This window comes from Molothrus aeneus, chromosome 1 (assembly GCF_037042795.1).
Source record: "Molothrus aeneus isolate 106 chromosome 1, BPBGC_Maene_1.0, whole genome shotgun sequence".
Lineage (NCBI taxonomy): Eukaryota > Metazoa > Chordata > Aves > Passeriformes > Icteridae > Molothrus > Molothrus aeneus.
The window spans coordinates 132441746-132585924 of record NC_089646.1 but is presented as its reverse complement, the minus strand read 5'-3'; the positions used below and the strand labels follow the sequence as shown (position 1 = coordinate 132585924).

Here is a 144179-nt window from a genome sequence, read left to right as displayed (position 1 = left end):
CCAGGACACTGTGTTTGCACACAAGGCCAAATTCAGATCTGTTGCAAGAAGCACAGCTCAAGCAATATTTGTACTACTGCACATTTTTTCATTGAAAGCAAATCCACTTCTCTCTAGAAAAGGAAGAAACCACCTTCTTCTCAAACCCAACAGGCAAATTGGAGTTAATACTGGTTCTGAATTTGGCCCAGTGTGGAGCAGATTCAAATGTTCATGTTTGTAACTGAAGCTGTCCAGTACAGAACCTTTGGGGGTCAATACTCAGTTGTAGCAAGTAAATGTGGGAGAGCAGAAAATTCTGGGGTTTCTCCTTCTGTGGTTGCTTATGTGCATGTTAGCCCACAGGAAACACTGACATAGTGAGGACCACATTAGAGTGCAGCCTGGATTTTGACAGCTATAGATTTATGAGAGAACATAAAATATGTGCTTAAGAAACAATTTATTTTTGTACAAAAAAATGCAGTGGCTGGACACACAAACAAATGTAAGTTCTCATACAAATCAGCAAATCTACTCAAGAGCTGAGTGTGCTTGATCCTAGACATCTCAGACCCCACTGCCTTCAATGTGAGCTTGGCATTTACAAACAATGTTTATAAATGGATCCATGCCAAGATGCCTGCATTAAAAAATGTGAGTGCATGCTGTATTATAACATTTTGATTAAAAAGCATAAAGGTAAAATAAAAGTAATGTACCAACTCTTCTGTCTGTTCATTTTTGCTTCAGGGTAAGAGTCAGATAAATGGTTTTCTTCAACCAACTTTCTACAAAATCCTGTACTACAGCAGAAAAGGTCAACGCTACAAAACCAGGTGCTTTCCTTTCAAATTGTGCTACTTTCACCTAATGTTATCAACTATTGTATGGAGCATTGTGTAAAATCCTGGGAAAGGATAGTCATTTACACGCATTTCTTTCTTAGGTGTTTTTCATTGCATAAAAAGTCATCAGTGATCTGCCCCTCACATGCCTTTGATGCTGGGTGAAAGTTGGTGACTGCTGAATTATCAGCACAAAAAAGGGGATGGAGGAGGCAGCTGTTCCTTGGGAGAGCTGGCTGAGATGTGGCAAGACACTCAGGAGCCACTCCAAATGAGAACCTCCTCTGTTCTCATCACACACAGCAAGTATCATAATAAATGGGGAGTGATGCGATTAAAAAAAAAAAAAAAAAAAAAAAAAACCAAAAAAAAAAAACCAACAAAGAGGAGTAATATTGTTACAAACAGCAGCAGCATCCCCAGAGCACCACTGCAGCTCGGAGAACTGTTGTTCTGGGAATTGCTTTGCTATTAGTACTAAAAATTAAGCAGTCTCACTAGATGTGGCTAACAGTTTTTAAACTGTCAAAGTGTTTCATATACAGTATCTCTGTTTCCCAATTCCATTTCCTCATTAACAAAGCCAGAAAAAAAAATTACTGCATTAATTAGTTCTCCTTCAGCTTTTTTTTCTTCTAATTACACTGGCTCCCCTCCCCTTGCCCGTATACATCAAAAAACATCACCACCTGCAGGGGAGAGATTTGTGCAAGCCTTGGCTGAAGGATCAGGACCAGTGTTGGAGCAAGCACTGATTCATTCTTTGTCCAACACAACAAAGCACCAGAGATTGAAACCTGTCCCTTGAACACAGGAACACTGATTGGGCCCAGTGCAACGGTTCCACATCCCTAACAATTTGCACTGGTTTTGGCTGGGGTAGAGTTAATTTTCTTAACAGTGAATGGTGTGGGGTGGTGTTTTAGATAGGTAATGAAAAGTGTTGACAACACAGGGATGTGTTAACTATGGCAGAATGGGGCTTACACAAAGGCAGGGCCTTTTCTGCTTCTCACCCCACCTCCCCAGTGAGGAGCATGGGGATGCCCAAGGGGCTGGGAGGGGATACAGCTGGGACAGCTGACCCCAGCTGACCAGAGAGAAATTTCAAACCATATGGAATCATGCTCAGCAATAAAACTGGGCAGAGGTGGAGGTTGGTGGAGACTGATGTTGCTCTGGGCACCAACCTGTTTGTGGTGAGAGAAATTGTTTGTTTTTGCATCATTTGTATTTCTTGGTGGTGGAGGGGGAGAGAGAGGGAGGGTCCCTTCCTCTTTGTTGTTTTTTACTTCTTTTGTTTTATTATGGGGGTGGTGAGGGTGGGGTGGTGTTAAATATTTGAATATTATTTAACTGCCTTAACTGTCTCAATCCACAGGTTTTCTCACTTTACCTTTCCAGTTCTTCTCTATATCCCACAGAGTAGGGGAGTGAGCAAGCAGCTAGCTGTGTGTTGTTTTGCTGTCTACTGGGGTTAAGCCACAGAACCATCCCAGGGCTTTGACCCTTGCTGGTGCCCTGCTTTCTCCCCAGCCGTGCTCTGCTGCTGCTGAGTGCAACAGCCTCAGCAACGCGAGCCATTACAGGGGAAACACTGGGACCTCCAGCAGCTCCTGCTCTCCCACATAGCTGCAGCAGCAGGCGTGCATGGGCTGGTCACACACTTACCCGCACATTTTCTGCACTCAGCCTCCAGGCTTGTTAAGGCTTTTGTTAACACCAAGGTGAAAAAAGGATAATACCCCTTTATCAGTGTTTTCCCGGGTCTTATCTTCCTTTCTTCTCCTCAACCACAAAAATGACTGCTCTTCAGACACTACTTTGTCACTCAGCATCTTACAGGGGAAGAGAGATGGAAGAAATTGTTACTATTTTACAATTATTTTTACAATATCATAAGCACGTGCAAAGTGAAAGGCTGAGCAATGACAACAGTACAGATGCAGCTGCCACCTGCACCTCACATCCCTTTTTCAGCCTGTCCTCACACAGCCTGTTGGTATGACTTCTAAAAAAATCCCACTTAAATATCTATGTACTTAAAAACCTCTCATTTGCCCAGAAAAGAAAGCTCATTTGCACTGGACAATGCTGAATGTAATTTGATTCCACCAACTTGAGAGGTTTGCTGCATTGCACAGACACCTGTGTGATGAACCAGCCGCCTCTCTCACTGACATGCACACACAATGTGCCCCTGCAAATCCCCATCTCTCCTTTCAGGAGGAAATGTAAAGCATTAAAATGTAGGCATCTTCCAGAATTTTTAGAAAGGATTCAAATCAAAAAACTGAACTAATGGGATGATGCCTGGATAGAAAAGTCTTTGATGCTATTTCATTGTTAGTCCGATTCTTAAGAGGGACAACATGAGCTGCAGTTTGCACTAACTGGGTAAATGATCTTGACAAGAGTGATGTCTGTGCATTCAAAACTGGATTTCATGCAAACTATAGTCACTGAGGCCAGCCAGGCACTGGATGATTTGATGGCTGTTTGATTGATTCAGCCACTTTTTATCTGGTAACTAAATGAGGAGTAGGTCCACATAACATTATTAGTTCTCTAAGCATCCTGTTAATTTCTCTGCTTTGCTGTCCTGTGAGTGCTCAGCCCTCCTCTCCGCTCAAAAAATAAATGTCTGGAGAAGAGACAAATTGCTTGTGTGGACTGGCAGACGATCCAGGGACCACAGCAGAAGTGTTCTCTGCCATCTTCATCTGCACATGATGACATTTTTTGCTCAGCATGCACAGGGGTGTGCCTGACAGCAGCCCCCCTCCAGGAGCAGATGCAAGCCGAGGCTTTTGCTCTGTCCCCCATCACTGCTGGGGAAGCACAGACAGCCCTCTTTAAGCCCTTGCCTCCAGATCTGCCATCTTCCCCTGTTCTTGCTCCTGCCTGCTGGGGCTTCTTGCCCCGGGAAAAGGGAGAGGAAAGGAGAAGGGTCACAAAGGACATCTTCAGGGAATGAGACAACCCTGCTAGCATGCCTCAGCCTGAGCTGAGCTCTCCTTCCCATCCCATGCCTGGGCAGTCAGTAGTCATTCACTTCCACTTAGAGTCACTGTACACGTCTTCTGCTGCCCTGCCTCTGGCTATGCTTAGCCAAGTTCTCATTCTTTAGGCAAAAGATGTGACAGAATACATTAGATTTCAATAGGAAAGCCTCTTGATGAAGTTCATTGTGAAACTTCAAAAAGTTTTTGGGCGAAGAGTCATGCGACCAAAAAAATTACCTCCTATAGCACAGAATATCCTCAATTTACCATTGGCTTTGGAAATACTTTTTAGATCTGAGATTTAAAAAATGCAGACCATTTAAGAAAAATACATTGTTTATTTTATTTTCTGTTTATGTCCCAGTTTAATTTAAACAGAGTATTACAACCATACTGCTGATTTGATATGCTAAGTACCTGTCAGCTCAGCAATGCAAAATAGTTTGAAGAAGCATTCTTATATACATAACAATACAATATTTTAATAGTATTTAGTTCAATCAACAGCAAAAACTAAATCTAAGATCACAATACTATCAGATTCATAAATCTGCACCTGTCATAGTCTAAGTTCTAGCTCAGGGTATTGAATTCTGTACAATCAGGAATTTATAAGACCTAAAACCAGACCATTTTAGTCTTTGAATTTTGATATCATAAGGAAGGCAACTGATTTAATAAATGTGCTAGAGTTTATTCTTTCTTCTAACAATAAAAATCTGGCGTAACCTGAAATAAGTTTCATCATCCAGAACTTTCAGTGCAATCCAAAGCAGAATGTACCTATCTCTGCTCATATATTACCTATATAGTACCTATATTACCTTGTCTCATGATTGATGACTTTTTTTAGCATTTTTGTACTGTTCTATTTTGCAAAAACTTGGTTTTTAATTTTTTCTTTGAGTAACACAATTGTTGAAAGAAATTTGAGTAACACAACTGTTGAACTTTCTTTTCCCATTACTATTGCTGATATCTGCATTCCACCAAAGGAACAAGTTTAGTCGAGGAGCAGAGAGTTAATTTTATTTTTCCCCACAAAAGTAACAAAAATAATTATGAACAAGAGAAGATTGCTGGGAACTAAAACCCTGACTTCCTTCCCTGGTGTGAGAACTACAAAACTCTTCAGCTATGATTAATGAGAGTTCCAGATCAGAGCTTGTAGTGATGACAACAGGTTAGGGAACAATAAGGGAACAATCTCACAAAGTACAGAAGTATTTCTTACAGTGTATTTCCCAAGCTGCATCCACCACATTTAATAAGCAGCTTATCTAAGCAAGAATGCTTCAGGAAATGTTGCCTTTTTGAGGACAAGAACACCAGGTATCTTCACACAACCTCACACTGTATTTGTTCAACATCATTACACCTTCACCATGAAATTTAACTTTCCTCTGTCCCACCAAGTATTCTCCTGAAATTATCCACATTCTTCACTTCACATCACTTGCAATTCTCACTAATCCAGTCCCCAAGGTCCAATTAGCTGCCTGTGGCTCGGGTTGTGTCCACAGGTGTTTTCCATCCAACATACTGTATCTTTCCTAGACAAGACAGAGATGGAAGTTCAAGCAGCAAACACTATCCAAAGAGTGAGAATTTTCTTTCTCTATGTTTCCTTCTGGGTCAGATAATGTTTGAGAAGTAAAATATTTCTCTGGTGTCTGGATTATCCTAAAGCATGGTGACAACGTAAGAGACAGGTTTGTGTACAGAACAGATACCCTGCTAATTCCCTTAATGGTTTTTGATATTGACAATTTGTCATACATTTAAGGTATTTTTAACAAAGAATTAAATATAAATAATGTTCCTGCACAACAAAGTTCCTGTTTTGTCTGCATTTAAGTTAGCTGTTGCAGTTTTGTTCGCTTTTGGACAAGAGAGTCACTAACACAACATTTTTTGTTTGCTTTTCTATGAACCGGGGTGAAAAACAGTAGCTCAAAGAGATTAACTTCAATCCTGAAATAGGCCAGAATTACAAAGCAAACTATAGGTAGTTTTTTTTTTTTTATTTTAGTTAAACACCCTAATGGAATTTCATTCAGACCTATTGGTGTAGAATAGCTACCTTTTTTCCCCCCTTGTTTTGTACTTCCACCTGCTAACCCTCAGCCATGATACCTTCACCTTCCAGCTGATGTATTTTTAAAATACAACTCTGTCATTCCAAGTGTATTTCCCATTCCAAAAAGATGCTTCTAGTTTTAGTGTTTTGACTAATAAGACCATACTAACTAGCTGTATTGCTCCTCCTCATTTTCCTTTTAGTCACAAGGAGTATTTCAAAAAGCTGGACAATCCTAAATAATTTTAATAGCCAAACCACCCACCTATATCACTGCTTGATCTCTTTAAGCTCTCATATACATCCTCTCTTATCTAGCTTGCAGTTAAGCAAACTCAGCAATGCTTCCCAAACCACACTATAATGATTCCCATTACCTTAATAAAACCCCTTCCTTTCTGCAACTTTGTGAGGTCTCTGAATCCCTTCAAAAATCCAGACTGAGATTTCATTTGCTTCATTTTCCAGTAAAAATGCTAAAGCCACATTTTGAATAGTTCATCCTTTCTCCCCTTTAATTTTTCCTGTTTCCTTTCTGCCTCCTTTTCTGCTTTCAAAATCAAATCATACAAGATTCAGATTCTGTGAGTAGTCAAGATACATTGCACTTATATCAGCTTTGTTTTATTAGAGAAAACAGGTAATAGTACCCAGGTTCTTTCCCTCATCGCCTCTTAAGCATGACCTAATCAGGATTCATCACATGCACCAGAGCTACTGTCTAAAGGCTGTACCACCTGTACCAGCTAATAACAAATATCACTGCAGTCAGAGTCACCTGTGTGGTGTTTGGGCTCAGGAGACAAGAAATGGGTGAATTCTACATTGCTCCAGTTAGAACAAGGTGGGATCTGTTAATTAGCACTTGTTCTGATGGGCAGTGTTGAAGTCTCCCAGGTTTAAATCTGGAACAGTGTCACTACTGGTTTTTCCAAAGAGTCATACTGTGCTAAGCTTCATTCTTCTAACCCTCAGTCACTGAGAGCCTCCCAATTACTTGTCTCTCCTGCAGCACTGTGCCATTCAGTAAGTTGTCCCTCCTCTCAGTTTTTCCCTTACTGACAATTTTCAGCACATCACCATCACATCTATCTCTCTGAACAAGTCCACTTCTCTCTTGAATCCATCTGTGAATTTTGCTAACAGTACTCGCCGAAAAAAATTATATAGCAAAAAACGTTGTGATCTTAAGTAGTTCTGGATATGTACAAAAGCTTACAATACATCAGTCCCACCTGCACTGTGCAGATGCCTAGACCACTCAACACTTCCCTTCCAGCCAGACTATAACCTTTTCATTGCTGGCTTACTTATTTTATTTCTTGCCTTTGTAACACTTCACTTCTGGTCTCCTGTATATGATGTATTTTTTTTATAACTTTTGCAGATATAACCTTTGTGCAGCAGCTAAACTTGTTTCTCAAAATCACCCTGATCTGCAATTGAAACATGTTTATTTTCACAGCAAAACTTAGTCACTCCAAAATGGTTTCAAGTCTCCAGCTTCAGAACTACAATAAAAACCCCTGTAATATATGTTTTCTTCCACACTGTTACCTGAAAGTCTGCTAGCTTAAAATTACATTGAATTCACTCATACTTAATGTCATACAAATACTGTAAGGTTATTCCAGGGGTTGTCTGCAAAAAAAGATCTGCAGAGTGGCACCATTTATTAACCTCTGTTTACTGATTCAGCCACAGCAGTAAGTGTTCAGATTCTTACTTCCTACACTGAAATAAATTAATAGATTTACTCTCAGCTCCACCACTTTAACACAAATCACAAAGCCTGACCTAAGTATGTAGCATCTCAAGAGAATCAATAACACTGAAAAAAACAGAAGATGAGCTGGCTTTTCTCCAAGAGGAAAGCTAAGTGCCAAAAGAACAGGCAATAATACCAGTATTAACATGTTTATAGCTTTTTTTTTATTTTATTCTGAACTCTGCCCAGGATCTGCTGGATGTAGCTAAGGAAAAGCTGCTGCACAGAATCATGTTTGACTCCCTGACTCTGGATCTACTTCTTCTCCACTTCTAGTTCCAGTACTGTTAAAAAGACACTTTGGGCCACTCAGATTTTATATTTGCTGGCCTAAAATCTAAAGGACCATCTGCTCTTAAAGGACAACCCCTGCACAGAAAAGCCTCTTTAGGCATAGCAGACCCCCATAATCCTGCAGACATTGGAAACAAAGAGCATGGTAAAACTAGTTAGAAGCCAGACTGGTCCAACTCCACAGCAGAAGAAGTTGTATGTCTCTAGAGCACAGTCCCTGCTGACTAACAGAGCAAGGCATGCTAAACTTACTTAAAATTATGTGAATAAAACCATTTATTAATTTTTTAATTAGTTCTGTATCATCAAAAAATACTATTATATTCTCTTTTATTCAGAAACTCTGTTCACAGCTTCTGAAAATGTGCTGTTATTTCATCCTCACACAGAAGTTTTACTCATAATGTAATAAAGCAAGGAGAGATTTTTGAAGACTCTGTAATGGTTTGAAAAAGGAACCTTTGTATTTAAAATTCTAATTATTCCATTAGATAATTTAAGATTATTCCAGAAGACCTATTATTACCTACTGTGCACACAGCATAAAACTGGATTTCAGCTTAAAAACAAAACGATCAAATTCAGATAGAAAAAGACTGCCTGTGAGAGTGGGACTACTTTTAATCACAGACATTATGATGGCAATAAGACTTGAGACAATAAACCAGTCTGTCAGCCATCCAGCTCCTCTTTTCTCCTGGACATCTCAGCAGGAATACTAGTTAGGCAACCCTGGTTAGCATAAGACTTTGCAGGCAATGACATAAGATGATATCATGTTCATGGGTATGTGACAACAATAAGTTTCAGTCATCCAGAATAAGGATTTGAACAGATCTGCAAACAAAGTCCTTTGTAATCCTTAAATTCTCTAAGGCACCTACACCCCTAGCCACTTTTAACACAAGTGTGTACTTTCACCACATAAATTTAATTTAGCACTGTATATGCAGTGAAAAGAAACAAGCTCTTCAAGGGGTGATTTCTAAAGAACAGCATATGAATTACACCAGGCCACAAGAAGAAGTATTTAGACTTTAAATGCTGTACTCCAGACCTAAGTTGTAACTATTCAACAAAAGCTCTTACAAAAGGTAGACTACCTTTGGTGGTTTGTACCCTGTGTTGTTGCTCAGTGAAGTCAGTGTGGAAATTCTGCATCCATTAAAGGCAATAAAATTTCCCTACAGCACCAAGAGCCTTTCACTTGGTTGCCTCTGAAACAGTTCATGGTTAGAAAGTTATCCAGACCTAAAATGTGAAAACTAGGGCTCGAGACAGAAGCCACATATCCATTACTACTGCATACAATTCAATAAAACAGCAGGAGAACACATCTTTGTAAATATTTTTCCAGATAATAACAGAAAATCCTTACAAGTGATTCCAAGCCTTTTCGTGCTTAAATGGTATAAATCTGAAGTAACTCCACTGGAATTCATGAAGTTCCAGGGCTGTAAAATCTGTATCAGTGATCAGAGACCCAAATTTATTAATTTTTGGCATACGTACCAACTTTTCTTTATGTATCTGACTAAACTGCTAGGTGTAATTTAACCAAGAGAATAAGCATTATTTGAATTTATAGGCTAAATGATTGCATGTCCTGGGAAATACTTCTAGCAGGTGCACTTTCATCTAAAGCAGATTTAGCTGGGGCATCATTGCTAAGATTGTTGGCACCTGGCTCTTTATTGTATAACAGTATAGTAAGAGTTATGGCAAAAGAACAAATCGGTGTTGGAGCAGACAATGTGCATTAGACTCTGGGTATCTGTAAACCCAACACATCCAGCTGCATTCTAGGCATTAAAGAGTTATATATACCCACTGGAAGTGTACCATGGTTCTGGCAGAAGTTCAAGAATCTCTGAATTTTTATAATCCCCAGAAGACTTGTTTAATAACCAAAGAGGATGAAAATAGGGTTAGTATATCAGTCTTTTCTTTTCTTTTTTTTTTTTCTTATATAACAAGGCTTCTTTAAGCAATAAAACTGAATTTTCATTCTGAAAACCCTAAATTATCTTCCAAAGACAAAACCTGCAGAAAAGCCACACTGGAAAAAAAAAAAAAAAGCCATCTCAGGAAAAAAAAAAGGCAAAACAGAAAGTTAATGAGGTAAACAAAGAGAAAAATACATAGTCATGGATATAATATCAAAGGTATTTGAGAAGAGGCATAACCCCAAGAGTTATTCAGAGACTTTGAAACTGATAGCAGACAGAAGACAATTAAATACAACACAATACAATAGGTAATTTTTGCATTCAATAATTAATAAGTAGTTCATTCACAGTACATCAGTTTAAATGAACACATTCTGTGCTGAAAACTCATGACACTTTCAATATTCTCCTTATTTCACAAAAGTTAGAAGAACTGATGCAGCACAGGTTCTGATATTAATTACTCCCCTTTGTCTTTGTATTATTCCAGACTCAAGTGGCTTTGAAAATAGAATCAGCCTTTGTTTCTAAAATGGTAAATATGCATAGCAGGCACTACACACCTGAGACAGAGACGGATTAATTTCACAAAACTCCTCCACAACTGTAATAACCCAAGCACTGTTTTGTAGCAGATCTCACTAATCTAATCTCTTACTCAAACATCCTGGGAGGATTGGGGGCCTGGCAGTGGTCACCTGCAGGGATCTAAGTGGATTCAGCTCCTTTGAGTTCAAAGTGTTCACTGCTTCTTTTCTCTGGATCTTTTGACTTTGTTCCCATGTTTGTTTTTGAGGCTCACTTTAGTGTTGCTTTTCCTCTATCAGCTGTTATACTACTTTCTTTGCCTTTCTAGGGACATTTTCCCCAAATTTCCTGTTTTGTTCCTTGTGTCACATATGCAGCACATGGCAGCACCTATGCTTGACTTTGCAAGGGAAAAATTCTCAAGAAAAATGTTACTACACTTACTACAACCCATGTCAGCTACCATCTGTCCCACCTTCCTTGACAGCCCTCCTTAAATAAACGAGGCTATTATCAGCACCAAGGCCTGGCATGGCAGGTGTCTGTGGCATTTCAGGCTTACTGGGAGGTGCCCAGTAATGCAGCCGATACTTCTTGGTGGCCAAGACAGAGGCATTCAAGACTCCAGCAACTGTGAGTGACACACCAGCCAAAGAAAACCATACCAATGATATTCTTCCTTCTTCCAATTCATTCCAGTATCTACCACTGAGGTACACAACTATCAAGACCATTCTGTCTGCTTCCATAGCATTTCTGGTAGTTACTGAAAATCTGTGTGTTTAAATACTTCTTTTACATCAGACAATTTCTTATTAGTTGCCTTTGGGGTTATATTTTGATGCTGGGTACAGTATTTAATGACTAATCCACCAGAAAACACAGGTGGTTTATACAAAAAAAGCATCCAATAACTGCTATATTTGAGTCAGTAAACACAGTTTGATTGGAGATGTCATTAATTAAATCAGATTCACACGTTGTTCTGACACACACGTCTTTTTCACACACATCCTTTTCATACATAAGCTAATGCTGTTTTCTTATACTTCTGCAGAGTGATCTTAAAATGACACACCAGGCAATCATTAAACTGAGAACTTGATCCTGGATAAAAGTGAATCGTTTCCATCAAATCTGTGCTTGCCACTCTTTATCCATAGCTGAATCCAACACAATCCTTCTGATCTCAGTGGGAAGGACAGTCTCCATCTCAGTGCATCTGCTGCAAGTGCTGTTTGCAACCAAGAACAAGAGACTTTGGTTTGTGTTTTTGTTTTTACTTTCCATCCTTTCAGTACTTTCAATAACATTAGATCTTTTCATTTGTGGATTGATTTTTTTTTCTTCCAGACAGGCAACACATCTCCTCTGAATCGCTGTTGCAGTACTGTGGCTTGGCTTCTGTTCAATTAGGAGGACTTAGAGATCTTGTACAACACTGTAGGGGCCCCAGCATTCATGCTACTGATCTGCCTGAATTCCCTGTTTCCTGCTCTTCTCAGTGCCATGGCCAACAAGTAGGATCAGCCAGACTCCATATATGAAGCAGCTGTGCTCAGGGTAGACAAAAAAAGATGTGTCATGTAGCCTGTGTTAAATACTGGACAAGTTTAAGCACACTTTTTAAAATTTTATTTTCATATTTCTAGTATCTTTTCATGTAGCCTTTATATCTTGACCAATATGTCTTTTATTTAAATATGTTCTGGATTCCAGCTCCTTTGTTAGAGTGTCTTTTCATCTGGGAATGATTACCTTTCCTGCCAAACTTCTCATACATGTGTTAGTTTTGTCAGGTATACATGTACCAGCAACCAGGGGAAATCCTGAAATCACAAATTTGAAGGTACTTACACTCAAACAAGGCCAGAGATGCTGTGATATTTATCATTTTTCTGTCCCAGTCAGGCTACATTTTGATTTTTCTGCAAAGTGAAAGTCAAATCTTCAGCTTCATGATCTTTTCCATGCATTTGAATTGGAAAAATAGAACATGTTTTTCTGCCCTTTCTTCCCTTTTTTAGATTTAGCTGGTGGGGCTGGCCTACTTGACACTTCTAAGAAGTCTCATCCCCTGAAGTGTCAGCATGTGTTTTTTCCCTTTGACTCTCTGTTACTCAGTCTCCAATATTTCATTCTGCCAGGTGCAACAAGCATGCTACTTTATCCATCTTTTGAACATTTGCTTCTAATGTATGCTGGGCTACCTGGTGGTGTATAGCTGACACTGTCTTTAACATGCCTTGAATCCATCTGTCTGTTGGACCATATGGTTGTAATTTATTTGGCAGCTATGCTCCTAATCACAAATGGAGCATCCTCAAGTCTCTTCTATTCCAGAAGAAGCAGTAGTTCCTCATTCCAGCATTAGAATTATTGGGAAATTCATTTCTCAGACCTTCCCTTGCTGCTTTACAACCTCTTTCAGAGCCATCCTCGGCATTCAGCAGTTCTCCCTGGGGATGTCCAGCAATGCAAAGCCTTTGTGCAAACCCTAATGCCAGACACAATCATTTATAATTTTTCCTGTGACATACAGGCCCAAGTCATAGCCAGCTTCTGTCAGAGAAACATCTGTCCTTTCGTTGTCTGAGCAGCTGTGCTGGCTCTCTTCCTGTAAGTTGGAAATACTTCAGTCAATTGGTGAAAATATTATAATTTTGGGATAAGAAGGGTCCATTTCACAACCTGCTCTATAGTCTAGACACCCTCTTGTGAGTTTATTACTTTTACATGTAACTGGTGGTCATAAATGTTATATTCCTAACACACATCACTACATCTTCACTTATCTTAGAACATCAGGCACCACTTCATAATTTCCTCAAGGTTTTATTCATTCCTGAATTTCCCTGAGGGTTAGCACATGTTAACAACCTGATTTGTGTGTTTAGACACCGTCAAGTTTTTATCTAAGTCGAAATGCTTGTGACACCATACCACTTTCCATCCCAAACTATCCCACCAAACTGGAGAGGGTTAGATCTGGTGTTTGCAATACTATCTTGCCAAAACTCTCTGTCCTTCCTTGAGATGATAGAGCAGGTCATCTCTGAAAGGCTTACAGCCATGAATGCTGAAGCTGAAGGAGGGGCACTGTTTGCTGACTGCATGCCCCGTTCCTGCAGAGCAAGAGCTGGTGCCTCACTGCACAATCTGAAATGGGATTCCAGCAGAGCCTGATCCACCAAGGTGTCTTAAGGATGCCATCTGTCAACCTGAACATAAAGTAACAGCAACTTTTCCTGGATCATTTTGCTAATACTTACAGTCCCTATCACAGACCCCATGTGAGGTGTTTCCCCTCCATCGTAATTTGGGCCACCTACAAACCAACCAAAATACTCAATTTCTTGGCTTTGTCAATTTTACAGTACCATCCAAAAAGACTGGTTTCTGTGGTTTTGGTTTGGGCAGGAAGCCCTCATAGCCTTACATTGCTTTTTCTTCATCTATTAACAGATCAAAGACAGAGACAGTGATGGAGACAGAGCCTGACCTCCTCCACTTTGTTTAGCTGAGGCAGTGGCCACTTGTTTATCCCAGGGTCTGATGTGACTCTTACAAGCCTTTCCTGACAGCAGATGCATCACCAGGTGTGTCACAGGTGCCTCTTTGCATGCCGTAGCTGACTGGGTGGGAGGCACATACATTGAAGTGTGAATTGCTAACTTCCAGTTATTTCTAATCTATTTTGTAGTAATGAGGAGATAACTGCTCCTGTTTCAAAACAAAGTTATCTTGGCACTTCCACCTTCCTTGCATTCAGAGAAGGAACCTGTGATCCTTCAAACCCCTAGTCCTGCCTGGGAGCCTATCTTTCTCACTTCACTTAACTTACAAGCCCACCCAGAAAAGCCAAATCTGATGCCAGAGTGATAAATGTGGGTAGTGAGTAATCAAGAGCTGAGAAAAAAAAGTCCATCCTCCAACAGACAAGCTTTACTGGAACATGCACAAGTATGCAGAGCTAAGCACTGACATGTAGCCTCTGTTAATAAACTCTCACCAGTCTGTTGGCCAGATGTCCTGCGAGTCATGAGACTGGAGATGCTCTACAGCAGAGATCACGCAGATTCAACTCCTTAAAGTTCAAAGCATTCACAAGTTCAAAGCATCCACAACTCCTCTGTTCTGTTCACCTTTCACAATTTTTTTCCAGTTCTTTCTTTAAAGCTGGTAATTCCTCATCTTACCTCAGCAGTCACTTCTTCTCCCTGAGCTATTGCATTCCTTTCTTTATCTTTCCAAAGAGGCTTTTTTTTGCTTTCCTTATCTCCTGTTTTGCTTATGGAGTCTTAGATAACACAAAGGCAACAGCTACTCTTGTTCCTGAAGAGAGAGGGAGGCAGGAGGGAGGGTTCAACCATAGAACAATTATGTCAGCTGTTACTTGTTCTGGCTACTTGGCCTGCAGTCTACTGACTTAAAATAAATTATAGATTAATTTAAATTTAGATTTTTATTGTTTAAATCTAGTCACACTAACTCATCACTAGTAATTCTTTACTTCTTTGGTATTTCAACAGATATCAATGCTTTTTAAAATCCAAGCAAATGCTGGCTATGAATTCTGCTTATCTGTTTTTCCGTTGAAGTATTTAAAATATTCTTGCCCTCATCTTACTGATGCAAGATTTTCCTTTATATAACTGTCATTCATGCTGTGCCATATCATGTCATCTGGATGCTTTATAACTATTCTGCTATTATAACTATTCAGCTTTATAACTTTCTAGCTATTTCATCCAGTTTAACTACTATAAGTTTTATTGACTTTTTTTGGGATCATCCTCAAATTTGCTACTATTATCTTTCAGTGTGTGGTGGTTTTAATCACTTGCAGTTCCAATTCAGGTCATGTGTTATTGCAGGAAGCTTTAACCATATCCTCATTACTGGGTGTCTTGACATTTCCTGGGTGCTCCCCCAGAGTCCTGGAGGTATTTTGCCATTGCCTTTAAAAAATTGTTCCTTCTCATCATTCCATCTTTACCTGACACAAATAAGATCAACATGGTGAACCCCTTGACACCTTCTGAAGAGGGGACCTATACAAAGAAATTATTCAGGTTTTTGGCAGACTGTGCATCTTGTCACAACCATTTGTTATTCTTCAAAAGCTTGCAAAAACCATCACTTCCTTTATGGGTTTGATGTTCTTGATATATTAAAAGTTTCGTGTTGTTTGTCCTAATGTGTCCATAGAGTGATTCACTATATCCCATTTAATTAGGAGAAAAAAATGAGACTTTAATTAGTATGTACTCCAGACAACACAAGGAAACAATTCAAATATGTAAACACATGTGAAAAAAGATGGAAAAAAAGCACATGATTAGAAACAGTTGGCATGGATTTACCAAAGGCAAATTCTGCCTAACATGATAGCTTTGTATGGTTAAATGATTGGCACAATGGGCAAGAAGAAAGCAGTAGGATAATTTACACAACAAAACTTGACCAAAATGTTCCTCTTATGGTCATCTGTGGCCAATTCGGTGAGATATCATCTGGAAAAGCAGATCATGAAGAGAAAATAGCCTGGATCGCCAGGCCAAAAGTGTTGTAATTGGTGGTACAAAGCCCAGCCAGCAGCTCATTACCAGTGTCAGCCCTTAGAGATTGATACTGGGACCAATACTGCTCATGACGACCCAGAAGATTCTCAGTAAACACAGAGATGATCAAACTGAGTGGAGCAGTCAATATCCTGCCGGCAGAGCTGCTATGCAGAGACTTCAACAGCTTTGAGAAAAGGGCTGGCAGGAATCTTATGAAGTGTGTAGAAGCCAAATGCCAAATCCTTCAATGCTCATATAACAATACTAAGCAATAGTACAATCTGGGTAAATAAAGAAAGCAGTAAAAAACCTGAAGCTTTGCCAAAAAGGACTTTGGTGGTTTGATAAGCAGTACAATGAACACCACCAACACGTTAGTCTGTTCTAACAGGAGTGTAGCCAGCAGGCTGGATCAAGTGGTTCTTCCTTTGATTGGTACTAATAAGCCTGGAGGACTATGTCCAGGAGGTGTTGCCAGTCCCAGAAAAACACAGACATAGTGAACAAGGCCAGTAAAGGGCAGTCAGTATAGTCAGGGCTGGAGCACAAGAGGCATGAGGACAGGATGAGAAACCTGACTTCCATCTGCCTGGACAAAGGCACACGAGCATTTTACTGCTATCTTCAGCTGCCTGATGGGAGAGTACAAAGGAGATGCAGAAATGCTTCCCAGAGCTGAACAGAGAGGTGACCAAAGACAGAAGACACAAGTTGGAACATACAAAATTCCCATTAAATATTAGAATAACCTCTTCTACTACAAGGGCTGTGAAACACTGGACACTAAGGGTTTATGGATCCCCCATCTTTGGAGATGTTCAGAACTTAATGAGACATTGCTAAATAAGTTGATCTGTTTGGTCCTCCTTCCAGACTTCATTCCAACCTCCTTCTGTAAATATCATACATCCACCCTGGTGAGTCCCAGGTTGCTTCCACTTGCTCTGAGAATTTTCTTTGCAATCAAAAAGTTCCCAAATGACTCCTATTCATGCAACACGATATTTTTTTGCATTGACAGCCCTGCTTGAAAAAAACTGGAAGGGCTGAGAGGGTGCACCCCATTAACAGGAATCAAGAGCTTCTGTGAATCAGATGATTTCTCTGAGTCAGAAGCTGGGCACTTCTCAGCAGCTGGCTGGTATATATAGCACCTATATATATGGTACTGAAGGTAAAGATGGTTCAGGTATGTCTTCTCTAAAACAATCACATTTCATAGCTGATATTTGAGCTTAACCTCCATTCTCTCCCATTATTAGTAATCAGTGGAAGGATTAGTAGAGATAATTCCTTCTCAAGGTAGTGAGATAGTGACACAGTTTTAGGGGTTCTCCTTCCCACAGATCAGATCACATTCAGATCTCCTCTTGACATTTCAAATTTTTCTCTCAGGCAGCCCAGCATGACTGCTGAGTGACTGGATTTCCACTTTGGTAACTGAGAACATTGACTGTTGTGTTCCATCCATTCTCCCTGTGCTTTTGTGAGAGGAGACAGCAACACTACATAGCCCCTATTATTTACACAAGTTAGGCTGGTTTTGTTTCTCCAGAATGAATTATATTAACACAACACCTGTTAATTCAGCTACACTTTGGAAGGAAAAGAAGTAGATTTTCCATTTATACTTAGACTTCTGCATTGCCTGAAACAAAACAAAAAAAAAAATCCTCAAGTCTCCTTTAAGGTAACATTACAATTAACTAAAAAATTGCCTCCTGACTTGAAGAAGGGACAGGAGTTATCCAAATAGAGTAAACAAGTAGCTTTCTCTGCAGTGGAGCCAAAAACACCCTGCTGGTTTACATCTCAAGAGGGAAGCCATCCACTGGGATTCTTTGATGTCTTTTAAAGACAGCAGACTTCCCTTTGGCAAAGTCCTTAAAAGGGCTTCTTTCCTCTACAAGAATTTGTATTTTTTTCACAGAATGCTTAAGAACACAGTGACTGTAAGACTTCTATCCCTTCATTAAATTTTGGTGAAATTGGTCAGATAAACATTAAGGCACTAAGGTAGTGCCTTCATACACCTTCACAAACATAATTCACATACACGTGTATTCCCATTACTACATTGTCTTATTTCCTTAAGTGAGCAAAATAAAGATATCTTCACAGAAAAATGCAAAAAAAGCCCCAAGAATAACACTCATCCTCAGTACTTTTATTATCAAAGTTTTTTTCAAGCAATAATTAAAGAACAATCATCAATAATTCATTAGAGCAGTCTACCAACCAACTACCAACAGAGGTAGCTCACAACTATAGTTTAAAACTCCAGTAGGAAAAAAAAAAGAAGAAAACCAAGGCAAATAACCACCTTTTATTTATGTTATTCATACTCTTCCAATTATGAAAATCCATTTCAGGGATGATGATCCCAGCAGGATTACAAAGGGTCTGTGTCAACACTTCCAGCTGTTCCAGCCCTCCCCAACAAACACATAGAGTCTCAATTAAGGCATGTTCCTTACAATCACCCCCACTTGCAGCTCCCCACCTAGGTGAAGAGGACTTCAGGTAGTAATATCGTCCTCTCCCTCCATGACCAAGGACAATAAAGGATAGGCCATGGCACCACCTGTGTCTGCTATCAAACTCATACTTGTATCTCTGCCTGCAAGGCAAGTATTAAAAATAGCTGGAAACACTGACAGCTCGAAGTCAGAAAGTCACGGGAGGTTTCTTAAGCTGGCTGTGTTTTCACTCAGTAATTTCCAACCTTGCCTGTGCAAACAAGCAGCCCATCACACCCAGCCACCCCCACATCTTCCCCACCCCTGCTTTCTGCCCCAACTTTTTGTCGCTGGTGCCGCGGGACCATCAACCTTCATAACTGGGGACTGTGGGGAGTGACATCCATGAGCCAGGCTTACTGCTGCTGGAAGGTCAGCTTCTTCTCCATGTAAAATGGAAAAAGCTGAAGGTCCTGAAGCCCATTCCAGTAGTAAAACTGATGTACAAACCAATACAGTGGAATCACTGCAAATATGTACTCTGTCAGATCCACTTAAACCCAGGCTGCATCTCTTTGTTTGTACTGATATCTATCAATCCAACCAAGATTCAGTCAATGTGAAAGGATATTTGCAGGTAGATTTCCAAGTGTGACTTAAAACTGGCTTGGTTAAATTCAGGTAGGTTTTGAACCTAGAACAGGCATAAATTACTAGTATGATCTTTCCAACTGCCAGAGTAAAAAAATTATATATTCTAAAGAGTACTAATCATCTGAAAGAATTCTAAAATTATTCTAAGTGAAAATTATCATCTCTATGGGAGATGAAAGTTATAGAGGCAAGCTTCATTAAAATGCATAATTAGGTGCAGGAAATACAAGACTGATCATAAAGCAGCACAAACTGAAGCCCTGAACTACTGAAAGTATTCCTGAAGGATTATCCCAGAGTCTTATAAAGGTGATTTGGATTTGATCAAGAGATTTTAAACCCGTGAAGAAAATGAGTAAAATTTAGGCTGAAGTTATGCCAATGGGAGCTTGGTAATTTAAGTGTTGTAAGAAATGTTCTACATTTATAATATAAAGGGAAATTTTCACACTGGCATTCAGGATGAAAGAAGTATATATCAAATCTAACTTATTTTTATCTGTTTTTCTGTAATTTCATAGCATGAAGGGTGTTTTCTCTCCAACCTTCCTTCTATCCATCAGCTCCTTTTCCCTCAAGTATTTTGGTATTTTGGTCAATACCAAAATTTCACAAAATCACAGAATGGTCAGATGGAAAGGGAGCACAGTGGGTCATCTGCTCCAGCCTCCCTGCTCAAGCAGGGCCATCCCAGAGCACATGGCACAGGATTGTGTCCAGATGGTTCTTGAATATCTCCAGTGAGGGAGACTCCACCACCTCTCTGGGCAAACTGTTCTAGTACTCAGTTACCTGCCCAGTAAAGTTCTTTCTCATATCCAGGTGGAATTTCCTGTGCATCATTTTCTTCCCACTGCCTCTTGTCCTAGTGCTCAGCATCACCATGAAGAGCCTGGCTCCATCCTCTTGACACCATCCCTTAAGAGACTGATAGACATTGATGAGGTCCCCTCTCAGGTGTCTCCTCTTGGGCTAAGCAGAGGGGCAGGATCACCTCCCTGGACCTGCTGGCAATGCTCTTCCTAGTGCACCCCAGGATACCTTTGGCTTTATTGGCCACAAGGGCACTGCTGGCTTGTTGCCCTCCAGGTCCTTCTCTGCAGGGCTGCTTCCAGTAGGTTTGTTCCCAGCCTGTACTGGTGCCTGGGGTTGTTGCTCCCCAGGTGCAGGACCCTGCATTCACCTTTGTTGAATTTCAGATGGTTTTCTCTGCCCATCTCTGCACCCTTTTGAGATCCTTCTGAAGGGCTGCACAGCACTCTGGGGTATTGGTCAGTCCTCCCTGCTTTGTGTTGTCAGTGAACTTGCTGAGGAGGCCTCTGCCCCTTGATCCAAGTTATTGATGAAAAATTAAGAACTACTTTTATAAAACTACTATTTGACTAGTTTGAATTTATTAATTTCATTTCCCAGATTAACTTCTGCAGGATATTTCAGTAAGGAAAGGTTTCTTTTTAAGCAGCTAAACTCAAGTCCTTACTGTGTCTGTGTCACAAAAGCAAAAGTCACTGTGTGACTCTCAAGAGTTCCCAGTACTGCCAGCAGAGCAATGTGGGTCAACACCAAGTTACCCACAGGGTGCTCTTCTCTTGAGACTGTGCCAGGAGGCTCTGCACATACTTACACCACCTCAGTGACACAGCAGCTTTTTACTTTCCCTGGACTACACATTCATATTGTACTCCAAAGTAGACTTCACTGAGTGCTATTTTGCCATCAGCTTCTCATCCCCATGCACCCCAACCATGACCAAGGTTACCACCAGGCAGGACTGCAGCAGCAGCATTTGGTTGGTCAGTGGTCCTGGCACTCATGATATTCTCATAAAATGTTGCACTGTCTCTGTCACAGCCTGTAAATCCTTGCAAAGCCCGTGCACATCTACACTGAGCTCTGAGAGTACATGCTTGGATGTCACAGGACTGCCTCTCCGCAGTGTTACACTGCACAGAGAGATGCTGTGTATTTTTTTTTTCCTTATACTCAGCCAAGAGATGTTCACTCTGCCAGTTGTTAAATATTCTGTCTTAATGAGAATATTTCTATTTTTCACTAAAAGTGAGCAATTTCAACCTGCTGCAGAGTTATCCTTTTCCATTACATACATATATTAGATCTAATTTGCAAATACATATAAAAATTCTTTAGGGATGAAAATCGTGCTTATCTTAAACTACACCATACACTCCACATACAATATTTTTCTAAGAATTGGTGTGTACTTCCCTACCCATCATTTATTAATAGGCTTGCCATCTGTATTCATCTTTAAATTCCACCAATTAATATTCTCAAGCCTGGAAACACTGTGGGTACAGCTTTCATAATATACAAAATCTGATATGCAATTCATTTTACACTGAGGAATTTAACCCAATACCAAAGAGATTGTAAAAACAGATTTGTTGCAAAGACTTAAAATAAATTGATTTAGTTGGATGAGACAACTTTCACAGGCATTCACTTAAACACTAAACTTCACTAGCTGCACAGAGTTAACAAATGTGCTACAAAGCTCTTCAACTCCCACACAAGCTGACTCACACATGATAACAAAACTATTAGTTCTTGAAAGAACTCTATATTTTTCTTTATTGTTCCAATGACTTCCCCAGTTTTGAGGGGCACAATTTCAGAAGTGTACACTATAAAGAGAGTGATGTTTGGAGATGGATGGGTGACCAGGTTATAAATGAAGGAAAATAGCTGTGAGACAAGTAGTTTATGTCACCACCCCAGCTGCAAAATTCATCCAAAACTCAATAATTTATCCAGCTGTATCCATTATTTTTCCCACCAGCTAGCAGCCCATCCAAAGCAAGCACAACCATTGCTGTTCAGTTCCTTCTTTTCACCGCATCCCTCTCATCTCATCCTTTTTTTGTTGCTGTCATTTCATACCTTGTGCCACACGTCCTCAATTAATTTGCCTACACTACTCATTTGTGGGTCCAAGTGCCATTTCATGTGACTCACCACTCTCTTATAATACTTTTTCATCTCTATTCATCAAGAGTAAAGGAGCTTTTTTTTTCTGATGGATACATACAGACCTGTCAAATGCGCATCTAAAGCCAATGGCTCAGAAATGTCAAATTTAGATATGTCTTTGTTTTAATTTTGATTTGTTTCTATTTTTATTGATATCCTCAAAAAAAGGCCTTACAGTTATTTCTAGGAACATTATTTCTTTGCTTTGTGTAAGACATCTGAATGTATTTTTACTAAAAGCAGTGACTTGTAAAGCAGGTAACACAAATGCAGGCTTGTGTTTTCATTCTATTTTTGTATTAATAGGTCCAAATATAGATAAGTAATGAAAATAAAATAACAAAATCTCTGACTGTTCTTGTCTTTTAGGCTGTGTCCAAGCTGGGGCACCTTGGAGCACATCCAATCTCCTTGAGCTGTAATATGCACTCCAGAAATTTGGACTTGGGCAAAATGCAGGCAGACATACCAGCTCCTTCACCCTGAAGGAGTCTGTTTTCCCTGGAGTGAAAGCCAGACCACATGAGTCAGAGCTACCCACGACCTGAACCTTCAGGGTACTGTGACTTCAGGGATGCTGCTGTACCACACGCACCAACTCATTTACACACGACATTAGAAAAATAAACAAAATTATTGGACCATATGAGATATTCCCCCTTGTCCTACACTACATGCTCTTGTTAGAAATCCCTCTCTGTCTTTCTCGTAGGCTACTTTCAAGTACTAGAAGGCTGGGATTAGGTCAACTTGAAGCTGTCACTTATCCAGGCTGAAATATCCAAATTCTATCAACCTTTCCTCATAGGAGAGGTGCTCCATCCCTCCAATCATCTCGGTGGCCTCCTCTGGACTTGCTCCAACAGATCAATGTCTTTCCTGTGCTGGGACCCAGAGGTGGATGCAGCACTCCAGGTGAGGTCTCACAGCAGAGGGAAGAGGGTCCTCATCCCCTCCCTCAGTGGCCTCACGCACCCACCTCTTCTGCTGCAGCCCAGGACACGTTTGCCTTTCTAGGCTGCGAGAGCACATTGCCAAGTTCAAACAGCCTCTCACCCACCAGCAACTCCAAATCCTTCTCAGCAGGGCTGCTCTCCATCTGTTCTTCCCCAGAACCTTGCTCCTAGTCTTGTTAAACTTTCATGAGATTCCCATAGGCTCCTTTCTAGAGCTTGTCCAAGTCTATAGGAATATTATCCCAATATTACCAGGTGGAACATGCCTGGTCCAGCAGCAAGGCCCATCTGACCCTTGCTGCTGGACCAAAGGCAGCAGCTGTGGTATTCCACCTCAGAGACACCTTTGGCTGGCTAGAAGTTGTAGTTGGGCACTCAGAACAAGTCCAGGCATGGTAGAAACTCAGTTTACCTCTGATGGAAAGGCTCCAGGCTAGGTGAAGAGGAAAACAAGACGGATTCTGCAGAGGGTTTAATCCAGAGTTTATTCCAGAGTCACGTATGTCTGAATCTTGTAACAGCTCCCAACAGAATCCCAACCGGATGGCCTCCGTTTCTTTTAAGCTCGGGGGCAGGGGGAGGGAAGGGACAGGTGAGCCACCAACCAGGTGGGAGGGGTGGAGTCCCAGGGGACAATGACACTTGGATGAGCCAATGACCCCAGGGCTGAGGGGCATCTTTTGAACTTTTGCCAATCACACAACACCCCTGCTGGAATGATAAGACTGACTGACAGCACTTAGCAAGGGGGAGGGGAAAGGAGAGGTTGGCACACCTGGGGGACTGGGATAGGTGAAACAGGAAATGGCATCACACTGCAACATCTCCCCCTGGTTTTGTTTAAAAAGAAGAGGACTGGGTTTGTGGTGCAGAGTGCTTGCCAAACCATGGTTGGTAAATCGGTTCCTCCTCTAGAGGAGGGTCAGTGCTTTCCACTGAGGCTTCCATGTCTGGACAGTATCCCCTCCTTCAGGTGTGTCAACTGCACTTCTCAGTTTGGTGTCATCTGCAAATTTGCTGAAGCTACAATCAGTCAATCCCTTTGTCTATGTCATTATTAATGATATTAAATAACACTTTTCCTACTATGGTCTCCTGAGGATCACCACTTGTCACTGATATCCACTGGACTTTGAGCTGTTGATCACTACCCTTTGTACGTGACTCTTTGACCACTCCCTCATTCACCATACAGTCCACCCACCAAAGCCACCCCTCTGCAATTTAGAGAGAAGGATGTTGTGGGATGCTGTGTCAATGATTTTACAGAAGTCCAGATAAATGACATCTGTAACCCTCCCCCTGTGCACTGATGTAGCCATCCCATCATAGAAGGCCAGTAGTTTGCTTGGGCAGGACTTGCCCTTGGTGAAGCTTTGCTGGATGCCTCAAGTCACCTCCTTCTTCTCCGTGTGCCTTAGCACAGCTTCTAGGAGGATCTGTTCCATGAAAATTCATTACTGTGAGTGTGGTAAGACTGACCAGAGAAGCTGCGGATGTGCTATCCCTGAAAGTTTTGAAGGCTATGTTAGGGAGCTCTGAGCAACCTGGTCTAGAGGAAGGTGGCCCTGCCCATGTCAGGACGGTTGCAACTAGATGATTTTTAAGGTCCCTTCTAACCCAAGCCATTCAATGATTCTGTGATTCTGGGAATTAAGTCTAGTACAGGTATCTCAACCAGAAAGGAACATCAAAAATCAGTACAGAACAAAAAATATTATAAGAGAAAGCCTGCTGTTTTCATGAAAGAAAGGACAAACAAAGTGCCCAAGTAAACATTTGTGGGAAACTGTAAAAGAGAGTACTGCAAAGTGGGCTCCAGGAAAGAGCTGGGTAGAGGAAACCAACCGCCAGTCACGTACAGAAAGAGCTGATGATATGCCTGAAATGTGTAAAGATGGAAAGGATGGAAGAAAAGGAAGATTGAGTGTCTAAATTTAGATTAAGATTAAATTTGAATTTAGATTGCTCAAGTGTGAATTGCTCAAGTCTGGTTATGGGGAAATTACAGAAGGGGAAGGTGGGAATGCAGTAGGTTTTTTGATCCATCCTGCCATCAAGAATGGGAATTCCCGGATCAGTCTTGAAGAGAAACAAACAAAAGTCTGTGCTGATCTGTACATTGATATGTAGAAATAAGATTAACTGCAGCTACTACTCGATCTATTGATTAGATGCCACAAGATGATGAACTGCGAGCTAATGGCAAGCTATTACCCAATTCAGTCCAGGAGCAGTGGAGTAAATCAACACATAGCAGATATCTGACTTCTATTGCTGGTTTGCAGGGAGGGAGACCTGTAAGTTGCTACATTCTTTAAGGTATGTACAATACAGATATGCACCTTAGGAACAACATTTGGCCCTTAGATTTCATAGGACAATTAAATGTTTTCTTCTTCAGTGGAATGACTGCACCATCATTATTGCAGCCTTAATGCCAGAGGTATCACTCACTTCATTGTTCAAGTTACAAAATTGATTTCTACCTCAGAAGTAAAAGGAGAAAAGTCTCTACAGGAGATGCAGATAATACCTGGAACTTTACCATTACTGGAACATCCAGCTTAAGTCAACTAAGGAATTCTCATCGAAATTCTGGAGTATGTGGCTTTCATCCTGTCCCTTATGCAGAGATTAGACCTTCGTGCCCTTTAAACTTAATGAATTTTGACAATGTTTATGATATTATTTCTAGAAGGTGGAAGAAGAATATTTTTGTAAATGTCACTTTGAATATTTGGAGGTTTATAGCACTCTCAAGTTGAAAACCCAAATTGTAGGATCAGCAATATCAGTGACCAGATGTCATATACTTCAGTGCTGGGGCTGAGTATGATATTAGTGTCTCTCCAGATTTAAAAACTCCTTGAGATGAGTTTTATAAAAGATTTAAAAGGAAAGTTATCAGTTCAAAATGCTATTGCTTCAAATTAACACATTTCCTTGAAATAAACAATGGAAAAACATGGACACGCTGCAGCAAGACCAGTGAAGAGCCACCAGTATGATTGGGAGCTGGTACAAAGACAGGATGAGAAACCTGAATTTGTTCTACCTCCAGGAAGAAGGCTCAGTGGAGAATCATACTGCTGTCTTCAGCTACCTGATGGAAGAGTACTGAGAAGATGGAGTCACTCTCTTCTCAGAAGTGCACAGCAATGCAAGCAGAGGCAACAGACACAGGCTGAAACGTGCAAAATTTCCATTAAAGATTAGAAAAATCTCTTTCACTGCAAGGGTGGTCAAGCAGTGGACCAGGGAGCCCTGAGAATTTATGGATCCTCTGTATTTGGAGCTGTTCACAATTTGAGTGTATATGGCTCTAAGTAATTTGATCTAATTGGACCTGATGTCCACAAACTGATATATTTTGAGCCTGCTGACACTGTGTACACTGTGTACAGACTTCTGTAGTAGCTAAATCCAGCAATTCCCTGTCTTTGAAGTAAAAAAATATTGTTTCATGTTTTAAACCAGTCCCCTACTGGCTTCACCAAGCTCCTTCTATAACTAATATCAAGAAATTTGTTAAAAAGCCATTCTGTGTTCAGCTTATCCAATATCTCCACAATTTCCAAAAGTTTAATCAACTGCAACCCCAACCTTCTTGTCTCCTGTTTGAAGTGTATCAACCTTTATAGTTTCTCCTCATAAGGAAACTGCTCCACCCTCTTAACTATCTTAGCTGTCTTTGTACCTTCTCTACACTGATATGCAGAGACCAAAATGGCATTCAGGATCCCCTGCCTTGTTCTGGATACCCCTTCTGATGATTTCCAACATTCTGTCAGCTATGTTTGCTGCTTCACATCAATAAAAATTATGTTTGGTTTAGTGATGAAATTAAAAATTATTAATCCCATCATGCCATGCATTAGTCTTTCTGAGCTACACTGCGAGCTCATTTATTTACCTCAGCCTCAGTCACAAATTCATAGGATGGTTTGGATTGGAAAGGACCTTAAAGGTCTCCTAATTCCAACCCTTCTGCCACAGGCAGGGACACCTTCCACTAGACCAGGTTGCTCAGAGCTCCATCCAGCCTGGCCTTGGACACCTCCAGGGATGGGGCATCCACAACTTTTCTGGGCAACATGTTCCAGTGCCTGGCCACCTTCACAGTAAAGAATTTCTTCCTAATATCTACTATAAGACTACTCTCTTTCAATTTTGATACCATTACATAGTGTCACGTTTTGAATAAGTTTACAGGTTTCTCATAACAATGAGGATGTCTTCTATTTTATTATGATGTGCCCATAATACTCTTGAGCATCCTGCAGGCCTGATAGGCAGGAATAAGAATAGCAGGTATAGTACTAAATCTGAATTGCTGTACTTTGGGGCTAATATCAACAAATTTTGTTACCAGTTGGTTTACTAATACCCAGAGATTTAAAAAAAATTTTTTTTAACTGATTATATGGTTGATCCCAAGCAAAGGTATCAACACTGGAGGTGATTTTGGCATGACAAATCATGCAATTTAGGATTAACTGGGTAATGCAAAAAGAGGATTGTCATTACTGCCATTACTGTCAACAGTAAATTCTAATTTGGAATGCTGTTCGTCTGCCTGGTGACCAATTTCCACAAAAAAAAAAAAAAAAAAGGCGGGGGGGGGAATGCTGGAATGATCTAAAAGAACTATTGCAGGGGGTGGTGGGGCTGGGGGGAGAAGGCAGAGTCAAAGAGCTCAGGTTATTAACCCAGCAAAAGAAAGTCTCAGATGAGATACAATTTCTTTCTAGGAATATAAAAGGAGCAACATCAGGGCTGGAAAGAGCTGTATAAATCAAAGCAAAACACCAACACAAATGGCCATGAATAAATTTACATCAGAAATTGAAGACCAGAACCAGAAGAATGAGGGCAGTGGGTTGCTACAGGAGGATTTAATGTTCAGTCAGTTATTAAAAATTGCTCAATCTCTCCTAGATCATGCAGACTTACTTGAATGGTTCCCAAGAGCAACCACCTTTTCCAGCTGGGGACAGCCTAGCACCTTGTCCCTTTATCATAACCAAAACTTTACACTCTTTAGCAGCCAAACAGGTTTCTGCTGGAGGAACTGCTCTCAACTGGTTTATTTTAATAAACCTCTAAAATCCCAGAAACTAGATAGTGAGTAGAAAATCACTCCCATAAAAGATTACACAAAGATACAAAAGATTCAAAACAAGATGGACATTTTTAGCTTTAGGGCTATAGAGCTATTCAATCTGCAAAGTTGCTGTTGTCTGTATCTGCCCTGAACTTGTTCCTCTCTTTCTGTCTGTGAAAGCAATGCAATGGAATTCTATTCAGCAACAGATCCATTTGGTCTCAGCTGGAGAACTTTGTTTAACTGCTTTTTAATAGCTCTTGAGAGGGTTTAGAGAGAAGGCATGTGCACACACATGCAGAAACACAGTGTCAGGAAGTATCCTCTTGTGAAAGGACAGGAGCACTAAGCCTGCCCACCCTGGGGAGAGCCTCTGACATCTGCTCACAGATGCTGACAGCCAAGAGGCCATGAAGAGAGAAGCTCTCACGTGGTGACACGACTCAGGCTCTTCCTTCCAAGGAAATGAGACAGTGAACTGTAGACTCTCCCTTCTCAGGAAGTTGAGAGGCCATTTACACAGGAAGAATTGAAGATCTGGTTCTGGCAGCTCACAAACTAAAATAAAAGGTGAAGTCCTGCCTTCCTGTGATTTATTTTCATATTGCCTGCAAAGTTCATTTTTCACTCAAATATTTCACAGGTCAAATATGGAGAGGAGCACAAAGCATGAACTATCCCTCCCCTCTTGCCCCAGAGCTTTTTCTGGAAACCAAGGAGGGTCTTCAAATGTAACTTTTGTTCCTTACAGCTCCTGACGATGTTAGAAGAAGTAACACTCTGGCATTTATGGGAGAAACCAGTAATTGATTTGATCCATTTTGCTCTCCTTCTTGTTAACAATCATTGCAGCAAAATAATTTCCACTGCAAAAAGGCCTCATAATTTTTTCGGCACTCAGCCTGGGTTATTACTAGACACAGCAATCCTACAGAAATGTGGGGAAGCAAATATTAGCCTAGCATACTAGTTAAAGCCTATGAAGTGTGAACATAAATAGATCAATCCAGATTCGATAGCCCTATCCTCAAATTTTTGTTTATTCAGTATTGCTCCATTCATCCACTTCAACAAAAGATTCCAGACAGTATGACAAATCATGATTATAGACAGGCTAAGTGCTTCAATTGCCTCTTTCCCCATGGTCTGAGCAGGAAATGATGATCATTCTCCTATGAGATTTCACAAAACTCTTTCTTATTGAGAAATAAAATGGGTTTTTGGAGACCGTGCAAATGTTCCTGTGAATCAGATAATTCTGCCCCTTGGCAACTTTTCAAAAGTTACCAATATCAGGCAGAAAGTCAAAGAGTTATGAACTGGATGAGGGCAAGCCCTCCCAGGGAAAGTAGAGAAAAGCTTGAGGATGCATGTACGTGCCCTACAGGGAAGCTTTCAGATCAAGATCCTTTCTGACTCATTTCTGGTGTCAGCTCAGTGTAAGTTAATGATCACTTTGATTTTTCAAAAGAAGCCAAAATTTCTCTCAACTGATTACTAAAGCTGCACAGAGCATATTATTAACCACATAAAGGCCTGATTCTGTCACTAGTAGCAACCAGGCTTGCTGCTCTACCTGCATCTCATAAAAGCCGTGGGGGTTTCCTGCAAACTTGAAAGCCTGCTACAGACACCACATCTCACAGGACCTGTGTGCCTCAGTAGGATGCCCAGTCTCCAGGGAGACAAGCTCAGGAGTGGGGTCTCTGGTCACACCTTCTCACTGCTGCAAAACTGTGACCGACACCAGTGATACACCAGAAACTCAACGAAAAGCAAAACGTCAACTTTCAATTTCGAAATTATCCTTCACCCTGTTGCCTCCAAAGGAGTTCCCAGGAGCTGGATGTATTTCCCTGCATGCTTTCCACTTAATTTCAACCAACAGCCCTCTTTTGCTACCGAGCATGCCTGCCCTGTACTTCACTCAGGTGATGCAAAGCCAGCAGCTGCCCATGAGGTCTTGACTTCAATTTGTGCCAGCAGAGGCAACTTGTAACCAGTGAGAAGGACATTCACAGCTGTGCCACTCCTCTGGAAGGTCATCTGTGCACAAAGCCAATGCCCGGGAGGTGCAAAACTTGGCTGAGCCAGGGGCCTTGAAGGAACCAAGAGAACCCCCACAAGCTGCCGGACACAGCTGGACACAGCTGGACACAGCTGGACACAGCTCTCCTGCTGCATCCCTGGCCAGCTGGGGCTGCAGCCTAAGAACTTAATGAACCTTCTCAGGAAGGTGGCGACTGATTGTTTATGGAGCAGAAGACAAAAAGGAGTTTCAGGTGACTCCTTGACTGAAAGGAACTGGTAGAAGTTTCCCAGCCTTGCACAGTACACGGCTCACCAAGGACCAAGCTGCTTACTGGAACTCTCCAATGCCTCCAGACCTCTACGTCCAGCTAAGACTTTAACCTCTCTTTCCTATCCAAGCCCCTTGCTCCATTACAGCCCAACTCACAAGCACTTCACTGAACCTTCTCATTGAAGTTACTTTCCATCCACAAGGACAGATATCTGTAAGTGGTCATACAGCTGCAATTTCAAAATAAAATTTAAAAAAATGTGCCTCAACAAACCAAGTGAGGTGATGAAACAGGCAGTTAGTTTAACGTAAAACCAGAGCAAAAATATCAAGTGCCTACTCAGAGAGCACAAGATTGACAGAAGAGAAAATCCTGTTTAGTTCTGTTTGCATTTTCTCCAGCAGAACTGTAGAACCAGTGCAACAAGTGTAATTTAGTATAATTTAATTGTTCAGGTAAGTGTCCTCTCTAATTTTATTGGCTGTTACCCTGAAATAAGATATTGAATTTTTAGAAGGAAAAACAAGAACTTGTGAACAGAGATGCTTAAAAAAACCCCACCCAACCGATTAAACCAGCATTAGCTCTTTTAAAATATAAGGAATAATACTTCACTTTTAAGAAAATATTATAAAAATACAGTTATTTTTAGCACATCATTCACTTTCTTGTTAAGTATGCATTCCTATTACTATGAAATAAAAGGTTAAATTAACAATAAATTATAAAATGTCATTATTTAAATTATATTATCATTTGTAATACCGTTCACTCTGTTTTGGTTTTCTAATCATTTCTTAGACCTCTTTGCATATAAAACCAAAATAAATTTAATTGAAGTTCAACTTTAGCACAATCAGTCTTCAGCAAATTTCTGCAAACTCTCCCAAGAATATTTGCACCAAGAATGTATCCTCCTGCTGCCATACTAGAGATAAGAAGGGACTTTCTAACTTCCAAAACAAGACCAAACACTCAACTGAATCCCTCAGATATGCTAGTTGTCCAACCATGCTTCTAATTTTCTAAATTACCAGCATTTTTTTCACCATCACTTTCCATTTTTCTCCTCTTTTTCCATGAAGCATGCTTTATGTACAAATGCCTATGGCCAAAATTTGTCACAAGCTTTTTGTGGTAATTCACCATTCAATTAACAAATTATGTTTTAAGCTTCAGTACACACAAACCCAAACTGTTTTCATTTTAAAAGTGTATCCATAGAAATCTTGTAGCACATTGTAAACTGTCACTGGAAATATTTCTGTGTTTTCTATATTTTCATTTTCCTGGTAGAATATAAAATTGCAGTTGTGCAATTCATACCTAACAGTAATTTATATGAGATAAAGAACATTTTAAGGTTCTTTCAAATGAATAATATAGAATTAACCACCTTGTGGGGACATGCTTCATTATTTTCTCATCTTCAAGGCTGACAACATTAAATCTCCCTTGTAATTTTTAAACTCTTTGACAGACAGGATGCAGTGTCTACACACAACCTCAAGAAGAAATAATAACATAGCTGTTACACTTATTCATGTATTATGTAGTAGAGGAACTATACAATTAGTTGAAAACAAATAACTTTTCCATTTTTCATTAAGCTGTATACACTCTCCTTCAGCATTATCTGTTACAAATGATAGAATATCATGATGATGCATTATCAAAGTTCAAAGCTGGAGTCTCTTAGAGCTGGAGACACTTGTAATGGGCTATTATTAATGTCTTGAAAATAATCATGCATATGGTGGAGATGATTCTGCTTTAAACTGCATAGCTAAAAACAATTATGGGAAACATTTTAATATTTCCATTATTTGAGTCCAAAATAAACACATGCCCATTTCAAAAGTCTTCATTTTCTCAAACGAAAAAAGGATATAATATATTATTATATTGACATAATGTCTTCTGTCATTTTATCAAAGAGAACCTTAGAAACCAGCACTAATTTGTCATTGTCATTTCTCAAGTTTTGGAGGTGAGCATAAATTCTATTGTGCTTTTTTTGTTCACTATTAAGGAATTTTATTTTTATAGATGTTAGAAAAAATTTCCGTGCGTTTTATTTGCAGCCTGAAAGCTGAAACTTTTCAGATCTGCTTTTGCCTTGTAGCTGGCAATCCACTATGATTAACTGCAAAATTTCTGCATAAGCTACAGCTAGTCTGAAGAGGCACATTCCATTATTGTCTTCACTGAACCAAGCATCCCATTTCTCCTCTCCACCTGGAACGTGTTAAGGGTTGAACATTCGGTGTCACAGCAAGAAGGTGACTTGCCAAAGTGCTCCCTAGCTGGCAGCTGTGCAGCCAGGATGACAAATTCCATGGGAAGAACATGGCCTCGGGGTGGCCAGTCCCAGTCAAAACAGCCCTTGGCACTACATTTCCAAGCATTGTGGCAAGCACTAGCTGAACCTCTGCAGAGAACATCCCTATTCACAAAGCCATTAGCACAGCTTTCCAGGGGTATTCTTGAGTGCCAGTGCCTGATCTAAGTTTAAAACTTCAGAGAGGCCAGGGTTAATGCAATTTTTTAAAGGACAATGATTTATCTTTTTTTCTGTGTGAACTTTACTGCAACCTTGGCTAGAGACACAAGGAAAATCTTTTATGAAATTATTTTTAGGGTATGGCATTTTCTTCTTAGCTTTGAGTTTAAGTTTTGCCAAAAGATTTTGTTTTCTTAGGCCTGCCTTGATCTCTGAAACAAAGTCTAAGCAACAGTTGCCTTGCTTAGTGCTACTTTTCAAAACAACTTTTACCTTACTCATATAACAAACCAGAGACTGTTATACTGAGGAAGATGTAGAAAAAAGCATAGCATGAATACTTCATCCAATATCACCATCTCTAGGAGAATTTGAAATGAAAACTGATAGACCATTTAAAATAAAGTTATTTTCAATGTAGTTAAGCAAAAAAAATCTCCATTTTCAATTACTTTCTGATTAAGTTAAAGGGTTTACTTTTATGTGTGTGTATGTGTGTGTGTGTGTGTATGTGAACCTTCAGCATGTACTGGGATGAGTTTATTACAGTTCATGTTACTGTACAGACTGCCTCCACAGTGAGATATTGGATGGATTTTTTAGGAAATTCAAAGCAGCAACAAAGGCTTATTTTGCTTATTTCACTGCTGTCAGTCTGAGGTGGTTTGGAGTTTTTTATTGGCTTGTAAAGGTGGTCATGCTTATTAAAGTAAAAGAACCAAATTCCTGCTTTTTGTCAGTTTTGTGCAAAAAGCTGGGAACTGTTCATAACCATTTCTCTGTAGGAAAATTAAGCCATCTCATGTGCAAAGAAGGGAGCCTGTTGCTGGAGCTCCAGGTAAGCTGCCCTGTGCACAGCTCACTGTTGTGCGGAGGCAGCAGCTCACATCCATCAGCCCTCAGCCAGCACACGCTGCGCCTGCATGGCTTTCAGAGCCAGCACCAACCTCCCCATCCCTTGCTGCACCTCCAGCAACACGGGCAGCACACAGCCCTGCTGCCTCTTGTGCCCACAGCATAGTTATGCCCTGATATAAGGTAAGATATATACTAAGAAGGTATTGACAGTCCTAAGCTAAGTCTCAATTTTTCTTTTATTATCTCATTCCTTAACTTCCTGATCGCTTTGTGTTTGAACTTGTGCCTGTCAAGCTGGCTTACTTGTCATCTTCTGTATCAAAATGAAGGCATGGCTAGTTAAAAGGGCTGACAACAAAATCCTCTAGTCTAAATGAAAGAAAGCAAAACAAAACAAAAACCCTACCTCAGCATAATCATCTCTCTACAACATGAGAAAGAAAAAAGTGACAGCAATCCACAGATTTTTAAATTATTTTTATTGATTCTCATTGATGTCCTCGCTGAAATGTGAACAAAAGATTGAGTCATTTACTGAGGTCTAGTCAAGATTTTTCTGATAGCTTAACCAATAATAACTGTATAAAAAACTCAGCTGGGTGGAGGCAGAGATCCTAAAGGGTATCTTTATAATAAGGGAAGAGTTCACAGAGCTGCCACAGGGCAGTAGACTCACCCTTGAATGCACCAGATGCATTTCTGCACAGAGGTTGAAGGGTGGAGTACCAGCACGGGCATCGACTCTCCTGGTTCTGCCCTGCTACTGTGTATTTGGTTTGCCAAGCTTTGGTAGCCAGGGACCTACAGGGGCAGCTTCTATGAGAAGCTCCTAAATGCTTCCTCTTCGTCCATCAGAGCCAAGCCCTGGTAGCTCCAAAGGCTCACATGACACTGGCCAAGGCTGGGCCAATTAGAAATGGGGGTAACACCTCTGCAATAACATGTTTAAGAAGAGAAAACACCCCAAAATTATTGCACAGTTGTAATTGAGGCCAGAGAAGAGTGGAATGAGAACGTGACAGGAACAACTCTGCAGACACCAAGGTCAGTGAAGAAGGAGGGGGAGGAGATGCTCCAGGCACTGGAGCTGGGGTTCCCCTGCAGACCATGGGGAAGACCATGGTGAAACTGTGCCCCTGCAGCCCATGGAGGTCTATGGGGGTGCAGACATCCACCTGCAATCCATGGAGAAGACCCATGCCAGACAGGGTGGATGCCTGGAGGAGGCTGTGACCCTGTGGGTGTGTGGAGAGAGAAGCCTACACTGGAGCAGCCTCTCCTTGAAGGACTGCACCCTGTAGGAGAGGGACCCACACTGCAGAAGTTTGAGGGGGACTGTTCCCCATGGGATGGACTCACATTGCAGCAGCTTTCAGAGACCTGTTGTTCCTGAGATGGAGCCACATCAGAGAAGTTCATGGAGAACTGTCTCCCATGGGAAGGACTCCACAGTAGAGCAGGGGAAGGGCTCCTTTACCTGAGCAGCAGGAGAAACCATGATGAACTGACCATAAGCCTCATTCCCTGCCTCCATGCACTGCTGTGGGGAGGAAACAGAGCTGGTAAAGAGGGAGGAGAAGAGGGGAAGGTGTTTTTAAGGTCTTATTTTACTTCCCATTATACTTTTCTGATTTTTTTAGTAATAAATTCAATTAATATCTCTAATTCAAGCCTGTTTTGCCTATGTTGGTATTTGGTGTGTGATCTCTTCCAGTCCTTATCTCAGCTCATGAATCCTTCATTATATTTTCTCTCCCCTGTCCATCTGTGGAGAGGAGGGATAGAGAGGCTTTGGTGGGTGTCTGGAGTCTGGCCAGCATCAACCCACTACATAAGGGAAAGGCAGATATGGAAATTTATTGGGTTTAGTAGTAAGTTATGATTTGACTAGCACAAGGAACTTATTTGTTGAATTATCTTTAAATCATCACATTTCAGAGTAGAACCACACTTTAAATACGGGAAATGTTATTTGCTGTATATGTATTATGTTATTAAGCATAATTAAAGTTGAAAGCCACGAACCACACTCAAAGCTACTGCAAGGCTATAGAGCATTTCTGTGGCCAGCAAAATAAAGTACCATATGCTGGAGAAGTCAGCAAGCAAGAAGTAATACACTTAGTAGCCTTGACTACAGGATGCTGTGGGCCAGTATCTGTGCAAATATTTCAGAAATGAGTAATGAATAACTATTCTATTCTGAGAAACAAGTATGTGACTGATAACATCATCATTTCTAGATATGCAAACTGCCAAAAACTAAACCCAAACTTTGGAGAAAAAAACCCTCTCTTTTTATGGGTGCAAAATTCTATAGTGCCCTGTTTGAGGCATCTCAAAGATATCATATCTAGCTAAAGTATTTCACCTCTTGACTCTTCTAGAAGCCTTGCTGTGATTTTTTTCAGGCACTAAGTCACACAGAATATTCTATGTTTCCTTTGTACCCTCAGAGGTAGACAACAAAAGCTTTTTTTTCCTTTATGCTATGTTTTATTCATAACCATTGAAAAGAAAAATCGAAACTCTGGTGTGAGTCACTCTTTAGATTTTTCTATTAGAAAATTGAATCAGAACTGTAAATGGTTTCAGACACAGATACCCAGGACCAGTACAGAAACAGAGCAAAAACTAATGCAGACCTGGAAAAGGCAGTTCCAGTGCAATGTTTTAAAATGCAACTGAAAAGAGACCTGATTTGCACCAGGATTGCCACCAGAATCATTCACTAGTGAAAGAAGTTAGGGCTATCTCTGAGACAAAAAATAATAGCTGCAGGCTTCACTAGACTCCAGAAAAAAGTGTTTTACCACACTCATCCTCCTGCCACAGCACTGGACTCTGAGCACCCTCAAGGGAACCAGCTCTCCCCAGAAAGGTCACCAGTGGCAGGAGTGGAGCAAGCACAATCCACAGTGGCTCTCCCTCAACCAGAGTCATCCGATCTAATGCTCTAGGATGTTGCACACCTGAAAGAGAGCTTCTCCACTGCTCTTTCTGATATTTGATACTTGGTAAAAATGCCCTCTAGGCTAGAGGATATACAACCCATGTTCCCAGCCAACAACACAGAGTTTGCATTAGCAGAATGTACTGAACTGGGGCTGCCTTCAGTCTTCTACAATCATAGGTATCCATGAGGAATAAACCACACCTTAGAGAAGCTCAACAATTTCATCAGCTTATATCTGGAGCCAGGTTGTCCCCTAGGTATGGGGAGCACAAAACTTCAGCTCATTCTAAGCAAAGAGCCAAAGAGCCAAAACAGGCTCTCTAAAGAAGTTGCTATCTGACCTGTTCCCATTCTTCTAGCTCTACACAAATTCAACTAATGAAACTTTGAAAAGGAACTGTATATTTTTTCTGGGGGAAAAAAAAAAAAGGAAGAGGAAGAGATCCTGGGGGCTACAAAGTTAGAACAGCTTCTGTGCAGATAGATCACCAACTGAGAAAAATATAGTAGTTATGAGATGTTTAGTCAATTCATCACCATTTAGATTACAGTATACTGGTATAAGCTTTTGTGAACATACCAGGGCAGTGATAAGGAGGGCTATAGAAAAACCTATACTATGTAGACCTATGTAAATAAAAGTGAAATGCATTTAAAATAAATCTTTTACTTACAATATTTCTTTCTTTCTTTTGATTGTATTAAGCAATACTTGTGAATTTACCAGTGGTGAGTCTTTTCCAAAAGAAGGGGCACTCCCCCACTGTTCTCTACCATGTGTGGACAGAGCAAAGAATTCATTCACATTCCTTTAAATACCACAAAACAAAACAGATAAAAAACCCCAATGAGCTCATATTTATATAAATACTATTACATTTTTGTCATGTACTTTTTATACCCCATGATCTGTAGCTTCAGAATGTTAATAAAAACCATAATGTTTGCATCCATAGTTCATAGTTTAAAAAACTTACAATTGATAACAGGGGTCCTATGCATTTTAAGCACACTATTTATCCACTGAAAAAGTGGGGGTGGGAAGAAAGCAAGGAAAGCTCCAGGGGCCTGACCCTACTCCCATCAAAGACAGTGGGAAGTTTTCCTATTGACTACAAGATGCTGGATTCTGCCTTTGATTTTGCTGGCAGAAGTGTGTGTGACTTTTTGTTTCTCTTGTGGCTAAAACACAGTCATTTGCTGCCCTCTAGAAGCAGACTGACACATACACTTTAGTTTACTTCCATACAGGCCTTCTTGCTGTAATTTTAAAAATGCACCTAACAACAATGAAGAGCAAAAGACTAGAGGGATGTGAGGAACTAGAAGGTATTGAGATTTTGAAGTGTTCTCTAAATTCAGTCATTTGATAACATCACCGGTTATTCTGCTTGAAACATGGAACAGTGTCATGTATTCCTCCTGGATTATCAAACTTTCAAGAAGAAATTAATTCAGATTATTGCTTTATTCTGCTTAATAAAACTGAAAATTAACAGAATAGAATCATTAGTGCTTTATTTAAAGCCCAACCCTCACCACACTAACACAGGACACTGAGAGAAATGGGAGCTTCATCAGGTTAGGATGGGAGAACTACAAAATAATTCAGTGAGTTTCAATTGATAGCTAAATCTTTTATTGCCTCCAAAAGTAGTAGCAATCTAATCTATTAATAATGATTATTTATCAAGTGTTTATAATTTTTTTTTCAATTTCATTTTGGTTTTATTAGTGGAGGGGAAAAAAGGCTAAAAACCACTGGGAAGTGCCTGATTTCCACAAATTCCCCAATGAATGACAATTAGGAATTAAATTAATTTTAAATTTAAAAAAAAAAGAGAGATAACCCCCAAACCTTCTAACTTCAGCTCCAAGAGGTTAAAGAACCTAAGCATGAAAGCAATTAATGAATAGCACTCAAATGTCAAGATACCATTCAATTATAATTGTGTAATGCAATTAGATTACAAGTTACAAATAGATGGTTTTCTTAGATTTTTATTTATTACTTCATTTCCATCACAAGTGGATTTTATGTGTGAAAACTGTAAAAGTAGAAATATTGTTCTAGTACCAGTTCACAAACAGCCAAATGCCATTAAGTTACATCTCACACCTTGCTCATTGCTATACTGTATTCCCTGAAGTGACAAAGGACTTGCAGACCAAGTCTTGAGTAGCTGAAAACTTCTTGATTCTCCTTACACCTGACTATCAGAAAAATTGCCCATGTAAGGATATATGCACTATCTAACCAAAAATCAATTTATAATTAACAGCCATTTAAAAAAAAATTGTCTTAGAATCACCAAACTGTTTAGATTGGAAAAGACTTTTCCAACCTGTCAAGTCCAACCTTTTACCCTGTGTTTGCTTCTCTTCTCAGACAACAAATACAAGCAGGACAGGCTTGCAACGTTAAATCTGAAGTTAGGTACTTGTAAGATTCAAACTGAATGTGACTGTTGTGCTATATGCCCTTTCAGAAACAGACAAAGAGCTTCAAATTAAGATTTTGGCAGGTGAAATACATTTCCAATGTCTCATTTAAATGTCAAAATTTAGTAAAGTGACTCTATAGTTGCTTATATCTGCTAATAAACATTCTTTAGCAATGCCAATGTTTCATGCTTTCCAGAATGAGTCTGAATATTTTTCCTTTGAAGTGTAAATCAAAGATTCAAGAAGGCTTTCTAAGTACACTCTTCCCTTAACCAATTAATGCAATTTTTGCTTCTAAATGACTTGTCTAAAATCAAACATTATTTTAAACTCAGGTAAGGTAAGCAGCAAGGTCAAGACCAAGGATCCAAGAGCTAAAGCATGTTTCCTGTGAATAAAAAATAGTTGAACAGTCTTCTAAAGAAGGGCGGCGAGATAGAGTTTAATCACTTTAATTATTTGAGTCAACTGCAAAGTTAATAAATGTGTATACTCCCACACTAAAATAAAAACAGAAACTGGATCATGCATGCCAGGCCCTGATCAATCCAGACCAGTGTAAGGTTAACTATTTTAAACACCTTTAAGAAGTGAATGTCAAGCCAGGTACTCCCAAAGTTTTCTCAGATTGCTGGCTGTGGAGTTTTCAGCTAAACAAAGTATGGTGTGGATGCCACCAAGTGGTAGCTGTTATCACATGCCAGTGTCTTCAGCATGGCCTCACTCTAGGCTAACACTTCTGTTGCAGAAAATATTCCTGGTACAGGCATTTGCCAGGAATGGAATATTGCTACTGCAAAAAGAGGAAAATAATTCTCTAAGAAAAAAATTGATTCCTACTACTAATGACAGAACTGTCTCGGACTGAAATGAAACCAGTACCAACTTCCTTTTGACATCTTATAAAATACTTATAATCTTCTGACAGCAAATTCAAGGTTGATCAAAAGACCAGATCTGCAGTTCAGACCTGGAGAGAGATCCCAGGTGTATCTTGAAGAGACCCTGTGTGCAACTGATTCTTTGGGTGTATGGTTCTTTGGTACTTTTAAATGTCATAGCACCATGAGACAAATCCTAGTACTGCTTAATTGTCTTATCACTACTCTATTTTGGTCAGTTGCAAATTGTTCTCTCTCAGACAAAGTATAAGCATAGTGCTGGGAATAATTTCCTCCAGGGAATGATCACAAAAGCCAGTTGGCTGAAACTGCTCTGGGTTTGCCATGCCCATTTGCTCTGCAATTAACCCCCTGCATTCTCTACCATCCTTCAACATAATTGCAGCAAAGTTTGCAAATATCTCATAAACCACATCTCAGGACATATATAGCCTCAATTCCATGCCATAAGAGCACTCATGAGGGCCATTTCTTTCCTTTGCATTATTTCAGCCACAGTGGCTCAGCTAAAGGCACACAAGATCCATCCAGGCACACAGCACAGAGGTGGGCAGCCTCTACCCCTACTGAGCCAGGAATTACAGCAAGAGTGTAAGACAACCCCTGCCACTTGTTGGAATTTCTGGGAAGAAGTTTCTTATGTGAGAAGCAATTTAGAAACATGCTCTGTCTATGATCTCATTCTTGAAGAGCATTATAGACATCCTTCAGGAATTCTGCCATGAGTACCAGCATAAGTCTGCATAGAAGACATGAAGAACCTTCCATCAAAGCCATTGCACCTGGTACATGTTGGAGATTCCTGGTTCAAATACACGAGCTCCATCCATATCATCACTCTTCCAATCTCACTCACTTCAGTTGTAAAGGACCTAGGAGAAATTACCTGCTGCTGAATGGGGCAATCAAAGAACTCTGTACTCTCTGCTTTACTTTTCAGGCAGCCAAGTGACTTGCCACCAGTTTAATAGTTTAATAAATACCAAATTGAAAGTGAATAACTCTGACTTGCTTGTTCTTGTTGACTCATACTCATTTCAATAATAAAGTATGTCTGGAAAAAAACCTATTTACTAATTAAAATTATGTACTATGTTAATAATAACAGTGTCTATTTAATTATTGTGTTTATTAACACAGTTATCTGAAAACAAAAGGCACATTAGATTGCTTCTGGCACTAGACTGAGGGGAATGGCAAAGCAGCCTGGCTCCACTGCCCACCTTCATCAATCAGAGCCCTGGAAAGCTGAGCAGGCTGTGACAGTGCTCCTGCCACTGAAGAAAGGAGAGACACTACTGCAGAAAGACTAACAGACCTGCTATCCAAAACTGCTTCTCCTCACCATCTATACACTAAGTTCAAATAAATACTTTGCTTTTTACTAAAGATTTCCATGGAGTTGTGTAGTAAGAGTTTCTTTCCAAAAATCCCCTCTGCCCTGTCTTTCCAAGAACAGAAGTAGATTGGCACAGGCCCTTTGTCCTCGGCAATGTTCACAATGTGCCCACACAGCTCAGGAACCATGAGCAGGCTTCAGGTGAAGTATCTGACAGCCTAATCTTGGATTTCTACAGTGCAACTAACAAAAATCAGAGCACCATTTACTGATACTAATGAATTAGAACACTCAGAATCACGGAGACACTGCATCCAAGAAACAGATGTTTTCCAATTCCTTCCCTGGAATATGAATCAGCACTCACCAAACATTACTGAGATCATGGTCTGCATCATAACAAATATAATTAGCTGAAATAGATATCAAACATCATAAACCCATGTCAACAAAAACATCTTCATCTGTCCATATTTGAGCAGTAGGTTTTATGATAAACCAGAAACAACATGGATTAGTCAGGCTGGGGAAGCAAGCCAAGGACTCAGGATCCTACTACATGAATAAGAGTTTGGGAGAAGCAAGTTTGAAAGTTTACATGGTAGAAAAAAGTGTCAGTAGCACTGAACAAAACCTTACTGCCTGACAAATCACTGAAAGGGAGACACAAACAAAAACTTGTACAGCAGCATGTTCCAGACATATTTTGCATTTCACCTTTGAACTTAGTTTGCATAAAGAGAAGCACAGGAGCAGAAATACTTACACAGAAGTAAACAAGGAACTCAAGCAAACAAAAGGACTCCTCTTTGTTTATAAAAAATAGCACCTTCAAAACATGTGCCTGTGCTGAACAAAGACCCTGCTAGCCCAGCATCCTGCCTCTGACAGCAGCTAAAGCTCTATTGCAGAAGTAAGAAAACAACAGGCAAATGCATAAATCATCAAGAGGTTGCTATGCTTTCACCAACACTGACAAAATGGATGACAGAAGGTTACACCGGCCTGCGGGTATTAGCCTGAGGAAACAATGTTTTACTGCTTTTCTAATTATGTTGACAACTTTTTCTCTAACAAACTAACTGATTTTTAATTAAGATATCTGAAATTTGGTATTGGAAGCTTGTGCATCAGAGAAGGATGTTTCGCAGAAGCTGCCTCTTGTTCCTGAGAAAACACAGAGCTAGGAATAAGAGGTGGTCCAGTTCCTGCATCAAGTAAGGGAGCTGCAGGTTCAAAGAAGTGAAATAGCACGAAGAGGAAAACAGTTTCAGAAGGAGAAAACACTTGAAATTATTAAATCTATATAATGCCAAATCCACCAGAAGCTAAACTTCTCTGCTAAAATAATGTTGTTTGACATTTAAGGTCTACAGTGATTGCCTTTCCATACATATAACGCGAATTGATATCATAGGTGAACAGGAAAATGGAACATTATATAAAGAGTTTAAAGATTGCAAAAAAATATTCTAAAGTTATGAACACACTGTGAGAAAAGAAGTAGTAACATGAATATACAGGCAGCTCATCAATACATACAGACTTAATCAACCACAGTGCACAGATGAACCTCCGGACCTCTATGGATCCCTCTGTAATTACTACACCATAGAAATTAACATCAGTTAGCAGAAACAAAAGTTGACTGAGCATTCTGTAGGTATTTTACATATACCTAGTACACATTCATTGATTAAATTCCAAACCAGAAATATGGCTTTACCTTACTAATGGTTAAGGCATTCCCTAAATATGATGGAAGAAATTCTATCCCAATTAATGTTTCTGAAGTTTCCACAGACTTACGCATATCCTGTTTTTTCTACGCAGTAATGACAGGCAATTCTTCACTGCTGCTGAACACTGCTGGAGTTACATATTGTTGTTCAATAAACCAGTACAGAGAATTTACTCAAGCTGATTTAAGTCAGGAGGAGTCTATTGCTTATCCTCTGGAGAAATATTGGAAAACACTGTCAACTGGATATTTCAGAGCTTTCTTATCTGCAGAATTTGTCATTTATAAGATGTCATCATCTTTAGTATGTTATTCTGGAAACTTACTTAGAGGTAATGAGCAGGAAATTTGGCATTACTTTCAACATAATTCTCTGTAATTATTTCTAAATCATCGTACAAAAATATTTTTCCACTCCATGATTTATGCAGCTTGTGCTCTTGTACACTCTGATGACTCAAAATTTCAACAGGCCCTCATGACATTATTTTCAACTTTCTATGTGCAGCTGGAGCTGGTGGGCCATATATTCCAGGACTATCTACAGCATAGTATTAAGAACTATTAACTCAAACCATGTGTGAAATCAGCATATATAAATTAAGTTTTTTAATGTCTATGCCAAGTACCATACTTCAGGACTGAAGCAGAATTTGTTTGCAATAACTGAAGATGAGCTGCGATTCCTCTTTCATGTCTCACTCCAATGACAAGTACTTCTTGAACTTCAATCACAAGTAACTTTTCCTTATTTTCAATCTTTTAGCCTCTCATTAAGTGGCAGTTTCTGTTTCTCATTGACCCATAATTTGAAGCAAATAGACTTGTACTTCTTTTTACTGTTTGTACAGTACCTCATTTAGCACCATTCTGCTGTTTATTAAGAATTTCTGGGTATTCTGGAACTTGCTTTGCGTGACCACTCCTGGGTGATGAAGTCCAAACATGCGCTCAGTAGTAGAATAGATGTTTTCAACTTTCAGAGCTCTTCAAATTTGTGAGTGGGAGGTTCTGCTGGAGAACAGGTCCTTGTGAAGAGACAGGAATACCTCAGGAGACCAGGAGATTGTCCAAAGACAAGGGCAATGACTTGTAATTAGGCACTTGAGAGCAGGATGCTTTCTGAGGACAAAAATAGTGAGGAAAAAAATAAATTAAGAGGATAAGCCTTGTTCTGGTATGTCAATTGTCTGCATATAGGATAAAGTGCTTAGATGTAAATGGAGTTAAGTGAAGGAAGGAATAAAATGGAATGGTATGTCTCAGAAAGTGTGCCACATAAACAGCACACAGACAGTAAAAACTACATAACTGAAGGAGAATTTGAGAATCCATCCAGAGACAAATTGTACTGCACCTTGATAACAAGTGTGGCACAGTCAAGAGAGGGGTGACAGATTTGTAATTCAGTGGTAGTTGTGTGTAATGAACAAGATAAACTTGGATAGGTTATTCATTTATCAAGAGCAATAAACTTGGATCTTGCTACAGTGTGGGGAACTACAGGATTGCACAGTAATAATAGTGACATCATCATTTGCTAGGTCATTTAGCTGATTTATTAGATTATTATTACTATTAGATCAACAGGGGGTAGATTCAACAATAAACATTGAAGCCTCTCCTCTCAGGCCTGCAGTTGAGAAATTAAGACTTCCAGGTAAGAGCTGCCCTCTCACCCTTGCATCCTCTGAAAGACATCTTCCATTTAGACATATTAGCCTACCAAGTCCTTAAAGGCTGCAAATCTTTGGAGTGAGTTTTACCACTGGTTTCGCAAACTTGCCTTAAGAAAAATTGGCAACATTTTGTTTTAGCTTAAGTTGGTCCAAACCACTAATTAGTGACTCATTATTTGAAGACTATTTTGCTGTATAGAATTGAAGTTTTCATTGAAGTGATCTGAATTATCTGCTTTCAAGAGAAACCAATATGAAAAGTTAAAAACCAAATTTTAAGTAAATCAATTTCTATTCACATGCTCATGCAAGCCTATAAAGTTTTTTTCATACATGTGTGGTAGTAGCATTCACCTTCTCCCTGGCTGATACATTGGGACTACCAGCCTTGCACGACCCAAGGTGGGAATAGGAAGAGGCAGAACCCCTTGGTCCATGAACAGGGTCCCCAGCCAACAGGGCAAGCCATTTCTGCACCATGACCTCCATCCAAAGAGACTTCCCTGGTCTGAGGGCCCCTCACCACTCTCTCCCACAGCCGTGACTATTTTCATACTGGATATCCCTGAGTGATCCTTTGACCCTTAGATCTTCTGGGTACCCTTGAGTGAGAGGCCTCTTTGTGTGCGTGTGTATGTGTGTGCACATATACAATTTTGTGTAGTAACATAGTCCCAAGGGGTACAACAAACCTGTAACCTGCTAAATGCCTGGGAGCATCACCGTTACCCACCTTGTTCATTACTTTTGGCCATTGGTTTTAGTTGGAAATTGAAGTTTATCTGCATGAAGTTGTTGCCATGTACCTCTGTGCCAGCATGCTGCCAGTTGTCCGAGTCCTTAGCTCTCATGGACCACTGTAATATCAGATGGGTTTGTGCTGGACACAGCACAATTCCCACTCTCCTCCTTTATGAGTCTTTTCTGCATTAGTCTCATACAGCATGTGCAGGGACTCTGATAGGATCATGGCCACACAATCCTGAAGCCACATTCCCAATACATTACCACTACAGAGAGGGGGTTAGGGGTTTTTTTTATGTTTTCCATTTGGTTTTGTTTTGTTCTTCTTTTTTTTTTAGGATCTTTTCTGGTGCTCCATGGGATTTTTCCCAGGTCTGCCTAACCTCAACAACTCTCCCTTAGGTGAAGACAAGTTGGCTTTTGTTTTTTTGTTTTTGGTTTTTTTTTAATGGGAGAGGCTTGAGCTTTCTGGCTTTCTACAGGCCTTGACACTGCACTTGTCCTTGAACAGACCCTGCCCCTGCCTTTGGATGGGCTCATGTGTAGGGAGCACCAGTCACTGCTTGTGTCCCCCAGGGATCAGTATTGATCCTGATCCTAGTCAGAATCCATATTGATTATTGATGGGGGAATCAAATGCACCCTTAATAAATTTGTGGGTGACACCAAGTTGAGCAGGAGTGTCAAAAGGATCTGCAGAGGGACTTAGACAGGCTGGATCAATGGGACAAGACTGACTGTGTGAGGTTCAACAAGGTGAAATGCCAGGTCCTGCATTGGGTCACAACAATGCCCTGCAGTGCTACAGGCTGGGGGAAGAGGGGCTGAAAAGCTGCCCCGTGGCAATGGACCTGGGGGCTGGTTGCCAGTGGCTGAACATGAGCAAGCGTGTGCCCAGGTGGCCAAGAAGGCCAATAGCATCCTGGCCTTTATCAGCAATAGTGCGGCCAGCAGGACCAGGGCGGGGATTGTCCCTCTGTACTCGGCACTGGTGAGGCCACACCTCGAGTGCTGTGTCCAGTTCTGGGCCCCATACCACAAGAAGGACATTGAGGGGCTGGAGCGTGTCCAGAGAAGGGCAGCGGAGCTGGTGGAGGGGCTGGAGCACAAGTCCTGTGAGGGGCGGCAGAGGGAGCCGGAGGCGTTTGGCCCGGAGAACAGGAGCTCACGGGGACCTTACGGCTCTGGACAGCTCCCTGACAGGAGGCTGTAGCCAGGCAAGGCTCGGCCTCTTATACCGGGTAACAAGTGATAGGACAAGAAGGCATAGCCTTAAGCTGCGCCAGAGGAGGTTTATGTTGGACATAAGGAGGAATTTCTTCACATAAAGGGTGATTATACCCTGGAACGGGCTGCCCAGGGAGGTGGTAGGGTCACCGTCCCTGGAGGTGTTTAAGGAAAGGCCGGACGCGGCACTCAGTGCCATGTTCCGGCTGACACGGCGGTGTTCGGTCAGAGGTTGGGCTCGACAATCTCAGCGCTCCTTTCCAACCGCACCGATTCCGCCTCTCGGGCACTGCGCTCTCCCCGCGGCGCCTCCCGGCCCGGCCCGTCCCGTCCCGCAGGCCGAGGGGCGGGGCCAGGCCGGGTGTCCATGGAAACGGAGCGCACGCGGAGCGCCGCCCCCCTTCCCTGCTTCCCGCCGGCCCCATCGCCACCATGATGCTGCTGGGCCGCGGGCTGGACGCCAGGTACGGGGGCGCGGGGGCCGGGGAGCCCCGGGCTGCTGCCGGGGAGAGGCCCCGCTTCCAGCAGCGTGCCCGGGGGAGGCGCGGGGTCGGGGAGCGATGCGGGCCCGGTCCTTCTTAGCGCATCTGCCTCCCTAGGAGATGGGGCCGCCTCTGCCTTCCTCCGGTAAAGGCCGCAAAACTTTTCCAGGCCTAGCGTGCTATGCAGAGATGAAGTAAAGCTGTGCTGCCGATATTTATTTGGACCTCTCGCGAATAATTCTGTGGATAGTTCTAAGCGGTCGCCATAATGAGGGGGGAATAAAAACTCATACATCCCCACATAAGAAACCGTAGTGTTTCGCGTCCCACAATTAAATACTAGTTGCATGGGTGTACTGTAAGATCTGAATTGTAAAGGGTGATTAAATCTTTCTCCTGGAGGGAAACTTCCTGACATGAAGATCTTTCAAGAAAATAGGAAATATTTTTTTAAAAACCTTTTACTGAAGATCTGGTCAGGTAATATAAATTTGAAAAACAGCTTTATTAGTACATAATGAAATGTTTACTTGCCTTCTCACCAGGTGAAACCGTCCTTATGCAAGCGGTTCTGTGCTCCAGCATGTCCTGGAGGACTGAATTACTTCCTTGGGGTTTTTTAACCTTAACGGAATCTCTTTTGAACAGTCTTCCAGACAGATTGCCATGAATCAACCCAACTAGGTTTTTGCCTAAGGCAGAAATTTGGCATTAAATACTTCTCCTGAAGGAAAGGTGTTGCTCATTTGAATTAATTGTATTGTTGTTTAGTCTCAAAGTACCACATTTCTTCAAATTTTTCTAATCATCATGTATCCTGATACAAAGTCAGTGTTTAAATGTTGGTCAGCAGCATTGGGATACCTTACAGATATGAGGGAAGGTTTTGTTTCTGTCCCTTGCCTAGATAGTGGTAGGAGTGAATTCTCTTGCAGAGAATTCTATCACTTCACATCAATAACCTTGTGTTGGACCGTAGAGACTCCTTAGGACCCAGTATCTGGCAGGTACTGTTAGCTAATTGTCTTACAGTCATTCACTCAGATCAACAATGGGCATGAGTTCACATGATCATCAAATAATATAGGAATATGAAAGCAAAATACAAAGTGAAATCTGTGAGTTACTGGAATGACTTATCTAAATCCTTAATAATGAAACATACAGGCATTGGATCAAATAAAGTAATTAGATTTAGGTCATTTAAAAAGTAATTTACTAGTGTCACGAATGTGCTTTCAGTGGTAGTACAGTTTTCACTTCTTGTGTCCATTCACCTTTCTTCTTTAATTCTCAGTGGTTTTAATCTTCTGTAGTGCCGTTTGGTAATTGTTTGCAATTTAAAGAACATTTAATACCTTTAGCAGTTTGTCTTCTACTACCTAATTTCTCCAGCCATTGCCTTGCTTGTTTAGATTGCAGGCCATAGCAGGAAGGCGGGTGGTCCTGCAGAAGTCTTGTTTGAGACAGCAGGTGTTACCACTGTGTTAGTAACTAATAACATTAGTAATAGTGAGCTTTTGTTTAAATTCAGGAGAAAAACTTCCAAGCAGATTTCTGTGATTTGGATTTTCATCTATTGGATCTTTAAGTGTAAATCTGCTTTTTTGTTTATTTGTTATTCATTCATAAATAAGCACATATTACATCAGTTACAACATTCTTTTTTTCAGAAAAAATTTCTGCACTGAAATGAGATATCCAAATTATTAGAAGTATTATTATATAGTTTTTCTTCTGTATGTGTTGTAAACATTTCTGCCTTTCTTATTTTTCTTTGGTATCCAGGGACAATCAGACTAGACAAATGCAAGATGCTGTTTCAAATGTGGAAAAACATTTTGGTGAATTGTGCCAAATATTTGCTGGATATGTACGTAAAACTGCCAGACTACGAGACAAAGCAGATCTTCTAGTAAATGAAATATATGCATATGCAGCTACAGAGACACCGAACTTAAAAGTTGGACTGAAAAACTTTGCAGATGAATTCTCCAGACTTCAAGATTATCGCCAGGCAGAGGTACAAAATTAAAGCTGTACATGTTGTGTTTGCCATCTGAACTTTTCAGTTACTTATCTGTGATTAAAAGGGAAATCATATACTCTGCAATCAGAAGAGAAACAGAAGAAAACACGTCTAAATATATTAATGTCTGAGCAGGGTAGGCTGCCAAAGCATTCATCATTTACACTCCTAATCACTTCAGGGAAAACTGCCTAAAATTAGTACTGTTGAAGTCAGGAAGACTATCCATATGAACACTTGATGTATTTGGGAAAGAGCAAGTTTTTTTTAATTGGTGTTAGACTTTAGATAATGATTTATGGTTAATAAAGTGTTCTTTTTTAGTTGTGTGACTTGAATTGTCTAGCAACAGCTGAGGCAAAATCAGTCATTTTCCTTTGGCTGAGCATTATCAGAAATAGTATTGAAGAGGTACTGTCAGGCACCACTGTAGATTTCGTAAGTTTGTAGTTCAACATTAAAAGTACAAAGTTAATTTGGACCATATGTGACTATATAGTCACACTTTTGCTAGATGAGTGAGGGTGCAAAGAAAGGTGTTTATTCCACTTACATGTTTATGTGTAGTGCCAGTCAAACTGTAACTTACGATGCAGAATTCCAAATACTGAGATTTAAAAAAATTCATTCACATGTACTCAAACTAGTTTTTGGAGTAGTATCTATTCTTTAAGTAGAACATAGAAAATTCCCATTTATAGTTTTGAACAGTTAAGATCCACTATAATTCAAAAAAGAGACTGAAGTAGTTGGCATTCTTTATGTCTTCAGATAGGACTTTTTTATTTTGGAGAGCACTGCAAGTGACCTCTTCATAATAACAAAGTGGAAAAAGAAAACCTTTGAAAAGTAGTTAATATGGGAAGCAGAGAGTTTGAAATACAAGGAATATTGTGTATCTTTAACAGTCTATTGAGGAAGGGATTTTTAAGAAGTAATAAGAAACCTTAGAGTGTGTGCAATTTTTATTTTTCCATAAGTTCTTATATGTCTGGCTCCAGCTGAGCCACATGTAGGTCTTTATGCTTCAATTGATGTAATAGCAAATTATCCTCTGCTATTATATTTATATTGTGGCCAAAGGTGAATGTAAACTCAGACTGCATGATCTCTCTGTTTTCATCATTAAACTTTGAACCTGTAATTTTGAGATACATATGTAACAACTTGAGTTTTGCTTCTGTTGATTTTAAATGTGTTTTTAAAAACTGACATTCGGCTTCATCCTCCTGCCATGCCTGTCTGTAAACCAACATTGCCCTGTGAAAGAAAAAAGGCAGAAGCAGCAAAGGAAAAGAGAAGCTTTTAGTCTTTAAATCAAGTTCTCCTTTCCTCCTGAAAACAAAATATTTCTTTATTTCTCCTGGGCGTCAAGTCACTTAACAGTTTTCCTGTATGCTGGCAAAGTGGGCAAGAGAAAACTAGCTTGCAAGGGTTATTAACAATTTCTGGTCTTTAGGTGCAGTGCTAGATACATAAATACTGAGGTGTGAGGTACCACAGCACATGGTAGGGTAAGTAAGATGGGCAGGTTATTTGGTTTGTCTCTAATAAGTGTGTTGTTTAGAGCCTTACTGGCCTATTCCTTTCTATTCTATGGGCAATTCAAGTGAAATTGTTTGACAGTGCAGTGGTAGATGGATCAAGGAGAAATGTTTGCTCAGCTGGCCTAGATTTTGGCTGACTGGTGGCTACCAGTATAGGGGGAGCTGTCCCTTCCCAGTAGAGGTATGCACCTTGTCCTAATCTGGATGTAGCAGCAAAGGGCCACAGGACTCAGTCATGGTCCATAAGTCATTGGCAGATTACGCTGGGGCCACTCAGACAGTTTTGTCAGATTTGACAAGCGGGTCTTATCCTACTGCCTGTCTGACCATATGTAGCTGTTTTTCTGACTAGGAGAAATGAAACAAAAATTCAGAACCACTCATCTGTGAGAGCATTTATGCATTTTAGATAGCCTTTTATTGTTTTTTTTAGTGCTCTCAGCACCAGTGTTGCTGTTTCCATTGTTTTTAAGAGGTGTTCCATTTTGCACAGTGTATTTGATAGCAAAGGTCGCTTAGTCTGTAACCTTATTAGTAAGTGTAGAGCAAATACACTGATCTTTAGATAGAAAGCTACAGAACTCCAAGATGCAATGCTGGATGTATTAAGTAGTCAGTTTGATGTATTCATAATTTTCCATGTTTCATTTATCCTGATCTAATTAAGAAAAAAGGAACTCCACAAGAAATCAGCTTGAGCTCTTCAGAAAATAATTTCCTTTTTGGTTAATATACTTGACTTTAGTTTTTACAAAATTTTTAAAAACCCTTATCCTAATATTTTTTCAGCATATATGGATTTAATTCATAATAAGATGAGTCACTATTAAAGTAATTGTTTCTCATTTCTGTACCCCATGGATATGGATGATTTTAGCAACTTGTGATTTCTTTTTGTAGGTTGACAGGCTGGAAGCCAAGGTTGTTGAACCTCTGAAATGTTATGGGACCATAGTGAAACTTAAAAGGGTAGGTTAAACATGTGTTTCTCACAAGGTACATTTCAGTGTCCTGGCCACTCAGTTGAAAACTTTTTGTTTATGGGGAAAATGGTTCTGATTTTTCATATTTCAGTAATCAGTTTAACTTAATTATATAATTAGACATCTTAACTGAAGTTGTATATATGTTAGAGGAAAGAGCTTTGATGTGAAGACAAGGATATTCAGGCTCTTCGAGCACAAACAAATGCTCAGAAAAGGCATTAGTATGAAATTCCCTGGATAATGTAAATTCAGGACTTTTTGTTTATAAATAATATCACTTATTATTGTGTGATTTTGATGATGATGGTGATGATATTATTATTATTACTATTATTATTTCTATTACTGCTTTGGCTCTTAGTCATCAATATGCTGCCTTTAACAGCTTTTCTAACTCAGAATTATGTTCTACATTAAAGTTCATAACTTAGAAAACACAGTTGAAGCTGATAAGTAGGTAGTGCCTAGATCCCTCTCTGTTAAATCCTCACGTTGACCTGAAGATAGACAAAAATCTGAGGTCTCTTCATTCACTGTATTTTTGAAACAATGTTTTTAGGGGTTTGAAATAGTCCCTTAAAATACCTGTAAGTTTCTTTCCTCCAGGAAAGATAAGCTTGAGCAAGGAATTTAATAAGCAGATACTAAAAGTAGATCTTCATAATACTTGTATCTTATACAGAGAATACCTCAATCCTGCAAACTCAAATCTGTAATTGATGTAGATGTCTGTATCATAATCTATATAAATCAAAAGCTTAAATTATTATTATTATTTTCTGATGGTATTTGACAAAAATACCAAAACAAAAACCTTGCAATGTGTTCATCAGGATTAATTTGAGTAGATGGTGGCAGTGCATCTGAAGCAAGCAGTTTTCCTATGGTTTTATTGTTTTGTTTTTTTTTTCCATATGGTGAAGAACCAAGCAGTGTTTGGGACTTAATGCACAGTTACCTCACTTGGTGGTTAGAGAAACGATTGTCAAGGAAAAGCATTCTACACTTGAGTGGGACTACCCCCAGTAGTCCTTAGCTGAGAGCTAAGACTGTAGTGCCTAAAACCTGAGCTGTAGACTGTAGTGCCTAAAACCTGTTTTCTTAATGGTCACCAGTTTGTGAGATCTAGAACTGGGTGCTTTGTAGGGTATAAGTGCTGGGGGTGCAAGACAAGTTTCATGTGTTTGTGGCAGTAGGGTTGCTGTGGAAACACAAAACATTACAGCAATGCCTGGGGCTGCCAAAGCATTGAAGAGACTGTCTTGAGGTGCACTGCCACTGATAGCCAGTAATGCTGAGGACAGAAGCAGCTGAAATCAAGTCACTGCTTGCCGCAGGGAATTGCATTTCCTGTGGTTTTTGCCTTTCAGGATGTCAGAAAGCATTGCATAATGTTGATTTTGGCTACAGTGAGGAGTGCAAAAGCATTTTTAAACCATAGATGAGATCATTAATTTTACCAGTCTACCTTTGAACTAAGACAGAGTTCACTAAAGATGTAGGCCAAAAATGGTTATTTTTTCCCTTTGCACGTTGACCATAAACCTTGGTTAAAACTTCAACTACCTGGTCTTCAGTTATCATCTGTAATCACTGGGACATATTTAGTGACAAAGGAAATTTTGTCACTCACGTAAATCTAGCACAAGCTGCTAGTTCTAGGACTGCTTTAGCTGTAACTACATTAGCTAAGTAAAATCAGGCAGAGTATGTCATTATAGCTACTTTCTATAAAGAGGATGTTCTCACTGCTGCTTACTTACTGGATCTGTTCCTATAAGTACACAGCAGTTTTTCTGTGCTTTATCTAAAAATAACTATTGCTTTGTCTGTGGTGTAAGACATCAATGTCCTGTGCTACTAAATGTTTTAAAGAGGCCTGGGTCAATCAGAGTAGTGTTGTCCTTAATCTGCTAATGCAGTAAAATTGTTTCATTCACTTGTTCTGGTTTACGATGCTGAATAGCTTCAGTGGAAGCTAAAACAATCTTCTTGTCCTGTAACACAGCTTAAATGTGGCTATGAGGATTTCTTTCTGTTTCATTGTTCTATTTATAAATCTTCACTTTTCTGCTTTTTGGCAACTCTGTTCCTGGTTCCTTTTCTTCCTGTAAAACAGGACATCATAAAACCAAGGTGATCCACATGCAGAAGAAAGGATTGATTTTCTTTAATAACTTCAGTGACTAAAGCAGGTAACAGTACAGTGATGAGGCTCTGCCAGCTCATTGTCTGGTGGATGAACTATAGCTGTACCTTGTATGATTTGAAAATAGATGGGTGACCAGAGTTCCTGTGTGTGACTTGAATTCATGGTGAAAACCTAGAGGGACTATGAATAATTTTATATTCTTTGTACCTTTTATCTCATTGCCTATTCCATTCCACTTTTCCTTGAGTATAACTAAAGCATATTTTCCAAAAACATGTCAAAGCTTGGTCTAAAGACACTGTGAATGTAGGACTGTTGGTGGTAGTGGTGCTTCGTGGTTAGTTGATGTTTGTGGTGCTTTGTTTTAAATTAAAGACTTCACCTAATCTTTGATTCTTGTTACATGCTCCACTGAGATGAAAGAGCTCTGTAATGTTCTGGGTTTTTTTCTGGATGAAGGTATTTAGATGCTAGTAAAACAAATTTTCCTTTTTTTTTTCTGTTAGGTAATGTATAACTTGATTCTTTCACCATAAATTACATTTTCCCCAGCTTTTTAATATTTTTATTGGGTTTTTTTCTGCACCCTTTTCTTGGACAAAATATGTACGTGACTGTGCCTACTTTTGTACATCCAGAGCTTGTACACAGCTTCACCATTGTGGCCATAGTAGCACTAATTCTTTGTCACATTTTGGCTAGAAGAGAAGTATGTTTCATGGTGGCTGTTGCTACAGAAAGCAGAGGTAGAGGAGGGAACAGTTCAGTCTCTGTACGTATTTCCAAAGTCACTACATGCTAGAAAGAAAACACTGAATTTAATAATGGTAACTCTAGAACTTTGCATCCTCAAGTACACTTTGTGTGAAAGTCAGCACCCTTTCAAGCCACAGTGTTAAATCTGATTGACTGTTTTAAATGTGCCTAGAAAGTCAGTGCTATTAATGGGGCTCAGTCATTAAATAGCATTAAACATGCAGCTGTGACCATTAGGTGGAAAACTTTGTTTTTTCAAAAATAAATACATTCTTTTCTCTTTCTCTACCTTTAAAATTTAAAACTGGAAAAAACAATTTAAAAATTTCTATTATTGCTTTTCTTGTAGCCACATGGCTCTCATAAAAGCAATAGGCCTTTTCAGTAGTCTTTGACCTTAGAAGTTGTGTAAATTCCCTTCTGAAAGAACAGCAGTAAAACCAGCATTCATGGGCTGAAGATGAAGTAGTTTTTATTATCAGAAGCCAGCTCTGTGTCCCTGGAGATGAAGCAAAATGACAGTTATATACAAGGACATACAGACAGTAAGGATAGAAACAAGTAAGAAACTGCATGTTTTGACCCTGTCCTCATGTACAGCCTCATTATTGAAGGAACACACGGCACTGTGAAACTTGGCAATCTTGTGCTTGTCACTGAGTAGTGATCTGGTCACAGGATCACAAAACTTACTGAAAGACATATTCTTAGTTGCATATCCTTCTGTCATGGTGACATATACAAGCATTAAAATTGAAATCCAAGGAAGGAGCACAGACAACTTCCCAATATGATAGTTTCTTATAGCTCTAACTCCATTTTAGAGTAGTAAATAAGAGTGGAAGTGGTATTTTAGAGTAAAAGGTCATTTGAAATGCATGCCAAATCCTACATCAGATTTTGTTAGACTTTAGACTATATTTCTGCTTGTTCTAAACTACTGCTCCTTTAAACTGGAACCATCAAAATTAATGAGCTTTTCCGTACCAGCATCAGTGGAGTGATAAATACTTGACTGATAATCTTACATTCCATGAATGTCAAACAGTTTGCAAAACAGTTTTATAGCATGAAAATTTGAGAAAACTGGTAGATGAACATTCTTAAATTGTCACAGGTCTTCCTAGAAGTACATACTACTTCTCCTTTGGAAATGGAGCAAAACCAGTTTGTCAACAGTTTCTGCCTTTTCTGTATTGGTTAAGTTTTATCTTCTCCAGCTCCACCATTACTTGGATGTATTTTGTTTCAAATGGTTTTAAACACTTTAGTAAATGCATATATATAAATACGCAGTTTAACCCTTTCAGTCATAGAATTCCTATGGTACCTTGTAGCACAGAATTGTTTAGGTTGAAAAGGACCTCTGTAATCATTGAGTCCAACCATTAGCCTGGCACCCCCATGGTCACCAGTAAACTATGTCCCTGAGTGCCAGGGACACCTTTTCTAACACTTCCAGAATGGTGATTCTATCGGTTCCATGGGCAGCCTATTCCAATGCCTGACCACCCCTCCCGTGGAAAAAAAATTCCTAATATTTCATTTAAAAATAAATGGTGTAGCTTATATGTCCTCATCCTGTCACTGGTTGCGTGGAAGAAGAGACTGACCTGCACCTGGCTACAGCCTCCTTTCAGGGAGCTGTAGAGAGCTCAGGTTCCCACTGAGCCTCCTCCAGGCTAAACACTCCCAGCTCCCTCAGCCACTCCTCATCAGACTTCTGTTCCAGCCCCTTCAGCAGCTCCACTGTCAGCAGTGACAGCAGTTATATTTTCTTGATAACTTATCCTTGGTACTGACTACTGCCTGCTTTGTTGTTTTGTTTTTGGTTTTTTTTTTATGATGCCACTTTATTTGATGCTTCTTTTTATTTCTAAGTACCACATTTATTCTATTGCTAAGTCAGGAATGAGTCTGCCTTCTTAACGCTCTGGGGATCTCAGCTTGTGACCATCTGCTATACTTTTCATGTAAAGCTGTGAAAATCTTTCTTTCCTTCCCCACATTTTCAATCATAACATGTGCTATAGGGAGTTGCACAAGGTGCTAAACTCTCTCAATCCCCACTAAACTTCTCTTTCATAGGATCAATTAACAGGTCACTAAAATCTAGTTTTATTTGAAGCAAAAGTTTTGTCCATGTTTTCTAGGCAATGCATGTATGAAGGAGAGCATATTTTTAGTATTATCCTAGATGTATTTCAAACATGTCTAAAACATTTTATTTCCAGGATGATCTTAGAGCAACTTTAACAGCAAAGAGCCGAGAAGCCAAGCAATTATCTCAACTGGAAAAGACACGTCAGCGGAATCCATCAGATCTACACGTTATTGTATCCTGCGTTTCTAGTCACTATGAGAAATATTTTTAGAATTTCTTTGGAATTAAACTGTTATGCTTGGGAAGTAGTAATAACACTAATGCTGCTTAGAGAAACTGTTTCCAATGTTGAATCTTTTCTTAAACTTAATGAAGAGTTACAGCTGCTACAGAGCAGTAGTTACTCACTTTTGAATTGAAAAGAAACTATAAATTATTTGATATGTTTATGCAAGAGAGGTAGGCATAGATTACATCCAGGAATTTGGAAGCTTTTGAAAGTAAGTGTAATCAGACAATTTATTTTTTATTTCTGTGGATTTACTGTTTTTCTCCCTGCCATTTTGGTTATTGTGCTTCCTGGTATCTAGATGGGATATGAGTTTCCTCCAGCTGCATGAAAGGATATGTTGTTATTCTGCTAGTAGAATACTCATCTAGACTACTCTTCCTTTCCAAAGATCAGTCACCCTCCCCAGTATACTATTCTATACCACAATGAGAAAAATTAAGCCTCTGTCAAACTGAATTAGAATTTCCATTAAAATCTCACTGAAGTTTTAAATTTTGAAGCAATCAGAATCTAGGGAATGCCAAAATAAATGGGATCAAGGCAATCCTACTTCAGTCCCTTTATGCTTACATATTATGATACAGGATCTAGGTTCATGATGTGCTGTTTACTTTTTATTACATCTGAGTGTTGGATTTGGGAGTTAAGGAGTCCTATTCATTGTTGGATTTTATCAACTGTATTTCAGAATGTTCAGGATCTTTGTAGTGACTGGGGCATGAGACTGTAGAAAGAGTGAAAATGACAGTGTTGGTCAAACTGAACACAGGAGAACTACATTTTATTTTTGTCTTTGCCAGAGAATTTTCATTTAATATTAATCAAATCAGTTAAACTAAGTCATGACTAATTAGAATTCCTCCTGTAATAACGACAGACATTTGTCAGCCACAGGGTTAGAATTGAGTTGTGTTGCAAAGTTATCTTCTGTTGGAATTAAGGGAGTAACTTATACCAATAAGCTGGTTTTTTTCCCAAAGGGAGACTGGTCCCATTTTTCTCTCTCGAGCTAATTCCCATTTCATTTCATTTCATGGGTATGTCACTGGCACCTAGTTAATCTCTTCTTGTTTCTTTTCTAAGCTTCTCCCAAATACTCTTCTGTGACTTAGCTTCTTGTAACACCTGTTTTCTACACTTAAGGCTTTGCCTGAAGAGTTACGAAATCTCAGTACAGTATGATTCTGCACATGGCAAAAGCACCAAATGCTGCCTATTAGCATATTAAAGTGATTGACATTTAAAAAGGTCAGATTGACACTTAAAACACATTAAAATGTATTAGGAGCAGAAATGTGTTCATTTGCTTTTGAGGATGTGTGCAGGTCAGCTTTCAGGTCTGAGAGAGGCTTTACCACATTAGGACACAGCAGCTGGGCTCCTGCGGGGGTTCTCTTATTCTTGAGCAACTGTGATGTTGCAGCAGTGAACAACTTTGGCCACAGAGAGCAAAGAATCTGTACTCCCATCTTACAAATGGTGTGTTAGCACAGCTGTGAAAGGAAATCATTACCAGATTTTTAAAAATACACTTCCGTAAATCAAAATAATTTTTTTTTTCCTGAAGAAGTCTGCTAAACTATAGATTGTCTGCTTTTTATTTTATTCTTTTAAAAATAAATAACCAAGCTCTCAGTCCAAAACAGAGAGCTGTCCTGAAATGTTTTGGCCTGGATACTTGAATTCTAGCAAAGCTCTAACAGATTTTACATCTTACAGCCAGAGGCTTCAGAGAACATAATAATAGTACTAAATATACAGATGTTTTGAAATAACTAAGATAAATAGTTCACAGTATATTAAAAGTAGAAGTGAAAATGAACATGTCCATGAATATTGATTGTTACATTGCCATTTTTTCCTTTACTAATATTTCCAGTCACAGGTGAGTGTTCAGAAAATACCAAACTGCTGTTGTCCAAACTATGCAGGCTCTGCGACTTCGGACACTTCACTCTAAAACAACCAGAATTCCTCTGCCAAAGCATATGTGCACAAATTATGTCCAATCTAAGATTTATTGAGGAGGTGTATTTGATTACCATAGAAATAATAGACTGTATTTGTATGTGTAAAGACTGCATATGCATAATAGCTGCCATCACTTACCAACTGACTGATTGAAGTAATTGAAAATACACAAAATGTCTTTTCTTCCCTCCTGTGGTTTGGACAAAATCAAGAAAGAGAGATGAACATGTGACCTTATGTACTACTAAAGATCATTATCAATTTTGTTTGCCCCATAATGGTAGAATTGTGTCTATGATTTTAGGCTGTTTTTGAAAGGAGATTGTTTCAAATTGCTAATCCTGTAAAATAAGGTTAGCAGATTACAATCAAATAAGTGAATAGAGCATGCCTTATTCATTAGGTTTCCATATATGTAACACTAAAAGCTAGATCACAGGAACTGGATCTGTGGTTTTTCCATTAAAAAAAAAATCGTCTCAAGTTGCAGTTTTGTAGAAATGGGAAGAACCTTACAACTTGATCACAGGATACAGTACTTGATCCATATACTACTTTCAAAACTCATGACAAAATAGATTTGTGATGATACTTACCAACTGGGCCTGTAAGTATCACTAGTGTATGATGTTTGACCAGTCATGTATGGAAAATAACAGAAGTTTAGAGCCAAATCTTAGAGATTTCAAGTGCAAGCTCTTACATTGTTAATTTGTAATACTACACAGTTCTCAGACTTGACTTAATCAGAATAGTTTCAGTATCTTTCATTAAATGGTAGTGAACTTTCTATAAAGTTTATAATTATATCTAATTAAAATAGCTATTTAAAATGTTTTTTGTAGTAACAAAATAAGAAAAACTGTGTATTTATGTGTTAAAAAATGGTTGATGTGTCCCCTTCCCAGTGCCCCATTGAAGATGTTTTTTATCAGATATTTTAATAATACAAAAATATTAAAAGCATAAAATACCTGAAATGCATTTGAATCTAAAAACTACAACAACTCTAGCCTGCAAGATTGAGATATTTACAGGATAAGTACATTAGTTCCAGCTGCAGCTATAATTGTGTATTTAAATAATTTGTAAAAATGTACTAAGATGAGGTTCAGCACACTATACTGGAAAAGAATCTTTCTGGACCCTCCAGGTTGATCTTCAGTAGAAAACAAGGGGTGATCTTTCCTGCTCTCCCACCACTCTTGGGTTAAGTACCTAAACCCAGTCACTCTGTTGTCAGTGGGATGTCAGGACTGGCTCAATAAAACTGTCCCATGATTATTACAGAAAATGAATCAAGGCAGAGGGACTTCCCTGACTGGCTGCAGCTGGTCATTCTTCATGTTTCACATCCAAGTCACAACAGTGTAGAAGGCATCTTCATATGTTCATTAAGCTACAGATTTAAATACTGTAACACAGATCTGTATTGTTTTGCAAACTTAGACTTAAATAATGGCAATTACAGCAAATAGCTTTCTATCAAATGCACGACTAATTTCACCTTTTTGTTACTTTACCAGGCTGAAAATGAACTGCAGAGAGCAACAATGGATGCTACTCGAACAACTCGGCACTTAGAGGAAACCATTGATAATTTTGAGAAACAGAAGATAAGGGACATCAAAGTATGTGTGCTCACATTTCATCTTGCATAATAAAATCACTATAGTTAGTTGGGGGCAAAATTAGCAACATTCTAGTATTCACTGAAATGCAAATCTTGTGGTATTCATGAATATTTCACAGATTTGTAAATTATAGATATAGGATCTACAGATAACTTATCCTCAGCCTGCTATAAGAGACAGTCTTCAAAACAGCAAAACTTCTGACTGACAGTATCTTGGGAATACATATTGGAGATTATCAAGTGGCTTTTCAGTAAGACATGTTATTCCTAATACACTTCCTCTTTACTTTTGAAGTATTTATTCAGAATTTATTATTAAATAATAACTGCATAAGTGATAGCCCAGCCAGAATTTATGTTTAATGTCTAAAGTTCATTTAGATTCATTAAATCTGACTATTTAAATGTGCTAAGTATCATGCAGTTATTTCTATAAATACCAAACACAGAATACAGTAATTTTTTGAAGTGCAAATATACTGCATTAAGAAAACCTTTCTTTTCATTTGCTTTCAGAACATATTTTCTGAATTTATAACTATTGAAATGTTGTTCCATGGGAAAGCTTTAGAGATATATACTGCTGCCTATCAAAATATCCAAAATATTGATGAAAATGAAGATTTGGAGGTAAGAGTGATTGAGATTTGCTATTCTGTTTACTTCCTATATAAAAACAGTTTTCACAATCGGGCTAGACATGTCCCACACAGAAAAATCCAACAAATATTTCAGGATCCCAGAAGAAACTCATGTATACCAAGCTTTTTTTTTGCACTTCTTCAGCAAGAGCATGCAGGTTTGTAATCTCAGAGAACACAGAGAGCAACTGCAGTGGCAATCTAATCTTTCCCACAAAACACAGAAAAGAGACTCACAAAATTACCTGCCACTTCAACCTCAGGTAAACATAAAACAGTTTTTAAAGAACACTTCTGCAGTGAGTCTTGCTCTAAAGATGCACATAGAAAAAAATCTTATACTGATGTGATAAGATGATGTAAAGACTAACTACTATATTAAAGATCTCCGTCTAACCTGAACTTTGTTTGTTTGTTTTCATCTTTTAATCATTTTTATTAGGCTGTTCTAGAATTAAGAGACATTTGTTACTTACTACAGTGGGTTTTTTGCCTTGTGGTGGTAAACAGCTTTAAGTCACCCTTTCCTTTCTTTCTGAAAAGTCTCTCTTTCCCAAGATAGGCTTTACAGTCCTTTATTCATTCTTGCAGTTCTTCTGGATGTTGGGTCTTTAAACTTAATACCTTGGAAGTATGTGTTGTGTATGTTTGGTTTGTCAAAAAAGTTGGATCATTTTCAGTCTTTTTTTGTAAATCCTACCAGTCATAATTTTATTCTGTCTATGACATAGCTCAGAACCAAGTTACGACAAGACTTAAAAAACCATGAGTCTTCAGTGACAGTCATATTTGAGACAACTTGGTAATTTTACTTCATTTAAACTATGCCATGGCAGTTTTGTACTATTTTAGTTTCACAATTATAATGTCACATGAGACCAATTCAAAATCTGCTTTCAGTCAGTACTTTGTCTTTCACAACCAAATTTTTAATTTCATTTTAAATTTTCTGTTAATTGGACAATTATTTACTTTTCATAAAAATACTGACCATAATATACTGTCTTCTTGACTTAAAGTCTTGCACAAATAGCTGTATTGGTTATTGAAATAACTTAAAAATATAATGGATGTCATGGTCTCCCCTATATTCTAAGAGATTTCCCAAATTTTTCTTAAGTTGTACATCTTCTGTACAATTCAATAACATTTTTTGATGCAGTTGTGTCTGACAGTAGGGATTGAGTTCATCTTTGTGCCTGAAGGAGTTGCTGGGGTTCACACTTCTGGCTTAGCCTGAAACTCAGCTACATATGTTGGTGGGAAACCATTGCAGTTTTCCCTGTATAAATGCCCCCAAAGCTCTGAAGAATGTTTACCTTGACCACATCAGTATGTTGATGTGTCTCAGGTTAAGCAAGGCCATTTTTTCACCTAAAACTGATCAGTCCAAACTACAGTCGATGCACATCTCTAGATCAAGTTTCATTCTCCAATGCTGCATTTCTGCAAGCTTCAATCTTGGTAATTCTTGGCTTGCAAGCACCTGAGTCACAGCTTTTTCCATTTAATTAGGTTTTTCGGAGCTCACTTTATCCACCAGACTATCAGTCTCGCTTAGACATAGTTCGTGCAAATTCCAAGTCCCCCTTGCAAAGAACTGGCTCCTCAAAATCTTCACTGAGAACAGCACAGGTAAGAAAAAAATTACATACTAAATCAGTATATTAAAGACCTACTTTAAATAATGTTTTAGTTAATGTACATCGATACACTGTCTTCCCTCAGTTCAGGACCATTGGAAATGTAAAGAAACTTTTGATGGCATAAATATCATAATAGGCTCTTGATAATGCAGCTTTATCATTGAAGGGAAAAACCCCTCAGCTTTTAAAGTTGCGTTGCTTAATTTGGACAAATGCTATTTCCAGAAATACTTGGTCTTCCATCAACAAACTGTGGCATCTTGCAGAGAAGAGATCTAGGAGTTTATGTGAAAGAGTAGTGACATTCTTTAAATATTTGCATACTTCTAGTATTCAGATTCTAGAGTGTGGCCTCTCTACCAGATCCTAATCCAGACTAGTGATACCTTCTAGCAGCAGAGCAAACTCATGACCTACAGTCCTCTCCTTTTATACTCTTGAAAATTCACAGCAGGTGAGGAAAAGGATGGTAAAAATAAGTGAAACAGTTGAAGACAGTTTTTGCACCAGCTACCTTGCAAATATCTTTGCCACTTGTTTACAGCAGTAAACTTGCAGACACTGCAAAATGGCTAAATTATTTTTAATTCATTGCAACTGTAATTCTGAAACTGCAATGATTCTTACCAGTGTTTCAGTTACAGACAAAGCCACGTTTAAAATGCATGTATCTTACCTTTCTTCTTTGAATAGACTCATGCATTGATACTGTAGTAAGGAAAACTTCTCTTGACTTCGTACACACTTTACCCCTTCTCTGCTCTCAACACAGAACAGAGCAATTATTACAGTTGAGCTGTTCTGTTCAAAGTATGAATTTTGTCATCTGAAGAGATACAACCTAGTGATTCAGTGCATGAAGTACTACCTTGACTGAGTAACTTGCCAGTCCTCTCTATCACTCAAGCAAATTTCAAATTCAAGCTACTTCAGAAAATATGAGAAAAAACACAAGAAAACTGAGTATGTACACTGTGATTTCTCCCAGAGGTGGAGTGGAATTCCATTCAAACTTGCAGGTTAACTTTTCTCATTTCCTAGACTGCTCTTAATTATAACTTTGGGTGTTAGTGTTCTCATAACTTCTAACTTACCTGAAAACAACAGGAAGTCATCTACACCTAGAGGAAACTGAATGCAATTCAAAATAAGGTCATCTTACCTTATAGGCTGTGCAGTGTGTCTGCAAAAGAGGATCATATGGCAGAAAAAAGGGATGGAACACCCAACTAATGCAGTCACCATAGGTCAGTGAAGAAAGGGCAGCCCCTTCTGATTCTGTAAATAGCATGGCGCTGAATTACACTAAGGGCTAATCTTTGGAACCACCAAACAAGTCTTAAAAAAAAAAAAAAACCAACTGTATTCAGAAAAACCTGCAGGTGACTTGTTTTATCTTTTCTGTGGATCTTTCACTCTGAAATTTTTGACACATCTAGTTTCCTGCTGCACAGTAATCCTTCACTGTCTGTAATGTAGTACTTTGCAATTTCCAGTGTAAAGCAGTATAAATGATGTGGGAAGCAGTTCACAGAAACACACGGCCCAAGTCTGTGGGGCAGGGGAGGACAGACACACACACAAACACTAACCTGTAGGTGGGGGACAGTGTAGGAAGTCACTGCATACCAGATGGAATTAAGTGTGCCAGTAACACAATTCAGGTCTTTTCAGAGGATTTAACACATACCATCCTTGAATTTATTTCTGCCTCTGTGGACTAACTTTCTGTATTATCTGTATGTTAAAAATCTAAAGTACTCCTTAGAGCTTGATTCATTTTCTCACAAAGAGCTATGTCCTTCATTTTACAACGCTTCACGTGGCAATTCATCCTCAACATTTTGGTTTACCAATACAGCTTGGTATAGCTTATATTTTAGAACTGTAGCAAAACAGAAGGACGTTTTCCAGGTATTTTAAATCAAATTTAACTACACAAGTTTTATCTACATGCATTAAATATAACAAACTTTTGCACTGACACTCTGTAGGACAGCAAAGTATCATTTTAACCATTATTGAAAATGTCTGCATCCAAATGTTCCAGCACCAAGACATGGACAGAATTGCCATGTTTCTGCAGTAGCATCTGCAGTGAAAGATGGAGCTGAACTGCTTGAGCAAGGACTATCATCACCTGCATGCAACTCATAGAATTAATTTTAACTTAAAATTATTTATGGTCAAAAAATTATCATATTTTTTTTTGCATTAAGTTCTGAAAAATTAAATTTCAATACTGGTATGTTTTAGTTCTTTGGCACAATAACTTGGATTTAAACTGCATAATTTCTTTTCTCAACTTCCTTCCCTGATACAGTTTGGTTCTTAGGGATAGCCATCTTACCACCACCAATGATAATATTTAATATACTATTTAGTTAATTGCTGCATGGTCAGAGGTATTTGAGTAGTGAGCAGAAAAAAGCCATAAAGCTGAAACAGTTTCAGGAAAGGGGGGAGCTTTTATTCAGAAATATGATGCAAGTTCTGCTGAAGAATTTCAGATGCTCTGAACTAGGAAAATAACTTAAAAAATCAGTCTGTCCCAGTGAAATTCATTTCACCTTAACAGGCTCAATCTGCAGCATTCCTTAAACTCCAATTACAAATCACTGCCATTGTCTTTTTCTTTTTTCATGGAATGAGAAACTGTTGCTTTAGACAATTCAGTTCAAGTTAACCCAGCTTCACCCAATGATTAACTCCATTTTCTGTTGTGTTCAGGAATTTGTAAGCAACTATTTGCTTCGAGCTAAATTACATACTTGGTGAGCATGAACAAGACTTAAGTATTTTTCTTCTTTCAAAAGTTCAATGACTACAGTTTGCTTTATGCACACACAAAAAACTTACATTACATACATGGGTGAATGAATTATAGCACGTCAGAAGTCAATTTAATAATGAGCATTTAAGGACCTTTAAAATAGGGGGCTGCTTAAAAGAAAAGACAAGCTCTGTCTTCAGTGCAGAAGTTTTTATTATATCACTGTATGTGAGAAGACACAGAAAATATAACCAAAATTAGAGTTGCAGATTCCCTTAGAGAACTACTGAACCTGAAATTTTTCAAAAGCATTCCAGATGACTTGGATAACTGTCTTCAATGCTCTTTCTTATGGGGAAAGGAAAAAAAAACATGTATCCTTCTTTAAATTTTAAATTTTGCATTGTCTGTGAAGAATCTATCTTCAATAGGAATTAGATTGAGCCCTCATTAAAAAAAAGTACAGACTGCAGAATCTGTCAAATGAGATGAAAGTGTGGCAGCTGGCACTTGTTTTTAATGTTTGATGAACCAAAAGGAGGAGTCACTCTAAAGGCAAGCACTGATGGGTAGTGAAAGAAGTTCATCTATGAATCAAGACTCTTTAAGTTTGTCTAATTAATTCTTGGGAAAAAAGGTAAAAAGCTTAGAGCAGCATCCTTTTGAGCTTTTAACTGACGAGGTCTGATGTCTTCAAGATAAGATTAGGCCCTAATACTCCTATTCAGCCTGCTGCTTCAGCAGCCAACCCAGGAAAAAACTGATTTGCACCTTTTTAATTTGATTTTTAGCATTAATTTGGTAAAAAATATCATTTTCCCTGACCTATAATAGTTCTGAAGGACTACATGGATATTTTTAGCTTTTTAAAACCTTTACAGTATTTTTATTCTGTGTCATGTGTCTTTCCATTGGTGTGCATATTATGAACAGTTAATAAATAAAAAACTTACCCCCTCCCCCAGATGAAAACCATGCAAACATTTAGGCTGAAAATGCCAATGGAGAATTATTTTTTGTTTGCAGAAAACAAACAGTTGATATCCTTTTGTTGGATTTTTATCAGATTTCCCGCAGAATGCTAAGAAAAGATGAAGAAGAGGACGAGGAGGAAGATGAAGATGATGAAGAGGATGATGAGGAGGATGAATTTGATGCTACTAAGGAAGTGAGATAACAAAGCTGTTCTAAGAGGGGTTTTTTATTAAGGGGGAAAAAAACCCCAAAAGGTTTTTTTTTTGTATGTTGGATCTAAAATTTCACTGGGGCTATATATTTACAATTCCAGCAGGAGCAAGAATCAGTGCTGATTCTAGAGTGCCAGACAACAAATGACTGGTTTCAAAGAATGGAAAAAAATCCACTGAAAGTGGGCAATTTCAGTAGCTAGAAAATTAAATATTTAAATAGATGCCTGTATTATATTTGCATAGATGTTATATTGTAATCACATGTGCTTAAACGTACGTGATGAACAGTGTCCAAAAACTGCACTAAGCTTTCAAGCAGTTATGAACATTGTTTTGTCCTTATTTTGCCAATATATTACCTCTCTAGCTATACACCTCTTGAATTTTTTAAGTACTCTAGCTGTAACTGTTATAATTGGGTTTATACATCCTGAAGTAACCGTGGTAATTATGAAACTGTTTGCAGCAACCACCTGTTAAGATTTCATTTTGCTATCCACCCTGGATGGCAGAAGGCATGGTGAGGTGTACTTTTTTTCTTATTTTCATTTTTCTCAGGCTTTCATCAGGTACAGATGACTTTTGATTCCTTTACATATACAGAATGAACAGTCACAAATAAGGACCTGGCCCAGTATCTTATGTTCAATGCTGCTTTGCTTTTAAATAAAAGTGCCTTCATGATAAAACTAGTGGATGTTTTATGTAGTTGATGTTTGTTATATTAGTTGACACGCTATACATAGTTCAAATTTCATGTGTTTAGCTATGCGATTTCGTTATTGGTTCCATCAAACAGACAAGAAATTACACATTTTGAGTGTAATTTCTTATCCTGTTTGGGGATAGAGGTTACATGTGTTCATTTTTTAATAGTGCATGGTTGTCTGCCAGAAAGTTTACCACACTGTTCACCTCCAGCTTTAGTATCTGCTAAAGAACAAATGCAGAAGAATTTAAATTTGTGACTGGGAAAACAATTTTAAATTATAACAAAATCTTCCTTTCAGTTACAGAAAAAAAACAGGAAGTGCATTTATAATATTGCTACTTTTTGTCCACTGATGCATATGTATGCAATGCATACCTGTTTTGACATGTGAAAAAACAGGTTTTGCCAAAAATTAATGAGATGAAAATAAATGAGAAGTTCACAATATAGGATTATTTTAAACCCAAAAAATAATTTTACACCAGCATTACATACCATTGATATTGAATTACTGCTGGCAAGGAGTAAATACCAATGAGCAAAATTTTTAAAAGTATCGGTGTAATTAATTCCCATCTATTTCAGCAACTAAGACACTTCAATAAATATAGTATCACATCAGAATTCTGGTGATCACCGCTTTACCATTTCATACACAATGAAGTAGTCCATCTCCAAAACAGATAGCTGTCTTCATAACAGTTTCAGGTTTTTATAAAATATACATAGATACAAATAGCAAGTATTTGTGTACTATGCCTTGAGAAAGCAATTCTGAAAAAAAGGCAGTTTTGTTTAGATAAATTGCCCTCCAAAAGATTATGCAGTTCACAAGCATAAAATTCATTCTCCCTACATCACAAAAAAGTCAACTCCAGGAATCCCAGAAAAACTTCCAGAAAAGTACAGTGTTGGGCAACTTTATCCTGCATGCGTAATGTCTTAACTTGGCATGTTGCACAGACCTCAAAACTACAGATGAAAAGTCCCTGACTAAAATACTTCACCAGAAGTAGAAGCCAGAGTAACAATTTAGGATGTTAGTAAAGAATTAAATATTACCTAAAGATCCTTCTGCAAAGAATTTTCTCATGGTACGAGTGCATGCTGCAAGACTGACTTGCAGTTACTCCATTCCCTCATTTGTATTTTTTGTTACTGGCCCTAGATGATGCAGACTTGTATCCATTCTTGCCTAGACTGTTTTGCCTCTCTGTTGAACACACTGGCACATTCCTTAGGGATTAAGGGTGCTCATCAGACTGTCCTGTTAGACCTTCCCTAAATGCCTCAAGCTGCTTTTGTAGGTGATCACTATTTCTAGTTTTTGACAACAGAAACTGTTCTCTTTTACATCAGAATTTTTGGACAATGGTAGCAAAAGCAACTTCAGAGAAGACATAAGTAAGGAAACTTCCCATGTTTTATATAAGCACCACCAAATGTAGCATTTCATTTATTACTCCTTACTGTATCGATGGTACTTAAAAAGGAAGCAGAGGATTCCAAGCCATGTAATTATAGGCAGTCTCTGATTTGTCCTTTGTACTGGAAATACAGTGCCTCCAAACCACTAAACGTGTGATGTCACAGAACCCTGTTATCAGGAAATGCTGTCATCACACCATGCACCTGAACCATCTATTCCAGCAGAATCAGAATGTAATGCCCAGTCTGGAGAGGCGGGGGAACAGAGGCAGATGGACACACACATACCCAAAACACCAACTAGACAACAGCTATAAACTAAGCACCAGCTGTCCTCGTCCTTGACTAACCTTGTTATTTAGCTGATATACTGGCATCCCTTCCCAAGTTTCCTCTCCTTCGGTGCATCTGTACGTACTTTGAGATGCAGCTCTTTACAGACTGTGAGAAAGTAATTTTTTTTGGTCTATCAATCAGACATTTCATATTAACCTAAAGTAGTCATAAACTCTAATCTGGCTTTAAATTAAATACAAATCAGCCACAGGGCAAACAAAAGACCATTTTGTAATGCCTTAATTATGACCTCTGCCATTACAAGCTTTATGACACTTGTTATATGTTCACTGGGGGGAGAAAGGTTTACCATCTGAAAAACTAATGGTATCTTATCAGCAATTACTCTTAACCTTTTCTGAAAACAGACAGTATTTTCCTAAAAGATAATCTCACACTTCACTGGCAAAGCAATCTCCTAAACTCTTACCTTTCGAACCTCCAAGTTCAAAATCTCCTATTGTGTAGTAACTAGAACCACTTTAAAATCAACAAATCATTTAAAACTGATTAACTGGAGAAGTTAGTTGTATTCACATTTTCAACACAGCTTAGTCATAAAGATGCTAGTTTACAAAAATAGTCACAATGAAGTTTTCAACATGATGGTCAGGGAAGTTTATTTTGAGAATTCTCATGTCTTTATTTTTCCTGCAACATGTTCTGGCTCCTTGATCTCTTTTAAAGTAGCTATTAAATAAAGCACAAAATTGTTGGGTTTTAATTCCTTTTAAGTTCAGAGGAGGATTCAAAACTGTATGATTCTGAAGCTAATTCCTAGCAGAAAGCAAAAATCAGTATGTGTTCGAAGTTGAAAACTTGGCCATTATGTTTCTTTGCTCAGAGGAATCTACATATACAGACCTTGCATTATCATTCTAAGAGTTTTTTTCTTGGCACTTAAAACACAGAATAAATAATATGCAGAAGAAATAAAGCTACATTAACCTTTTAAATATTACAGAACAAAAAATCCCATTCTTTTTCTTCTCTTGTACCAAACAATTGGCATGGAAGTACTGCAATCACAAGGATGACTTCACATAAAGTAATAAAGGTTTGACCACCAGTGAGGGGGGGTCATTGACTAGAAAGGCTGCCTGGACAGCTCTGTCTTTAAAGCTATTAAAAATGCAATAGACAAGGCCTTGAGTAGCCCATTTGAGCCAAAACTTGCTCGGAGGAGTGAATTGGAATAGAGACCTCCCTACCTCAGGAATTTAGGAATTCTGGTTATTGAACAAGCAAAGGTTAGAAGTTTTCACTGCCAAGTTGCAACTTTGTTGTCTCAATTTGAGGGGACTGAGACTTAATCCTTTAGTACTACAGATACTATCTTGCACAGTTGTAATGTCAATGAAAGTCCTTGCCCACGCAATCAAAGTTTCCTACTGAGCCTTAATTTTGAAGACACAGCTTTTCCAAGCTTTTATTTCTTCCTAAAATTTAAACCTGCTGGTAACAAACCAATGGAAACAACACGTTCTAAATGCTGACATAAGCATTTATTTTATTACATAAGAAAATAATGCTTGTCAGCTAGGTTGCCAGTGAGAGATGTTAGTTAAAACTAATCACAGATTGACCTGGAATGCATCCAGACATCATTAGCCAGTTAGTATTCATATTACGCAGCATGTGAAGATAAAACAAAACCACTCAAGTCAGAATTCTTGATCTAATTCCAACACTCATTTTCTGCCTCAAGGTACTACAGTGAGTGAGAAAAAAGCCTAACTGATGAATACAGCCTCTGCAAGCTCTGTCAACTACCCATCCTTTGCTATGTTGACAAACTACCAGTTCACTCTTTCCAGACAAAGCAGCCAGCATCGTTCTCCATTCTCACCAAGACCCAGATCTGCTGAGCATAATAACTGAGATCATTAACTATACAAGTTTTAAATATAAGACACACATTTAAATGGCAATTTCTTTTTTATTTAAAAAAAACTGCAAAGCCAGCTAATGAGAACAGCAAGCTCTTAAACAGGAATGCCTGCAAACATATGAAACCAAATAAAACCTGAAAAGTTTACACAAAAAAGAAACAAAAAAAAAAAATTAATTTTATTATGCTAACCTCAGTAGGAAGTGTCATTTACTAATGCAGGTAGCACTGAAAATCTTCTATTTGAACCGTTTGTGTGGTCAGTCAACCAGCACTTACGTTTTTATTTGATGCAAAGACATAAGACTGGAATTAATCTAAAAAAAAAAACCCAAAGCATTACAACTCCATCCTTTTATACCTTGATGTAAGACATTCAATGTCCTACAGGTATTTCAACCAAGAGCTAAACAACTGAACTGGGTATTATTTACAACCGTTGATGGAAACTGTTTTGCATCTTCCAGTAATTAAAAGTTAAAATAACTGTCAATACTGTCAAACCGAGAATGTGTTATTAGAGCATCTTTTCCTCCTTTACAGCAAACTCAACTTAACTTTCCGTGGACCAATGGGCCTATCATTCAGTTCATTAATAGCAGCCATAGCTTCCTCATAGTTTGTCATAGCAACAATGGCATCACCAGAAGGTAATCCTTGTTCATTGTACTGCACAGAAACTGACTCCGGTATCACTCTATAGCCATAGAAAAAATCCAGAATCTCATTAGGAGTAGCCTTAAAAGGTAAATTTTTCAACAGAATAGGAACAACACGTTCAGAACCACCACTGAAATTTGGATCTGGCATAAATCTTCCTTCAGGAAAATTTCCCATTTTATTATTCCCAAACTCCATTCTGCCAAAAGGTTCACTGTCACCACCAAAATCCATGAGGGGTGGTGGACCCCTAAAATCCTTAGGAGGGCACATGAAGTCCTCAGGGGGATGTCTAAATTCAGAATGATGCCTGAAGTTCCCAGGGGGACCAAAAGAATGCATGGGTGGCCCTTGTGGTGGCCCAGATGGTGAACCAACTGGACGGGAGAGGTCACCTCTGTCATACAGATGTGAATGACCATGCATTTCATTTGGTGCAGATAATGATGCAGCGACACCAAACTTCTGCATCTGATCTTGAGATATAAGTCTTATTAACACTTCTGTTCCCAAAAATGTTTGACGGTTTAAATTTTCTGCTTTCATAGCTTGTTCTTCAGATTTAAACTTCACTAGTGCTTCTCCCAGTCCAACTCCTTTTTCATCATAAAGCAAGTAAATATCATCTTCGTCAATATCAAATCTTGAAAAGAACTTCTGCACTTCAATTTTTGACACATCAAATGGAAAATTCCTTATATAAACACAATTCTTAGGGCTGGAATGACCTTCCCGGTAACTTTTTTCTGATATGGCCTGTCCAAGATGATCTCTGTCCGGTGATCTTTTCCTCTCACAAGAGTCAATTATTTTCAACATTGACTTTCTTGAAATTGGAAAAATGTACACAGGACGATTGAGAAGAACCTTTCTATGACATTCCAAAGCAGCCTGATATTCTCTCTCACTCCTGAACACCACAAAGGCATCTCTAGTCCTTTTCTGATGCTTATCTGTTAGAATCTTAATCTGTTTGCTGTGTATATCCAGTTCAGGAAAAAAATCTCTCAAATCTCTCTTTTCCACATTAAAAGATAGATTTCTTAAGTGTATGTAATATTCCTGGCTAGGAGATGAACGAGAATGTGTTCTTTGTCTCCTTGGTGATCTTGAACGAGAATGCTTCCTTGAATGCATGTAGCCCGAACTTCTCGGAGAATGGTCTTCACACAAAAAGTCATCCATTTCATCTGGCACGTCTATCCGCCCACCGCATTCCATCCACCGTTCCTCTGTTGTTGGACTGATTTCTATAAACCTCTGACCCATGTATTGTCTGTGACGTTTAAGTCCTTCTAAGGCGTCACCGGGTGTAGCACATCTTACCAAGCAATCACCATTGTTTAAACCATTGCGGTGCTTTATCAGAATCACTCCATCCACACGAATCCCCGAAAGGAAAGCACGTACTTCCACTTCTGTTGCAGAGTAAGGTATACCACGTAGAAAGAGGTAACGATCATCTGGGTTAAACGGGTGGCAATCCTTTCTTAACTGATAGTTTGACTTAGGTATACCCATATCACCGTATCTTGTACCGTTGGTATGGAAACCAGCCTCCAGGCGATTTGGTGGCCCGTAACTAGGTTTTCTTATTCCTTTTGGGGAAGCTGTAACTAAGTGTGGTATATCTCCAATACTTGATGCACTAGAACCATTAGTACCTGTTCTTCTAGAGCCAGACATAGTTTCGCGTCCCCCACGGTCAAATCGTTTCCGGCTCATTTCTATGGTACTCTGCATCTCTGCCTTGCTGCTGAGAAAGAGCTCTATGCGCGAGTCCTTGATAAACCCTCCCGAACAGCTCATGGCACGCCGTGCATCTTCATCTGTGGCAAATATAATAAAAGCCTCCCCAATCTCTCCTCCAATAATATGCACACCTCCATCGGGAATATTCAATCCCAAGAAGAAACGACGAATATCTGGAGGACCCGCAACAACAGGAAGCCCCTGTAAACGGATGACTACAGCCATGCTGAGCTCAACCCACAGCAAAAATCACCTGCAGACAAAAAGGTACACATGATAGCACGTCTTTAGTACTCAGCTATTACAGTATCTTATCACTTAAGCTAGAGCCTTTTTAATGAATGCCCTTGTCTCATCAAGAGAGAAGGTATGAAAAAACCCACAAGTTCACTGGAACAAGATTAAAACAATTCACTGAATGTTGATTAGTCAGAACAATTAGCTACTCCACCGGCACTCGTGCACAAATCTATCAATATTCCCTACCCTGAGGGCAACAAAATCCACCTAAGCCACTCCTCACCATCCACAATACCTAAAGAACACCTCAAGTCTTTCACGGCATGGTTACTATATGCCAGAGATCTCTGCCTACTCCTAAGGAACAAAAAAAATCCGGTTTACTTTTGAACAGGACACTAATTGATAAAAGGAGAAAAGAAAAAGAATAACTATGTCACTGGAAAATGAAGTAACTCACAAACAGTGATGACTTTACTGCTTTGACAAGTTGCTCTACCCAGTGATCAGTTCTGTTCTATAATGTATGTTTTCTCAGCATTCAAAAATGTTGTCTCTTTGGTGTAGTCAGAGTATTAACTGCAGTGGCCACAAGCGTATCCTAGTTGCCAGCCACAAGTCTGTGAGGAAAAAAGGCTGTGTATGATCTTGTCACAATACTCAGTGAGAAGTGTTAAGCTTTTGACAGCTTACCTGTTTCTGCTTTGGAGACCTGATAAATTCTGTAAAATCAACTTAACTGTGGAAAGAAAACGAAACATAATTAATGGCTGATACCTGTACTTTGCTTTACACACTGTGCTACACTGCTGCAGCCCATCCATAGCAGTGGCTAATACTAAAGCCAAGCATGTTATGAACCCATGTGAAGAACTCCTTCCATGTTCCAAGATGCCATGCACCATATCTTTCTGTTTCCATTTTAGAAGCAAAAGAAATTCATAAGTTAAGTTGACTTCAGGAAACGATGAAAATACGATGAGATTACTTGGTCATCAATTGTGCCACACTGAACTGTTGCAATGAAACAGACTGACAGTGTATCGAGGGAACAGTTCTCAACTGAGTTCTTGGAAGGTGCTTAGGTCCATCTCAGGATTACATGACATGTCCATTCTTCTGAAATCCACCTGGATTCAAACTTCACAAGAGTATGCTACTCACCAGTCCAGCACTGCACTTAACATACGCAGTGAAGCCCATCAAATGAAAGCAAAAATATCCAACAAGGAGAAACTTCAGAATGTACCTGAATTTACAAAGCCAACTTCAGTATTTTCCCTAAATCCTTACTCTACTGCCTTTCAAACATAAGAACAAGAAAACCTTGAATACACTGACTTAACATACCCTGATTTTCAACATTTTCCAACATCACGCAATAAATAGGACAATATTCTCAGAACAAACACAAGTCTCTGTAGCAAATGACTGCATCCCTTTAAAACAAACACAACAGCCCAATGCTCTGAGCATTTGCAAACACTCCTACAAAGCTTGCTCTATAAAGCACTAGATCCTGATGACAAGTTACCTACCAATAACCATTACTGCCACTCCACCTGAACATAGCAAAACAAGAGCAAAGCCCAAATTCTGTCACTAACAGACTCCATGTCACTTCTGCACCAATACTCCATAAGCACAACAAACCGACAACAACTGCCCATTTACAAACTTCACTGATGACCATCTGTTCTGTGCGCTTTTGCGGTGAGTCGACCCCAGCAGCCAAGCACCCACACAGCTGATTGTTCACTCCTCCTCCCATCAGTGGGATGGGAAAGAACAAAGTCGAGAAAACTTGTGGGTCAAGGTAAAGAGTTTCATTGGTGGAAAGAAAAACACAAAACAAAGAAAATCACTCACCACCTCCCACAGTCTGACTGATGTCCAGCCTTCCTCCAAATAACAACTGCCTTGAGAGCCAAGATAGAAACCAAAACCATTAAAATACTTCTTCCTCTACCTCCATTTTTGTTGCCCGGCATGATGTTACATGTCACAGATATCCCTTTGGTGAGTTTGGGTCAGCTGTCCCAGCCATGTTCCCTCCCAGCTTCTCACCTACTCTGAGCACACTCACTGCAGGAACAGAGTAGGGAACATCGATAAAGCCTTGAGACTGTGCAAGCGCTGTTCAGCCACAGCCAAAACACGGATGTGTTGTCAACATTCCTTTAGCCACAAATCCAAACAACTGTATGGGCTGCTGTGAAGAACGTTAACTCCGTCCCAGCCAGACCCAGAACACTTTACAACGTGTCTTCTCAACAGATGCAATGACAGTGCCAAAAAAAGCATGGAGAATTCAAGGGCAGAATTTTCATACAGCACCTTCATGTCTTGAAAAAGCAAATCCGCTGCCCTGCTACTTCATGATGTATTTAATCTGTAGTACTTCTGGATTCACAACTCCCGTTTTCTTATCCCAATTTTTAAACATCATTCACAACAGCTCTCCTCCATAATTCTTCGGTGATAGACAGCAAGTTCTCCACGATGAACCAGGGATACAATACACAACCTTCAGTGGTGAAAACCAGACCAGTGGTTCCAGATCACAATGGGATCTCTAACAAGTCCATAAACAAATGCAAGTTCAGATAATAGCTCTTACTGACTGTCTAGTAAATCATCACACATGGATAGAAAGCACAGACAAGCCATCCAAATTTAAAGTGCATAACCAAAAAGATTTGACTTGTCATGAAAGTAAGAGCAATTCATTAACTGAACAAGGACTTCAGAAAGCAAGGATTTGGAGAATAAATAACTTCATGCCACAGCTTAAAAGCACAGAAGTGTACAGTTTTATGAAATTTTATATATGAGCAAAATTGGCTAGAAAACAGTACAATACCTATTCTTCCACAGTCTCAGGAAATTCCAAACATTAAAGCCATTAAAGTAATCCACAATTTATAAACGCGGTAGGAAACTAAGTCTGCACTAGACTAGGATTTTTATCATAACACTGAAAGATTACACACAGACTGCAAGCTAGAAAGAACACCCACAGAAACACCTCGTCTACGAAACTGGACCAGTACAGAATAATCAGCGGAACAGGGGAAGGTTTCTTATTTTGTTCTTCAAAATAAGCCTCAATAGAGGAAGCAGGCTGCTGCGAATAGCAGTTTGCACAGTGCGGAAGGAAAACATGAGTGAGCTCTGCAGCTGGCTCCGCTACACAGTGGAAGGTAGCACGGAACCGCTTCCCAGCAAGTCCGCCCGCCGGCCCCGGCGCTGCTGGAGAGACCCGCGGCGGGCGGCAGGGCCGGGCACGGCCGGGGGGCACGGGGCGAGGGGAGGGCGCCCCGCGCCACACGCGCTGCGGACCGCCAGAGCCACCGCTGCTGCTCCCCCGCGGAGAGGCCCATCTGCTTCCCGACACCGGGACAGGGCTGGGGGAAGCACCGGGAGCAGGGAAGTGGGGTGGGAAGCCCAGGGACACCAGAAGGCCGGGGCACACGGAGCGGCCGCGCAGCGGTTCCGCGAGGGTCGGGTAACCGAGAACCGGCAAACTTCGCGCCGCCCTCGGCCACACTCCGCACCCAGGGGAGACGTGCTCTGTCCCTCACGCCATCCATCCACGCACCCACCGGACACGCCGCTCAGCGAGCGCCGCAGCTCCCGGCACGGCTCCGCCAAGATGGCGCCGCCTCCACTGCCCCCCCCAACGCTGAGGGGAAGCTGCGCGAGCGCGAGCGCGGACCTGCGCGCGCACCCTCCGGGCGGGGCGACCCCGCCCCCTCCGCTGCAGTGCGCGGGCGCGAGCCGCGCCGCAGGCAGTGCGCATGCGCTCCCTGCCTCAGTAGATCTGAGGGAGCTGTGTAATAACAGAGCGGTTAGATTGTAGCTATGCGTAGAGATAGACCTTCACCGTGACAGATCTGTATGTAGAGATCCGTCACACGGTGACCGAGCGCCGCTGCCGCTCTGTGCGCTGCGCTCAGGCTCGTTCCCGTCGGTGCCGGCCCGTGCCGAGATCAGACGCCGCTCAGGGCCGCGGGTCCGACCCCTTGGCCCGGTTTGGAACGCGGCTCGGGGCCGGCTCCGGCCTGGGCTCTGAGAGGAGGGGAGGACAAGGATGCACGAATGGAGGAGAAGGAGGAAAGGTTCAAGATTAAGTAAAGGGAAAGGCAGAGGCAGAGTCCCTTGGTTGTGCAAGCGAGGTATATTTATCCTAATGTTTATCCTACCTGCCTTCCCTGACTTTACGTTCTCCCGTCTTTTTGTGCATATCCTGTACATGTCTGTTCCATTTTACGTAGGAAAAAAAACCCTGTACTATTTATGATAGATTCACCTCGGAATGTTGCCGGCTTTAGGAGCTCTCTCAACACAGATAGAGTCTTGTTTAGAAAAAAGATATTGTTTATTCTGTGCGGGGTACAAGGTGGAGGTTTTCACAAATCAAGCACACCAGTAAAACAGTTACGTGTTTACGCAGTCAAATTTACATGAACCTGAGCCTGGAGACAGGTAATTCTACTTCAAAACATAAACTCAACCTTTTAACAGTTGTCGAGCCAACAAAATAAATCTAGTGACAAATAAAACATGTAATGTCGAAAATCATAATAGTTAGGCAATTAGCACACAGGAGAGTGACAATAAGAAATAACTAAAATCCAGGACATGGTGTATTGCAAAGTTTTGGTAAGGGAATGAGGCAAAAGGCAACAGGCAGAAACAGGCACAGAAAGTTCCACCTGAGCATGAAGAACTTGACTGTGCGGGTGCACTGGAACAGGCTGCTCAGAGAGGTTGTGGAGTCTCCCTCACTGGAGATATTCAAGAGCTCTCTGGTCATAATCCTGTGCCGTGTGCTCTGGGATGGCCCTGCTTGAGCAGGGAGGTTGCACCAGATGACCCACTGTGGTCCTTTCCAACCGGACTCATTCTGTGCTTCTGTGGGTTGTGAACAAGAGTGTGACAAAGGTGTAAAAGGTAAAGGGGAGTAACACTGGCTGAGCATCCATTGCTCTAGACATTTTGTGTTTTCACCTTGTTACCCCTTCCCTGTCTGGGGAGAAATTACAAACACGTGTTCCATTGGGATGATACATTGTGCATCAGTTCTAGAGACGAGGTACTGGCAAATGCAAAACTGGCCACGGTGTCCTCTCGTTTCTCGCTCCTGTCTCGCACACGACGAACGAAACTCTCATTACACCAAACACACAAACTCGGGCTAGTGCACCCTCCCCCGCCCCGCCCCGCCGCGGACCCTTCGCGTGTTGCGGCGGCGGGCCCCCGGCGCTCGCCGTACCGCGCGGCTCCGCCCAATGGGCGCGCGCGGGCGGGGCGCGCGGTGCCATGGCGACGCGGGGCCGCGGGGCCGCCGCCCCCCTGCTGCTCATGGCGGTGTCGGCGGCGCTGCCCCCCGCCCGCGGCTTCTCCGTTCCGCTGCAGCGCCCCGCCGACTGCGGCGCCGACCGCTACTTCGACAGCTCCCGCCTGGCTTGCGCGCCCTGCGGGGCCCACCAGCGGCAGAGCGCCGGCGGTGAGCGATGGGGGAGGCGGGGCTCGGGCGGCTCCGCGCTGAATCCGCCCCCAGCAGCGGGCAGTGCGCGGTTGGGGTTCCGGCTGTGGCGGTAAAACAGGTCTGGGAAAGCCGTGAAAGGGCCGGGATCCCGCAGAGACCTGAGAGGCCCCAGCACAGCTGTGATGTATCTGAGATCCAGCTCAGAGAAATTACTTTCGACCTTTTTCTAACAATATTTTTTTTTTTCTCTCAAGCATTATATTGTATTTGCATTTTCATCTGTAAAATTCTACAGGACCGTGAATTTATGTTCTCGATCACTTACGTAACTTTAAACTCCTTGTCAGACTTGAATGTCTGAGATACCAAGTGTCAGATCCTCATGCTGTGTCTGTGCTAGTCCAAGTCCTACATGGGAACTTGGAGCACATACAACACAGCCTGACAGTACTAAATGGAAAATACAGATAGCTGGCTGCTTTCCTTAGGGCATAAGGAGGTATTAAAGGGTCCATCTTTCATACAATACACAGTCCAACAAGAGTGGGAGTTCCCTGGTGTGTGTACAAATTTGAGCCTGAGACCCAAGAACCTCTCTCTGCAGGGCTGGTACTTTGTGGAAAGCAGTGATGTGGAGGGCTCTGCTCACAGCTGCTGCGTGGAAGCTGCTCACCTTCACCACCACCACCACCATGGTGTCCTAAAGACTGACCCCATAGTTCACTTACTGGAAAAAAAAATACTATTTGTTTTCAGATCCCCTGAGAATGTGGGTGTCTAGATCCATAGCTCCTTTTTAGGCTGAATCTTCCTCTAAATAAAGGGCTTCAAGGAGAGGAGAATTCCAAGGGGAGGGTCAAGTGTGCAGCAGTGTCTGCAGATCTGACTGGAGCAGTGTAGATAGGTGCTGCTCAGTGCTGTTTGCATCTTGGTTGAATTCCACTTGTGACTGCCCATACCCTCCTTGGCTAGCTCATCAGCCTGGATTCTGCTTTCAGGTGACATCCCTAAAAATCTAGGTATTGTCACTGTGAGTGTCACAACTCAAACTTTTCATTGATCTAATCCAATTGGGCTTTTTCTTCTTTAGAATTAAGTAGAAATGTTTGATCACTTTGACAAATGTTTCTGTACAGCTGGACTCATTAGAATGTAATTTAAAGTTATAAAACTTTCCACAGAATTCAACATTATTTTTGCCTGAACAGTTCAATAAGCTTAAACGATAAAAACAGTTTATTAGTACATATAATCAATTTTGGTTTCCAGTATGTGTTTAAAAGTACAGAGGGAAATTCATGACACTGAGACAGGAAACATTTCTAAAAAAAAAAGTTGTTTAGCACTAGCAGGTGGGCATTATACTGTGCCATGAAAAGAGTGTTTAATTTCATACAAAATGTTAAGTATGTTGTGTTCACTCACTGAAAACCATTCAATATAAAACTTGATCCCCATGCACAATTTTAAAAGCCTTGAGTTGAAAACAGCTTTTCATACAACAGTTATATTTTGAAAAACCTTTTCATAGGAGCACATTTTGGTTTTAGGACTGACTTCAAATTGAAAAAATAAAACCTGTATACAAACATATAATGCTGATGTTGTAGAGAGGAAAGGCTGTGGCAAGATTTAGATAGAGAGATTATATCTCTTACAGACCAACTGGTAAAATTTGGTTTCATTAAAAAACCCTCAAAATACAAATTCTGTATCCCTGTTCCACCCTGGTAGATCAGTCAGCCTTGTAACATTCTCCTAAAACATCTATGTGCAAACTGTAATGGGCATTTTTCAAAAAATGGGTATTTTTTAAAAAGCAAGATGATTTTCATTCACATCTCATTCAAGTGTTTTATGTGTCTATCAAATAATCCATCTTGATCTCTTGAGAGCAATAGTAGTTGTTCTTCATATTCTGTTACAACCAGTCAGTTCTATATAGATTAAAAGTGCATTTGTGTTGTTTTCTTCAGGTAGTTCCTGTGAATGTGAGCCAGGATACAGGATGGTTTCTAGTAATGGGGGGTTCTCTATTACTTGTGAAAAATGCCCAGAAAATATGGTAAGTCTTGTATGTTCCATGTTTGCCATAATGATAGAATACTAATCATAACCATTATGGGGTTTTTAATTTTAAATTTTGTCCTGGCTGCAAGTTATTTTGCATTAATTTAAAATATTTTTACATAATAGTCTTTGATTGGGAATTTCTTAGACCATGCTTATATGCAGTATTTTTTTTCCAATTTAGAGTTGTCTATTTCTATTATTTTGCCTTTTTCATTACAAATTTGACCCCGTGAGAAAATAAGAATTTTTTTAAGTGTTTAAGTTCCTTCCACTACTTTTCTTCTCTGCTTTGTCCTTGTTCAGAGAACACAACTCTGAACAATGTTGAAGATGCTTTTCAGCTCATAGATATCTTAACTGATTATTTATGTAAATACCGTTATTGTGATACTTAGGCTGTATCTTCATAATCCACAATATTTCATCTTCTTACTTCAAAATGAGCTGCTCCTACTATGTTACTTGAATTATAATTATAATTTCATCAGTTCTTCTGACCTTCCTTGACAAATTAAGTTACAATTTTGTGTCATAATCTCAGCATTGATCCAGAGACACCAGGCTAAACAAGATTTTTTCCCACTATAGTCAACAAAGAAATGTATTTTTCCATCAAACCAACTTTTGAGGGTGAAGCCTCAGGAGAGAGGGTGAGCCTCTCTCAGGAGAGCAGCTTACTTGCCTGAGTTAGGTGTTCAGTGGCTAATGGGCTATGTAGGTAATTTCCCTTTTCTTTCCATCTTCTTGCTGTGTTAGACAAAGACTTTGTATCCTTTTGTGTTGTGATCTTTTGCTATTTTTTCCTCTTTCCTGCAATGGTGGCATTTGCCTTTGATCTACTGCCAAGGCTTTTGCAAAGATAAAATGGTCATAGTGGAGAAGGGAGTAACATCAGTAGCACTTGAGGATGAGAGTTGTCTTCATTTTCCTCAGTGGTTTTATCTGTAATGCAGTTACTTCATAGTATAAAATAAGTGTGGATATGAACTGTCTGGGTAGGTACAAAATTCCAAACAATTATATAAGCTGTTTCACTTAGAACTCTTCAATTTCCATTACTTCTATATATTTAAATGCAATTGCAGCATGCAGTTTATATGCAAAATGTCTATGTATGCATTATTATGTTTATTCAATGTATCTTTTTTTAAACATTCTATTTTTCATTTTCCCTGAAGGATGTAAGCTAACAGATTCAGAGGAGCTTAACTTTTTTGTGTGTGTTTGCTAGAAATTACTTTTGCTAGATTGTTTAGCCTTTTTTATCTTTAAAAGCTTCATGGATATTATTGATGTTTTATCTGAACTCATTTTCTATTAACTAAAGGCTGGATAAGGCATTCTTCACAGATACTGGATGATCTCTATATTTTTGAAAATTCTAATGTTTTATATTTTATTTTAGAGCGGAGTTACTCAAGATGGATGGAATTGCATTACTTGCCCCAGAGGCCTGACTTCAAAAGGAAACTGTAAATGCCCCAATAATGAAATACTAGGTAAAAAATGTATTCCAGCTATGAGATGATAGCACTTGTTTTAGATATTTGAGTTTACTAAGATATGCTCTTCTGTTCAGTAAGAAAGAAAATTTTACATATGTTTTCTTATCTAATGTAAAAATTCAACATCGCTCTTGATCTTCTTTGTCATGAAAAACAACAGATAAATCTATACCATTGCTCATTGCAATAAAAACTATTGTGCAAACATTCCATAAATGAATACTGATGTATCACTTCCTTCAAGCTCTTTGGCAATGGATGGAGTCGTTAAAGTTGGAATAAAAACAATGTCAATACAGACTATAAAAACATTACAGTGTTTTGAAGTATAAAGTGCAGTAAAGGAATTGTAACTGTATGAGTAGGTGGGAGAGAACAGGCTGAGCAAATCAAGCAAATGGCTGTGCATTAGTGTCGGTGGATTTCGTGCCTCCCTGAGATAATAGTACCTGTGACTTTCTGAGATGTGCTTCCCTATACCTGTGCTTCTTACTTGATGCTCTCTAGTAGTTGCAGATGATATTCAGTAGACAGAAAAATAATGTTAAATTTAGTGTTAAATGGATTTTTGCTTATTTTGCATGGTAGAAACATAAGAGCAAAGTACAGTTTTCATCAGTTCTGTAAAACATAAAAGCTCTTGGGACCTCTAGTTTTCCTTATTTTCAAAGACCTGAAATGCCTGTAATTCTCTGAATAAATATTACAAATGTCCACTTTAGTTAAATTTCTGACAGAATACATTGGAGAATAAGTGTTTTCCAGATCAATAATTTTAAATTTTCCTAGGAATCTGCAAAACACTGAATACCAGTCTTCTGCCTTAAACTTTGTGAGAGTTACAAAATACATTTCAGGCCTTTATGGTAAAATATTGAGAGCAAAGCTGATTCTGTAATTTGACATGCAGGAAGAACATTAGTACTGTATTTTTTTACGCTCTTTGGATTTTTCTTAATAATTAGATTTGAAATCTCTTGTTCAGATGATGTAGTTGGTGGAAGATGCAGTTTTGAAACTTGGAAATTGTGACATTTCCACGAATCATTTCAGATGAAATGTAATTTTTTTTCCCAGTAATTTGCAAACTTCTTGTTTTGAATTTTTGCTTTGCAGTGAGGCCTTTGTTTGAATCTTATTCAGAATAAACAACAGTGGAACAGCCAAACTAGACATGAAATGTTGCATTTCTCATTTAAAACTAAACTGCATGTGCATACCTATAAGCAGTGCACACAGACGTGCACGAATGTGCATTTGTAGTGGATGTTATTTGCATGTTGTGCTCTTGATTTTTTCAAAATAAACTCTTTGAGTTTATTTTAGATCTGCACAGATGCTGAATTTTTTCACATTTATCTTGAACTGTGGGACACTGCATCAGTTAGTTTTATCAAAGTTGCTTTTCTTTTCTGCTTAGTGGAAAGAAGCCTTGATGGTGTTTTGCTTGATGAAGCATTGTGCATACATTGTAACGAAAGTGAGCAGTCCTTCTCTGCCTCAGATGCATCAGGAAGCAGGTGGGAGCTCTTTCCCTTTTGTGATGATAAATTTAAAAATGTCATGCTAGTTTAAATGGAATATTCCTGAGGAACAGACCATGTCTTTGGGATGACAGTTTTGAAGGCATGGAATTGGAAATCCTCAACCCTGTATCAAACCCACTGTGTTTTGTGCTCACTGTAGTCCTTATATGGCCAGCAGCTTGGTTTTTTGTCTTGCTTTAGTGTGACTAAAAAGCAGGCTCTGGATTGGAAGCAGAAGAGAATTCTTATTCTGATAAACTATTATTTGATTTGTTTTCTACTTCACTGGTAGTAGAAACAAATCAGTAATCACTTTTGAATTTCAGTTCAAACTAGTGAAGTTGCTGATGCTGTTCTGGGCATGCTATGTAATCAGCTTTCTCTGAGGACTAAATATCATACTTAATTACATTTTAAGTGCATTCTTCATGTTTGTGATCCATAGGTGTATAAGATGTGAACAGACATTCATACAAGTAAGCAAGTCTTGTGACTGCAACAGCCCAAACATTCTAGTAAGTAGAAGAATGGTTATTGTACTGAAGTTCAGAAAAAGAAAAGTTATTTTGACAAGTGTATCAATATCTTATTAATATTTTTTTATTCTTGTATTTCTTTCAGACTGGGGGGTTGTGTTTCTTGGCTCATGAAGGTTTACCCCCAAAGGGAGTTGCAGCTGTTCGTTTTGCACAGCTAGTAAGTGTACTTATTCTAAAACACTTTTACGCTTTCTCATTACTTACTTTCAGTAAATATTTCCAATTCCCATTTTTTGTCTGATCCCAGTGATGGCAAGGTCATTTGCATCAAGATAGAGTGCAGGTATGGACACCAAGCAAGCATTGTTATAATGGAGTAAGCTTTTAAAAATTCATGCTGTTTTGGAGACTGAAAAGGGGAAGTAATTTACATTACTTTGATATCAAAACTAGTAGCATGTGATTTACATTACTTTGATATCAAAACTAGTAGCATGTGACCTTTTGTATTAATTGTGCGTATTTAAAGCATACTCTTGTATCAAAAAAACATGCTGAAGAGTCCCTGAGTGCCTCTGGACTTTTTTACTATATAAAATATGTATTTGTGTAAAACATTTGAAAAAAATACAAGGCTTGAGTTTACTGCTTGATCTTAGAGCTTATAGAAGAAAATGGGCACCTATAAAGTTTGAGATTGTCTGCAAAATTGCTGAACTCCTTGAATCAGCTAATGAATGAAAATACGTTCTACTGACAAGCTTGAAGGGGTTTTCATTGTTTTAGTTAATGAACTTTCATTAAATGTGAAATCTGATCAAAGTTAGGACCATTTTCCAGGTAGTTCTGAATTCAGGAAATGCTATGTGGCTAAGAAATGTGTTTTTCTCCTAAATGAGTTGATGTTAAAAGCTACCACTTGAAAGAAAGTGAAAAGCAGTCTTCAGTTTTTCAGATATGAAACATTCATTTGCTCCCTGAAAATGCCATCTTCTAAGTAATATTTTATTGAAAATATGTCTTTTCAGTTGCTTCCAGTATGTATGAAGGCTATGTGTAGTTCAAATGTGAGTAGTTATAAGAAAGAGATTATAAAAAGGAGGAACTAATTAATTTGGCAAATTTGGTCCTAAGTTAGATTTTCCATCAAGTCAACATCTTACCCCTGAAATTGTTAGTACTGCCCTTGTGTGGTAAAGAAAACTTCTACATCACTGAATCCATATTCAAAGCTTAAATAGTTCAGCTCTTTTCCTGTATACTTTGTTTAATTTAGGGAAATGAAAGAAATTATTGCATTATGGTTGTGTTTTGAACTAATAGTGTTAGACTGAGATATTTACAAATGACAGAATGGTCTTAGAAAAAATAATGTAGCATCTTCTAGCTGACATAGTTTTCCGGACTGTTACATTATGTAGGAGTTGTGAACTAAGACAATGAAAAAATTCCTTATTTACAGGGTGTAACACTGGCATCAGCATGGTTTCTGAAAAACCTTCAGTCCTCAGCCTTTGCCTGTTGGGTGAGTTTCACTAATGTTTGCGGTTTGCTTTTTTATACAGAATGGTACTCTATAAAAGCATGCCACTTTTATGTTTGGAACTTACCTTCCTTATTTTTGAAGAATTTTATTTTGAGATGAAAAGAGAAAAGAAATAACTATATATACAGAATGCTTAGAAATATTGAGGGCTAGTCCAAGTTAATGCAAGTCTATAGTGCTGGAATTTTCACAAGATGAATGGTGTTAAAGGAAAAGTCCTTCAATATTCGGTAGTATGTGACCTACTATCCATATATTTGGATATAAATGAGCATATCCAGTATTTACTGGCACCTGCTCTTTGCCTTTTAGTTGGTTTTCAGTTATTCATAACCATGAAACCACCCTTTTTTAGCTTTGTTTTGCTTTCTATATGCAAGTGTTATTTACCATTATGTTGCTCTGGGTGACATTAACCATGGGCTTTGGCAACAGAGTTACAGACACTCGTGAAGGGCATGTGTCTCTGTTCCCTTTTACCAACTCTGTTACCACACATTCTCATTTTTCTTCTGTATTGCTCTCCTGAAGATCAGATTTTAACTTCTCAGGTTCTACTATCTGTCTCTGTTCCCTATCTGTCACAATCCAAAGGATTACCTGGTCAAGAAGTCTCTAAAGATCACAATATGGATTTGCAGGATTCTGTAATACACGAGCACATGGAGTCTTATTTACTACATTTTTTTATTAGAGATTACTGCAGTTTATTACTGGTAAAGTGAGTATAGTTATGATTAGTAAAGCAGGTGTATATATGTACTCCAGTGGTAGCAGCAGTCAATAGCAGCAGCAGGCATGCATTTCAATATTACAAGTTGCTACAAAATGATCACTAGGAAAGCAGCAAAGGCTATGATGAATTACCCATATGTGTGTATTATTCCAAATAGTACCAGTACAGTACTCAAGAAACCACTCCCAGGAGTGGGCCCTCAAAACTGATGACAGATGAAGTTTCACTTCAAAGATGATCAACATTGCAGAATCTGGAGGCAGTCAGGCATCCCTAGCCACAGTCTGGTAACTTGCCTAGGAGAGCTCATAGAAAAGTTTGTGTAGGAGACCTCCTCTGTGTGTAGAGATTGAGAGAGAGATGAGAGGCAAGGACAGATTCACTCTCCATTTTGGGTAAAAAGTAATTTTTATATCAGAGACACATAAGGTGGTGTAGGGCAGCACCACCTGGGAGCAGCCAAGAGATGACAACATTTTATATCTCAGACTAGTTTTTGTGTTTTCCAGACTGTTTTCCTACTCTTTAATGTACAACTATCAATAGCAGTTGCCTATTCCTACTCTTTTGGAATGTTTTCCATCTTCTAAATCCTAAGCCTTGTCTAGACTCTTTTTCATCTTTCCAGATGATAGGTTGCTGTTACAATTCCTTGGGTTTGTGCTTATTTATGGTATCTCAGGAGGCTTCTGAAGTTCAGGTACACAGCTGCACTTCTCAAGGATGTTTCAGACTCCCAGGCCATGTTCCCAGGCTGGCAGGTGTCCTCTCAGTCAGTATTTCAGCAGACTTTTGTTCAGAATTTTCCCAGATCACCTTTACAGCTGCTCCTATCATCATCTTATACACACAGCTCTGAGATGAATTCTCCCACTGGTCCCATTCTTTATCACTGGCATCAGTTTATTCTGTTTGTCTGCCTCACCCTGCTCAGCCATTCAGAGGTGCTGCCTGCATGTGATGAGCAGCTGCTGGTTTGACCCACACAAATGGGGGTAAGGAGGTGGCAAGTTAATACCAGTGCAATGACCCCTGCACACAGATGCCAGGTGTCACCTCTGCATAGCACTTGGCACTGGTGTGTTTACCAGAACTGAGCAAGGTATGTGAAGCTGAAGAGAAAATACTACATGCATCTATAATTGTCAGTCTGAGGTCTTTGAAGTAATCTTTGCCATACAGTCTAAGTGGTATTAAACATTTTCATTCTTACTTTGTTTTCTAAGTGCAGATTTTGACATTTCTGTCACTTTTAACCATCTAGTGGATGCAAAATAAGCTGAAAAAGTGAGAGTATTGGTTTCATGCTGCCATCTGCAGTTCTATAAAAATATGGTACCTGAATACCTGGAAGAAAATGCTAGATATTGACAGAATGAAATTACTTTCAAGTGAACACAAAGGTTTAGGAGTAGCTTCTTAAAAATAACATTAATTTTATGACTGCCTCACAAAAGGGAGGGGTAATTAAATCCTTTTTTCTGTGTTCTTGTGTTTCTCCACTGCAGTTGTACTCTAATCTAACAGCATGCCAAGCTCTTGGAAATATGTGTGTCATGAATATGAACTCATTGAGCTCTTCAAGTAATGATGCCTGTGGTTTGTTCCAGTATATTTTTGTCAGTACAGCAAGGGTAGGCATCATTCATTCAATACCCTACTGGTAAGTTGCCTTTTCCATAAATTTTGGTCTTTAATAGCTTTGTATGGAAATTATTATTCTAAATGTTCTTTGATGAAAAATCTTATGTTTCATTAGAGAAAACACTGTAACTTTTTTCAGGAGGCCTAATCTTCCATGGCTGTATTATGGTGACCAACCAGGATTAGCATCCCAAGTGCTTGAGAAAAATAATTTTCCTACAACCTTCACTTTTAAGGGAACAGATAAGGTAGGTGTTGGGTAGTAGACATAGGGAAGCATCCAATAGGAAGAGGACACATATCACATAAAATGTTTGGATTTATTATAGATGTGACTCTACTAAAGGTGAATTTTAGGCAGTTAGTGTAATAAAACTCAGTGTGAGACCTCATGGAAGAGGAAGGTGATATTTACCTAAGATAACGTCTGGTCTCTTCCTTTGCTCTCATATCCACATTCTCATAAGGCCTAGTTGTGCTTGCCTGTGTGGTCTGACCAGGGCACAAGAAACAAAGGATGCCAGCTTTTAAGTGTTCATTGGTGTCCCCAAGGATCTGGATTAGGAGTGGTAAACTAGTAACTACACAAACCTTTTAGACATCTTAAGAGTTTAGGAGTTCATAGTCTGTCTTTTGCTTCAGGGTCTTGTTTATTTCCATCTTCATAAATCTGAGGCAAAGTTGATCTTTGATTTTTTTTTAAATATGTACATCCTTTTGTCAGATTTCTTGGTGAACTCATGTGAAAAAGAGGGGTAAATATGATGTGCTGTATCTTTACTGCCATCCTCCTGGTGTACCAAAGTGCTGGGTCTTTTGCTGACAAGTTGTCTGTGCCAGGTTTTATCACAACCCATTTATTAGCTCTGTAGCTGAAAACAGTGTTCTTCATCACTTTTATGTGGCGTTTAACACTTTCTGTTGCTTACATACACATTTCTCCCCGTACTCAATTTATTTGTAATATTTCTGTTACACATCTCTACAAGCTGATTGTATCAGAGATGGATTCAGTGTATTACTCCAACTTTTTCCTCTTACTGCAGTGAATTAGGGGAAAAAAGGTGAGGAAAATAATTTTAAGGTTAACAAAGCCAGATATACATCCCTGGGAGGGATGGACTGCTTAAGTAGTTTGTTAATTGGCACATTTTTATGAAGAAATCAGATAGTAAATCAAACAGTAAAGTGATTTATTTTTCCAAATTCATTGTAAAATAGAATAACTGAAATAGGTTATTCAATTTCAGCTTATTACAGAAAATAGTACTAGTGATAACCTGTTTGTCAGTTATACTGCCAAATTTATCTAGAGCTTTCTTATTGACTCAAAAATAAAATTATTATGCCTTTTCCAGCCATATTCTACAAGGCTAGGTTTTAAATTAAACAATGATGCAAGGTAGTAGTTGTTTTAATAACTGAAATACTTGTTGTTCCTCCTAACACTGAAGGTCCTGGAAGCCCTCTAGATTCCAGGATTGTGTACATTAGAAATCTGCACAGATTCCTGATTAGGTTAAGGCATATCTATGTGTCTAGAAGTTCCTTTGGAATTTTTTCCATGTCACTAATGAAGCTGTAGAAGAATGGTATGTTTTTGTAAAAAAGTAAATTACCAAACCCAAAATTAAAAACAAAATCAAAAGGGCAAAAAAATTAAGGATTGTGCTGAGAGTTTTAGGAAACCTCAGACAATTAGACAGCAGTCTCTAAAATGTGTATGCCCACTTCAGGGCAGTTTCATTGGTCTTTATCTTTTTTTTCATCAACAGGATGTAAAGCTGAAATTTATTGCAGCCTCATTTGATGCAGCAGGAAATTTTCTTAAGTGGCAAAGTTTGGAAGGAGGTCTCTTACAGGTATGTTTGATTATAGTTATCTTCTCTTGATAACACAATGTTCTGAGTGCCTTTAGCCAAATTAAGACAGAAGCCAAGAGTTTGGTTATTACACTAATGACAGTTCATAACTGTAGCACTAGGTTAGGGAAAATAGCTCTTTATTCTTGCTCACAATGATCTCTACAAAATCAGAAGTATAAATTCATCAACACTGCCTTCATCCTTTAGACCAGTATAAATTTGGCATATTGGAAAGCTCTGAAAAATAGTGTTAATCATTTAGAATCAGCTATCTCTGTCTTCCACTCAGCATAGTTGCTCATGTGTAGTTTCTTATTAAACGTCTTTTTCTTGTTGAGAAAAGTGTATTCTTTAGCTCTGTCCACATGTGTTTATAGATGATGCTATGAGTATGTCCCCATTAGATGCTGTCAACTGTTTGCACACATCATGGGGGTGACAGTCAAATCAATGGTTATGTCACTGTCAAGGGAGGTAGGAAAGCTGATCTACGCCATTTTCCTTGCATTGTCTTGGGTTTTTTTGCTTGCTTATTTCTTTTTGTTTTAAATATAAAATGTACACTATGACCAGCATGTCCCTTTTTCATAACAGCAAGTTATAAATACGTGGTGGGAGATTTTACATAGAAAGGGGGGGGGACTGGCTGGCAGTGCCATTGGCCACTACACCCTCAGATGTCAGGGACACAGACATTCTACTTCAGCACTACCACGCTGTGTAGTTAGGCTGTGAAAAATGCAAGTAAGCAGCAATTAGAAAGTGCAATAGTAATTAGTCTATCAGAGAGAACAATGGGCAGCTGCAGCATCTTACAGAATAGAATTTGTTTAGCAGTCCAGTGGCAATCTAGGCACTCTCACTATTTCCCTAGACAGATAACAATAGGAACACTAGCAAGAACAATTGGGAATTGTTGGTTCCTTTTCTGTTGGAGCACATCACTTCAAACATTTCAGTGTCTGTAGAAGAGCAGCTGACATTCAGTATTTACTTTGTTACTGCCTCAGGATGAGCCATCTTGTGTCTGTGTCTCCAGTTTTAAGGAAAACTAGTGTTTAAGAGAACAGGTTACTAAGACAGGTACTATGCATAGAAAATTATATATTCTGACATATAAGTTTAGTTTTATTGGGGCACATTTATTTTCTAGGGCAAACCTTTAACAGCTATCAAGAGCCAATGGGAAAGGAATAGCTTTTCCATTCAAAGCCTCCTTCAATGTAATAGATTGTGCATGATGATAAGACATCACAGTGCTGAAGTGGTCTCAATGCATAATTGTAGCAATTCCCAGAATTTCGGTTTCACACTAATACAATTGTGTTTTATGCAAATTTACACTTCATTCTCATTTTGGGAAAATGGCTCTGGCCTCCACATTAGACTTTGGACCATTTTTTCTGGATTCACCTGAATCTGCTGTTCTTTGCTGAAAATATGTGCTGTATTAAAAGAGGAAAACAAATCTGTTACTTGCTACAACTTTGATTCTCTGAGAATGCCAGCTTAAGAGAAAGAGGCCTGTATGAATGTGGACTTCTTTTCTTATGGGATTCTTGAATTTAGTAGAAGCCTCTGATTGAGCTTGAGGCAATACAGTGCACTGAACATTCAGTCCATAGAAAGATTATTCTTGCCTGTTTGGATGCTGCTGTTCACAGATTTCAGTTATGGAACTGAAAAATATTATACAATTATGAATAAGCTAAACCAGCATTTTAATAAGCACATCAGTGTTAGTGAAATAAATAATTGTGTTTACCCCAAAATAAATCCTTCCCTTTTTTTTTTTAAAATCTTTTGTGAGGACTCCTAAATACATAAGTACTTGTAAATATTTTTCACATGAGAAGATGATACCTTTGAATTCACCTAATTATAACTATGTTTTATTCAGCTTTGTCCCGATACCCAAACTAAATTGGATGCAGCTTATGTTTTTGGAACAACTTACCAACAAAATGTAAGTAAGATATAAAATGCTATTTTCAATTTTGAATTAAGCTGCCTTATATGTCATTAGTTACTCAGTGCATATTGAAGAAGTTTTGGAGTTTAGGCATAAGCTGCAACATGGAGTTCTTTCTTAGGAAATTGAATGAAATTAGTGTGGGTTTTTTAAATTATTTAACTACATCACAAAACTTGTTTACTACATAGCATAATCGCAGTAAATTAAATTGGCATTTGTATTTGTGAGGTTGCTGACTGCAGTGGAAGAACACAGAGCCTGAATTGTGACAGCCATATGCTTTGTATCATATCTCCAAATTTTCCTACCACCATCTTTGGCCAGTTTTCATATGGAAAGAAGGCAAATCCAGTCATGCCATGCCTGAATATTGTTCCCATTTACTCTTTCTGGTATGCCTTGATTTTAGTGAATTCTGTGAAGAGATTGAAAATCTATTTTAATTGAACAGATGACTCATCAGAGAAAAGAGATTCTTTAGCTGTCTTAACTATGAAAAAACACTGTTGGGGTTTTCACACTTTACTAAACACCAGGAAAGGAAGAGGGAATAGAACACTAAATTATGTCAGCTGCAGAAATGGTTCTGCCAGTGATAAAGCATCATTAATTTTTGTCTCTTAATATGTTAGATGGGAAGGTGGTAGTCTCTTTGGCAATGGAGTGGAGAAAGAGACATCTTTATACAACTCCATATATGTGCACAGCATCTCATACCTATATATTAATATTGTTTATTAACTCATCAAACATTGAAAACCATTCCCCACATGATGTGTTGAAGTGTGAAAATGCAAAACTCTGGCTGCTATTTAGGTGGTGTGAAAATCTTGGAAAGCAATAGCTGTTAAAGCTTACTCTGGGAAATTTAAAGTGTTTACCAAATAACATTGACAAATCTTTGTTAAATATTTTCATTTATCAAGCTATTTAATATCTTTCACATTGTTTAATGTTTAATCCATATTTCAGTATTTCAGATAGAATGAAAACATGTTCTATTTAGGATCATAGAACTAGTTGAGTATGAGGCTTTTTTTCTTTTTAAAATCTTGAGTATTTGATATTGATTCTGTATTACCTGTATTAATAACAGTTAACATTGTTGGGTTTGAATAGATACATCAGTAACTTAATGAGTATTTTAAAATATCATTTTTGTCCATTGTATGCATTACTTTTGTTTTTTCCTCTGTGGCTTTGGAGAAAACAGGGTTGACAAATTACATGAGTATTTAAAATGCATGGTTGTTCACATTTGCAAAATGTTACCTGCTTTCACATCTAACTTCTTCACACAATCACAGAGTGGTTGAGGTAGTCAGGGACCTCAGGAGGCTGTCTTGTCCACAAGTCAGGCAGGGCCATGTAGGGCAGGTTGCCTAGGACCATATCCACATGGTCTTGTATCCAGGGAGTCACTCCACAGCCTCCCTGGGCAGCCTGTGTCAGTGAAAACCTGTCTTCTGATGCTCAGAGGGAGCCTTCTGTTTCAGTTTGTGCCCAGTGCCTCTGGTCTTGTCACTGGGCACTGCTGAGAAGAGCCTGGCTCTATCTCATACACCCTCCCTTGTACAATATTTGTACACATTGAGAAGATCCCCTGAGCCTTCTTACCTCCAGGCAAAAGAGTCTCAGCTCTTCCTCATAGCAGAGATGTTTCAGTCTCTCCCTCACCACAGTGGCCTGTGCTGGACTGTATCAAGTAGTCTAATTTCTCTCTTGTACTGGTGGGCCCTGAACCAGATTTCATGACTTCAGCATTTATGTTTCTTGACTTTAATGTTTACGCTGTTTCAAATTTTATGTCTGTGAGGTTTGCTAGGATATTTTTTCCAAATCTGTTGAAAAATTTTAAGAGCTTCATTCTCCACATTAGTCATTGTAGTTAATTGCAATCATTTCCAAGAAGTTTGCATAAAATCATTAGTACTGGGTAATTGCTTGCAGATAGCTGTCAGTACTTCAGCAAAGCATTTGACACCATTTCTCACAGCATTCTCAAGAAACTCTCTGCTCAAGGCTTGGACAGGTGCACTCTTCATGGGGTGAAAAAGTGGCTGGATGTCTGGCCCAGAGAGTGGTGAATGGAATTAAATCCAGCTGGTCAGTGGTGGTATTCCTCAGGGCTCAGGACTGGCGCTGGTCCTGTTTAACATCTTTATCAATGACCTCAACAAGAGGATCCAGAGCACCCCTCAGCAAGTTTGCAGCTGACACCAGCTTGGGTGGGAGTGTTGATCTGCTGGAGGGCAGGCAGGCTCTGTAGAGGGACAGGCTGGGTCAATGGGCTGAGGCCAATGGTGTGAGGTAACAAGGCCAAGTGCCAGGTCCTGCACTTGGGTCACAACCAGCTCATGCAGCACTCAGACGTGAGGAAGAGTGATTAGAAAGCTGCCCAGCAGAAGACCTGGTATTGCTGGTCAACAGCCAGCGGGTCAAACATGAGCCCAGGTGGCCAAGAAGGCCCATGGCATCCTGGCCTGTACCAGGATTGCTTGGCCAGCAGGATTAGTGCAGTGATTGCCCTCTGTGCTTGGCACTGGTGAGGCCACACCTTGTGTGCTGTGCCCCATTTTGGGCCCCTCACTTCAAAAGGACATTGAGGTGCTGGAGCTGGTGAAGGGGCTGGAGCACAAGTCCTACGAGGTACAGCTGAGGGAGCTGAGGATGTTTAGCCTGGAGAAATGGAGGCTCATGCAGGACCTTGATGATTCTGTGATTCTTTCTTTTGTGAAGAAGTAGTAGAGATTCCACAATAATTTTGTAGAGAAGGAATCCACAGCTTGACAAGCTAACTAAATAGTTAAAGTAATCTTTTAATTTTCACTTTTTTTTCTTGTAGTGCAAAATTTCAGTTTCTAAGATTTTATTGGATTTTGCTAATCCAGTCTTTTATGACCTGTTCCTTGAATATAATGGTGGTAATGGACAGCAACATCTTTGGGCTGTGCCAGTTTTAAATTTGAATCTTCAATACAATGAAAAGTTTGTTAATCAAGGTAAGATGGTGATAATAACATCTCTATGAATTTTAACAATCTCAAAACTTCAAATAGAAATAATCTGTGTTAACTATTTGTTACTGTGTTGTGTTTAAAGATACCGCAACACACCATAACTTGTTTCTATTTTAAAAATGTAGTATTTGAGGTCAAGTTCTGATAGTTTTAGTGCAAGCTTTGGTTGCATACACCATTCCAATCAGTAATATGCACGAATAAAATTATCTCATTTCATTATATATTTGTATAAGTTGAAAATAAACAATTTTAAATCCTCAGTAGTTACTGTGTTTTATACAATTATAAGTGCTGTTTCTCATACATTTCATTCTTTTTGTGTGTGTGAAACTTTCCATGTTTTCTAGGCAGTAATATGAACAACTGGCTTTTGACTCGTCGATTTTTTTTGGTGGATGCACTTAGTGGAAAAGAGAATGACTTGGGAAAACCACCAAGGGTAATTCGGATTGCTAGCAAAATAACAATAAGGTACAATAATAATAATATATAGTACATAGAAAATAACAACAATATATAGTACATAGAAAATAAAGCCAATGTTGTATAGTGTGCCTTTTATTGTCTTAAAGTTGTTTTGTTATGTATTTTCTAATATGTCTAATATGTAATATGTTTCACTTTTTCAATTGCATATTTGGGAATGGAATGAAATTCCATAGGTTGTTCTGATGAGTGAAAGAAAACAACCTTGACTTGTGGGAGTTAAAATCACCATGATTCCCTTCCAGGTACAAGGATCAGACCATGTTTGCATAATGCAAGCTAGCAGGTATTCAGTCTCCTCTTAGAAGCAAGTTTTGTCTGGAAAGACCAAAAAACTCCTCTGTTAATTCTTTTTCAACGTGTGTGATGCTGACTATACAAGGATCTTATTTCATCCTCCATATTCTTTTTTGCAGTATTTTTACAACCTGTTGCCTATTCTGTTGTACAATCCAGAATAGGCTTGTAGTCATTTAACTAAAATTGTGTGACTGCCTGTTAGGGTCAGTACTGATTGCTCACCTCAGCTGGAATATATTTTGGAAGAAACTTTTTTTCTCCTTTATGTGATATCCTCCTGTAAGATGCAGACAGGTAAAGATTGATTCAGGTATTTTCTTACAAGTAAACAATCCTTCCTATGACTTTCTTTATATATTTCTGTACATGCCTTTGTACACTCCAGTTGTACATTTAAAATGCAAAGTGCCATGTTATTGAGTTAGAAATTCACATTTTATTGATCAGGTTGTTCTGTTCATTTAGTTTTTTCTTACAAATTTCAGTGATTGCTTCCCAAACACTCATCCAGTTGTTTTTTTTTTAATAATCATGCTCTCTATTTCTGCAGTATCCGTCTGGTATCCCATACACAGAGAGGAACCATCTACCCTCCTCTCATTACTGTTGCTTACACAGATGTGCTTGTCCAAAACCCTGAAACCCAGAGTGTGATGGTGAGATCTTTGTGCCACATTAATCATACTTTTAGTTCTGTTGGAATTCTGGTTTTTGGTAGTGGGTTGTAAAAATTTAATAAGCAGTTTCTAGTTCTGATCAGTTTTGAAGTTATAAGTTTTTACTAAAACATTTTAAAACAAAGCAGTTAAAACTCTTACTATTTTCAGTTTATCTTCAGTCTTTTTTAACTTAAAACACTTGGAATTTGAAATTGGTTTTATAATGCTAAATTAGGCTACAATTCAAATAAAATTATACACAAAAAATAATAGATAAAGGACTCTAAGGAGCACTGCAAGCAAGTTATGCAAGGAATTAGTATTTTTATTTAGAACAATGCATTTAGAGGAGGTTGTTATGACACAGACATTTCAGATCACCTGTAGTTTAAGTTAAAGTATTGGCAATATATTTAAAACATCCTTTAGTGTTTCATCTTTCTGTACTGAAAACCACCAAATTCTGCTGTAGCAGATGCAAAAGGGACATTTTCTACTTGCCCTTTTGTTTGCCTTAATGGATAGCAGCACGGATGTCCCATTCTTCTCTCTTGTTGGTATGTTAGATCACACTGCTTTAAAAAGTAAAAATACCGATCTTAGGATGGTAGAACAAAAAAAAATTAACATTAGCATTTTCTGCTTGTCAACCTTCAACTGTTTAGCCTTCCAGTACAAATAGACATCTGGCTAGAAGAAATTTGTGGTGCTAGAAGCATTCTTGAGTTCCATATTAGTTGCATGAAAGCAAGAGAATTAGAAAGATAGAAAAATCAAGACCTTTTTTTCCTGCCTAAGTGATGTCTTTATTTAACCGCTGAGACAGCACTGTATCTAGAAAGCAATTAACTCAAATAGTGATGGTAGGAACAATTGTTTTCAGTTGCTCAATTTTCTGTCATAGTATTTCATCCTTACATATATATCTGTGGGATATATTTGAGTATTGCCAATTTTGGATGTCTTGTTGCATTTAACAAATTTTATGCAACTAAAAAGATTCATTGAATTTTGTTTCCAGTTTCTGTAAGCACTGAGCTTGTAGTAACTGAGGATATTTAGACTTCAGTCCAAGTGCAGTGATAGAAGGAGGTCTGACAGGAACAAATGTTAGGGGAACACAAGATGTTGGGAAGGAGGGATTGGTTTTGGGGGTGGGGGTGATGCTTCTTTTAAACTTAATTAGAAATACTATTTATTATCATGCTTGTGTTAATTTTAGCTGTACAGTGATAAAGACTCAGGCCAGAATATTATAAAACCAAGACAAACATTTTCTCTTCCATGTACAAATTTTTCAGACCAAAGTCAAAAGAGATCCTAGGTTAAATTTAAGCTAGAGGGAACAATTTTGATGCTGCGTGACAATTTTTATTTCATTCAAGCTGAAAAAACCCTAGTATCTGAGCTGTGCAAGCTTATCATGATTTTGCATGTTGGTCTAATTACATCAAGGTTACCTTTAATCAGTGATAAAAGGGGAAGTATCAAATATTCAGTGTCTCCTTTCAGGAGGAAAAATTCATGCACATTTGAAAGAATTACTAATAGGTATAGCTGGTAACTTGCAGATGCGAGCACCCATCCCCAGCATTACTGCCGGTAAAATCTGCAGTAAGAGTTGCATAGTGCATGCTGGTACTGAGCCTGGCAACAGAACACACCAGGTCATCTGCAGTAAAAAAAGATGTATGTGGTACTTGTATAGTAGCCCTAGATGGGAATTCCCACCAATTAAAACTGAAAGCTGTCTATAATGGTTGTAGCATTTCAGAATTGCTATGCACATTTACTTTTTGTATTTTAATATTCAGGTTTCTTTCGCAGTCAGCTATGAGATGAATCAGAGAGAGGCTCAGATTCAGACTGATGTAAGTTGTAATTCCCTTTAATTTGTTGATATAATTATTTACTTCTGTATTTTGTGTTTTAAAAATGTCTGCAAATCATTTTTTGTTATTTTCAGATCGCACTGGGTGTGTTGGGTGGACTGGCAGTGTTATGGTCTCTTCTCAAGACTGCAGGCTGGAAGAGGCGGACAGGAAGCTCTTTAATTGACTTGCAGGTATGAACAGCTGCCAAACTGAAAAGGGACATCTCTTCCTCTCTTTAAGGGCACCTTAGCTGTCATTCCCTGTGATTATAAAAGTTCGTTTTCCTAAGGTAACTGAAACAATTTCTAGCCTAGCTGCACAGAACCGTGCCCCAGAGTTAGGCTCACTTGAGGAAGTAGTTGTTTTGCATTGTTTTTGATTCTGATATTGTCATTGAGGAAAAGCTGCTCTAAAAATAGAGGTGTTTACAGGGCTATTCTGATCAGTTGAGTAGACTTGGTTTTCAGATTAATTCTTCCTTGAACAACAACCAGCATGTAGGAGTTTCAGCTAGTGAAAATACCATAAATATATAACCACAGTGGAAAGCTTTTGTTCAGGGCTACTTTTCAGTACTAGAGTTTCCTTTATGAGCTACATAGCATTTTCTATGAATGCATTATGAACATATGCATTACTTAATTAGTTTTACAGATGTCTACAGCATGTTTTTATAATTGCAGACAGTTTTCAAGTTCTTACTGTTCTATGCTGGAGACCTTGCCAACGTTTTCTTTATCATCACAGTGGGCACAGGAATTTATTGGCTTGTATTTTTCAAAGTAAGTGTTCTTCCAGTTTTGGATGTCTGAAAACCTAGTAATATTAAATATATTTTTACATGGACATTAATTTTCTTTTTTCTTCTGTTTTTTTTTTCTTGTCAGACTGTTGAGGCAAGTTCTATATAGCATTCTGGTTTGTGTGCTTAAATCTTGTGTTCATGTGTTTCTTTTTCTTAGGATTTGTTGTACTTGCAGTCTGCTTAATAGTCATTTAAAATATTTTACACATTCATTGATCTTTTTCTGGAAAAGTTTATTCACATTTAAGCATTTTTAATTATGTTGTCACGTATGCCACATGTACTGTTTCAATGTAACTTTTCAATTATAGGCTCAGCAGTTTGTATCTGTCCTTTTACCTCTTCCATCTCAAGAAGAAGATTTTGTTACATACATAGCATGTGCGTTTAGTTTAAAGGTAAATAATTTTTTCCTCACCATAAAATACATTCCAGCATGCTTCTATGTATGTATCCTATCTTTAGTAGCCTCGTTTTTAAATATCTTGTACAGTTATTAGTTATTAGAGTGTGGATGTTATGTCCTAATAATTATGTTCTTCTGAGAATTCAGTCATTTTTCCATAGAAATTTATTTTGTGGAGTCTTTATAGGAAAATAAATGTCTCAAGAAGGTCACAAAAGAAAGACTGAAAAATCATTCTTTCAAGGATAAAGGTATAAAGAAACCCAAATAAAATAGCATCAAATCAAGAGAACAAGTGCTTCCATTTAAAGCAGAATGTAAGTGCTGTGAGTTCCTGATTAGAAAGAAGAGAGATCCAAATAATTACATTCAAATATGTCGAATTCTAAGATCACTGCTCTGTCTTCATGGCACATACAAATATTGTATCAATTGTCGATATTATACTGAATTGGAATTTGTAGTCCAGGTTAGTACGTTATGGGGAAATAGTCAGGTTTTTGTAATTTGTTACTTTGCTGTATTTTCTCCATGATTTTGGACTTAACATTATTCCAAGCTTTTAAACAAACAAAAGATTATCAAAAGTTGGTAATAAAGCTGCAGTCTCATGTACAATCAAGATATTGCTTGTTATGTTTAATGAATAATCCATGCAATAACCATTCCTCCATTTTTGTGTATATGCTGTTTCTGTCCTTACTTTTCTCTCTTAGGCTCTGCAATTTTTACACTTGCTGGTTTCACAACTTGCTATTGATATTTTCTTTATTGACTGGGAAAGACCTAAAGGCAAAGTTCTTAAAGCAGTTGAAGGTAATTCAAACTATGCTTGTTTGTATAAGCAGCTTTGGTGAAATTCAGATATTACTCTCAGATATTAAATTTTAGAGCCTTATTGTATGTACTCTTTTTAGGTGAAGGTGTTACTAAAAGTACTGCTGCACCTGTGAGCATATGGAGGACATACTTTATAGCAAATGAGTGGAATGAAATTCAGACAGTGAGGAAAATAAATCCTCTCTTTCAAGTGCTTGCAGTTCTTTTTTTTCTGGAGGTATTATTATTATTATTATTATTATTATTATTATTATTATTATTATTATTATTATTATTATTATCATCTTTGGGTTTGTTTCTTTTGTAGTTTAGTAATTTTTTCTATCTTGGGAATTATTCTTAAAGTGTGTAGCATATAGTTGTTTTTGTGAGGTTCTTATACATATTTTAACACATTTATCCAATTTTATAGTCCTTTTAAAATTTTTCCTTTAAATTAAATAATGCAAGTCCTGAAACTTTGTTCATTCACTATGTGAGCATTTTTGCTGTTGGTAAATACAGGCCAGGACCAATTTAGGTGCAATGTTACAAGAGAGGGAGAAAAGAGAGCACCTATTACTGCACTCTGCAGCTACCTGAAAGGAGGGTGTAGTGGGGGTGGGTGTCTCTCCTCCCAAGTGACAAGCACTAGGACATGAGGAAATTGTCAACCCACCACAAGTATATTTTGGTGCAACTTCTGTTATGAAAGATTTTCACTATTTTTTCACCTCTTAAGTATTTCAACACATAGTATTCCTCTCATCTTTTTTATTTTGGAACTTTTTCTAGATTTTTTTGTTTAAAATAAATTCTACCATACAGATGGTGGAGGAAAATATATTTCTATACAATAAAAACAAAATAAATCAGTCTTTTAAGAGTGGCAAAGCACATGAAAATTTGTTTTAACACTGGGATATATAGTACCAAAGAGCTGAAATTTGGCAGAAATTATATCCCTATGCAGTACAGCAGTAGAATCTTTTGGAGTTTTTCAGTAGAACCCAATATTGACTTTTGGATCACACAATTGAGCTCTGCATAGTGAGCAGGCTACTATTCCCAGGTTAGTTTTTCATTATTTTTTCTTACTTCCTGTTATGATGTAAACAGCAGGATCCTAATTAATACTATTCATTCTCACCTGTTGTTATATTGACCTTCTTATCTCTTCAGGTGGTGGGATTTTCAAACCTGGCTTTAATGGATGCTTCTTCCAGTCTCACAAGAAGCAGTGAGAGCTATGTAGCTCCTTGGAGCCGCATTTTAAGATTTGGTGTGTCTGCTGCACTCTGGGTAGCCATTGCCATCCTACAAGTATGTGAAACACATGACATCCTATCCTGAATTATCACTTTCAGGCTGGTTCTTGGAAGCTAGAATAAATCTCTAGACTGTCCAAACTGCTTATCATAGCATGGGGTATGTTCTTAACTGTTATGTTTAGTTGTTTTAGCATAGAACACCTTTGGGACTTAAAATGAATCTTCTGAGATAGGGACATCTGACTTTGGATCAGAATTTTAATCCTCTCAAAGATGTGAATTTATGCACATAACTTCATTTTATTTTAAACAAGTTTGAGGAATCTGACAAGTTCAAAATAAAAAGCAGGTTCTTACTACAACTTTCTTTCTTAAAGGAAGTAGTATGTCAATCCCTTTTCATTAAGTCCAGTCCAATGGTGGCCACCACAGAAGTCTGTTGTTTGTGGGTGTTAAGTAGTGAAATTAATTGCTTTAATAACATCAGATCTGATGAACTAATGAAAGAAAATTTGGTTGATTTATTTCAGGTTATATTTTTTGCTGTGATTTATGAAAGATTTGTTGAAGATAAGATAAGCCAATTTGTTGATTTGTGTTGTGTGAGCAATGTAAGTATTTCTGTGTCTCATCTGTGGCATTTTAAATAGAATAGTATGTAAGATAGTGTTAACAATATTAAATAATTTTTATTCATTTAATTTAGATTACTAGCTAGCAGCCAAAGCTGATGTCTCCTTCAGCTCATTTTTTTGGTGAACTCTGCAAGATTTCAGTTAAACTTTAATTGGAAAATTATTTCAGAAGTATAGGTATCAATATGTTCTTTTAAACACCTGATTTTTAGGTTTTTTGGTTGTTTCTCCTTTTTCAGTTTAAATTGATTACATGTGCTGATACAGAATTCAAAAATAACAAGTTGTAACAGAAATTAGGTGTGGAACCATTTACTGCCATTCTGTATACTGGTTTGTGTTATAGTCCTTCTGACTTGAAAGTTGTCTTGGTTTTATTTAAAACAAATATGTCCAGTTTCTTCTCCTGTCTTTTGCTTGTTCCTCAACTGCTGAACTTCATTTTGTACCTCGTAACAGTTACCAATAGTTACCACCTTTTGCATGCATTTTCTCTTACTCATATCTGAACTTTCTCTTTACAAATGGGTTTTGAAGCTTTGTACTGCAGGAATTCCCTTTTAACCAAAGAAGAGTGCAGTCAGAACTGATTGGATTACCACATTTGTACAGAACTTCTTAAAAATACTGATTTACCTCTTTTATCAATCTTTCCAGACATGTATTCCATTCCATCCAAATATTCCTCTTCTATGAAACACCTATGTAGTACCTGGATTGTAGAAAAGAATTAATTTTGGAGTTTATGTGGTATATAATCATTGTATCATACTGAATGAAGTTCTGTTAAATGCAGTCTTAGGAGTTCAGCTGGAATCATGCATATGTATTATGTAGCACAGAAATAACCTTTGAATAAAAAATATTCTAATAGCTTTAATTTCTTGTCTCAATGGAATTAAGCAGCAGCAGATCCCTGCTGTTGATAAACGAAACGTGAAGCTGGGATGTGTTTCTAATTACATATAGAAAGAACTAATTTGTAAAAGAGTTGCTAAATATTTTTCTCCCATATTTTTTCAATACCTGCCTACTTTGTATTTGTAGCAGGACTGGCTGGTTTGTCTGATCTTCACTATGAATTCAGAACATCAAAAATGAAATTATAATTGTTGACTAAAGTGTCCTCTCTTCCCCCATCTCTTAGATTTCAGTGTTCCTCTTGTCACACAACTGCTTTGGTCATTATATCCATGGTCGCTCAGTGCATGGACATGCAGATACCAATATGGAAGAAATGAATATGAACCTGAAGAGAGAAGCAGTAAGTAAAAGTATTCAAGTTTATATCTGCTCAATTGTTTATTTTATATAAAGACCACACACCTTTGCATTATATTTGCACTACACTGAACCATGTTACTTAAAGATAGCAGCTGTTAGTATGTAAATATATGACTCAGTAGTTCTTTCAACTAGCTCAACTTTGTTTTTCTTCACTATTTCATCTTGTTATTTCTTCACATCTCAAGGATATTAAATTCCTGTTTCTCTTAAAAAGTTTTTTTTCATGTAGTTAAGAACCTTCTTTTCAATATTTAAGCTTTTAATAAGGTCACAGCCACATTCAAAAAGGTGCATACCAAAAGGCTTTCATAAAGAGACAGATCTGAAACACTAATACAGAAACTTGTAATCTGCCAATCAGTTCCTTTATTCCATCTCTTCTATTGTGGTGATACAACCCATTCTTTATAGAAATTATTTTGTATGAGTATTTTTTCTAGTTTGTCATATGTTATATCTTTGCTGCAAGATCAGGCAAATATAAAATGTCTAATACAAGATCAGAGACTGCATTAAATTTCATGACATCTTGTTTCTTTTTAGGGGCAACTATGAAAGTACCTTAAGTAAGGATATTGCTATTTCAATGTTAAGTAGACAGAAAAAACCATAACCATGTAAAAATTAAATTGCGAACACTGAAATACAAAGGAATCTTATTAATAATGTTTTTAGGTGTTCCTACAGTTTTTTTTCCTAATTGCTTATTTTAATATGATTCTGGGAAAAACAGGGGGTTTTCCCCATGGAGATGTCGAATTTTTTATTTTCTTGCAGTTTCTGAGATTTAATAAATGTAACCTGAAAAAGACATGGAAAAAGTCAGGAATCCAAACAAACAAACAAAAAAAGTGAGACAAGTATACAAGAAATGATAGACCTAAAAGAAAGGTCTTCAGAATAAATATCAGAATATGTATTATTAGAAGGTAATGAACCGAACTCAGGTGAAAAGAGAAATATGACTTTGTGACAGCAGGGGTCAGGATTTCATGTCCTAAGGAAATCTTGCTGCAGTAGAACAAGAGTGCAGTGATTTCAAATATTTAGAGATATTAACTATTATCTATACATGAAAGAGAGGAAATTAAAAGCTTTTGACTATTTTTGGGTCTGTGAATGACATTAATAATGTTAATTTACAATTGCTTTAATTGTATAGGAAAATCTGTGTAGTCAGAGAGGTTTGTTACCAAACACAGATGGCCAGACATTTCAGATTTCCATTTCAAGAAAAATGCGACTAAACTATGACTGGATTCATGAAACCTTAACAAGAGTAAGTAAGATATTGGTATTCTTTAAATCTTATTTAAAATATGAAATTTCTCTGGTAAAGTCTTGGTCCTGTTGTATTTCAGAAACGTGGTCCTGCCAGGCTTTTGGACTCGTCTGCAAATACCTTTGAACAAAGCACCAGGGCCTACAACGCCATGAACAAATTTCTCAGTTCTTTTATTGATCACGTATGTATATTGTCATTACTATATTAAGGAAAATATACTTAAAGTACAGACTAAAAATTGTAAATCTAAAGGACTGTAATTCCTCTTTAAGCATATGTGCTTCAAGATTTGTTGCTAAAGATTTTATGGCATCCAGAACAGTGCTTCATTCAAAAAAAAAAAACAAACCAAAACAATTGGAGCGCTGTCCAGCAGTGCAGACTGCACTTAAAAAATGACAAATCCTTTTTTTTTATGTAGTTATTTTTGTCTTGGAATAGACCAGTGGGTTTTGTTTCATTCATAAAGATCTAAGTAGCTGTACTTCATTTTGTAGCTGGTTTGAAATCATAAAACAAGAACTGTTGTTTTTCTTACAGGTTCATAAAGAAATGGATTATATTGTTAAAGATAAGTTGCTGCTTGAACGAATTCTTGGCATGGAGTTCATGGAACCAATAGAGAAAAGTATTTTTTATAATGGTAAAAAGATGTGTGGTATTTGTACTATTTTAAGTATCCTGGTTTCTGTGTAGATTTCTTTCCCAGGATTTACAATCTAAAACGGAGTTCACAGCAGGAGAGATCATTGAATGAATACTTGTGAGGGAGGTATTTAAGAGAAGTTCTTTAGGTTATAGAAATGCTGTTTATAATTTGTCATTTGACTGTGATGTTTTTTATTTAAGGCAGCTGAAAGTGACAGATATGCACATGTTCATGAAATTCATAATCATAAGCATTGATAGAAATACAATGTTTGATAATCTAGACTGCTATAGTTCCCAGAAGTTTAGATATAAATCAGGATTTCCTGGCACTGAAATACACAATTTATAATGAAAATACACTTTTTCCAATCAAACTTGTATTAGACATTTTTTGAAAAAGTAGGAAAAGGGAAAAGAATATGTTTTCTGTAATTGTTTACATATTCTTTTCTCTTATAGAAGTGTTGCTTTTTGATAAAATAAAGAGGTAGATAAATGTTCAAGAGTACTTTGGCTGTGAAAAAGGTACTTTCACCTTAAAAGACCCATTTTCTGCAGAACCATTAAAAAAAATAATGCAAAGCTCTGAACCTCCTCCTAAATAAGGCATTTAGCATATGTTTTTATGATATTGTTGAGTTGGGGCCAGAGCTAACAGCTACTAAAAATTTCAATGACAAGCTACATCTGCTTCTTGATTTAAAACAACTTTTTAAAATAATCTGATTGAGATTTCAGGAGTAAATAGAGTTGTGTGTGACACATGGGTTTTACCTATTGTGTTCATCAGTATGATGCCATTTTATAAGTGAAAAATTTGTATTATTTTCAATAGAATGACAGGACCATCTCTGTGTTGCCATAGAATGTCATAAATTGCTCTGTCTCTGATCTTCTGTTTTCTTACCGTCTTCCTTAACATGGACTGATGAACTCCACAAACTTGCAACTCACAGAAATACTAATTTTTTTAAAATGTTCTTTTTCCTAGATGAAGGACACTCTTTCACTGACGTTCTCTATTATGGCAATGAAACAACACTGCTCATCTTTGATATCCTCTTTTTCTCTGTTGTGGATTTAGCTTCCCAAAGTTTTGTTTTAGCAGCTATTCTAACATATTTGCAACAAGAGGTAAATTTCAATTTAGGAACAAAGTAATATTTTTTAAATGGGAGTCAGTATGGTAGTTTAAATAGTTACCTAGATAATAGATGCAGTGAGTTAGCAGTGTGCAGTGAGAAAAGATTGATAATACTGAGACCTTATGAAATAGTTTTTTTTATTTTTTTTGTCAAATAGACTTGTGAGAAATTAATTTTGCTCACATGGTGATCCTGAATGAAGAGGTTATAAATAATTTTCAGTAAAAAACAGGAATACCTGTTAAAATTATTTGCACATAATTCTATTATAATTTAGCATGGAAAGGTAGTGGAAAATGTTTTAAAAATGCTAAAAGAAATTAAGCACCTAATTCATATTATTTACAATTTAAAGATGATCCGAATTTACTATTTATGTTAGATACTGAAACATATTAGTGTAAGTATTTCTTCATTAATATATGTTTTCCAAATGTTCTTAGATATTTAGGTTTATTCGTACTACACTTGGGCAGAAGAATTTGGCATCCAAAACCTTGGTGGATCAAAGATTTCTCATTTAATTGAGAAGATGAAAAACTGTTAAGAATTTAATCGTGGAAAATATGAACATGATCAAAGCATCTCTGACCTGCAGATTAATTTTCGTGCACTTTTCAACAATAACAATGTAATGGGTTTGAAACTTGTCATTTTTTATATTGTGTGCTATTAAGCTTTATTTTTCTGTATTTATAAGGGTTTTTTTAATTTGTGAACTCTAAGGCATAGGCCTTTAAAAAGAAAGGTACATGCAAATAAGACAGAAATAAACTTACTGTTGTTATTATTAGAATAAGATAAAAATTATTTTATGGCTTTTGATAAGATATGGACCACTGACTTTGAGGCAACAATTTGAGCATCTGATTGACAGGAGAGGTTGCCAACTCTGAAATTCTCTGAAAATACCTTAAATCTTTGTTCCTTTTTTAAGTCATTTTGAGTTGTAATGTTTAGCAACTCTATGTCAAATTTTACACAGCACAGGATTTGTTCTGAATTAAGTTAGTATTTCAGGAGGATTTTTTAAAGATCATTTATTTGCAGCAACCCTTGCTTGAAATTTCAATGTTTCTGTCTTGTGTCATACAGTATTGTATAATTCTGTCTCCTCTCTTGGAGTTTATCATTGTTTTTCTTGGGTGTGGCCTACACATCTCAAACATGTATTTGAGGTACAGTTGTGTTACAGTGATGTAGAGAAAGAGGCTATGATAGAGCAGAGGAGATGGTCAGCAGCATTTGGGATTTGTTCTTGATCTTCTGTTTTGTGATGCAAGATGTTCAGAGAAACAGCAGTAATTATTCTGTTCACTTTTTCCACACAAGTGAAATGGAAGCAATTTTTTAAAATCTTTTTAAAATTGTTTTCACAGGTGCTCATGGTCTCCTAATTTTCTGGTTTTATTATCTCTGTATATAACAGAGACATAATCATTTACTGTCATCATATTTTTTTTAATTTAGACAGATTAATAATTAGTAATTAATAATTACTCAAGTGCCAAGGGAGATTGTGAATGGCCTTCAAATCACCTTAAACTGAGGTGTCTACCTCCCATTTTTGTCACTGAAAAGTCTCCCTCTTTTTATACTTAATGTTTTTTCAGTAAATGGTTAAACATGAATAGTGTTTGCTGAGTTTACAGCTGTTATTTGTCTTTAGATGATTCAACAAGGGACTTACAGGAGCAAAAATACCAGAAAAATATCAGTCACCATCATCTCATGTTTATTCTGAAACAGACTGAGGACAAGATTAGTTGAACTTAGCAGATTTCCAGTGCAGATATGCTTATATGAGTTGAAGCAGCATTGCATTTCAAATGTTTTTTGGCTTCATAAAGAGGAATATGTTCTCATGTTGGTGCCATGTCATATCATACTAAACTGAGAGTAACATGGACATACATCTCACAGTTGCTATTGCTCCACTGCATTTGCTTTTGGTGTTGCAAAGCCTGTGGCACTTGCTAGTCCCATGCAGTTGTATTGAGTGATGGAACATGCCTGCCAGTAAGGCTGTGATCAGAGAGATAGATAACTGAAAAGCTGATTTGCAGTGGGACATCCATTTATTAATGTGCAGTTTAGCATAGGCATTTCCATTTCATGCTTTCCTTGCTTCTGTCTGCTTATGGACACAATTCTTAGTTTCTTGGTGCACACTATGCCTCAGAAAAGGTGGTTTCTAATGGAGTGAAGTGTTCAGGATAAATAAAATTAAGGTTGTTTGATTTATAGTGAATGTAGTAATTTAAGTGTCCATTAGGTTCTGGATCTGTTTAAACAGTCAAAAATCTTATTTCCACTGGGAACCATGACTGTATGACCTCATTAGTTATGAGGTTTCTTGTCAGTGATCTACTGAGAGCCAAAACTGTAAATTAAGCTCAGGAGCCATCTGACAGAGTCTGCAGCAGGACATTCACAAGGCAAAGTTAGCCTCACCTGGTGTCCATATATTTCTTTGGTGGATATCTTTGCATAGCTTAACTAAACTTAGGTCCTTACAAGTCCCTGCAAAGTCAGTGTATGAGAGGAAATAAAATCTTTGTCATGTGCCATGTTTAGTCATGCTAACAGATGTGACTAAAGGGGTGTAGGGAGTTGCTGTGGTCCATTAATGAGCAAAGGCCCTAATACTGGTCTTTAGGCCAGCAGAACTGTGAATAGAACTGCACATCACTGTCAGTGGTCACAGCACAGGCTTGTTCTCTCTGAATTCTGGTGATGTGCTCATGACCATGAAGTGTTTCTAGTACCATACCTTCTCCAGAGTGGTCAGAATTATGACCAACTCCAGTCAGAATAACTAAACTAACTAGACTTGGGTGAATCAGAGAATGTCCGAAAGCAGAATGAAGATGTGGTTGTGCCATCTGTAGGTGTGTGGTTTCAATTAGTTTGGTTTTCATCAGTTCAGTACCTGCAGAAATGGAGACATTTCAGCAGGGGGGCTCTCACACTGTATCCTGTTCTCAATGCTTGTGCTACCCAGGTACACTTCTCCATACAAAACTCCTGCTTTGAGTTTTAGATATGCCTTTAATTATCTGCTGCACAATAGGGCACATGAAAGCTTTAATGACCTTGCATTTTGCAAGAACTACTGCTAAAAGCAGCTCTTCTTAACAGATAAATGATAAATTAATCTAAAAACATCCTGTCAAAACAGTTCAGTCACTTGGCCCTCTCTTTCTCCTTAGTGTACACACTACTCTGTTTTGTTTTATTTTTCCAGATCATTTGTCTAAAATGTTAATATTCCTAACATAGGCATTCTACATGATTTAGGAAATAATTACAGGAGTCAAAAGCTCCAGGAATTCAAAGAAGCTTCTCTTCACTCTTGCTATCCAGTGAACACTTGGAACAGGTTGGCTGAGCTTTGTTCCCCTATTCCTTGATATTTGTTCAAGAAATATCAAGCTGGGTATTTGTTCAAGAAATATCCCTTGTGGTTGTACTTCCAGCTTAATGGGTTTTATTTTTTTAACATTAATATGCATCTACAGTGTGTTCATGTGATGAGCATCTTTCAGGTTTCTAAATGTTCTGTTTGCCCACATGGCATTTCAGTCTCTCCTGTCTGTTTCTCTGAGCAAATAAAAAATGTCAAAGATTTGAGACAAGTTTTTTTCCACTTGTTAGTTGAGTTGACCCAAACCTACGTTTCTTCCATGCACATGAGAGTAGGGCCAGAGGTTGCTGCTTGCTCCGCAGTTCAGAGAAGCTCTGTCAGAACAAGTGTGGGAAAGGAGTTTTGCAGTCCATGCAACAATGGAGGGTATGGTTTTGGATAGTCAAAACTATTGGAATGAGATGGTTGGTTTTTGCCAAGTTAGATACCAAACAAATTATTTCTACCAATAATTAAAATTTGTATGTACAGACAAACTACAGTAACTTCAAAAATATGTTAACATTTACAGGTTTCATTGACTGGTGAGGACTTGCCATTTTACTAGAACATTCATTTGAATGGCAGAGGTGGGAGTGTGACTGAGGTAAACCCTACCAGAGGTGAGAAGTGGAGCTGGCAGGGGGCTCAGCTCCCACCCTTCCATCAGCTGCTGCAGCACAGTGATGCCAGCCAAGCCCAGCTTGAGGGATGTTGGTTTGTTTTCAGGCTCAGCAGGAGTGTTTGAGCAGTGGATGAAAGGGACAGTGAGATTGTGACACACTTCTAAGAAAATCACAAGTAAATGGATGGTGGAAGGAGGTAACTACCTAACCTCTCAAAACTGGTCTCCCTCAACACTACCTACTTTGCCCTTTTTTTCTCTACCCAGTATCACACCCATTTCTCCTGTACCTTTTCACTAATTAAAAGCTCTCAACTCTTCTGTGCCTCAAGCCACTGTCTGCAGGCAGTGCCTGACACCTCCTCCATCACCTCCTCACTGTCAAGTGAGAGGCACATCCTGCCCCTCTCTTCCTGCAGGTCTGGCAGCCAGGCCCTGCTGGGGTAGATGCTGCCTTTCTCCACTTCCCTGGGCAAATAAGAGATGTGACCCCAGCAGGAGAATGCTGCCAAGCTGAGCAGCACTGTGTGCCAAGGTGTGCCTCAGGGTTGCAGCACAGCTTCTTTGGTGAGAAGAATGAAAATCCAAACATAGCCTTAAAAGTCAGTTTAAAAGCATGAAGCCCTAACTTCTGTGTATGTCTAAAAGAAAGAATGAAACTAAGATGCCTCAAAAAAATCCCTGCTCTTTGAGCACTGGCTTACTCCAGCTTTGCCTCTTCTATTGCCTACTTACCATCTCCACCCCAGAACACCACCTTCCTTCCCAGGCTCTTACCATGACACAGCAGACAGATGACCCCTGTGAGAAAGTCACAGTCCTTGCTGGCCCACCACTGGCTGCCAAAGGGAGCGGGGCTGTGGATGGTGTCCTGCAGGCAGGGTGCCCAAGCTGTGCCAGCCTCCATGGGCACAACTGTGCAGGCAGGTCTGGGCTCCGGTGCCCATGGGGAGGACCTGGATCCACAGGCTGGGCCAGGGATCCTGGAGCCTGTGGGACAATCCCCAGGGAACTCCATGGGAGATGCATTTGCCTCTGCAAGCTGAGTTACATTTTACCTTGGTAGAGCTTCAGTGAGCTGTGATGGTCCAAAGGCCTGACCACCTGTATCCCTCTCTGTTCCAGCTGCTTTACCAAGCTACTGATGCTACTCCAGGCTTGTCACCCCTTTGGTTTTGCCCTTCAGTCACAGCAGGAGTAGCTCCAAGCCTGGGAGCTGGAAGAGGTGAGGCAGCCCTTGGGGTAATGAGGGAATATTTGATGTTCAAAGCTCATCTGTGGAATAGCTCTGCAGAGGTCAGGAGGCAGCACTGGATTAGCTGACACAGAATTTCCCTTTGAATGTTCAGAATTGTTCTTTTGTTAATCTGTGAAAGGTGAGCCCACACCTGTCAATCTCCTCACAACCTGTGGTGTTCATGGAATCAAACTAGGGGCTGAATCTGAGCATGAGAGAAGGAAATGTACTTGCCATAGCAGTAGTTATTCCTAGAAAACCTGCAGCAATTAAGAGATGGATCTAGATGGTTTATTTCAGAGATTGGGTTATTTACATAAGTGCCTTTTATTATGGAATTATCAAATTTCCATTTTACAGGTCTGTGTGTCAGAGTAGCAAGAAAGGCTCCTGCAGTATGAATGAAACAGGAATGGATAAAATGACCTGTAACCCTATGGTCACCATAATCTCACCCTGGTTTGCAGCTGCAGGAAAATAATCCCCTTCAAATCATACAAGAAATAAGTTTCTAGTTCTTTCTGCAAATGCTGAATGGGGTTATTTGCTTTTGGCTTTGTTGATCTCTGGGACAAGAAGAGTTGCACCAAGTAACTTCCCAAGCAAAGAGCTCAGTACCTCCCAGAACCTGATTCCCCTTCCTATCCAGGCCCTGCCACTGGCAGCCAACCTGGGATGAATAAATTCTGCACTTTCACATGCTACAGTTCCCCCTGAATTCTCTACATACTCCATGGAGCTGTTGGGGCAGCATCCCCCCTCCACAGCCTCTTGGCTTTGGGGCACATCCCCAGGCTGCTGCCCCACCTGCATCAGCCCTTCTCCTTTTCAGATTTCTCCTTTTCAGGCTCACCTGGGCCTGCAGAGAGCCAAGCCCCAGAAACATTGTCAAGGGGACTGCAGGAGTTAAGCTGAAATCTTTGTGTTTAATAACAGCAGTGCTGAAAGCTTGGTATTTATTGCACTATCCGGGAAGGTCAGAGCAGCAATGACGCCAGGAGAGGGAACCCTCAGGTGCTCATTTCTCCTAAAAGCATACAGTCAGAAACTAGTTTCTGTTTTTTCAACAGTTTGAGACAGGAGAGGAGAGGAGAGGAGAGGAGAGGAGAGGAGAGGAGAGGAGAGGAGAGGAGAGGAGAGGAGAGGAGAGGAGAGGAGAGGAGAGGAGAGGAAAAAGGAAAGGAAAGAGGAAAGAGGAAAGAGGAAAGGAAAGGAAAGGAAAGGAAAGGAAAGGAAAGGAAAGGAAAGGAAAGGAAAGGAAAGGAAAGGAAAGGAAAGGAAAGGAAAGGAAAGAGGAAAGAGGAAAGGAAAGGAAAGGAAAGGAAAGGAAAGGAAAGGAAAGGAAAGGAAAGGAAAGGAAAGGAAAGGAAAGGGCTGCATTTCCTATTTGCAATGTTTTCTTTTTTTACAGTTACATTGCAGTAAGTGTTGTGACATGGGGCACCCAAAAGCTCAGTGCAGAACTTGATGAGACTCTGGGTTCTCCCCACATTACCCTAAATCCACACGGACAGGGAGGTACACCTTTTCGTATGGATGGAGGCAGAGCCTGACAAATGAATCTGTGTAGACATGGTTACAGGTCTTAAAAAAAATTAAATTAAATTAAATTAAATTAAATTAAAAAAAAAAAAAAAAAGGAGAGAGAGAGAAAGAATATGGCTGCCTGGCCTGCACAGGCAGCTGCAGGTCACTGGTGGCTAACACTGATCTTACTGCATACTATTTCTCTTAGGTGACACCCTGTCTTTGCATCTGCAGAAACCCCAGCACTGTGCCCTTTGGAAGGCAACACAAATTAATTCCTCTGGAGGCTGCAGATGCTGTGATGACTCTCAGGGATTTGTGAGCATGGTGAGGGAAGATGCTGGATCTGAGACCTGTGGATCAGGACCATCTGGTCTGTCAACAGGAAGAACAGGATGCTACAGCAATGCTGTCTGGTTTGCAGCTGCAGCTGTGCAGCTGTGACACCCCTGTTATACAGGTTGTAAGGAAAGGTTGGCTGCTCTCAGTGAGGAAGTTTTGCTTCCTCACCAAATACTGTGAGCAAGCCACAATTTCCTCAATCCCTCTAGCTGTTTAGAATTAGCATTGCTCTCCAGTGGTTTATTTCTGACAGCCTGAATAATGCAGAGAAATGCTTTGATGACGCACTTCTTTGAAATAATAATATTCATTGCCCATGCTCAGCAGACATGAAGCCAGAAGAGACCATGAGATAATGGAACCTCCCTTGGTGGCCACTCAGGGCTCTTAGCTCCTCTGGCACAGTCACACCTATTCCCCATCCCTTGACGTCAAGGGAACCACTGCCTTCTCAGCAACCATTTCTAGAGAAGGGCTGGGATTCTTTACCATGCAATTAAGTTGCAGACATTTAAATGTATCTAGATGGGAGAACAGAAGGGAGTTTATCTGCTCTGGGGAATGACTTCTGTCTCCTGCTTTATCTGGGAGAGCTTGAAATAGATGCAATAGGTAAGGGCAAAAGAGAATTCAAAAAGTTTCACCTCCCACCAGTGATTGCCATGCCATCCAGAGTTATAAAAGCTGTACTGGAAGTCACAGTGTATAATTAGAGGAGGTGGATGTTTTCACATTCTCTGCCTGTGTGTATGCAGGAGAGTAAAAGCCTGGCTGCTCTTCACACCCCTTGTCAATCTCTTGGCTCAAGGACCACGTCATAGACATCTGCAAGGAGGCCAAGCCAGCTCTGCAGATGCTTGTGCTTGAAAATAAATGCCTCTAGAACCCAGCTCACAGCTGGGAACAAGCCTCAGCCCCTGATAATATCTGTGCAGTGGCACTGAAATGGATCTAGCTGGCAAATGGCTCAGAGGGCTGTTGGTGAGAAAGGAACCTTGGCAGGGTCTGCTGTCCTCCAGGGCCAGGATGGTGCTGGTGGCACCAGGTGAGGGCAGGAAAAAATGGAAGAGCCAGGCCTGGACAGAGGTGCCTGGGGCAGCAGGCCTCAGTTTTGCCCAGAGACACCGGAGCAAAGCACAGCACCAGCCCAGGATCACAAGCTCTTTCAGGTGTTTTTTGGCACTGCACAGGAGCAGGGCAGCCCATTCTTGTGTGCTCCTCCTCTGTAGCCCCTTTGCTGCAAGGAGAGCGTGCAGTAAATGTGAATGCTGAACACATGGTACCACCCTGTCCCTGGCTGCCAGCAACCTGCACACCCAGCAGTGAGGGGCCTGAACCAATGCAGCAGAGACAATCACCCAGTGATGGCACCTCCTCATATGGGTTTGTATTCCTTAGCTAAGAAATGCCAGATTTCCATTGTCTCAGCAAATATACGAGAGAGGCATTTCTTGAGAAAAGTGCCTACAGTCCAGGAAGTTGCCATCTTCCAGCTTTTCCATATGACAAAGGCACAGGAGATCCACAGAAGGCCATATGCATCAAATTAAATTCTGTGGGAGGATTGGAGCCATCAGCAAGGTGGGGAGTAGAGAGCAATGTCTTGTAGGGCTCCCAGCAGTGGGTCTGGGTAACCCCAGAGTGCACTTTCTTCTTGCAAAGCACCTCTGCAAACCAACCTGATGGTTCCCAGCTGGGTGGCCACGCTGGCAGGTTAAAGGTACCTGGACCCCAGGTGTTTGTAACCATTAGCCCAAGAGTCGGTAGGGACTAGTGACCTTCCTGGCCCCAAGTCATTGCTTTAAGGAGGGCTGTAAGCAATGATAAAATGCTCCAAAGGTCATATCCCTGTCCAAAATCTGGGGATGCTGCAGGTCTGTGTCTCCTTTGTTGCCAAGGAGTGATTTAGCTAAAGGAAGGGAGAAACTGCCCCATTTGGAAATGTTTTTCTCAAAGAAACCCACCAAGCACATGCTGAAGCTCCACTGGTGGCCTGATCCCCCTTGCTGTGTGATAGCACAGGCTCTTGCACAGTTTGCTCCCAAGATAATTATTTTGGGTTAATTTCTGAGCAGGAGAAGGTATTCATGCTCCCAACGAACTACACTGTTAAACACAATTTCCTCTGGGTTTACCCATGCCCAGAAAGGCTGTAATCAAGTTAAACCTGGAATAGAAATGTTTCAAACAAACTCCTTCTTGTTTGCTCAGTCCTAGAGCAGTGTTGATTTAAGAATATTGTCTTGATGGTAACCTGCTAGAAAAGTTTAAATTCCTTTCACAACCTGGAGAGAAAAGGGGGCTACTCAGTGAAGGTTTCTGGCAGTGGGAAGGGTGGGCACTCCCCAGGCAGCCATCTGTGCTCATTAATTCTGCTGGAAGACTGCACTGGCCCATCATAGGAAAAAAAGGAGGGCTCTGGAAAAGCGCAAATTAAAGTAGCTGGTAATTCCCCTTTTGCCTATACTTGAGCATGCAGGTTTAAATGAGATACAACTTCACGGCAGTGATTTTGGAAGGCTGTGCCAGTGCTGGAGCCCTGCTGGCGTTGGGCTGGCTCCTGGGTCAGGGGGTGCCCTCCGAAAAGGCGGAGAGAGCTAAAAGGGAGCGTGCAAAGCTGTGGGACAAAAGGCACACTTGTGCAAGCCGCGGAGGCTGAAGGAGGAAGGGCGTTTTCTGGCATCCCTTCCCCTCTCCAGCTGCTGCTCCCAGCGCAGCCGCAGCAGCGCTCGCACAGCCGTGCGCCGCCCTGCGCCCGAAGGGCCTCTTTGGCAGGGAAGCGTGGCCTTGGGATCAAAGGCATCGCGCAGCAGCGGCTCCGCTGCCAGCCCGGCGCTGCTCTGCGGGAAACTCCTCGCGGCTGCACACCCAGGAGCCGCAGAGGCTCTGGGCAGCTGGCCCGGCGCCCGCGGCACAAGGAGCAGTTGTCGCGCTGCTCCTGGGCGCGCTGCTGGGAGTTGCTCGGCTGTCGCTCCAAACTCCGCTTCCCTTCTAAGCTCACAAGTCCACTCGTTCATCCACTCTAAGGACACTTCCTCACCTTATGCACCTGCCTATTCCAAACACCACCACCACACTGCAACGCTCCAAGTGTCTCCCTCCCCTCGTGTCCCACAGCAGGCAGTGCCACCGCCTTGCAGTCTCTTCACGGGGCCAGGACTGACCACTGGGCAGCTGCTACCACCATCCTGTCCAGTTACACTCAGTTGCTGACAGAAGTCAGGCCAGACAAAGCCAAGCTTTTTCTTGGACAGAAAGGAACTACAGGACCACACCTGGCCCAGGGAAATTCTCCATCCAGGACCAATACAGAACATTATTTTGTTTCCTGGGATAGAGAAGACTGAACCAAAGAGGATAAAAACATCTGGGAACATAGGAGAAATGCCTTTTGATGAAATTAGCTGTTGTTTTCAAAAAACACCAGGGTTGAATGCTGAATGTTTTGAGGTGGCAATGTAATTTATGTGATGTAACTGCAGTTCAGAGGGTCAGGGATGCCCACAGACAATGGTGGTTGAAACACTCCAGAATACTCCCAAATACTTTGCAAAATGTTGTATCACCTCTTTGCCATCAAATATCTGCCATGCACTTGGATATCCCTGGCCCAAGCCCGCTCTGTGCAGCCTGCTCTCGCACAAGGACAAGTTCTAGCCTAAACACTGCCTTTTCAACAGCAATCCCAGTGCTGCCAGCATGGTTTCAATGCTGAGGCTTCTTCAAAGTGAACAAAACTGTGACAATCTCCCCTGACCATTGGCTGTGTGTCAGACTCTCTTTCTGCTGGCTGCCATGGGACCAAAGCCAAAGGAACAGCCTTCCAGTTCTGCTTGTGACAATCTCCCCACTGAACCTGTCCAGTTATTTAAGTGCCCAACAAAAGCATAAAATGTATCAAAACAGCATAGAAACAGGATCTCAGTAAGGGAGAGGCACAAATATGATAGTCTTAATTAAAGCAATCTCCCTGTAATAATCTTAAGTTAATAGTAATTTTGTAATGTTGTGCCTACAATAATCTGAGTCAATGTTCTTTTATGTATATGTTATATATATTGTTATATGGAACAACATGCAAATCACTTCAGGGTTATCAGCTTGTTGTCATCCCCATCTATATCTTATGACTTCTATTTAGAAAGTATGAATTGAGGCAAAATAGCTAGACCTTACCAAAGCCCCAGTTATTTGAGATCAGTTTGATCAGAAACACATTTCCATGAAACTATGGGCCACCTGCATTCACGTACATTCCCTGGTTACGAACTCAGTCAATTCAGGGGTTAAAACCACATTTTTTTTCTCACCCCCAGCATAGCGAAATGTAAATAGACCACTTGTTTTGCTGCTCTGCTCTGGGTATCAGCCACAGAGGGTCCAGAAGTTAGTGCTTAGCTGGCAGTTTTGCTGATAATGAGGGAGGCAGAGCAGACTGTTCATTTACAGACACATCACCTCTGCTGACAGAAGTAAAAATGGGCTTTTGTCAACATCAATAAACAAATTAGAAACTGCTCTGGAGAGACAGAGCTCTGGTAGCCCCATTGCGTCAACAGAGGAAGGAGGGGAGGGCCAGGCCCTTCCAGGCACGGGCTGCAGGGGCTGTGAGGGACCTGGCTGCCTGTAGGGCTGCTCCTCTCTGCTGCTGGCCTGGCGGGAAGGCAGCTCGGGGACCTGGCCAGGCTCAGGACGAGCAGGGCTGCGCTCCCTGCGCAGAGCTCGGAGTGCACTGGCCTGGCTCCCGCTGGTCACTGCTGCTCCACCAGGCAATAAGGGATGTCCTATAGCTGGCAGGAATTTTTGTCAAAACAACAAGTTTTTATCAGAAAATGCCAGTTCATCAAATTCAGCAGGCTTTTAACCAGCAGAGCAGTTTCTAATGAACTTCTGAAAAAAAAGAAACAGATTTTCAGGACCTGCCTCATTCTTTTCTAATTTCTTGAGTTGCACAGTTGCCAAGGACTCACACATCCACAGCTTCACAGGGCTGCTAATATTTCAGACTTTTTATTTTCCAGGGATGAGAAGCCTAGAAAGGCCTAGCACAAATAAGGCTTATAGGTTCCTGCAGAACAGGACAGAGCCTGGCATCCTGGAGGACATCCTATCACACCAAGAACATAAAGGTTCCAATGCCCAGGGAACAAGGAGCCTGGACACACTGACAAAGACTTGGATAACACAGAATGAAATTCCTGGACTAAGGAAGTTTGTAGGAACACCAAACTCTAAACCAGTTAAATCCCCAGGATCTCTATTCAGGTTTCATACTATCGAAACTTCATTTTGAAATTGAACATCTCCTTTGTTGTCTGTGAGGAACAGACCCACCACCTGTCCTCCCACCTCTGAGAAAGGAGAATGCTTGTGCTTTCTAAGTCTCCATCCTTTCCTCTCATTTCTTGCAGTATCTGCAGGTTTTCCTGAATATTTCTTATGGGAAAATACATTTCCCTCAGTGCTGCCTTCATGGTATTGAGGGCACACAATTTGTTGTTTTATCCAAGTGCTTATCTCTCCTGTGTTTGATGTTTATAACAGCTATTTGCCAATGATTTCCAAGGTGTTTTAATAACAGGTGTTGCTTCCTTTATGTATGCCAGAGTGAAATTGCCTGTATGAGCTCCAGAGATAGGGCAAATAAGGGATGCACTGCTCTGGCTATGATAGTCGCTTCTGGATAAATGTTTCCTTCCACCACCAGGATGAGACAGGATGTCCAATTGCATGGATCATTTAATGCTGCTGGAAGGAGCAAAGGCTACTCTGTGCAGTCCAAGGGCTTTTCATGCAAAGTGACAAGTCCACAGCCTTCACTGTCTTACCCATGCAGAGCTGTTTGGATGCCTTTCCAGCCCTCGGCTCAGAGAAAACTGGTCCCCAGGGCTCACACTAAAGGTGACATTCAGGGCATTTTGTACACATGCAGGTGCCCAGCTCTGACAGACACACTTCCCAGACCCCAAAGGCACAAGGCACACACTTATAACCTCCCTCACAACCTGAAGTGCTTCATTGCTGTATCTGTGCCTAACCTTCTGCTTAGTTATAAGTACCAGCTTGAACTCCTCATTAACAACGATATTGGATATCCACACATTCCTCCAGAGCTCTGGTTCAGCCTCACATGGTCCTGGTGGGCATAAAGAAGCACCAGCTGCAAAGGGTGTCAGACCCAAGCTGAGAGCAGAGAAGGTGTCCCATAGTTCCACAAGGTTTTAAGGAAAGGCACTAAATACATCCCGTTTCTTTTGCTTGAGGGAAGTAAAAGCAGCAAGTGACATAGGGAACAACAAGAGAAGAGAACATGAGGAAAGATGATGGGGAGAGAAAAGGTTTCCCCATTGTCACCACCAAGGCTTTGTGCCTACAGCAGGGATTATGAAATGAAGTCAAATATTCTGATGTCAAATAAATCATGGTCTCATGCATCACCCTATTTTTCTTACAATTACTTGATTACCAGATCACCTTGTGCATTAAAAGTATCTGCCTCAAGGTTGTAGTATTGTGTCTTCAGCAGAAACAAGCAGAAATCCTCACCATGCTCAGCATGGTGCTTTTTTTGGTCAAAAAAACATCAGAACCACAGGCAGCTCAGATGACAATGCTGCCCTCTGAAACCAGGTGGCCACCCCCTTAGAAACAGAACAAATGCAAAAAATAAAATGTTAAGAAAAGGTTAGGATTCAATAAACAAAGAGACAAACACTTTTATTTGGGGACTGGCCTGTCTTTCTCCCATCCTGATGGCATAGGTTTACTGAACTCAGAGACAAAAGACTGCTCAGTCCTTCACCACTTTCTCTTTGGTTGTCTGCTTTTGCTGTGTTTGCTGCTGGCAGAGCAAGTTCTGCACTCAGTCACTTACATCCAGTTGTCAGGAGAGATGATCAACACCTTGCACAGACACCTGTGCACAGAACATGCCTTTACTGACTGACTTCCATCTCTAGCACTACTTCACTCTGGGCCTCATCAGATTTTCACCACAGGAAAATGTAGGCACTCCTTCCAGTGCTTTGATTTTGATTAGAAACATAGCTTTAATTCTACTCATAATTTTGAAGAACTATGATAATTTTAACAGAGCTTAAAAAGAAACAAAAAACCACGTGATTTTCCATCTTCTAATTACAGCATCAAAGCTTGAAAAATTATAGATTTGCTGTGGTCCATGTTTCAGATGAGGGCTCAATGCCAGTTTGCCACTGGGAACTAAAGATAAAGCAAAGATGAAAGAGTAAATGCAGTCCTGTGTGTTCAACACAGAAACCAACCACACTGTTTCAAGTTATGTTTCAGACAGCCACATAACCGTTTTGGAAAGGAAAACTCAGCTGCAGTTTGAGAGAATTCAGTGCTAACTGGAGCAATGATCACTTGCTCTCTTAGTGGAACTTTATCAGAAAAACAAAACCATCGTTAATATTCCTAGCACAAACCAGGCATGAATCCAGAAATATTTTACCTCTGAGTAACTGGGGAAAGGAGCCTTTTCCACTGTGCATTCTACTGCAGTGACTCACCAAGGAGCTCAGCCCCCAGTGTAAGGCATCCTTGCACAGTGATCCATCAGGAGCAATGCTCAGCCAAGCATATGGCATCGCAATCACAGGTAGCAAGCAAACTGAAGATTTATTTCACTATGGGTATGAAATGCATATTTCACTATGTCCACTGTGCAGATGAGCTGGGTATATAACTTCAGAGAGCTCAATTATAATAGGAAAGCATGGTGAATGCTGGTTTTTCCCTAAAGTTCTACCAGTATTGTATCAAATATTCCAAACAAAGCTCTGTTCATGGGAGTTTGTAGTGGTTTGTCCCAAATGACATGGGGATCCCTACTATAAGGCACATACATCCATAATCCTGTCTGGGAAAAAATTACAGGAAAATATTCACAGGACAAAAGTTGGCCCTACCCCATCTTGTGCTGTGAGTGTTCCCTCCCACCCACCATCTCAGAAGAATAAAGCATATTTATTCTCACTACTGTATTAAAGAGGAAATGCTGATTGTTTAACAAATACCATGGTAACACATACCTTTAAGCTCCAAAGGCAGAGCTGGATGATGGAAAAGAGCCAAGAGGCCAAGCAGCCCTGCTTTCCTTGCTCCTCTTTGCTTCGACCCAGGTCAATGGCTCCCCCCGCCCCAGCCCAGCCACTCCCTTCCTCTGTGGGCAGAAGCAATTCACTGAACCAGCAGCATACAACGCAGGGAAAAAAAAAGAAAAACAAACAAAAAAAGAACAGTCATCCATTTCCAGCTTTGGGAGTTGTATTGTCCTGGCAAAGGGTCTGCGAGGCATGACAGCCGGCACAAGGAAGGGGGCTGGGCTGCAGGTGAGGATGCAATGTCGCTGCTGTGTCGCGGAGCCGCTGCCCCGCTCGGCCCCTGAGCAGGGGAGGCGTCGCTTTCTCCGGTGGGCACTGGGCAGACCCAGATGTGCCAACTCTGGCGTACTCACCTGCAGGGCGGTACGACCCAGCTCCCAGTCTGCTTTGGAATGACTCAGGAGCCCGACAAAACGCCTGAATCATTGCCAATTATTCATGTGTCATTTTTTATGTGTTGGAAAGCAGCTCATGGAGACAAGTTGTTCTGACAGTAAGACATACCCTGTTGTTCCTCAGCTAGGGGAGAAGGCATTTGATTTTCAGAGGATATTACATTAAATCCTTGACAATTCCTGCTTACCAGCCACCATCCTGAGACCTATCCAAACCACACAGAAATCAGTGTTAAGACCTGCCAGCTGCAGTCATGTCAGGACCTCTGTTTTTTGTCAAAATAAATGCCAACATAAAAACATTCTTTACATGGAATATATCCTACATAAAAGGAGACCATCAGTGTACCTGTTTACTTGGAGGTGTATATTTTTGCAATGAATTAAAATGCCAAACTGAATTTCAAGGACTAGGCTGAAGATAGCACAGAAGGCATGCAGGAAGTACCATGTTGTTCACTGGTTTTGGGGAAAACAAGACAATGGAAAATGTCCCTCATCTCACAGTTTCTCAAGCATTTTTAAATGAATGTGCAGGATCATTCACACCACAGGTAATTACAGAGATGGAAATGCGTCTGTCACTGTACCAGAGCAAGAGAGGCAAGGTAAGAAACCAGAATTACAATACAATAGTGCCAGTTTCTGAACTCAGCTGTAACTATGGCAATCTTCATTCACAGTATTTAAATGAGACTGTAGAATAATAGTGCACTTAGCAAGCTTGAATAAATCACTACCTCACCAGCTTACAAACATTTCAAAGACATTAACTTTTACCAAAAAAAAACTTTATAAGGAATTTGTATTTGAAGGAATCATTTGACATTGCATCTTCATTGCCTGTTCATGTTGACTACAGAGTAGTCAACACTTTTCAGAGTAGCCAAGCATTAAGGGAGATACATTTCAAGAGGACAGGCAAAAAAAACCCAACAAAATTAGGTACTAACATAAATTCTGATACAATGTCTTGTTACAGTGCAATTACTGTCAAAAGCTGGTACTGTCAGCAACAATATTTTACTTTTCCTGGGTTGCATAAAGTCAAAAGGGGACACTGGGCCAAGTTCTTCTCTCACTTATATGTGTGTTTTCCCCTCCCACCTTCACTGGCGTCAGCAGCCTCCACTTGCTGCATTGTCACAGTTCCCAGTGCTCCCCATACGTAAGCTCAAATAAAGGAGTAGTGTGGAATTAACAGAAAACAAAACAAAACAGAAGAAATGGATCAATATAGCACATTTCCTCTCCACATCCAGTTCCCCTGATGTTCTGGGCTGTCAGGAAGTGCTTCACTCACCAGCTGCTCCCTGGTATGTGGTACAAACCTGTTGTTCATTTCTACTTCATGCAGCATTTTTCTCTATTCTTCTGGTACAGAAAGTAACTGACAGAAGATAAAGCAAAAGGATGAAAAATAATAATTTTCAAACAAACCTTTCTTAATAGAGGTGTTTGGTTTGAGACAGCCAGTGAACAATTCTTTGCTTGCTATTTATTGATGTCCAAGAGAAGCCAGAGAATACTCTGGATGCTGTATTTATTTTAAGTTTCACTATACCAGTGTATCATGTAGAGCAACTGCACCATACTTGACAAACACTTAAGCTAATCCATGGCCACACAAGTTTGGTCAGTGATGCTTGGATGCAACAAAGAAGGCATTTCTAGTTCACAGGGATGCACACGTTTCTGGCAGGAGTCATCACTGAATCCCAACAGGGTCAGGGACATCTGGCTTCCCAATATCACACTACATCTGGTGATTTGGCCTTGGTAGCAAGACCAAGCATTGGCAGAATTATAATTGCTGCAGGCAAGAAATCATGAAAACATGACAGTCTGCGCTGTGAGTGCTGTAAAGATGGCCTTAAGGAATAACCATGGAAAATGGCAGTGTGGGAAGAGACTCAGTTATGCTATAGTCCCTTTCCCCTTAAGCATTCTTTGAAAAAAATTTTTTTAAGAAAGACCAATCAGCAAAATAACATTTTTAAACTTTTCTTTACTGACATGATTGGAATGTTTGGCTGTGAGCCTGGCTGCAGTATGTGTTACAGGCTGAACACTGTGCAGCAGGTCCCATGGCTTTGAGCACAAGGCTGGGCACAGGGAGTGCACTTCTTGTGTACATGGGAGCCCTGATTTTGGCTGTCTGGAAACATTCCAGAGTTGTCAACGACGCAGATTTGCTAATCAAAACTCCACATGGCTGAAGGACACACACACACACTGACCTTTACTACAGCCCTGGGAATGCTGCAGCAGCCTGAAATGACTTTCTCGAGTTGCTCCCACTGTTTGAGTTCTTTGCAAGTCCTGGCAGGGATACTGTGCCTCTGAACAAAGCACCTTTTAAATATGTACTTTTCAGAGAGAAGGGAGGAATTATCTCTGATTCAACAGGGCTTTCAGATACCCTTTCCAGATTACTGCAGTGGTTTCATTCAGTTATGCAGACTTCAAATTAAAAGTTAATGAAAACTAACACACTTCTTATTTTTCCTGAGGCGCATTTGCTCTCCTATTCAGAGAGCTGAGAAAAGTAAGTCAGAAGAAAACGCCTCCTTGTCTGACAAAGGGTGCAGGGATTCTGAGGACTGCCTGGCAGCAAATTCCTGCATCAACACCGTTGCTGTAATTTTGAATCAGTTGTGCTCATTTTCCAAGTGTGCTTTATAGCCACCTCCCACATGGCAACGCATGAGCAAGTGAAGTATCATTAGCTCTGATGGGCACCCTTTGTCTTCCCAGGAAATGACTAAATGCTATCCTCAAAAAGCTGACCATTGGAGAGAAATTACAGACTCATGTTTGGCACCGAGTGTGGTGTTCGCAGCTGTACTGACTGCCTGCCAGGAGCTGTCTGCCTACAGAACATGCTGTCTTCCAGCTGCTCAACCCAAGATAGTCTAAGAGGTTAAGAGCAGTGTTAGAGAAGTGAACAGACTTTCTGTTTGCAGTTTCTCTTGCTTGGTTTTATAGCTCTTTTCTGGGGAAAGTGAGCTTGTTTCCAGTCTTCACATGATGGCAGATTCAAGAAGTGCTTCCTGGATTAACCTAAGGCTCTGCTTTTTGACTCAGGGCAAGGTGTCCATTATTAACATGCAAGAAAAAAAACCCACCCTGTGACTCATATTTTACCCACTGATATATGCAAATACAAACCAGAATTACTTGAATACGTGAAAATAACTGAGTTGTTTGTTTTTTTTTTTTACTAACATCTTTAAACCCTGACACTTCATAGACCCTGTCCTCCCTTATTCCAGCTCTTCTTTTAGCTGTTCCTAGCAATCACCTTGAGTCATGATGCTGGGTATAATGCAATAGACTCACATGTACAATTCCTGTATTTAAAAAGTTCTTGTTTTTCTGAACACAGCAAAAAGCAGGCAAACAGCAAGAGCTCACCTGTGTTTACATTCAAGCCCTTTCCAGGAAGTCCTTTGCCCCAGTGTTCTCCTTCCTTTCAGTATCATGTCCCTGAACTGTTTACTGTGCTCTTTGAATTTTTAGCCTTTTTTTAAAAATAGGGTTTTTTCCCCTCTCCTACATGCACATATATGACTCCACAATTTCTGGGTTAACCACTTTTTGTCGGTATCATTTACCAGTACACTGCATTGCAAGCCTATATGGGGACATGCTATTACTTAATTTTGCGATATTGGTGCAATATTTGGGGAGGTGGGTTGTACTGGTTTGGGTTTCAGTAATCAGAATTATTTAACTGCTTCCTCATGCCAAACCAATTTAATGTATTTTTTTCTCATCACATAGTTTTTTCTTACTATTTGCAGCAAGAGTTGATGTGATCACAAGTTGATTACATTTTGGTGCATGAAAGGGAAGTAAATTACAATTGCATACATGAATTTTTCAAATGGCCAAAATGATGCTGGGATAGCTCTATGGGCTGATGGAGAGAACAAAAATCACTCCCAGGGTGTGGGTTCATATTCCCTCCTGCTCCCCTGGCCCACTGCAATGTCCTTCCCTGCTGCCAGAGACTGCTGCTTGCCCTGCTCTGTGTGCTGAGCAGTTGGTGGAGTCATGCCCTGAACTGCTCTGTGAAATTATCCAAGTTGAAAAGTGCTTTTGGGAGAGTTCAGACCACTTCCACGTTAAAGTATGGTTGGATACACTTTTTTATGGATGGTGACTTGGAGGGCCTCAGAGGGGACATGAATAGGAAGCAAGAAAGGTCTTTCTATAAATGATGGTACAGTTGGATGGCTTAAAACAGAGAGTAGACAGAGTGAACAGAAACACAGGGACCTGCCCTAGAGACTCCAGGGTTGTCTGGTCTTGTACTTTTAACCTGATGGCATCAGTATGACTGAGCCAGTTTACACAAGGGCTCAGTGACACATCACAACCCAGTTGTTCACTGGGTAGATCAAAGCCCTCTGTGCACTTTGAACATGAATCTTCCATTGGGATTAAATGGTAAGGGAGATTAATTGCTGTGAGCACTAAAAATGAATGAGTGTGAAGACTGTGCCTATGATGACAATATTTGTGAATGCATTTGTTTTCTAGTATTGAAAGTCAATATTTTATCCATTATCTCATGGGAATGCATGATTATATCAGCAACACATTTTAAAGAAACAAAAATATTGTGTGCTACAGCAGTTTGCTAAGGAAGCTGAAATAGTGAGTTAGGTGAATCAGTCCTTGATAACCCAAACTGTAATTTAAAACGCAAATGCCTTTCTGAGCTCATCTATTCTGAGCTGGATAGAGCCCAGCATGTTTCAGTTTTTAAATAACTCATTCCCATGACCTTTGCAATTCACTACCTTACACAACAGTGCAAAAAAGAGCCTCATACATATGACTCAGGCTGCCTTAGGGTTCCTGAAATTTAAGAAGGCAGCCTACATAACATGATCACAAGCAAAAGGAAAATAAAAGACGGCTTATATAACATCCAGACAAATTGAACAAACCTCTGCAGTTACACAAGGCTGCAGGCTGCAGAGATGCATCCAAAGTTCAAAGTAGTTTCAGAGAAACAGCCTGATGTAGCTGGTGTTTCGGTCCAGTGTTTAAAGTCAACACTAATAGAAAAAATAATCCTTCTTCTTAAAATACTACTCTAAAACACTTAGCTTGCAAGCTGGACTTGTTCCAGGGCATTTGAAACACACTGAGTAAAATGATCATGGGGAAGGAATAAGGTGCCTGCACTGCTAACTTGTAAGCCCCAAAGGTTTGCCGGAAACATGAGTCCTGAGCTCCTGAGAAGCAGCAGGGTGGCAGTCATCCTGTGCTTCCTGAATGTCCTCCCAGTGCTCCCAGATCTTCATGGAGGTTTCTCAGAGGCACAGCCCATCTGTGGGGGAACATGTGATCTTGCACCACCTCCCTGGCCTCTGCCACGGGGACATCATTGACCTGTGCAACTGAATATGCAGGTTATTCAGACTTGCAAGCCAAATCCAGCCCTGGGCTGGAATCCAGATTCAAGGAAAGCACCCCAGTGCCAATGCAGGGCAAAGTTAGAATGGGGATGTCTAAATGACCTTATAAAAAATCACCCCTGAAAAGAAAGGCACCCCTAAAGCAGGCCTGCTGGAAATTATCACTGTCAGGCTTTCTCTTTTGATTAAAAGCCTGGCACAGGACCACAGCTTTGCTCTGCTGGGATCTCTCAGAGGGAGCTGGCTGCCTCCAGTTCCTGAATACCATAAACAAAGCTCCAGATCCACTTTTAAGACACAGTGTTGCTGCTTCTCCTTGTTCCTATCTTACCATGTAACAGCCTAATGGCTAAAGCTTTTAACTATAAAAGGCTGGTATAATTGTCACCTTCATTCCACACTGCTTCTTTTTCCAGGGAGTCCTGTTACTGTCTGGCTGCAGGTCAGCTGAGGTGAGGGCAATGCTTTACCATGCAGTGAAGACTGGTCACTCACAGAGAAATCCACCGCTCCTTGGCTCAGAGGCAGCAAATGAGACTCTGTAACCTTCTGCTAGAGACACCTGCCTGTCTAGTCAGGGAAGGGAAGAGGTTAGAACAAATACATGTTTGGTTTGTTGTTAAAAATATAAATGAAACATATAGTATAAAGCAAAGGGTAAATATTTTTGTAGATGGGGTCACTGAGATAATAAGTCTATTTATCAACTAAGGAAACCAGTAATCTAACTCATCTTTTTTCTACAGAAAAAAACCAAAACCAAATGCTTATTTTTTTGGTCAAATACAAACCCCAAAGGATACAAGGTCTTATTTTCCCAGCATTTAGGTAAGGCTAAACTGAGAAAGGCAAAGAGGAATGAGAAGGAGGTCACTTTGGTATTCTTTCTAAACTTCCTTGATACAAGTGGAAATGTGACCTGATCCAACCCTGGGCCCCAAGACACCTAAGAGATTGGTTCAGAGCCTACTCTTGATTCTAAATTGAAATTTCTAATTGTATCTTCCATAACTACTTTGCACTTCAAAGTACCCCCTCATGCTAAGACAATAACACCAGTACTTCTAGTAGTTGGCATTGGTTGCTCTTCCTAATTGCTGGAGAAATTATAAGTCTTTACATTTGCATACAAAGATCTCAACTCAAGCCAGCTGTTTCTACAGACCAACCATTGGCTTCCATCTCTTGACTCCAGTGACCTCAAGTAAAGACAAAAGGCTGTATTCAATTACCAGCATCTGTGCAATCTTTTATTTTAGGGCATTATATCTGATAAAATGAAGCCAGGATATTATTGTTCCAGCAGCATTAGGGAAACAATATTTTCTCTATTGTAAAGTGTAAGCTATTCTCTGCATGGAAAAATGCGAGCAGATTCCCCTCCCAATTTTAATCTCCACTATTTCCCCTGAAGGCTATTGAATCTTTTGCATGGGAGCCATTATAACTACAAATGTAGTTACTTTTGAAAATGACTGTAACAAAGGAAGATGAAAAATGCATTTGATGAACTACAGATGGAATATGGATCAGACCTTTTAGCAGCAAAGTAATTGCTGGACCAACTTCCTGATATCCTGAAACTACTTCCTCATAGTCAGACACTGATAATGTTCTAAGTATCATTCTTGAAGCTGGCCAAAAAATTATTTTTCTACAGAATTTTCTTCATTTCATCAAGCTGCCAGAATGCTGTACTCCCCAAACTGGACACCAGACTCTGAAAAACCAGCCCAGGTGAAGAGTGCAAACTAGTGCATAACTACTACAAAATGAAAAAAATGCATTTAATTCTCTGCTAATGAGATGGGAATCAACATATAAGATGGTACAAAGAAGTCCTGAGGGGCAAGAGGCAACAGATACAAGCTTAACATGGAAGATTCTAATTAACTAAAAGTTAAAAATCTTCAAAATGTAAGTGATGAAGTACTGGAACTGGGGCCCAGGCAGACTGGAGAAGCTCAGTCCTCAAAGATGTCCCAAACAGGACTGACCAAGTCCCGAACAACCTAACCTAGCTTTGAAGGTGGCCCTGCTTTCAGCAGGTCTTGTCTGACCTCAATTACTCTCTGAGTCTGGGAAGCTGGATCTGAACTGCTGAATGAGTCAGACCCATTGCTTCATTTCAGAAAGGAATTAAGAGTGAAGATACAAAGGGCCTCCAGGGGAGACAAAATAAATTAACATATCCGTGAATCCCACAGTGAAAGCAAAACACCCACTGAAAGCAATTGTCTGTGATTCGCCATTGGACCTGCCTTTAGGAAGGGCAGGGGAGAGGTGAATCATGTGGCTCAGTGCTGCTGGCTTACTCTAAAGCTGATACTCTTAAGTGTTCTTTAAAAATCACCTTTTTCAGGGCTCATTGTAAAACTTCAGAAACGTTCACTGTACCCAGGAGCCCAGCTGTGCTGGGGCAGGACAGATGCACCACCCACAGCAACCACTCCCTGAGAGGGCAGCAGAACACTTGCATGTGCAACCCAACTCTCCCTTTGAAGCAGACTGGAGAGCACAGGCCGCCGCTGTTTGCAGGTACTCCCTCTGCTCTGAGCTCTGCTAACACGTTTAGTTTTGCCACAGAATGCTCCTGATTTCCACTAAAAGTAAAAAATAAATTGCTGCTCTGTGGAACAGCATCCTTAGATTGCTGTCTTTGCTTCTCTAATGCTCTCAGGAAAGGGAAGAACACAGTTTAGTCCTGTCCAATCCTTCCTGTTTATTCCATACCTTGCATTTTTGTCTCCATTATTTTCTCCCTTGTTAGGCTTTTCTTTCTGCTCTCAAAACTCCTATGATTCTTCTGCCCTTTTTTCCTGCTCCAGGTCGGTATGGCAGCCTGCCAAGTGGAAGTGTTTGATCCGTGCACTCAGTTTAAGACAGGTTTTATGAGCAACTGCCCTATTCAATGAGCACAGGAGCAACAGGGCATTTCTGTAACATTGTGTGCAAGGATATAATAAGAATGTTAAGGAGTCAAGGGATATAAAAACAGGTGAAATAATATCCTGTGCTCCTGAACTAGCTTTCAGTAAAAATGAGTCAATAAAAATGAATCAATAAAATATTTATACATCAGGCACAATAACCTATTCAAACTAGAAGGCTATTACAAACACTTGATTTCAAAATGAAAATTGATTTTGATGATCTGTAATAGTTTATCTGGAAATGAGTTTCTCTGGAAATGTGTGTTAGGGTAAGTACTGCAGTACTTGGGCTGCAGTGATAATGCATAGCTGCCTGTTGGTTCTGCAGTGCAGAATTAGCCACTGCTGGCAACAGGCACATAAGACAAGAACTGATGTCTCTTGTTACACTCTGTTGATAATCCTTTCATCCAGGGAAACAGGGAGACTTTGCATACCTTGAAATAGCTACAAGTAATTCCTTTTCCATCACTCTCTGGTGTAAAATGTTAAATGTGGAACAACATGTTTTTATTCATTAGAATATTTTTTATTCTTTAGATTCAGCAAAAACAGACTGTTGCTCAAAGTTGCACAAAAAGGTCTTGGCAGCAGCAAGATGAAGAGAAGGAAAATCTAACTCTCCAATTAAACTGCAACATCCAACTTATGGCAGCACACCAGCAAACTCACATAAGCTCAAGGAGCAAAATGTCAGCCAAATTTTAGCATTTTGTCTCTAATTGGTGGGATTTATATGTGGCTGCTAAGACCACAATCTTTTCTCACTCAGTATTTTAAAATTCAAATTTTGTCTCATGTTCAGATATATCACTAGGATGCTGTGAGGCAGGGAGCTACAAATTCCAAGAACAGCTCCAAAAGCAGCTCCTCTCCTGGCCTTAAATCAGGAAGAAAAGGATAATTAAATCAATAAACAGGGAGCTGTTTATCACTAACCTTTCAATTTCACAGCAAATTACAGAGAATTGAACTAATGGGCACAAGATGTTCTGAAGACAAGAGTGCTAAATGCTAACTATTTTGTGGAATTTTTTTTCTAGGTAGGCAACTCTAAACAGCAACATTCTCTGTGAAAGTCATACATGAAGCCACTCTACAAACTTCTCACTTAGAGGAATATTAGGTGATCGGTGGTGACTTCATCCCAGTCCATTTCTGTGTATCTGCTCCTAGAAGGATGACTCAAATTCACCCAGGCAGAGATCTGTCTTCCCACAGCCTTCTTCCTTCTGACAAGCTAAGAAGGTGGCTTGATAGTGCACCTTTACACAGTCTGTAAGAAAATTTCTAAACCTGGGGGCCTTGCAGCCACTCTTTTTAACCATATGCTACCATTAAAAAGGAATGCAAATAATTTGTTTTCCATGCTGTATAATGGTGTCTGTCAGATACCTTTTTTTTTTTACTTCTAAAATAAGCCTCAAAGAGAAGAATGTTTATCCAGAATGGCATACCATTCTGGATAAACAAATAAATGTCTCAAAAGTCACCCAGAACACCAATAAATAAAAATTCTAATACTCTGTGTTTTCAACTACTTACCACTACTACTTGCATTTCTAAGGATGGCTTCATTTTATCTTTCTAGCTGATTTTCACACAGAGGGTCACAGGGCAGTACTTTCCATACTCTTACATTTCAAGTAGAGCTCTTGAGTCTTCTGGTCACTAAGTGCAGATTTTCCTTTGTTTCTTCTCCTGGTTTTGGTACACAGCTGTACACATCCTACCAAATGAGTAAAGACTTAAGTATAGTCAAAAATCTATGTTTTGCTACAGCTGCTGAGGGAATGCTAATTGCAACATCCCAAGGCTTGCTAACATCTGCTGCTAACAACATAGAGCAAAGTGGGCATCCCAGACACCCTGAAAAATAGTAAGGTGTGAGAGCACAGGCATCTGTAAACAGAGAGGTGATCAAAGAAATCAAAATACTGTCGAACTTATACACTTTCCATATTCAGAAATGTACATGAAGAGTAAGTCTGGATCAGAGTACCTCAGAAGAACACGCAAAGTTGAGTGTTGCCCTAGAGATGTGGAACAGGGACAGGACAGTAACTAAGAGAGGGGAGACAAAGGAGGGAGGGGAGGCCACTGGTGCTGCACTGGCAGGAACGTGTTGCCCTTCTAGGGAAGAGCTGCTCCTTCTTCGTGGCCATTGGCCTCAAACCATTCCTTGCTGGTAGCGAGGGCAGCAATGTGGCGATATCAGGGCAGGGAGGGCCCTGGTGTTCTTCATTGCACAGCAGCCTGCTCTGCCCCCAGGGATTCTGGAGAAAACAAAACATCACGGAGCAAATTAATTTAAAAAACAAACAATCAACCCCCCTCCACACAACACAAAACAAAGAACCAACAAAAGCAAAAAAAAAAAAAACCAAAAAAACCCCAAAAAACCAAAAAAACAACAACAAAAAAACCCCACCAAAAACAAAACCACAAACAAAATAAACCCCACAAAACCAAACATAAACCCCCATGTTTCAGTACAAGCTTCAGTGGTCTCTTGCAGAGTTAACGAGCAAGTCAACTCGAACATTTCAAGGGGGAAAAACCTCAAAAAGCACCAGTCTTTTAAAGGAATTCAGAGTAAATGGCAATACACTCCACAAAACTTAGACATTTTCCCATATTGGGTCTCTATAACAGTCAGAAGTTGTGTGACTGACTCCTGACCAAAGGAGTGTGCGGGGCTTTCTCAGGGCAGAGGTGTCCCTGGCTTAGGGGGCAGACTGGAGCGGTCTCCGGCGGAGTTACCGTGCCTCGTACCAGTTAAAGGCACTTCACGAACATTCCAGGGCAAACAGCCCCGGCCCCATTGCCCAAAGCGCTCCAAAGGCGCCCCGCGGGCTCTCCCAGCCCTCACGGACCCCTTGGGGGAGGGGACGGACACAGCGCGCGCGCCGCCGCCTTCGCGCCCGCACGCACCGAACCCTTCTTCTGCCCCGCCCCCCGCGCGCTCCCTCAGCCTCCGCGTCACGTGCCCGCCTTGCCCTCCTCTGCAGCCAATGGGCGGCGCGCCGCGCGCCGCAGGGCCCTTTATAAAGGCGCGGCGGCCGCGGGCGTGAGGCGGCGGCTGTCGGGGGCTTTGGGGGTGGCGGGTGCGGTCGGGGAGGCGCGGTCCTGTCCTTCCACCCGCTTCCCTTCCCGTGCCGTACGGTCCTTCCGCCTGTCTCCCTGAGCCGCCCGGGAAAGGCCCAGGTCTGTGCCCGGGACGGGCGGAGGGAGGAGGAGGTGGTCGTGCCGGAGGCGGGCGGGTGGCTGGGGAGGGGCGGCCATGTCGAGGCCGCGCAGCGCCTGAGCGGACAGCGGTAGCGCGCAGCGAGAGCGGGCCCTGCCTGCCGCCCTGCCGGAAGGGAGAGCGGGGCCGGTGGGGCTCGGTGCCTGCGCGGGCAGCGGGTTCGGGCGGTCCCTGCGGAGCTGGCTCGGTCTCATCGCTGGGCGAGTGGCAGCAGCGGCGCCGTGCGCCCGCAGAAGGGCTGTGTGTGCTTGTCTCCTCTTGTCTGCCGTCCCACCTCCGTGCCGGAGCTCTACGTCCTCTCTAACAAACTCTCTGCCGTGCTTCTCCCCCCGCCCCCGGGCTTCTGCTTTGTGGATGTTGGCGGCTTCATGTTGTGACAGGAGAATGTGTGTATGTCCTGGGCCCAGGCGGATCGGTATGTATCTCCCTTCGTGGAGCGACGGGCTTGGGGGTCGGATGGGACCCGGGGAAGGGGCTGCGAGGCTGGGCTGTGTCTGAGGGCTGAGGCCGGAGGGAAGGATTAACGGTGCTGCTTGTGTGGAATGCTTCTTATTCCTCCTCGCCACCTCCCCGTCTTCTCCAGCTGGCTCGTTCAGGTCTGTCAGGTGTAGGAAAGGCACCTGAGTGTTTTTATCTGAAGCCGTAGGTGTCTTTGGCACAGTGTTTTGGAGGAACCTGTCTGTGCAGTGTCAGTTAGCCCTAACAGTATGGCTATAACGAGCCTTTATTACAGAAAGGTGGAACATTTTCCTGGTTTGTTTTTTTTTTTTAGTGTAGTACTATAAAGCCCCTTAAGTCGACCATCTGACTCGTTATTGGTCGTATTGTATTCACAGCTTGAAAAATAGCGCTTGTACCCCACTCTGGGCTTGGAGAGGTATTTACACTGTATCGATTCTAATATCTTGACAAATCTTGATTGAACCGTACCATTTCTACTTCTTTTTCTTCGCTGCCATCTTTTGATCAACCATAATGATCTTGGGATCTTAATTATTCAAAGGGCAGCTGGAGTTATATATGGGGCAGCTGTGTTGTAGGGGTAAGTGGGAGAGACTTTAATTTCAGTTCATGTTTGGACACTTGGAATCAGGCATTTACTTAATCAACTTGGAATTATTGGAGCTGGGATGTGAAACAGACTGATCTCGGAAGCTGGCATATATCTACTGTAAATGATATGAGCTGTGGAAAATGTGAGGCCAACTTCTTACTACTTCCTCGTGGATTTCATTTGATAAGCTAATCATTAAAAATTATGAAGATATCCTCTGGTGGCACTGCAGAACTGTTACAGCAGCAATACATTTGTATTTTTGCTTCATCATGAAGCAAAAAAACTGTCTGAGCAGTTGAGGCACCACTGTGGGTCAGCACTGACCATAAATGCTGAGCAGTCAGGACAGCTTGATCCAGGTGGAGTCTAATGGGAGACCAGTGCTGAAGCTGAGGTGCTGCTGTAGGCTGGGCACATCCACAGAAACTTAAACAAAATTGTTGCTTTTAAATGTCATATGAAGAAATGTACAAAACTGTTACCAAAATAGCTCCTATATAATTAGAAGGCAGTGAATAGAATTTAAAATCTATATTTGGAATTACAGTCTCCTGCTGTCATGCTGTGTGCATGTGAAGCCTGGACTGGAGAAGCAAATGGCTACCATAAATTCAGTATGCATCTGGAAGCTTCAGCCAATTCACTGTTCCCAGGCATCTGGACTACAGCCCAGGCTCTTCCTGGTACCTGCACAATGGAAAACTTCAATCTTCAGCTGTCAGTGGGGGACTCAGGAGAGTTTTTATCAATGTACAGCAGTCACTTGTTAGTACTGGGGAGTCAGTGGAGTGACAGGAACATGAATCTACTCTGCTTTCAGCACTTAGATGTCATGTAACACAGAAATGGGCTCTACTCTGGTTTACTTAAAAAGAGCAAACAAGGAAGGGAAAATATGGCTTACTTCCCTTTCTTGAAACAAGGAGAATGGGGTGAAGCTTTGTATGTTTCCAGACGCTTCTCAGCTGGCCCAGGTGATCAGAATCACAGCTGAAGCTATGGAAAGCTAATAGAAATTGCAAAATGCAACTTCTCCCATTTGCATGATCCTTTAGACTGAGTATTGGGGCTTGTTGCATATTTTATTGGGGTTGAGTCTCCTCTGAAGTACTGATATGCCTGCTTGGCTAAAAAAAAATCCATTTACTGACTGAAGCACCTTGCATAACACAGCAAAATCCATTTCTTCAGTAAAACAATTTGACATCTAGCAGTGCTGATAGATTAGTGCTTATGACTGCAGTAAGCCTTCTAATGGCTACTTCTGAGAAAAAGCTTTTGTGATTAAACTTGATCATAAAAGAGAAAATTGCATTTGCCTTAAATGTGTGTACTTCACACAAGGCACGGTTAAACTCCACCTCTTCTCTGGAGTTGTCTCTCAAGTATTACATTGTAAAAGACTTCCTGATAATGAGGCACAGTGAATAAGGCTTTTGAGAGGCACTCTCACTAATGTTGTGATTTGGTATGTAAATGGAGACAAGAAAGAGTGTGCCAGCATACTCTTCAGGGAAGTGAAAAATGCGAAAAGCTTTTATATGTGGCAAGTAGCAGTAGAATATTTTTTCAGATACTAGTGGTTTATCTTAACCCTAAACTAGCTTTAGAGTATTGTGCAAGGTTCTGTTCTAGTCAAGGAAGCAAACAATTTGCATATAGGCCTTCAATTGAGTAGCCTTTCAAGGTGTTTTATAATCCTAAAATGTACTGGGATGGAATAGCTGTTGGAAAGCTGTATTTCTTTTTTACCTCTCCTACTTAACATCTGAAGCTAGAAAATTGCTGCATAGGTTGCTGTGGCTGTTTTATATATGTAACACAAGTTTGAAGCTTCACATGTGAAAAGGGGAAAAGAAACAAAACCCTCTACGGACTTCTGATTGCATAAAGAACATCAGTTCTATCACCTACTTCTTGCTTCTGCTGTCTAAGCAGTCTTCACTGTATGTCATCTCAGAGTTGTTTCTTAAGTCTCCCTGGTAGATGCTTTCTCTTCTTCAGTGTTACAGGAAGAGTTTCCTTACTTGTGTGCCACATCTGTCTCTGTCAGCTATGAAATCACCAGGAAAGCAGATGACTGTAAAATCCTGTGACAATTCTGTAGAGTGCTCCATCCTAACTCTTGTGCTAAATTGCTTGAAGGTTCATTGACTGTCTGGGTGATGCTTTCACTTCCTGCCTGCTATCCAAGTGGGTAGAATAAAATACCTGTGCTGAAGTATGGTTTAGCTTTTTTGTTACAGCCCAATGTAGTGTCTATAAATGAGCACCTCGCAATGCCTCTCTTTGTCAAGTCCTTTGAAGCTATGAACTCCATATAATAAGCAACTTGGTTAGGAACTGTAAACATCTTAACACAGAATTCTGGAGAGAGAAAATCTCTTAGCTGTCCTGCTAAGCATAGTTGTTCTCTTGTCTTTCAGCAATTCCAGTCCGGAGCTCCAGGCTGCCATTGTTGTCTGATGCCATGCCAGCACCAGCTCATCTGTTCCCATTGATTCGTAACTGTGAGATTAGCAGAATAGGCAGTACTGCGTGTTACTGCCACCATAAACATCTGTGTTGTTTGTCATCTCACTTTGCTCACAGTCACTTCAGATATGCACCACAGAAGAAATTTGCAGCACTTTACAGGCCAAAGGAGCACTTTAATCACTTTATTCACGCAAGGGATTATGCTTCTACGCCGCAGAGGTTTTACCTCACCCCTCCACAGGTCAACAGCATCCTGAAGGCAAATGAATACAGTTTCAAAGTCCCAGAATTTGATGGTAAAAATGTAAGTTCTGTTCTTGGCTTTGACAGCAACCAGTTGCCTGCTAATGCTCCGATAGAGGACCGGAGGAGTGCTGCCACTTGTTTACAGACAAGAGGGATGCTTCTGGGTGTGTTTGATGGCCATGCAGGCTGTGCTTGTGCTCAAGCTGTCAGTGAAAGACTGTTTTACTACATTGCTGTCTCTTTGTTACCTCATGAAACTTTACTTGAAATAGAAAATGCTGTGGAGAGTGGCAGAGCTCTGTTGCCCATTTTACAGTGGCACAAGCATCCCAACGATTATTTTAGCAAAGAGGCTTCCAAGCTTTACTTCAACAGTCTAAGAACTTACTGGCAGGAGCTGATTGATCTCAACAGTGGAGAGACTACTGATGTGAGAGAAGCTTTAATTAATGCCTTTAAGAGGCTTGATAATGATATTTCTTTGGAAGCTCAAGTAGGAGATCCAAATTCTTTTCTCAACTACCTAGTACTGCGAGTAGCATTTTCTGGCTCTACTGCCTGTGTAGCCCATGTGGATGGTGTCGACTTGCACGTTGCTAACACAGGTGACAGCAGAGCCATGCTCGGTGTTCAGGAGGAAGATGGATCTTGGTCTGCAGTTAATTTGTCCTATGACCACAATGCACAAAATGAACATGAAGTGGAACGTGTGAAAATGGAGCATCCAAAGTCTGAAGAGAAAAGTCTTGTGAAACAAGATCGTCTCTTGGGTCTCTTGATGCCTTTCAGAGCTTTTGGTGATGTGAAGTTTAAATGGAGTATTGAACTGCAGAAGAGAGTAGTGGAATCAGGCCCAGATCAGCTGAATGACAATGAATATACAAAGTTTATTCCTCCAAACTATTACACTCCCCCATACCTCACAGCTGAACCAGAAGTCATACATCACAAGTTACGGCCACAGGATAAATTCCTGGTTTTGGCCACAGATGGGCTGTGGGAGACAATGCACAGGCAAGATGTGGCTAGAATTGTGGGGGAGTACCTCACTGGTGTTCACCACCAACAGCCAATAGCTGTTGGTGGCTATAAGGTAACTTTGGGACAGATGCATGGTCTGTTAACAGAAAGGAGAGCAAGAATCTCTTCAGTATTCGAAGATCAGAATGCAGCAACTCACCTGATACGTCATGCAGTGGGTAACAATGAGTTTGGAACTGTGGATCATGAGCGACTGTCCAAGATGCTGAGTCTTCCAGAAGAGCTGGCTCGAATGTATAGAGATGACATTACAATTATTGTGGTTCAGTTCAATTCACATGTCATAGGCGCATATCAAAATGAGGAATTGTGAATTTAATGCAGTGAACTAGTTACTGAAGTTGTAACAAGGGCCAGTATGAGCAGTAAATTTTAAAAAATCCACCCAAAAATAAAATTTAAAAAAGCCTTTGGCAAACAATTTTCATTTGTTAGATTCAGCATATCTATTGTTCCTGCCTTTCCCCAGAGGTCTAAAAATATGGGAAGTGCTATTGACCCAATACAAAACTTGAAGAGGCTGTCCTAGCCTGGGAAAAGAGTTTTTTATAACTTTGCACTATTGATTTCATGAATGCTGCTAAAACAATGTCTTGAATTTGGCAAATTTGGATGAGGGAGGAAGTAGGATAAAGAATTAACTATCCAAGATGTGGCTGGTCAAGAAACAACTTGCTTATAAAATATCTACAAATATATACACTTAAGGAAACGATATGTAAAAAGTATTGTTGAATTTTTTTACAGTGCTAATTCTTGCAATGGTTATCTCTGAATATATTGTCTATTGTTTCTTCTAAGTAGAAGGTCACTTGAACCAAGTAAGTCTTCAGTGTAACAAAGTTGTCTCACTTTCATATGGACACTGTCATTCACCTAAGGATAAAGTGTTGACTTTCAAGGCAGGTCTAAGCCATAATCAATACCTGAGATTCTGCTACAGTTTAATCATATCTTATGCACGGTAATTTCTAAATTTCTTGTGCATTAATACTTGCCTGTGGTTTTCTGCACAACTTGTAGGGCAATAACACATTACAACATGCAGCAAGATAGCAGATAACTTCATGGAGGACTTCAGTTTTCAGTATGAAGAAACTTTCAGACTTTTTGAAAAGTCAGTATTCTTGGTTACGGCTGTGTTTGCTTTCCTAAAGGTCATGTCCTTCATGGACTCCACCTCTCCCTGGCATTGCTTAGCTGCTAAATAATTTTTCACCTGAAAAGATCAGGAAATCATTGCTAACCTCTTTGTAGCTTTGTAACTTGTACTCATTTTCATTTTGGGTATTTCAAAAGGTCACAACACATGTCCTTCACTTGAACTCATATGTGTAAGTTGGGTGAAAAACTACAAATTAAAAAAATTGGAGTATGGCTTGTAAATAGCATTTTAATTGGGAAGCTGACTGGCATGCATGTGTATGTTCAGTGGCTATTTCTAGCAACTTCTTTTAGTTGTGTGTTTCTGGGCAGCTGGTGTATGCATGTTTCTACAGTCCAGAATAGTATTGCAGAGCATTCTCTGAAATGGCGCTGGCTTGGAATGGTTGAATTTGAACTTGAAGATTGGCTGTACTTGTGTGCCAAAATTGTTGGGCTTGTAATGGTAAAAGTAGAGACTGACAGCTAATTGATCATCATTGCATCTATTTGAGGTATGTTGCATTGTGTACAGATTTATTTTAACTTGCCCTTAGGTTAAAACCTGAAATGCCTGCTGAAATACTAGTCCTTGATGACTGAGTGAACACATTTAACTTTATTCCTGGGTTCTAGAGAACAGTGATAGGTCAGCTTATTTCACTTTGCCAAGGTGTTTCAGTTAAAATACCTCCCTAGCCCTCATCATAGCTAGTTAAATCAACACTTAACTGAAATATGCTAGGTTTCTCAAGTGGCATTTTTTACTAAATATGTCTTGCCAATTAATGCTACTGTCCATAGGGTGCACTTAGTTTGAACAATGAAGCTGTGCTGTAGTAAACATTGGCTCCTCAAACTCACAAATGCTGTGTGTACTCAGTGGCCTGCAGCTTCAGTATGTCTCTACCTAACCTTAACTGTCAGCATCGATGTTGCTGTAAGGTTAATGATGCCTAAGTTCACATTCAAGATGTACACAACCCTTCTTTATTTGAAGGGAAAAGGGAAACTAAAATGCTTAGACAAGTACTGGCAGTTGACATTGCTTCTGTATGTTGTGTTTTGGTGACTGTGTCATTAACTAGGTCAATAGACTATGTTCTGTCATTCAAATGCAGTATATATCTCAGCTGTTGCAGTATTTAACTTTCTTACTTTTTTTACTGTTAAAGCTCTATTAACCTGCATTGATGTATTTAATCTACAATTGTTGATACAGATTTGGTACAAGTTATAGCTAGAAGAAATGCACATTGGTCCCATGGATATAACTTTTGTTGAGGAGAAGCTGCTTTTTGTAGTAAAGATACTTAAGTATGGGGTCAGACAATATTTATGTATTGCTTGGAGACTTGCTCAGTATGTATGCAGTGAACAGGAGCAGCATAACTGCCTGCTGAACAGGTGATCTGAACAAACATCTTTTAACAGATTCCAATAAAATGCTCAATTATGCAGAAATCCATGTGTATTGAGTTGATGTAGAATGTGATATCTGTTCTGCTAGGACTTTGTTCTTTTGTGTGATCCCTGTTACGAATACTCAGATGGCCAAGGAGAGAGAAGTATAAATGGAAACAGAATTGAGGTTCAGAGTGCTTCAGTGTCACTGTGAGCTCAATGCCAGCCTGCCTCAGGCATGTTGCTGCTGCCTCCCCCAGAGAGCAAAGCTCCGATCCTTCCATCAGAATCACTGTGTCTCATTCCCAGCACCTCATGAGTACCTTCAGGGGGCAGTGCTGCTGAGGAAGCAGCTGCATTTTGGATTTTAAAGCTGGGTACTGTACTCTGTATCAAGCAATACAGCATTTCATAAACAGTCTAAAATATGTGCAGATTAAATTGGGGCAAGAATGAGCTGATGGTGAGCTAAACAGAAACAGCTCTTGTGCCACAGGCTGAGGACACATTTGCCTTATCTGCCAGAATTGTTGCATTGTGGAAAGTACAGATATCGTGCATATAAGGGTGATGCTGGGATTACTTTGTCAAATAAGGATTTCACAGCTGCAGATACGTGGTTCAACCATGGTGGATGGCTGAATCTTGACAGTCAACATCAGATTTACCTTAATCTTCAAAACTGTTCTCAATGAATGTGTCAGTTCAACAGTAATACTATATAAGAGAGGAGTGGGAGATACGTTATCTGTGCTTCCAGCTTAAGGCTCTGTTAACTCTGTTCTCTTGTGTTCAGTGGTACGTGCATTGTATTTGAATCCCATCCATCTGAATACTGAAGCACAACCCATGTCAGGGTGTTGTTTCTAGTTGAAGCTTATGTAGATCTGTATTCAAAAGCTTCCTTGACAGGTTTCATTATTGCTCACACCACTGACATGGTGGTTATATTTGCAATGCAATAGATAAGCCTATTGTTACTATGCTGGTTACACCTGCTGTTTTATTTGCTGCTTGTGAGTATTAATAATAAATTTCTGGGTAGAGAGGATAATATGACTTTCATAACTGTATCACAAATTAAGTATAAGCTGGCAGGAGCATTGTGTGGCAAAATGAAAAGCAATCTGAGATGCATGAATGATCTGTTCCTATCTGTTCTGCCAGGTCCAAGGGTAAAAAAATGCCAAGCAACTTATCTCATGTATTGATCAGTGTGCAGGTCTTCTGAAACTGCATTTCTTGCAAATGACCCACCCAATCAGTCATGAAGATTTCCAGGATTACATAAAACTTAAGCATAAGAAAATAGAAGCACCATTCAGTATATACCATGATAAGCAGGTACTTTATTTTGTTTGTGATAATTAATAAGAAATTAGATTCTGGGTTTTTTTTAGAACTTAACAAATAAAAGGAGTAGACTGAAAGTTCTCTAAAAAATAAGGACCACCTTTCTAAAAATAAGGACCACCCAGTACAAGATTGTTTTAGGATTGTTCTCCCTATATAGCCTCTTTCTGTATTGAAGCAAAAAAAAAAAAAAGAAAATAACTGCAAAGTCTGTATTGGTTATGGTTCCTAGTCTGGATAAGTTAGTAATCAGTCTTACAGATTTTAGGGGATGTTTTATGCAGCAGGCTGTTCACTATCCTCATGGTGAATCTTTATCTGAACAGAAAAAATTGCTTCCTTTATTAGACTTTCTATTAGGTTTCCTAGATAGAAAATCCTCTTTAATAAAACTTGTGAATACCAAACTATTTTACAGCATCATGAACAAACTGGTCAGTTTTAATATCCAAAATGTGTACTTAGGGTAGCCTTTAATGTATTACCTCATCTTAATTGCAAAAATTCAATTAGGCCTGACTAATTGGCCATCATGTTCATGTCACATGATGCTGCAAGACAAGAAAAATGCCCAATAAATAGGGAAATC

At 39.8% G+C, this 144179-nt stretch overlaps 4 protein-coding genes across 7 annotated transcripts; 3 read left to right on the top strand and 1 right to left on the bottom strand.

Annotated features, from left to right (window-relative positions):
- The first annotated feature begins 47261 nt into the window (after window positions 1-47261).
- Window positions 47262-67779, top strand: CIBAR1 (CBY1 interacting BAR domain containing 1). Its single transcript, XM_066565458.1, has 8 exons — window positions 47262-47346; window positions 49153-49387; window positions 51841-51909; window positions 57069-57170; window positions 60728-60832; window positions 61354-61467; window positions 62994-63113; window positions 66964-67779. The coding sequence occupies exons 1-8, from the start codon at window positions 47315-47317 to the stop codon at window positions 67072-67074; spliced, it is 888 nt and encodes a 295-aa protein (XP_066421555.1). The 5' UTR covers window positions 47262-47314; the 3' UTR covers window positions 67075-67779.
- A 3703-nt stretch (window positions 67780-71482) lies between these two features.
- Window positions 71483-77783, bottom strand: RBM12B (RNA binding motif protein 12B). Of its 3 annotated transcripts, none has more exons than XM_066565431.1 (3): window positions 77712-77783; window positions 74800-74845; window positions 71483-74119 (listed from the first exon to the last, which is right to left on the bottom strand). In XM_066565431.1, the coding sequence occupies exon 3, from the start codon at window positions 74089-74091 to the stop codon at window positions 71992-71994; it is 2100 nt and encodes a 699-aa protein (XP_066421528.1). In that variant the 5' UTR covers window positions 74092-74119; window positions 74800-74845; window positions 77712-77783; the 3' UTR covers window positions 71483-71991. The 3 variants fall into 3 exon arrangements, with proteins under 3 accessions (XP_066421528.1, XP_066421543.1, XP_066421536.1); XM_066565446.1 differs by having other exon boundaries at window positions 77664-77712; XM_066565439.1 differs by lacking the exon at window positions 77712-77783 and having other exon boundaries at window positions 74800-76804.
- A 1648-nt stretch (window positions 77784-79431) lies between these two features.
- TMEM67 (transmembrane protein 67) lies at window positions 79432-111233 on the top strand. The gene is made up of 28 exons (XM_066565418.1): window positions 79432-79618; window positions 81577-81665; window positions 83079-83172; window positions 84599-84698; window positions 85150-85219; window positions 85326-85400; window positions 86646-86708; window positions 88974-89128; window positions 89249-89357; window positions 90885-90971; window positions 92875-92940; window positions 95795-95951; window positions 96320-96443; window positions 97309-97414; window positions 99232-99288; window positions 99384-99482; window positions 99975-100073; window positions 100408-100494; window positions 101219-101318; window positions 101420-101559; window positions 102504-102644; window positions 103123-103203; window positions 104375-104491; window positions 105677-105793; window positions 105876-105980; window positions 106340-106442; window positions 107442-107584; window positions 108039-111233. The coding sequence occupies exons 1-28, from the start codon at window positions 79432-79434 to the stop codon at window positions 108117-108119; spliced, it is 2952 nt and encodes a 983-aa protein (XP_066421515.1). The 3' UTR covers window positions 108120-111233.
- Window positions 111234-134715: 23482 nt separating this feature from the next.
- On the top strand, window positions 134716-142297 carry PDP1 (pyruvate dehydrogenase phosphatase catalytic subunit 1). 2 transcript variants are annotated; one of them, XM_066565407.1, is made up of 2 exons: window positions 134716-134828; window positions 138352-142297. In XM_066565407.1, exon 2 carries the CDS (start codon window positions 138396-138398, stop codon window positions 140001-140003), a length of 1608 nt encoding a protein of 535 aa, XP_066421504.1. In that variant the 5' UTR covers window positions 134716-134828; window positions 138352-138395; the 3' UTR covers window positions 140004-142297. The 2 variants fall into 2 exon arrangements, with proteins under 2 accessions (XP_066421504.1, XP_066421496.1); XM_066565399.1 differs by lacking the exon at window positions 134716-134828 and adding an exon at window positions 134887-135283.
- The last annotated feature ends 1882 nt before the right edge of the window (window positions 142298-144179 follow it).

Excerpts from the sequence above, each read along its gene's own strand:
- CIBAR1 (XM_066565458.1), top strand. The coding sequence starts at position 47,315 with ATGATGCTGCTGGGCCGCGGGCTGGACGCCAG. Across the intron at positions 57,171-60,727 it reads CATCAGATCTACACGTTATT|GCTGAAAATGAACTGCAGAG; the intron begins GTATCCTGCGTT and ends TTACTTTACCAG. Across the intron at positions 60,833-61,353 it reads AGAAGATAAGGGACATCAAA|AACATATTTTCTGAATTTAT; the intron begins GTATGTGTGCTC and ends ATTTGCTTTCAG.
- RBM12B (XM_066565431.1), bottom strand. The coding sequence starts at position 74,091 with ATGGCTGTAGTCATCCGTTTACAGGGGCTTCCTGTTGTTGCGGGTCCT.
- TMEM67 (XM_066565418.1), top strand. The coding sequence starts at position 79,432 with ATGGCGACGCGGGGCCGCGGGGCCGCCGCCCCCCTGCTGCTCATGGCG. Across the intron at positions 83,173-84,598 it reads CCCCAATAATGAAATACTAG|TGGAAAGAAGCCTTGATGGT; the intron begins GTAAAAAATGTA and ends TTTTCTGCTTAG. Across the intron at positions 95,952-96,319 it reads TGAAAAGTTTGTTAATCAAG|GCAGTAATATGAACAACTGG; the intron begins GTAAGATGGTGA and ends CATGTTTTCTAG.
- PDP1 (XM_066565399.1), top strand. The coding sequence starts at position 135,223 with ATGTTGGCGGCTTCATGTTGTGACAGGAGAATGTGTGTATGTCCTGGG. Across the intron at positions 135,284-138,351 it reads TCCTGGGCCCAGGCGGATCG|CAATTCCAGTCCGGAGCTCC; the intron begins GTATGTATCTCC and ends CTTGTCTTTCAG.